This window comes from Pseudonaja textilis, chromosome 4 (assembly GCF_049901715.1).
Source record: "Pseudonaja textilis isolate UNSWEBS1 chromosome 4, rPseTex1.2, whole genome shotgun sequence".
In the NCBI taxonomy this organism is placed as follows: Eukaryota; Metazoa; Chordata; class Lepidosauria; order Squamata; family Elapidae; genus Pseudonaja; species Pseudonaja textilis.
The window spans coordinates 39,560,744-39,681,869 of record NC_141993.1 but is presented as its reverse complement, the minus strand read 5'-3'; the positions used below and the strand labels follow the sequence as shown (position 1 = coordinate 39,681,869).

Sequence of the window (121,126 nt, the reverse complement as noted above, 5' to 3'; positions counted from 1 at the left end):
TGACATTCATTTTTCAATATACGCTCTAACACTGGGGATTTGTTTAAATTATTGTCAACTGCCCAAGAGCAGTTAATAATAAGAAAAATATTATAGCACATTTCTCTGTTTAGAAGCATCAAGCCAAAAAGCTCTTTTCTTCACTTCACAAATTGAGGGCAAGTATATTAATGGCATCACAATGCCAACACAAGAGTGGGAAAGAGATTGTTCTTAAATAAATATACTGTGAAATGTATTCACACATCCTGGATTGATTACCAGGAAAAGAAAGATATTGGATAAATAATAAAAGATGCATTTCACTCCAGGACTGAGTGAGGGACCATTTCCTTGACTCTTAAAATAAATATTTCATTGATTTTTATGATACACTGTCTTCAGATTTCATGTAATCCTGGAAAAATACTCTAAGGCATTATGAAGTGCTTCCAAATTTAACCACAGGATAATATTGGTCCAATATACAATTTCTTACGATGTCAATAGCATTAGCAACCACAAGCTGACAATGCCAATAAAACTACAGATGATAATTCTCCTTTTCATCCTCTGACACCCTATGAATAAGAATACCTTTATTAGATGAGAAGGTACATAAGTGATTCTGGTAAAATGAGCAAACTTGATAATATTGCACTATATTATAAAGATTTCTAAATATTGCAGATTATTTGTGCAGATACATTATGATGCAGAAATAGGAAATGTTTGGCTCTCATTGTCTGTTTGGCTTCTACTGTAATGAAACTGCTTTATTCTGAATGTTATAGATAATTTAACTAGAGTATCAATGGAATCACTTCAAACTCATTTCAAATTAATTTGGAATACATGAGAATCCACATAGACATTGCAGGTACGTCAAAAATCCCTCCTTCATTATGGATGCTTCTCATCCAGACCTTAAAGTACTGATAAGTGCTAGTTTACACCAATCCAAAGAAATGGCTGCCCAATCTTTTCTTGAAAACCACTAATAATGGAGGAACACCACAACTCCAGGAGGTTAATTTCTGGGTCTGTCAGAAAGGTTCTCCTTAGTTGAAGGTAGGATTTCTCTTTAACAAGCTTTCACCTGTCGCTTCTCATCCTGCCGTAAGGTGTTTTGTCAATTTCCTACTTCCTGTGACTGCCCCTTGAGCACTGGAAGACAACTATCATGTTGCTCCTAATCCTTCTCTTCATTAGGCTAGACATACCTCGTTCTCTCAACAGTTCATCATAAGGTTTAAACTTCAGACCTCTTATCTTTATTGCTCTGCTCTGCATTCTTTTCAGGGTCTCAATATCTTTTTTGAATTAAATGAGATAATTAATATTTTTGATTTAAATAAGATTCAAAATGATTTATGTAAGTCAGAAAAATATATTGAAGGTAGCCAGTGGTGGGATTCAATTTTTTTTACTACCGGTTCTGTGGGTGTGGCTTGGGGAGCAAGGGAGGGGAAGGATACTGTAAAGTCTCCAGTCAGAGGTGGTATTTGCTGGTTGTCAGAGCTACTCAAAATTTCTGCTACCGGTTCTCCAGAACTGGTCAGAACCTGCTGAAGGTAGTGTTGAAAGGTGTCAAAATGCCTTTCTTTCGAGGATTCGATTTTCCTGCTGGGAGAGCTCCAGCGCAAGGATATGGACAACTGCTTGAAAGCTGGATCTTTTTATTTTTCAGAAAGGTGGAGAACAGCGAGAAGTCTACGTTCCTGGGCTAGCTAGCTTCTTATGGTAAGTCCCTGGTTTTTTATACCCTTTTCTCCCTTTGTAAGTTGATTTTGTGTGAATGTTTGTATTTGTGCCTAATGTTTCAAATCCTGTTTGAGTTTGTCTTTATTTCCGCTGGAGGGCAAACTCCGCGGGATGGCCAGATTGTATTATTGGTTTTCTGTAATCTCTTTTAGCTTTAAGATAGTTTTTCATATTTGTTCTGTGGCAATCTCCTGTCTGTCCCTTTTGTAATTTATATTTTGTGTCTTTTGTCTGTTTGTTTTGCTTATTTGGTATGCCCTGTGTTTGTGTTTTCTAAATTATCTTTTGTTTCCTTTTCCTATTTGTCTAGTTTTCTTAATTACTTAGGCTTTTGTCTATAGGGATTCTTTAATACTTTTTATTTGATTCCTTTTCCTATGTAAGTTTGTTTTCTGGCTGACCTGAGGTTCCCCTTGGGCTTTTCCTGTTTTTTGTGACACTACTGCCTTTGTGAAATTCCCTTTCCACAGTAGCTAATCAAAATTTAAGAGAGACTAATGTAAACTTTGGCGTTAAAATGGAGGGGGAAATACCTGGTTTGAAATGGCACTTGTGACAAAGTTCTCGGAATAGCTATTAATCACAAAATAAGTATGAGTTAGCAGTGTGATAAGAAAAAGACAAATGCATCATCAAGGACAGAGCTTTCAGATTGTGGGAAGTAATTGTACCATTTTGCTCTGCCTGGTTTAGAGAATTCTTGAATACTATATGCTGAGTTTTGCTTACTTCATTTTAAAGAGGATTCAGAAAAACAGGAACAAGTTCAGAGAAAGCCAAAGAGAATTTTAGGGAACTAAAAACAAATTCCTACAAAAAGATATTGAAAGACATGGTTAAATTTGAGAAAAGGTTGATAGGAGGGTGTGTGTGTCTTAAATAACGCTTTTCAGTGGCAGCTCTCCTGAAAACCTGAAAAGATACCAAACAAAAGAAGATCAAGATTTATTTTAAATCTTTGGCATCTGAAAAGATACCAAACAAAAGAAGGTCAAGATTTATTTTATTTTGTAAGCAATGCAGAACACCAAATAATGGATTTAAGTTATCAGATGACAGACTGTAATTGAATGTTAGCAAAAACATCCTGATAATTAGAGCACTTCAGCAAAGGCATCAATTATCCAAATGGTGTAAAGCTCCACAAATTTGGATGTCTTCAAATAGAGGTTGAACAGCATTGAGGAAGATATTGAATTCAAGGAACCTGTGATGTCCAATATAGGTAGTCCTTGACTTGACTTATGATTGTAATGGAGCCTGCTCATTGTGGTTGTAAGTCATGACAGTCATAAAACTGTTTTGGTCACATAGCTTTTTTGCAGTACTTATGGTCGGGTGCAAGAAACCAGAAGCCAGAATAGAGTTCAAAAGCATTCCTTATGAGATTATACCATGCAACCTATGCACAAGAATCTTATCTACTAACAGTCAAGGCAAATTGATGCCAGAGAAGAGTCAATGGAGGAGACTGGACTTAAGGTCTCTTTCGGGGATATAGGGACTCCAGACTGATGATGCATTTGGTCCTGCCCTTGAACGCAGCCTGGTCATCTCCTACAGTCATTAAGTGAATGTGCTGGTCATCAAATGGCTGCTGCAATCATTAAGTGAACGCTACAGTTCTTAAGTGAACCAGTGGTTCACAATTGGTGTGGTTTTGCCCCCCAAAATGGAAGTAAACATCAGCTTTTGGCAAAACAATCATAAAACACAGTCACATGACCAAGGGATGCTGCAAACATGTATCAATGCAGTCTAGTTTCAAAACCCCCAAAGTTTAGTCATGTAACCATGGAGCTGTAAGAACTTTGAATATGGATCATAAGTAGCACAAAGTTGGTCAGTTGGAACTTTGAATAGTCATGTGACTGATTGTAAGTCATAGATTACCCATTCTAAGAAATCCGTACTGATTGCTAATTGTTCATTGGACACAATTTAAGATGTTGAGTTTTAAAGCCCTAAATGGCTTAGGGGCAGGCATTGCTTTGCCTCTCCTACTTTGATTTTCTCCAGCTATTAACAGCTACAAGTAAAAGGTGTGTGGAAGATGTTTCTGCTGTCAGAGTTCCATACTGCTGGCACAAGACAGAGCATTCCCTTCTATTCAGTGGTGGGATTCAAAAAATTTTTACTACTGGTTCTGTGGGCATGGCTTGGTGGGCGTGGCAGGGGAAGGAGACTGTGAAATCTCCAGTCAGAGATGGTATTTGGCAGTTCTCTGAACTACTCAAAATTTCCGCTACTGGTTCTCCAGAACTGGTCAGAATCTGCTGAATACAACCTCTGCATTTGTTGCTTCTAATCTTTAATGCTTATATTAGTGTTCGTTTTAATTGTTTTAATTTTTTATATACCCATCTTTTTATAATAGTTAGGTTCCTTGAGTACTCACCATGGTTGAAAAGTGAGAATGTAAATAAGATGGCTATTATTTCTGAAAATCAATTCCCAAATGATGTTTTTCTCCTCAGCGATAGTTTCTCCTTATGGGGAAACATGAATTTTATATAAAAAAAGAGCATAATTGTGTTTTTTGATAGGCAAATTAATGTCCGGTTTGTCTTAAATAAAGATTCTGGTTTTTGTTTGCTCTTTGCCAGGTGAGAAAATCTGTGTTTTCCGATGATGACAGGAGACCTATGGGTAATTTTGTTTTCAGAAGGTGGAGTAAGTTTTGTCCATGGATGCTAGATGTTACTGATGCTCAACAATGAATGTGCTCAGCTCAGAACTTCTTCCTAGGACCGACAGGCGTCATGGCTAAACCACTTGATATGGCCTAACTTTAAATTTCTTGCTTCATTCTTAACCTTATTTTTTTTATATAACATCTTGCCCAACAAAAATGTCTGGAAATGCTTGAAAACTTCCTTATTTTTCAAGCCACACTGGTTGACCCTTCTAAAAGTATTACCAACTATGGATACATAAAATCACATCACATAAAAAGGAGGAAGAGCCCATATCAGACCCAAGTCAATCATTCTCGTTCATACCATCAATGAATGAATGAATGAATGAATTCTTTATTGGCTAAGTGAGATTAGACACACAAGGAATTTGTCTTGGTGCATATGCTCAGTGTACATAAAGGGATAAGATACATTTGTCAAGACTCATAAGGTACAACACTTAATAGTCATAGGGTACAAAAATATAGGATGTAGACATGCTTATTTAATTTATGTATTTATTTATTTGTTTGTTTATTTTGCTTTGTCATTATTTCAGATCTGTGGAGCAGGGGCCCCCAACCTTTTAGGCATCAGGGACTGGTTCCATGGAGAGAAGATTTTCCATGGATCCGAGGGGATGTGGTTTCTGTGCTGCCTGCACCCCACAGATGGGGCTTCTTCGCTTGTTTGTGAGGCCCAGTTTCTGGCATGTCACGGAAGTTGGGGATCCCTGCTGTAGAGTATAGAGTGGGCCCAACACAGGGACTGACATTAAAATACATGCTCAAACCTTTCCCTCCACAAACTGATACATAAAGTTTGACATATGTTCTGCACAGAGATTATATTCTGGTAGGGAAAAATATGCAAGAGGAGCTTTTTATTTGCTGCTGCCAAAGATTTAAGCAGGTATAGCAGCTCACACAACAAAAGGTCAGGATATTCACCTTTTGAAATTCCTCCTGCATTCTTGGGATTCTAAAAAGGTAAGAGCTGAACGAATTATCTTCCAGAATAAACAATGTCTCAGCAAAGTACACCCTGGTTTGTTGATATTCCTTGTGCAACTTAATTTTTAACTGCAAAGTGGACGGAATGAAGAGAAGCACATGATTCTTCTCAACAATACTGAATTTTTGAATCAGGTCAAGATTTAAGCTTGTTTACTTTTGTTTTGGTATCAACAGAATCAAAGAGTTAGCATAGCAGTTTAGCTAAACTCGAAGTATAAACAAGTGCTCGCATTCACAGTTCCTTCCAGCAAGCCAGAGGTGCTCTTTTGCCGAATATTCCATTTCATTCAATCTATTTTTCTTTCAGAGTCAGCATTCCACTCCTGCTTAGCATGTTCATTCCATATCTAAAGCAGCTACCGCTGCTTTATTTCTGCAACTTGAGTTATTTCAAGCTTCATATTCTATTGATTTATTTATCCATCACATTTCTAAACTGCCCATCTCACCTAAGTGACTCTCCTTCTTGTGGTGCCATTTTGGATAGTTACAGTGCAGTCTTATATATGGTTTTTTTTTTTGCAGATATAAATCTTACTAAGTTCATCATGCATTGTGCATTGATCGAAGGGTCAGGGTTAATAGATAGGAAAATCAACATGCTAATTTTGCTCTTCGCATGTAAGACTAAGGCTACCCACCCTGGGCTGTAAAAATCCAGATAACTACTAGATGACAGCATCTACAGCAGGGGTGTCAAACTCACGGCTCAGGCCAGATGTATCATGCGCTGGCCACCTCCACCCCCGTTTTAGCGAAGGGGGAAAAAGTCACAAAATGTCACATGATGGCAATGTGATGCGGTGAGTTTGGCACCCCGATCTACAGCTTTTACTTACTGTATAGAAGCCCTAGCATTTTTCTGCCATCTAGTGGTTGTCTGGGTTTTTGCAGCCTAGAGAAGATAGCACTAGTAGGACAATTGTTCAAGCATCTCTACTAGCATAGTTGACAATAAGGAAACACAACCATAGCCCTAGAATTACCAAATCATCCAGTCTTTGTTTCCATGAATCTATCCTGTGTACGTGAGTTTTTGAGAGCAGAAGTAACTAGAAAATTCTGCTCATAATAATCCTTGATTTGATTTAGCTGTGACTTGTTGAACAAAATCCAGTGATCTATATTATGGCTTTATGTAATGTCTGATTTCTCTATTGAACAACCAATACCCATAATGTTTCAAGGCCTTATGATTATATTAATTCAGAGTATTGATCTATTACATGTATGTGTAAGAAATGTTATTTCCCCACAAAAATCTGCATTACACAATTGCCTGGCATTGTAAAATGCTAACAATCTTCCTTATGATAGGGAAGAAACCATCTATCATCCACCTGTCCATCTGTTCATCCACCCATCCATGTTCAATTTCTTACACCCAGGGAAATATTTAAATTTCTCCAGTTAGTGACTATTTTAAGCTAATATTCATGTTCAGCCGAAACCTTTGGCCTCCGACTGGACAAAGATCCATTCTTTTCAGATGTTCATATTCAGCCACACCTTTTGTTTTGGCATTTGTGAATAAACCTTGAAATTGGCAATGTAAGTTGCTGATTGCTCTTCTCTTCTCTGCTCAAAAGGCAATAATGGGTCACAACGGCCTTTCCTTGTTAGCTGAAAGGAGACTCTGCTTTTAAGATTCAGTGCATTAGTTCACAATTTTCAAGCAGAGCTTCTTGTAGTAAAAAGAGAGTTGCCAGAATATTAGCTCCAAGAACTCCAGCAACAAGAAAGAAGCAGATTCCTTTCACTTAGCCTGAGTTTTTCTTTTCTTTTTTATTTGACCACTCTCTCACTTCTTTCTGACTCCCTGAACAGCCTCTTACAGCCATATTATTTCTCCTACAGAATGTCTCTGGGCCTTTTCCCACTTCTGGGTTAAAGTGCTATCTACCCATTCCTGAGTTGTCGGAAAAGTATCCCAGCATGAAATTTGCTACTTCCATTGTCAATCGCCGCTCTACCTCCATTACATCTGTTCCAAATCACTGAAAGATGATGCTGTCCTGGAAATAAAAGTTCAGCATGGATAGGTAGAGCAATTGGCTGGGTCCTCTGACAGTGCTACTATACAGTACCGTAACTGGAAGATAAAAAATCCAGATGAGAACTAGATACAGCAGAGTGATACAGAAAAATTGTAGGGATGCAGGAATCATCTTATTCCTCCCACCCCGGCTCCTTGCTTTTCATGGTGGAGAGATCATGGGAGTGACATCCAGCCCTGATGTGCAGGTAGGAATATATTCAGGGACACACTACACCCCATTCAGTTACCGTAGATTGGACACTAACGTTTAGGCAAGCTGGCACCCAAATATTCCAGCACCTGTTACTTCTGTAAAGTCAAGTGACAAGAACTGCAAACTTGGTTTTAAGTCACAGCTCTCCTGGTTTTGTTCTTGCAGAGGCCCCCAAATATTTCTCTACAGTCTCACCCCATCCTGGTGTTGGAAGAAATGTCCATCTGGGTTCAGTTCCAAGTGGGCAGAAAGATACTGGAAACATGGAGGCTGCTTGGAAGGATGGTTTAATGGTGAAACAGAACCACACAGACACACAGAGACACACACGTGTGTGTGTGTGTATGTATGTATGTATGTATGTATGTATGTATATAAAACCCGCTCTTGGGTTTTGCCTTTGAGCTTCCTGTTCCTGTGGCAAGGGCAAGTATTCTATTGGTCACTGTAGGAGTCATGTCTATCTGAGATAAGTCTGGCTGAACTGTATTGGGTGATGTAATATCCCCAGGTGCCCTGTGGGTGAGCTCTGCTGCTAGATGGATAGAGCGCTAATCCTATTACGTCCTGAGGGTCATGTCTTAATCCCATCAGACTGGAGTTGAAGGTCTAATTGTCTTGTAGATAGGCTGGCCCAGTCTTAATGTGCACCAAATATCTGCTGGGGGCAGGGAGCTGCTCTTTGTCTTTAAAAACTTGTTTCTCCTTTTCTCATACAGGGAAATATAATATTCTGCCTTCTTAATATTTCCCAAAATTTTTCATTCTTCTAGGAGGGGTGGGTGCTAACTTTCTTCATTGGTATCTCCAAGTGACTTCTGGATCAGGGAAGAAGAAAGGCAGGGGCAGAAACCACCAACTGGGGACTCCAAAATGGCAGATTGCTTGGCTCTTGATCTGTGCTCCTGCCAACTATACCAGACTGTTGTGGGAAAAATGCCCACATTAAAAAAGGAATCAGAACAATTGGAAATAGATGCACCAAACTATTTTTTTTTTATTGGCATACCCAAGTACAGAGATCACTGAGCTCCCTGCCAGAGGAATAATAACGAAAGAGTCTTGTATTACTAAGATTATGGGTTATATACTGCCAGAACTGTAACATAGGAGCAAAGTCACCTCAGTGTTCCAGGAAAAACCCAACTCCAATTAAAAATTCAGAGACCGGCATTTTCTCAAAGTTTCCTTTTATTTGAGTAGTTATACTGGCACATCTGGGAAAACCCAAATCTGAAAGTTCCGGGTTTTCCTTCAATAAGTACAAAATTACAAATCCACCCCTTGCAACCATCCTTCCATCCCATGCCCCAATCACTATCCGTTCCAACTTGAGAGATCCCCTCTACTACCCCTCAGTCAGGTGCAGGAATAACATGACCTTGACTTTAAAGAAAAATGCTATTATGTCTAACCACATATGCTCCATGAAATCCCCCCTCCCAACTTCCCACACTCAAGAATGTGGCAGCATGAAAGCTTCTGGTGCTAATATGGCTTTGCTCCTCCTATGCCTTTTATAGTGAGATTGCAACACTTGATTATACTATGGAAATATTTTTTGAATATGTGGTTATTTTTAAATAGATGTTTATTTAAATGTTTTATTTTGATTCCAGTGCCAGTTTTGGGGTACTTTGGCCAAAAAGTCACATAAAATAAATAAGAACATATTATACCATCTCTATATCTGAAATTTAATAAGCATTTGGTAATGATTAGCATGGCCTGCCAAGAGTTACAGACTTTTCTAGCTGGTGTTCATTAGCTATCGTGGTTGACAGCGATTAAAGGCCAGCAAGCCTATCAACTGATATAGGTAACTGTATTTGTGAATACCCCAAATACTGCCAAATTCAAGGAAGGAGTAATCCACCTACCTATACTGTAACTAATGAAAGCTAAGACAATAAGTCCCTGTGCCAAATAACTGAGCAATCATTCATTGCAAAGCAAAGGAGGGACTATGGACAGGACTAAGTTACTAAAACAGATCACCAAGAAGCATGAGTCAGTTATCAATCTCCTTAGAAGGATCTGGAAGCAGAACAAACCTTCTCTTGAAAAACAGTCCCAGAACCTCCATAACTGGAGCTACCATTTACTGTTCATGGCTATGAGGAGGAGATTGGGAGTTGGAGAAAGCAAAGGTCAAATATCCTGCCTGAAGAAAATAGCCAGAATAGGAATATATTACATTTATATATTCTTCTAATCTCCAAGGCTCCCAGCACAAGTAGTAGTCCTCTATGTACGACCATAATGGAGTCCAGAATTTCTATCATAAATCATGAGAGGTGTAAGTCGGGGCACCCATGTTGCCAAACCCAATTTGAGGTAGTAATTAAATCAGCATGGTCATTAACCAAACACCACAATTGTTAAGTGGGCATATTAAGAGAATCAATGTATTCCTATGGGAGATTTTTCCAGAATCTGGCCATAAAGGCTAAAAACTAGCCAAACAGTCTGGAAATTGGCAACTCCCCCCTCATAAATCGCAGTCATGTGACCACAGAATGCTTCAACAACCCGATTTTACAACCATCTGAAATGTGGTCAAGTGACTATGAGGGTCTGTGCAGCCTTTAGAACTCCCAACTGGATCATAAGTAGCTTTGGGGAAAATCCATTGTTTTTCAAAGGGTTGCTCAGCTCCTGGTCCTAAATTGAGGATTACCTACACTTGGGAAAGGGAAAGTACAGTGCAGTATTTGCATATCCTTGAGCATCAATTATCATTCTATTTTTTTTCTATTGGAGGAATAACTTGCTAGTAGAGATCAAGCAGTCCCCTCTATATTACAGCATAGGAGGGACGAAAAATATAAATATCCATATTTGGGCTGCAAAACTCAGATGCCCACTAGATGGCAGCAAAGAAGTGTAGAAAAGTCTGCTGTGGTGCTTATCAAAACATCTCTCTCTCTCTTTTTTTTAAGCTAGGTCTTTTATGTTGTTTCTACTGCATATCTTGTGGTTGAAGCACTCTTACTGCATGAAATTATATTTTTGTAAGGTGAGTAAGAGCAAATTGGAATGGGGCAGCATATGTTAAAAATAACTAAGTTTATTTTGCCGCAAGACCTGCTTGCCTTAATTAAATGTTTCTTTCTTTGTCCAAGATGTGTGTATTGGGGTGGGGGGCAGTAAGGGAAGGGATTTTTTAAATTTATTTTTGGTGGGGGGAAAAAAAGGAAGGAGGGGAAACAGCCTTTCTTCTTCTCAATTATCATTCCTCCTTTCACATTAGCAGCCTCCTGTGGCTGATATTCATTTCCAAAAATCTGTTGAAGAGCTGCAGAGGGCATGTGGGCCCTTGAGCTAATTCACACTTTTTTTAAAGAAATCAGAAACATTTGGATACCCCTTAGTATCCTAGTTAAAGCTTTTGGCTAAGTGAAGACTTGCTGATTAGATCACTTATGTGTCTGCACTGTTAATCATATCCCACATTTGCCTATAGGCTACCACTAAGTGACATCTGAGCTAGACACCATTAATTAACATGGTGCTGAAACACACTGTACTTCGCAGATGTATTCAGTTTTCAGCAGCCTTTTATTTTTCTTCCTCCCCAGTCTTCTCTGATGTCTTTCCGTAAGTCTAGCTGTGGATAAAAGACTCCACCGTTGTTCTTCTTTTTGTTATTGTTTTGAACATCAGACAGTTGTTCCTGGAATAAAATAACCAGATTCACAGGCTCCTGTATGATTTCCTTAACCTTGGTTCAGTTACAGGAGGCTGGGTTTGTATAAGGTGCTAAGCCAAAAACAAAAAAAAACCCAGAAGTTTCTAAATCACAATCTAAGGGTGGAGTTTATTAAGAAAACCTAACTGGTCAGGTTAAAAGTTGTATGAAGTCGGCAAGTCAAGTCAGTATAAATCATCACCAGTTGAGTTTAAGATAAAGTTAGTTGGTTCATGTGATGTGCAAATCCAGGAAATTAGATCAGAGCACTTAATCATAATTAGCATCCTATGCAAACACCGTGTATTGATGGTAAAATCCCAGATTAGAAAAATTTATTTGTTTTAAAGATTTATATTATATGGATTTATGGTTATGAGCTTGAGTTGCTTAAGATGGACAACCATGGATATCTTTTAAACAAATAAATAAAATAGCATTGAAAGAGTTTAAACCAGTGTTTCTCAACTGCAGCAATTTTAAGATATATGGACTTTAACTTCCAGAATTCCACAGCCAGCCAGGGAATTTTGGGGGTTGAACTCTACACATCTTAAAGTTGCTGAGGTTGAAAAACACTGGTTAAAAACATGTTTTCTGCCTAACCATTCAGAGTTTAATTCCTTCTAAGCGTTTTTATCCTTTTATCTCATCCTATGGGGACAAGACAATCTAGGGGTGAACAGTTTTATTACCAGAATCATAAAACTCTGCAAATATTTAACAAAGGACCAGAAAATTTGGTGTAATAGTTTTAGACTGTGAATCCTTGGCTATACAAATGCAAATAAACTCTAGCCTAGTCTAAAATGTCAGAGATGGAACATGCGATAGGAGCATATGAAAAAGGCAACCTTTTGTTAATTTGATCACGTGGATCAGACAAAATGTCTGACTCGATAAACTTTGCCAGAAGACTACAGTGAATACATTCATTTATGTGAATCAATTCAGAAAAAGGTCATGGGTCTCGAGGAATTTGAGGAAACATAAAAGACAAAAAATACAGGGCTTCTCACGTAAAAATCACATTGGCAAAAAAATATTGATTTATTCCTATGCCGTCTAAATGGCTCACAACTCTCTCAAGGAAACTTGTACCAAAACTTGATTACATGGTAATAATTATGAATGCATATAAGCACAGGGTTATAAAATAAAAACAGCAAAAACATGCCATCTTAAATGAGTAAAATATATTATTAAATTTCATTTAAAATGGAAGTGTATAGTACAATTTTAATTTAAAGCAACATAGATTAGCATTTAGCTTTATTTTAAAAATGTGTGCAGTTTTGGTATGCGCAGAATTCTGCATACATCCTGTTTTGCTCCAAGTGTTGTCATTATTGGTTTGATGATTTGCTTTGTCATTAAACAAGGCTCCCAAAGTTGCATTTATTTGTTTGCATCCTGCTTTTATTGTTTTTACAAATAACTTAAGGAAGCAAACATATCCAACATATCCTTCCTCTTATTTTCCCCACAACAACCACCCTGTGAGGTAGGTTGGGCTGAGAGAGTGCGACTAGCCCAAAGTTATTAGCTAGTTTTTATGGTTAAGGTGGGACTTGAACTTACGGTCCCCCTGCTTTCAAGCCTGGGCCTTCACCACTAGACCAAATTGGCTCTCTCATTCTGTTGTTTAGATTTTGTGGAAATATACAGTAAATAATTAATACAGTAGTTCTTGAGTTACGATTGCGATTGAGCCTGATACTCATAAAGTGGATCATGTAGCCACATCTGATTTTATAACTTTTTGGATGTGCTTGTTAAGCAAATGTGATGTTCATAAAGTGAATCTGGTGATTGTTAAGTGAACCCTGCAATCAACAAGCAAATCCAACGTTCACTATGGGGCAGTTTTAGTAGAAGTTAGTTTCTGGCAAAACCATTGTAAATTGCAGTCACGTGACCACAGGGTGATGCAAATAGCCATGAAACTTTGTAAACAGCCGCAAACATCCCAGGCAGAGGGCGATATTGGATTGATATTTTTTTTATAAATGTTTTTAATTATACCTTTTCCTTTATTCTACATCACATTTCCAGTGATATTGGAACTTTGAAACCAGATCCATAAGAAGCTTTGGAGGGGAGGGACCCATTATAACTTTCAAAATCACTAAGTGACCATTTATAAGTCAAGAACTACCTTTAAAAGCAAGACAGTCGCTATCTCAAGCTTATAAATAAAAGAAAGGGAAGACAAAGACTGAAGTGGGGGGGGGGAAGCAAATAAGAGCAAACAAGGCATGATGATGGGATCCTACTTGTGTGATTTTTATTTATTTATTTGGTAGTATGAACAAATTATCTATTACATGCCACAGCAGTGGCCCAACAAGGTGGATATGAATAGCCCTTTCTCGTAAGGCTAATTGATTAGAGTTACCAGATATCCCTGATAAAGTTCAGTTAACTCTCTAGTTAGTTTTCTGTATCTGTTTGCTGCCATCTAGTGTTGACTTTGTTTGTGTGTCTTTGAGACAGTCTTGATTCCTGACAACTGCCTTCAAGTTTTTTTGCCAAGATTTCAGAAGTGGTTTGCCATTGCATAAGGCTGAGGCAAAATGTCTGGCCCAAGGGTTCTCACACTAAGGCAGAACCAGAACTCCCAGTCTCCCAGTTCCAGCCTGGTACGTTAAGCATTACGTCAAATTGGCTCTCTCATTTAGATTTTGTGGAAATAAAAGTGGGCCATGGAGAGGGAGAGGGAGCTTTCCATTATCTGTAAAAAGGAGCTGCAACATTTGCTAATTAGCACATGAAAAAATGGTACTTTTTAAATCTGATGAATGAAATCATCACCATAGCAATGACACTGTTGGTCTAGGACAGGGGTGTCAAACTCACATTGTCATGGCGGCATCACTTGACGTATCAGGACTTTTTCCCCCTTCACTAAACCGGACATGAACATGGCCAGTGTGTGATGCATCCAGCCCACAGGTCAGGAGTTTGACAGCCCCGGTCTAAGATGATGGGAAATACAATCTAAACACATCAGGCAGGGAGCGGCATCAGCTTAACAGAGGACTGCATTTGGATTGTCCTGAATAATGGGACTCTACTTATGCTGGGATTTCATTGTTCTTAACCAGACATTGAATTTGATGATGTGGGAACATACAGAAGTCATAGGCTTGGAAGAGACTTGGAAGAGACCTGGAGGTCTTCTTGGCTAACCCATTGCCCAAGGCAGGAGTCCTAATACCCCAAATAAATGGTTACCCAACACTCTCTTGAAAACCTCCAACAATGGAGCACCCACAATTTTAGAAGGCGAACTGTTCTACTGCTTAATAGTTCTCACTCTGAGAAAATTTCTCATTTCAAGTTGGTTCTTCTTCTGATGACATTTCACACATTGGTTTTTGTCCCATCTTCAGATACTCTGCAGAATAATGCCCTCTTCCCTGTGGTAGACCTTCCGGTATAGCAGGAAGATGGCTAATCTGTCTCTTCCCGGTCTGCTCTTTGTTAAACTAAACATACCTAGTTTGTTAATTTAAATATACCTAATGTAAACTAGAATAAACATACCTAGTTCACATATTTGACTGAAAAGAAGAAAGAATGCATATGTTAATACTGCATTATGCTTTCTATGCATAATATGTAAGTCTTGAAACTGTGTAAACGCAACATGTCAAGATGAGTAGTCATAGATAAAATGTCATGCATCATTATCATCATGGAACTGCCTATATTCTCAGATGCTACCTTAATAGCCCTTAGGACTTCGGTTAGGACTGTTAAGTTTTTACCGGTCCCAGACTGAATCAAATTGAAGATTAATAAGAACAACAACAGCAATAATAATGCCAAATAGTATTCTCTTCTCTTCTAAATATTGTTTGAGTAAGGATTTAAAAAAACTCCCCACAAGACTTAGAAAATCAGAATTAAGATATTGTCCCTGCAAATCAATTAAAATTAAATTAACTGCTTACCTCTGGTCTATTGATGGACACTGATGCATAAGCATTTATTTGTGCCATATTGCTCTGTCCTTTGAAATAAATGTTGTAGCCCATTGACCCAAATAATACACCAGAAACTGCAAGGCACTTGAGGTCAAATGCATTATGTTTTCTAAATAATACTTCCTCCATTCTTTATCAGGAAACACTGTTTATAGGAAAGCCTTGTCATATATTGTTTATGCTCTTGTTTATTATTAATTACAAATCACAATATAGTCCTTTGGTGTTGTTACATGTACCCTTCAAGTTATGGCCACAATTCGGACAGGAAACTCAGTTTCTAATCATCATTGTTGTAAAGTGAAATATCAGGTAGCTCCAGAGGTGGTATTCAACAGGTTCTGACCAATTCTGGAGAACCGATAGCGGAAATTTTGAGTAGTTCAGAGAACCAGCAAATACCACCTCTGACTGGAGATTTTACAGTATCCTTCCCCTGCCATGCCCCCAAGCCACTCCCACAGAACCGGTAGTAAAAAAATTGAATCCCACCACTGAATAACTCCAGTTGCTTACTGATTGCAATTCCAGCAGTTCTGGTTGCCACTGTAAATGTAGACAATGTGGGTCATTAAGCCAGGACCTTGTGTAATAACAACTTCTGACTTCTTGCTGAGTTCCCTGTTGACTTTGCTTCTGGGAAGTTGGTAGGGAAGGTCAGAAATTGTGACCATGTGACTGTGCCTCCTTGTAATATCATGGTCTCAGGCCAGGTGCTGAGAACCCAGATCACGATCCCATGATCTGGGGAAATGATTTATGGTCTTAACCAAAGACAAATGGTCATAACCAGAGGACTACTTGTGTGTACCTTCTCTCCTCACCCCGTAAGATAAGACTGCAGCATACTTCATTCTTTATATCTTCTGACTCTTTGTTCACATGCTTTCATCCCCTCTTCCCCCTTTCCCCTTATTTTTCCTCTTCTTCCTATTAAAAAGTTCATGTTTTTTTCACTGGGGTTAAATAATATATCCAGTAAATTTGCTCTCATTTTAACCTTTTTGTTGAAGCAATAGATAATTACATTTCCAGTGCGCTATTATAGTAATGACAGATGCATTCTAATTTTCATTGAAATTAGAATACCCTGCAACTAATCCAAGGTGTAAACTGAGAGCCTTTTTTAAAAAGGAAGATGATTAGTGCAGGACAAAATCTTACTAAATCTAACCCAATGTTCTTTGTACAAAGTACAGTAGTCACTTCCATTTTCTGCCACAAGGAGGCAATACAGATCCATTTTGTGTGCTAATTTTGCAACCAATCTAGAAAAGGAGGGAAAATACAAATGAATCTTTTATGGCTTCTTTATTACTAATATTGCTTATTAGATTTCCTCAGATCCTGATTTTGTTTGAAGCCCTTTCATTTACTACCAAAGTACATACTGAGAAATATTTAATACCCAAACAGATGGTCCTTGACTGTTAAGTTAATAACACATTTTTTCAATCAAATCTGGATTCCTCATTGACTTTGTTTGTCAGAAGGTCACAAAAGTTGATCACATGACCCCAGGCCATTACAAACGTCATAAATACACGCCACAACTGGACGGAAAGTGTCCAAATTTTGATCCCGTGATCCTAGGGATGCTGCAACATTTGTAAGTCTGAAAAATGGTCATAAGTCACTTTTTTCAGTGCCGTTGTAACTTTGAACTATCCCTAAACACATGGTTGTAAATTGAGCCCTACCTGTACCTGAGAGGTATTCCCACAAAAGCATTTAATCTCATGCCAAGTCTGTTAATTTTCTATCCTGTCTTTCTTTGAGGACCTCTGCTCAGCTTATATGAGGTTCTCCCATTCCTTCTCTACCCCAAATAACAATCCCACAAGGACACGAAGTTGTCAAGGAGGCTTCTTCTCCTATCCAGTATCATAACCAGGGCACACTTTGTCTCTTTTCTTTCCAGAATCTACCTAGCTCAATATGTTAGAGCACCTAATTTGCATGCACTCACTGTTGCTTCTGTATTGTTTTATGTTTTTGTGCTGTTTGAGATTATGGTTTGCTAGTCATGAGTTTGTGGCGGGCAGTCATATAAATGGAATGAATGAATGATCCTTGCCTTTGATTAAAATAATGAATGTAACATAATTTTATTATTCATAACATTGGGAATATTATTTTAGGAAAGGCAGAAAGCTCAAGGAGAGAATAATGAGACTGTAATTTGAACTAGATAGACTGTCAACATTTAGCCAAGAGCAAAGAAACTTGGCTTATGTATCATGCTGTTGTCCTCTCTGCAACAATTTATTTGATGAACATCCAAAAATCTGCCATGAACCTGGAAAGGTCTCCTGAAAAGCAAATCCCCACTGGTTTCACTGATATAGACTTGATTGTGATTATTTCTTGTAGTGCGTGTATGTATAGTAAGCTTACAGTGTAGTTGTTGTTGAAGAAGACTTCTGAGAATATCTTGGACAGCCAAGAAAATAGATCAATAAATGAATCAACCTAGATTTCTCACATTTCTTAGCTCTCTGGAGAAGGCTCTAGTGCTGGGAAGGTAAGAGAAAGGAGAGGAGGATGAAAAGCAAGGTGAACAGTTACTTTGACTGTGGGAGACTTGAAAGAATAGGCTAGGGGCACATCATCATGGAGAAAATCTATCTAAGTGGTTGCTAAGAGTTGACATTGATTTGATTGCATATAATAATCAGCCAAGCTTCCAGTAAGATCCTATCGAACCTTCTCTCCTTTTATCTTTGTCTCTCTAGAAGCACTTAGGAGCAATTAACGCACCAAGGACAGTTATTTTTTATTACTGAATTTGCCTCTTTTTTTATTTCGACTTGCCAGCAGTCACATCAATACACGATGCTGAAGAACGAGTCCCCCAACTCTTTGGAGGAACCTAATTTCAAATCCAGGGACATAATGATTATATCACAAACAAGGAAGTCTCACTGAATTCAGTTGGATTTGTGAGTACAACCACATAGAATGACAGCTTTTGGAATGAACCAATAAATACACCTGGATAAACTAATGAATATCTGCAGATTGTCAAGTCCTCAATTTTTGATCATGTAACCATTGGGATACTATGATGGCTTTTAGGGCCCATTGTAAGTAATTTTTTCAGCATCATTGCAACTTTGAATGTCCACTAAACAAATGGTTTTAAATCAAGGCCTACCTGTAGTCAGATTCTTTTGTAACCTCCCCCCGCAAAAAAAGTTCCAACTTCCCCCAGGAGAAAATTGATGCAAGATCTCAAGCCTTTGGTGTCTAAAGTAGAAAAAAGCAGAAGTGTATCTCACAGGAAGAAAACTTCTGAATTTTCCAGGTCTTTTTACTCTGTATGTCAGCTTCTTTCTTCCTCTAATGTTGTCTTCTTCTGCCATTATTTCTACCTATTATTCACCCTCCTGGTACATCTGGAACTCATGCAAGCCATCAGCTGTCTTCTCCAATTTGATGGCCCCTTCTTTCCATTATTTCTAGCTTCCCTGCTGTGCCAGAATTAGCAGAATAGAACTATGATCAAATGAACTAACAAAAATGCTAAGCGTGTGGAATTTTATTTAAAGACATTCCTTTTTTATCTTTCAAAATGTACATATTTCAGCTCGTTTGAAGTAATCTTGTCAAGTCCATTCCAAAGAAATCTAGATATTCAACAATATGTATCTTTCCATCACTTTGAAGTCAGAGCTGCTCACACTTCCCAATCATGTTGTTCCCCCCTATGATTTAATGGAAATTGAAAGTAAGAGGGCTGCAGACCACAGGAGAAATGATCACTCAAGGACATGCTATTTATGCCTTATGCAAATATATGCAAATTTCTTAGAAGTTCTCACAATAAGGTCAACAAGTTGAAGTCTCTGCCATTTAACAGTTAGCTCTTTTTCTAACTAGAAAAATTGATATTATATTATTGATATTATATATCAAATTATCCCAAATGAAGGTTTTAGATAAGTCTTCCCCCTGTAGCATCTTCCAACCATTTTATCCATTATATCAAGCTAGCCAACCATCTGGCTGTGCTATAAGGAAAGCAGGGTAAGAACAACAGTTAGATGAAGAACCTAACAAATAACAGATAATGATGGAACCAAAGGTAAATATCAACTCTGGATCTCAATAATCAGTTCCTTTCCTTGCTGATCTTTCCAACATAATTTCCTGAACTTGAGGTCAAAGGATACGTTAGGGATTCAGGGATTCAATTGCTACTATTGTCCAAAATTCATAGATTGATCCCAGAGTCTGGAATTTTGAAACATTAGTAAGAACCTTAGCAAGAAAGGGGTTTAGAGGTTAGCTGTTCAGCCACCATTAGTAATCTATGAATGTAATATAACTTTCATTTTAGCCCTCAGCAGAGGAAAGAAAGCCAGAAGTAAATATCTATGGAGATTTAGGACATCATCTCTAAATCAAACTTGTTCAAGATCAAAGTTCCATGATTATGGCAGCTTTTCATTACATATCTTTCAGTAACCCTGCAGACTATAAAGGCTGAGCAGGTTATCCCTTTTCAAGCAGGATACCACAAACAATTTTGATAGTTTAACATTTGGAAAGGCTTCAGTCCAGAGAGATTCAATTAATTTTTCATATGCCCAGAACAGTTTCAAGATGTTCTTTCTCAACTTGAACCAAAAACCTCAGCTCCTATCTAGATCTCTACTATAGATATAGATCAATAAGCGGCAGCTGACTTCAAAAGTGTCACAGTTGGTAATTACCATCATGTGTGTTCACTAATGCAGATATATTGGAATCTCACAGAAATTGGGCCCTAGGAATTTTTCCGTGAGTGAGCTCCCATTCAGGTTAAGCCGCTGTCAGGAAACATCTTCAGAACATGACTTTCTCCCATTTGAAATAAGTGGAGGAATTTTAAAATAAATAGGTTTTGACCCTGGTGTAATCCTCCTCTTCAGAGCAGTATCTAGGAATATCATTTTTTAAAAAATTGTAGGTATAGATACATTTGCCTTTTGTACTCCTTTCCTCATAGAATTTGTCTACTATTAATAATATGAACCCCTACCTACAAACAACATAACGGGAAATGCTAGTTCGTCTCTCCCTTCCCATCTCCAAAGAAAGTACTGGTAAATTCACCTATGCTGTATATTCTCAATATTCCTTGCACTGAGCAAGGCCTTCATATTCAATAGCCTTCATATTCTACAGTGTTATGGTTTTAATAGCCACCTTTGTGCAGTACTCCACAGATGAATGTGAAGAAAGTGTTAAGAGTGTTAAGTGTTAAGAACCATGGGTTCAGAATAAAATCACAGTTCCCAGTTTGTTAGCTTCTATTAGATAACAAATAATGTCTATGGAGATTCTCAGTCATTTAGATCACGGTTGTCTCAAAAGTGCTTTTCAAAAGACAAGAAGACTTTCTTAGTTTTTTCCTTGAAAATGTTTTGCTTCTCATCCAAGAGGTTTCTTCAGTTCTTTTTCAAGTTCTTCTTGAAGAAGAACTGAACAAGCTTCTTGGATGAGAAGTGAAATGTTTTCAAGGAAAAAAATCAACAAAGTCCAATTGCCTTTTTATAAATCACCTTTGGGATAACATATGGTGGCTCTTGTGCTTTTCAAATGTTTCATATTCTTTTTATTCTTGTTTTCTTATTTTTATTTCTTTATTTATACGTCGTATTTCCAAACCGCCATCTCCCTCAAAGAGGGACCATTTTTCAATGACAGTTTCCAATAGGTTTGTATAGACCCTGACCTGTAATAAATATAGAGGTAAAATCAAAAGTAAGGAGTATGTCTTCAGCTTCCCCATATGCAATTTAAATTTTTGTGTAGTTTACCATGAATAAAAAAAATCTAAACCACTCTATAAGGATTGTAATGTATTACTTATTTATACTCATCATCAGGCTAGACGGGGGTGGGGGGAAATCATGAAATTGGTGAATTGATGAAAATTCTGTGATACTTGAACCAGACATTGTATGTATAGTACATAATCTCGACATTTATATGATGATGGTACCATGGGCATATAATCAGTCTGACATTGTCATAGTTTGCTGTGGATATCTCTGCTGATAGGCAATTATAAAATACTATATACTATACTAAATAATACTTAGATCTTATATTTAGATCTTTACCTTTCCTACAATGTTTGTGTCTTAGAAGAAAAAATATGTTTTGTAGTATAATCCGGTATATGCACTTGTTCCGGTTTGCAGTATATAGTTCTTTTCAGGTTGCTTTTGTTGGGGAGATGAATGATGACCTGGAGAAGATGACAGAAAAGATACTGCAGAGTTCTTGTTCATCCTCTTCAATGTCCTGTCACAATTATACCAGAAGGCACCAGAACATGTACTATATTTGCTCTGTTTGTACTTCTCAGTTTCTTCAGCCCCTGGAGATACCTGACAGTAACAGGCACCATATTGGGATGATTGAATGATTCTGTCAGGAAATCATCTGGCTTTGGACTTGGAAGGATACACTGAGTAGAGCTTTGAGCTTAAAACTTCAGATATACGTAAGGGCGGTACAATGACACTTCCAACCTTCCCAAATATGGAAGCTTTTTGTTTCTGAAAAGCACTGTTCTTTAGTCTGGAAAGCTCCTCTCACCTACAAACAAACTTGTTTCTTACATTTTATTTATTTCCTTCTCATTTTTCAAGCATAGCATCACTCCATTCTATTAGCACCTATGTTTGCAGCTAAAACAAAGAGAAAAAGCTCTGCAAGAAGATTTATATATTTTCATTTCTCCTAATATGCAATCTTGTATAATGCAATATAATATGCACCTATCCTCATGTATGCACACTCTGTAATCCATTTTTTTGCTAAGCCAATGTATTTTGTGTTCCTTTTTCACCCAAATATTACCATTATGCTTTATTCTTTATTGCACTATGTATAGATCACAGAATTTGGAAAAGCACAGGTTTTAGTATATGTGTATGTGTGCATGCATATGTGTGTGTTTGTGTATATATACATAGCTACAGTATATACAGGTAGCATTCTGAACATGTAGTCTGGATAACACAGGTTTGGGAAATGCAAATTGGGATCTAAGCACGAAAATATGAAGTAAATATATTTAGCAGACTTGTCATTTGAGTTAGAGTTTAGACACTCAAAGAAACAGTTATTGACAGGTAATCCTAGTGAAATTATGTCATGAAAATTTGAATGCAAGCAACTGAACAAGTTGTGTATGTGTGTATGTTGCATGTGTGTTTATGTTTCTTAGATTTCCTTTACTTTCTGATTTTATCACATTTTTCAGGTAAGAAAAAAATATCCACCCCCGTTCACACATTTCATTTTTTTCCTAGTTCAGAAGTTTAATATTCATATATTGATCTGAATTTTAAAATGGAGTAGGCAAATTATATCAGAGAAGAACGTACCTTTGATGAAAATCAATTATTCTTTTCAGAAATCTTTTCAAGAAAAAATACCTCACTCCCATGAAAACAAGGGAGAAAAAGCTGGGCCTTTACAGTAGTGTCCATTTTAAGAAAAGCTTAACAAATGGGGAAAGCACTGGATGGTTGAACAAAAGAAGTTTTGTTGGAAAGAGCTGTTACATTGACATCTGATAGATGTAATGGACACATTGACTGGAAACCAAGAATGCCAATGCTTCAAAAATAAACACCCACCTGTTTTAGATTCGGAGGCTGATGTTTTGAGAAGATCAAGCAACATGTGACTGTGTTCACCTCAGGTCTTTGTGAGGTAAAGCTCTGTATCTTAAATCTACTGAAGTTCATTCAGCACACAGCCAGAATAGGGTTTTCTATAATGTGGCACCAAATTTTGTATGAGGCCTCCAATATCATTGTTATTCTTTCAGATGAATCTAAAAAAAGAAACGGGAGAAGTATAGTGCTCATTTTTGTAGTTGGCAAGAGATTAAAAACACTTCCATATCTTTTCCATGTAGTGCACACTGGCCACAATTTTTTTGTAACAGAAAGCAGCTGAAATGGTCCTGGCTTATATCAAGACCAAGGCAGGGGAGAAATTCTGTTACCCAGTCACCACTATGCCATCTTCCTGCCTTACAAAAATATCACTTGCTGCCATATAAATCATTCTTCAAGAAGAATTCAAATTCTTCAAGAAGAATTTGGTGCATTGCTGATGTTCTTTGACTTATCACGTATACATTATCTTTCTGTAACTGTATTTTCTTATTTTATCAATCTAATGCTTGTATTATTTTATTTCTTAATGAGAGATTTAAGCTGAGAATTTGCACCTGCTTAGATATTTTTTTAAAGTTATTAATCAAGAGCCAGTTTGGTGTAGCAGTTAAATCATCAGGCTAAAAATCGAGAGACCGTGAGTGCTAATCCTGCCTTATGCATGAAGGTGACCTTGAGTCAGTGTTTCTGGGTGACCTTGAGCCAGTGTTTCTCTCAGAAGACAATGGCAAATTACTTCTGAAAAAACCTTGCCAAGAAAACAGCAGCGATTGTCCACGGAATCTCCAAGAATCAGATAAAAAAAGGTGGAAGAAAAAGGTTAGTACATTTGCAGACCACCAAACTTTCAAACTAGATGCCTTTTTAAAAAAAAAGATATAAAAGATTTTTTTAAAAAGCCAGAATCTAATAAATGAGAGCTATTATTTGCCAGAACAAAATTCTATCTGCTATATTTTAGTTTTCATTCATCTCTTTGGTCTTCTGTGGATTAATTAACTGATTATTTTTATTTTCTGCCAATTAAACTATCGCGGTTTGCAGTTCTACTGGAGCATAGTTTGACCTTCAACTGAGTAAAAATTTCATCTGCTATTTAAATTGTAAAAATATAAAAATAAGCATAATCTGCCAGTGCTGTTGAAACAATCCTCTAGTTTTTAAAATATTTTTCTACTATAAAAGTTAATGCAAACCAGTCAAGCTGATAAACTCTGGAATTATCATCGTACATAAAGATTTTGTAGTGGGAGGGTTTTGTGGTAAAGAGTAGAATTTAAATTCTAGGGGTTTTCTATATGACTTATCAACTTCTTGTTCACAACTGCTATGGAATGGCTAGGAAAATATATTTTTTCAAGGGAGCAGAATACAGCCTATAAAATTTAGATCAAAAAGAAATATCCACAGAGCAATAGTAGAAAGATGGGAAATCTAGTGATAGAAAAACCTAGTCAGCATGCTTTGGTTAAACAAACACCCTTCTTGCTTTTTGCAGATGAATGTAGTAGACCAGAGGCAGAAAGGAAAGGAAAGATCAAAGCTAAATCTAATAGTACAAAAGAATAAAAGTGAGAGGGAGTGATGTGAATAAGAGTGATCCCAGTAGGTATTTGGTAAAAGACACCAAATGTGTCAAAGAATTTTAAAAAAGGAAAAACATGTTACATATGGAGAAAAATACAGCTTTTGGCATTACCTTTGCACCATCCCAATTTTATTAAAAGATTATGTGGATGGGAAAAAAAAGAATGGACATGAAATTAATATTACGATAATTCCATTAATGGTTGAACTTCATTAAGGGATTTAGATTACAGTTTGAAGTGCTCTGCCAACCATTAGACTTTAAAAAAAAACAAAAACTGTTTTTCAAAGCAAAAGAGGGAAGAATCACAAAGAAGCTCATTAGCTTTAAAAAAAATGAGAGCTAAGGCATAATGATCAGGGCAGACTTTTTTCTACGAAAAGAATTTGAGACAACAGAGCAAAAGCGAAAATGGGGGAGGGTGTATATGACCACTTTAGTCTTGGCAAACTTATGATGAAAGTTCCCCACTAGTGTTATTAATAATAGAACAGGTGGCCTTCTTTGCAGGTGTTAGAAATCATGAAACTATTTAGTGTAAATGAAGTACTAGCTAAAATAATATAAAGATAAAATTAAAAGACAAATTAAAAATGATTGAACTCTTATGGGATTTTGACAATTGCTGAAATCTCATATGACTTCCCGTAATTTTGCAAGATTTCACAGCATATGTTATTTATTTATGTATTTAATTTTCATGGGCATTAATTAGAGGTGGCACAGGGGCTCTGTTTCCACACAGATAATGGACCTGTGCAAAGTTGTGTTGCAGCAAACTGATTTGACAAAGCTTTGGCAGTTTCACTTGTTAAATCAGATTAGTTGGTACAATCAATTTGGATAATGGAAAAATTCACAATGCATGGATAGAAAACTGATATTCTGAATCAAATTGGAACAAAACTGCTTCTATTAGCAGCATTCAGAAAAGAGTGTTTCTTTCCTACAGCTAAAGATTTTAGTCTCTGCAACAAGCAGTTGGGGCACTCTGAGAATTCTGCATGACAGAAACCTGTTTTTGCAAATTAGATTTTACCCCTAGTCTTGGCTCCACACTAAATTAGTGCCATATGATCATGACGATTGTGCTCAGTGTATGACCCAATTGGGATGGGAACTTTGGTCATTAAGCCATGCAGTTCTTAAGTCACTTGGCCTGGATTTATAACCCTTTTTTCTGTGGTCATTAAGCGAATCTGTTTTCACCATTAACTTTGCTTCAGAGATGGTATTCAGCAGGTTATGACCAGTTCTGGAGAACTGGTAGCAGAAATTTTGAGTAGTTCAAAGAACTGGCAAATCCCACCTCTGACTGGAGATTTCACAGTATCCTTCCCCTGCCACGCGCACCAAGCCACGCCCACAGAACCAGTAGTAAAAAAATTTGAATCCCATCACTGCTCTGCTTGTCAGAAGCTCCCTGGGAAGATCACAAACAGTGATCATGTAATTCTAGGATGCTGCAACTATTATAAATATACACTGGTTGCCAAGCACCCAAATTTTTAATCACTTGATCATGGAGACACTGAAAAGTATGAGGACTAGTTGTAATTTGCTTTTTTCACTGCTGTTATAACGTTGTACAGTTGTTAAACTGTCATAAGTTGAGAATTATCTGTAATGATTTGTCCACTTAATTTCAGTGGTCATTAAATAAGGCAATAGATACAGTCTTGAACTAGGAAACAAGTTCTAGTGGATTGCACAGACCAGACAAATTAAGCTGACATTTAATCAAGAGCCAATCTGTAATATTTTCATGTTACTTATCCTTCCATAATTATATTTTAGTTTACTTGGTTAGTAGATATACCAAATGCTAATTAAAGCAGTAAATATAAATACAAATTAAACAAAAATAATACTCTAAAAGTGCCAACTAAATTCAGATTTAGAATTCAAAACAGCCTTTCAGATGAACCTCAGCAATGGAAGCTCACATATTTTTTTATTAATTTACCCAATGATGTTGAAATAAGCGCACCCATATTTTCCTAAATTAAAACCATAACAATTCTTTTCTTTTTCCACTTCCTGCTGATTTGCTGAGGGGAAGATCATTGGAGATCATTTAATCTGAAGAGGAAAATCCGCTTAGTTATTTTCCAAAAGACTTGCTGAGTGGGCTAAGTAGAGCTATTCATTGTGGAAGACATGGAGAAGAGGGAAAGAAAATGTAATAGTCATACTTTTTCCCCATGCAAAGACTGGACAGAGAAACATTTTTTATAAAACTCTAATGCCTAAGAAGCTTTTGAAGGCTGTTCTCAGGCGTCCTAGTAATTTCAACAGAGTACTGCATAAAGAAACAAGAAACTTTCAATAAAATATATATTTTACAATAATTTCCCCTTTTGGGGATGCATTAGTCAGCAGTACTAGATAAAACAGAGTTATAATTTGTGGTTCAACTCCTGTCATAAGTAAAATTTCTGCTGTAATTATATTATCTCATGTTTTCAACCTCATGAATTCTGTTCTCACCTTGTTCCTTCTAGTTTTTTTAAAAATATAACAGAACCTGGTTTTGTCTTAGTTCCCCTAGCAAGCATAGACATTTTATATTTTTCTTTCAAATACTTCCTCACATCAGCCTCTTTCAGAGACTAGAAATTCCCAGGCCTTTTCCAGCTGTTGGAGGCCCACCAAAATAAAATAAATAAGAACATGTGAAAATAAAATAAGACACACGTGCATTCAATCTTAAGTGAAACAGGGTTTAAACCTTAAAAAAAAAAAAACTACAGTATTTGCAAGTATTGAAATGTGTGGACCCCTTAAGCTCCAGCTTAGGCCAAATGGTCCCCCTCATGTCTGGCCTCATAGAATTCAGAGATTCCATAGTGAACATCTATCTTAGTCCCAAGAAGAGGCAGGTTTTCCTGGCCTAAATTAATTTTCCCTAATCTGGTGCCTCCCTGATACGTTGAGTTTACAACATCTGGGGCTGGCTAGGGCTTATGAGAATTAAAAACTCATACAATTGGGGGGACAGGGGTCCAGGTTGGGAAAAGCTGACCTGACCATCATGGCTTACCTCATTTCCCCCTGTTTTTGCAATATATGCTTCGGTTCTGATCAGTATCTCTTTGCTTTCTTTCTTACACCTAAGAATGCAGTATAGCTAATTATACTGCCTCTGTTCTCTATAATTTATGTTTCCTCAAGAGCCCATTTCTCATTTTGCGTGATACTCTCCCTTCTGTCTCTCACACCCTTTTTATGCTGCTGTTGTGTATGGTCTCATTAGGTTATTGGTATAATTTGGATTGGAGGCTCCTTAGAGTAGAAACCTTGTGTTTGGCCTAATAGATAATACTTCATCATGCTGTTAGATGTGTCTTCTGGGACTGTATTAAACAGGAGTGGCAGATTATTAAAGAGAAGCATCTGGCAGTTTGTGACACCTGGGGTCTGTTTTGCTGCGGGATCAACAAAGTCTAATAAAGTATTATTCATCAGGTATACTTTCTAATGGAGGACTAGTTGCGCCATCAACATTTGAATCTTTAGCCAGACAACTATGCAGCCAGTGAATACTGGTGGGGGCAGAGGCTCTGAGGCAATATGGTCTAATGTTGATCTCTTTATATTTCTAATCAAAGAAGAACCCTTTGGGTACTAGGATCACTTCCTTGCATTTTATCAACATGGGATGTAAAGGGTCTACATAGGTGTGATATCTACGCCTAGGTAAGTATAGATACTCCATTATGCTATTATTAGTATGGAATTTAGGTAAGTTGTCTCTTATCTGGAGAACCTCAGAGGGACTTAGACCCTTTCCCAACTCCAAAGTCTGGACAGTTTGCTGCCAATGAAAAACAACTGTGTGACTGCTGGAAGTGTAACCGAAAGCCTGCGTAACCGTATCTCCCCATGCATTCTTTCAGCACTTCAGAGAGGTTATGTGAACCTCTCTGCAGTAGTAAGAATTTCAGCATAGGAAGTATGGGTTCCACTTGCATATATCTACCATTCAGATTAATGTTATGCAGAAAACATTCTTCTGTTTTTTCCCCCTAAGTTGTCACTGAACTTGATGAAAGATAATAGTCCTTTCAAATTTTCTTTCAAGACAGGATGATTGTGGTCAAATTTTATGGAACAATGAGCAATGTTTTTGTCTTACTTACATTCAAGGTGATGGAAGAATACGTGTGTTGCTCTTGTGTTATCATTTTGCCAACAGTCTGTAGCCTCCCTTGTTTCCCACACTTAAATCCCAAGGAAACTGATAATGATAACTCCTCTATTAAGTTTTTTTCACAATGGGTAGCGTGGTCAGCCAGGGAGTTTTAGACTGCTGGAAATATGTGTTAAAGAAAAACAATAAAACTAGCAGGTTGCAATCTCTAATAGCAAGTTGGAAACAATGTCAAGGGAAGTTCGAAAGACATTTTCAGCAGCCTGAGAATAAGGCACAAAATTAAAAGTTTCTTTAGCGGGGGAGGGGGGACTTTGAGAAACTGCAAAGTACATTCCAGCATAGTCTTAGTACAAATACTTGATTAATTGCTCAGAAGTTTGCATTTATTTTTCCTACTTCCTTCATCCAAACAGATGGTGCCAATTGAGTTGGGGGCACTGCTTTACATACAAAAAATGACAAACTTTATAGTTACAATGACATTGCTGTGAATTGTTGCACTTTTTTTCATCCAATGTAATAATTCTCCATTTTTCTTGTGTTATATGTTCAAAAACTATACAACCCCAAAATGCCAACATATAGCGAGGCAATATGTTACTAACTTAGGTATTCTGAGTTGAAAACTTTACCTAAACCCTTTTTTTACAGTTCTTACAGGGAACGCCGTAGTCACGTAACAACATGAGAGCATAAGATGGCTTTTTCTATTCTAGATTTTGAGAGGTTTAGGGAGGCTTTTTGAAAGTAAAAAAGTTGTGCTTGTTCCTATTAGAGGCTTAATGTATTTGTCCTGGTTTGTCTTCTCTCTTTTTTTAAAAAAAATCCAAACACACACACACATGCTGGATATTTACTATGGAGTTTTAAAGCAATTGTGGTTCATATAACCTTCAGGGTTTCTGGGCTTGGAAGGGGAAAAAAGGGCTACAAGTTGTCAATTTATGTCTAGCACCCCACATTTCAGGGGCCCATGGCTTGACCTCTTCCCTCCCACAAGCACAAGGAGGAGAACTACCATAACTTAGGTGCCTCTCACTCCCAACCCTCCAAAGCCAATCCAGAAGGATACTATGGTCGTGGTATCAAAATCCACTGAAAGATCCAGCAGGCCAGAATGGTTCCATCACCTCCATATCAAGCTCTCCAAAGGTCCAAATGCAACCAATCTCGTTTCAGTGTTGTGCCCAGGTGTGAACCCAGATAGAAGAGGGTCCAGACAGTCCACTTAATTCAGGGCTGTAGCTGTGTGTCAACCACTTTCTCTTCAACTTTCCCTAAACAGAGAAAATTGAAGACTGGGTGAAAGTTGCCTAATAAAAGAGGATGACCTTTTGAGAAGGTGTATGCCATCACCTCCTTCAAGACAGGCTAGGCCACCCACTCTCACAAAGAGACATTAATCACCCCTTGGACCTAACCACCTGCCACCTCCCAGGAAACCTTAACCAACCAGGAGGGGCATACATAGCCATGCCCACAGTCCCAAGAACCCTGACCACTTCCTCGAGAGAAACTGGCTTAAACTCTTCCTGGATAACAAAGCTCAGTCATGTTCCTTTCACCTCCAAAGGACTGACTTTATCTGACAGATACCAAGAGTATTTTTCACAGTGAACCTGCAAGGACTACACTTAAAAAAAACCTAGTTAGCTATCTACTGATGCAATGAGAGCAAAGGTAGAATTATGGTTCAGCGACCTTATGATCACCAGATAAGTCCTAATATAGGCTCTTACCTCTTCTTGATCAGCCTCATTCCTTGTCTTCCTCCAGTAGCACTGTGGGCATCTCTTACATTGCTTCATCTCTCTGAATCATTCAGTAAACCATGGGGCTCTATGAGATCCACACAGAGAGAAAGTTCTCACAGATGCAGTTTGGTCCATGGCCCCTGCCACCTGCTTATTCTAAGTTGTATCAAGAACCTCAGCCGGACCATGTAACAAGAGTTTTTGGGAAAACTCCAAGCTCCCTCTGAAACCACCCTGGGTCTCTCGGGTATTTGGAATGGATCAATCAAATAAAAGATGTTGGACATTTACAACCATGGTATGTGGCCACCTGGAGGGTATCTAGTTGGGAGAGAAGAGGAAGGGGAAGAGGAAGAAGACAGAAAATTATGTTTGACAGAGTATAACCCTTGTGGCAGAAAATCCCACTTTGGAAGCATCTGTCTTTCTGAATGCAAGGAGGAAAAACACAATCTCATAGATTATATTCATATGTTACCTGCTGTTATGACCCATCTTACAGAATCTGGAGCAAAGGAATCTGGAGCAAAGGAAGGACTATTAAGAGATTCATCCAGATCTACCCATGAACTTCTATAGTAGGTGTTTCTCAGACATCTGATGGGTATTTGAAGCCACAACTTCATACTCAGTTGAACAGAAGTATAACATGAAGCCAGTGTCAGTTAGAAATAATTTCCCAGATTATTATTCAAAAATTTTGATCTTCTACAGATCCAGAACTTTCCATTTTTTTAAAAAAAGTGCCGTTTGGTTGCAGCTCATAGTTCTTTAATCTCTTATATCATTTTTGGCTGCAGGCAATGCTGCTCCCCACTTCCCTGAAAACTATACATGATTTATTTTCCTTTGGATGACATAACTTTGGGAAACAGTGATATCTATGCAACATTTGTTTTCTTTATAAACACAGAAGCATCTGTCTCCTATGGCTAAATTCGCAGGCCAGGGCTCTCTCCCCTGGTCTTTCTGAATGTAAACTGAAAGCTGCAAAAAAAAAAAAAAAACCAACAACAACTTGCATTTACCTCTTTCCTTTTACTAAAGAATTTCATATTCCAAAGGCTGGAGGAAACAGAATTCAGGCTGCAGAGAGACATTTCTGCCCTGTTAAAATAAATTGGAACATACAATATTCCAGCTTTCTTAGACCAATTTAATAACGATCCTTAGAAATATTACAGAAAAATATCCATTGAAAAACAGTACATCTCAAATTACCTGGTAATGGGTTTCTTTATATAGTGTTATTTTGTTGGGCAATGTACTCTGCACATTAATTATACCAGCCCTGATATAAAGTTACATTACATGGGAAAGAAAAATCATACTGCTGAATGCTTTTGGTTTTTAAAATGTTTGAAGATATATTTACAGGACAGCAAAGATTTTGGCTAAGGTAAGCTACTTCACAAAGTGTATATGTATATATAAATTTAAATATTCCCACTAATTTAGATCTGTCTGGTTTCAGAAGATTTTCCAAGACACATATTATTTCTCTTTCTATGCACCTGAAAATGGAAACAAGGAAGTATATGCAGAAATTTCATTATCAGATAATCATAATGACAACCAGTTTGATCTAGTAGTTAAAGTACCAGACTAGAAAGCAGAAGACTGTGAGTTCAAGTCCTGTTTTATCCATGAAAGCCAGCTGGATTGCTGTCGCTTAGCACATAGGTGGATGTTGTGGGGAAAATAGAAGGAGGAAGGTATGTTGGATATGTTCTCTACCTTATGTTATTTGTTGAAATAATAAAGGCAGGATAGAAATAATAAATAAATAATCTAATATGTGAAAGGGCTGCCTAAGTTAAGAGAAATAGTGAAAAAATGAATTTGAGAGAATTCACTTGATTCTGCTATTTATTTGGTAGATCTTCAAATAAATATAAACTTGTTCTTTACATATTTCAAAGACACTTCCAGATCTTCTTCAGCAGTCTCCCACCAAGGTACGGCCAGGCCTGCTTGTCTTCAATGTAGAATGTCTTTCAAGGCCTTCAAAACAGATTATTTGGGAGTAATTTCGCTTGTAGCTACTTTGACTTGCAGTAGATGGCAGTGAATGAACACAAAAGGCTTACTATTTCTATGGGCTGAAAAAATAAGCGAGACAATTTGAAATATGGAATGCGTTTGGTATAGAATAAGCATACTTGGGTCTGACAGGATAAAAGGATGAATAGGTAGGCTAATAAAACATATGAAATTACCAAACTAGACAGCAATGACCATATGAACAAATAGACTAAGTATGTTTTCATAACAGCGATTATAGACATGAGGAACAATATTCAGGAAGTTAGTTCCCTCTCTTATTATTAAAGTAAGGGGTAAATAGAGATCAGGTTGGAGCTTGAAACAAAATGGTAGCTTGAACTCTACAAGATTTATCTATGGGTGAACATTTATGCATGTCTACTCAAAAGAATGTCCTATTTTCAACAAAGCATGCTTTCAAACAAGAGTAGAATAAAATCATAGCCTTAATGGAATTGGACTGTTTTCTGAGAATACAGTGACAAATGGTGATTTAATTAAGTATAAAAGAGCAGCTTTAGGTAGTGCTAGTCCTAATTTCCAGATATCTCTCCAACAAGCATAGATTAGGTTGTGAGTATTATATAGATCAGGGGTCCCCAAATTTAGCTGGCTGGAGAATTCTGGGAGTTGATGTCCACAAGTCTTAAAGTTGCCAAGTTTGGAGATCTCTGTTATAGATCAAGATTAGATACCATTTTAATGAAACATAAATCACTTCCATGAATGTCACCCAATCAGTTCAAACCAACCAGGATTAGCATTCATGAAAACATAATACTTGCTGAAAAGATGTAGAGCCTTTTCCAATTGACCAACAGATGAGGGCAAAGAAATTTAGTTGGTACTTTACCCTCTGAACCAGTTCCCTCACTCCAATGTTACAGAAAATGGAAATAAATACATTGCTCACATGCTCACAAAATACCCCTTGCTCACATTTTACACAACATTTTGTGCATGTATCTAGAAGCATGCAAAACAATAACAATCCTGAATTCTTGCTGTGAGCAATTTTAAAGCCATCCCCAACTACCATTCCTCCATTTAACAGCCCTTGTGAGAAGTGACAAGAAATACACTTATACGTGGCAGAAGACCCACATACTACTATAGTGTTTGAAAAAGGAGGTGGGGAGCTTCCCTTTAAATGACCAATATTTAAAATTCTGTGGGAAGAGAATTGTCTTGAGTAAAGAAGGTGGGAGATGGAGTTAATCACAACCACATAGGTCTGCATCTGTTCCAACCAGGCATAAAGTCCACATGTCAGAATGCCTGCGTTGCATAAAAACCAGCCTCTTGCAAAGCTTTTCTTCATCTGCAGGGTGCTATCATACACAGGTTTCCTTGGAAAAGATTCCAACTCAGTTCCATTTTCAACTATTGCTTCTATTTTCTCTGTTTGTCTACACTAAGCTTTAACTCATTTTTATAGAAAACCAGCTTCTTGCAAACATTAAAGTCACGGCGGGATATATCTACAGGAGGCATTATTTTCCACCAGCTTTGATAGTCTGCTAGACAAATAAGTTAGATATCTGATAGCTAACACTTTTTTTTAGTTAGTGCGTATCCCTAGAACCAACAAATGTAATTGCTAATAAATGTTATTGGCCAAGGCTACTATACTATTGTTTATCACACCATAAAGAGAATTGAATCAAGTAGATTTTTTTCTTCAGAAGACAGATAAAGATAAATTTGCCTTAGCACTTTTTTGATCATCCTCACCCTAAATCTCTCAAAAGATCTCACTTACATTATCTAATATTGCAAGAGGGGAAGATGGAACTTTTGTCTACCCTTTTATCCCATATCCCGACATCACAGGGAGAGGAAGTTTTGCTGTCAATAATTATCTTGAAAGACCCATGGAAGACTATTTCAACAGACTAGTGGTTCTCAACTGTGATCCATGGACCCCTGGGGGCCCCACAATGTCATCACAGGGAGTCTGTGGAGTCTTGAAGAAATGTTATGATTTAAATCTTGAGTTAAGTCTTGGTGGTCTGTGGCCATGGACTGTGGCCACAAAAGGTATTGAAAGCCATCTGTGGTGAAGAAAAGCTTGAAAACCACTGCAATAGATGATTACTGTGGTGAGATTACTATATGCACAAAGATAGAAAGATTTGGCATTACCCACCATGGCAGAATGCTTGGTGAAATGGTGAAACTTGGTGAACATGCTGAGATGCTTGGTGAATATGGATAAACTGATTTTTTGCCGATATGGATAAACTGATTTTTTTTATTGGAGACAAGGATAATATCAACATTTATTGGTAACTGGAAAACCCTTTATGGACTTCTTGTGTAAAAAAAATAAAAGGAAAACTTGTGATTTATGATTTTGAGAATTAGACAATATTGATTATAGAAAAGGGAAAAGACATGATGTAGCTTTAGAGCAAGGGGCTGGTTGATTATATATTCCTTCTTTTAGTTTCTTTTCCTTTTTCTACATCCTTTATCTTTGTGTCATCTTTAACTTTCCTGTCTTTTTTATTTTTCACATTTACTTTATAATATATTTTTCTTTGTATGTATTTTATTATATACATAAATTCTTTTAATACAAATTATTTTAAAAAAGAATTTGAAAAACTTGCATTTCAGTTCTGAAAATTTGAATGGATCATGATCTGAGAATACTTGAATGTTATGAACCTTCAAATTTGAAAGTTTGAAATTCTTGAAACAAGCAGGGGGAAAGAACATGATTGTTGAAGTGGAAGAAAGTGGAAGACAGGAAGAGCATATTCCAACATTGAATTAATGAACTGGTAGTAACAGATATTGCAACAGATAGCATAGCAGTAGTGGAATAAAGAGAGGGAGTTGTTCTAAATTCCCCTTATGGCTTACTCTGACAAATATAGAAGAACAAGTAGGTCTTAAGACATTTAGGGCTTTAGACAGTTGAATGAATGCTTTTTATTGTTCCCATAACCAAATATGGGAATAAATATTTTGAAGTTATACCATATGATCATTTGGGGCCCATGAATTCCTTGGAACAGTCTTCAATTGCAAACTGCCATAGACTACATTGAAGTGGTCCATGATAGAAGTTTTAACTTAACCAGTGATTATCAGCTTCACAGAACAATGCTTATATAAGTTATACCGTATAATCATTTGGGCCCATGAACTCATTGGAACAGTCTTCATTTGCAAACTGCCATAGACTACATTTAAGTGACCCATGATAGAAGTTTTAACTTAACCAATGTGATTATCAGCATCATAGGACAATGTTCATATAAATGACTTAAATCGAAGCAGACTCTTGTTCAGCTGGAACCTGCCAAATTCAGTCTAAATATCTAGCTCTGTGCAACCAACCATAATAATACTATCTTAGCTTATACAATCTCCTCAGTTCAAGTTAATATAATTATTCTATGTCTGTCTGTCTGTCTGTCTGTCTGTCTGTCTGTCTGTCTGTCTCTATCATCTGATTCAGTGAAATATTACTATTGTTTCAAATTAGGAAAAAACCCTTTACCAAATTACTGCATAACTATATTTTCTCAATAAATTGGGATGTGCTATTTTTTTATTTGTTAGTATTTCTTGTAAATCTAAATGTTTACGTGTCATACAAAATTCAAAAATAATATAAAAATTATAAAGATAAATATGAAAAATGTAGTCCAACCTAGCAGCTCGTCCTTGCTACATAAACAATATTAAAAGACAAAAAATGCAATACAGAATAAGCATAGCTAGGCAACACTGAAATTAAAACTACTGGGACTACAATAAACTACTAAAAGATTAGAAAGGTAGAAAGTTCTTAAGAGTAGATGAAGCAAAATGCAGACCCTGACTTTATTAGGTTATCTATTAAAAAAAAACCTTTGAAACAAAGCTTTTTGAAATAGTTTTTGTTCCATAGTTATACTGTGTATTCTAAGTATACTCAACAGGGATCCTATTACTAGTGAAGAGATTCCTTCTTTTCAAGGGGAAACAATATAGATCTAGATAATGTTAAGCTTCAACAAATATGTCATCATCATCATCATCATCATCATCATCATCATCATTTTAGCCATTGACTATCCACTGCAGGATGAAGGCCACTTCCGCATATTTCCAACTAATACGGTCCTGAGCTGTCTTTTGCCAATTGGGCCCACAATACTTGCTGATGTCTTTGATCCAACTTATTTTAAGTCTCTTTCACAGATGCTTTTTATCAAGTAGGATCCATTCTATGACTGCCTCGGTCCCATCAGTTCTTCTCGCTATGTGACCAGCGCATTTCCATTGCAATTCTTTTACTTTCTTAATTATATCATATATTTTCATGTGTTCTCTTATCCATGTGCAGGTTTTTTTTCTATCTTGTCTTATAATAAAAATCTGGAATTTACAGTCCAAGTACATCTAAAAAAGGCTGGAGAATACTTATTGATCATCTGTTTCATGACTCATCTGAGCTGGACATATGACTACATTTTTTTTTTCAGCAGATTATGCCAAAATTTAACCAATTATCAATGTTATAGCTCAACAAAAGGCAGTTTGGTTGTCTCTGTGAGCTTATTTTTATCTTTTAAATTTTATCTTGACAAATTTTGGGTATACAGTTCATCCGAATAGTGCCAAAAGGCACAAACATGGATTTTCTTTCTGTCTTAGGACTAAATTCTAAATGGGCAGATAGATTTGGCAGATGCAAAAACAAGAAATGTAATAACTTTAGAACAGCTAGGTCAGTTTATATTGGCTGAAAACTGAGTTCCCTGCTTCCAGATAGGCTTTAATGATAATATTTTGGTTATATTTGTGAGAACAGAAGATTCTACAGATCCTAGGCATACTTTGTAGATACAAACAATAATAGGCTCAGAGTTTTCTTGCCTTGTAGAAAGACATATTTTTCTGCTTAATGAGCAAGAGAAGGATTGCCAACATGTAATTATACAAAATATATATCATGCTGATTAGGGATTCTTGTTCTTTAATGTTCAAAAGAAGCTTTTAAGTTCATGTTATATCTTCTCTTTTCCTTTCTAATGAGATATGCCTTATCTGGCTTAGGGCATGAAAAAAGATACAATTAGTTTGAGGGGAAAAAAATGCTATAGTGTCATCAGTAAGGAGATTTCTTCCAAAAGTATAAGATGAAGTCTCCATTTTCCTGAAGCTCCCTCCTGGTTGGATGATGGAATTCACAGTCAAAACAAAAATTAATTAATTGAAAATTCCCAATCAGAGTTCTGCTAAATCACAGTAGAGTTTGGCAATTTTTCTTAGAGAATCAGGATAGAAAAAATAACTTTTTGGCTAACCTGCTTCTAAAACTGCAAATGTTACATACACACATAAGTATGTATGTATGAGTGCATGTATGTATATAACAATTGGAGTTCTAGAAGCAGGTTAGCCAAACAGTTACTATACACACACACACACACACACACACACACCAATTAAAAAAAAAACAAGAAATAACAGATATAAGAAGGAAAACTCCTGGAGCATTCTTGGTAGGGAAAATTTCCCATATAGAACTGGTCTAGTTTCCATATTGGAGAAGGCTCAATTAATAGTGGAAACAGCTTCTGATCAATTGACATAACAAGGAAACATGGCAAGTTGAGTAGAGGAACTCTAAAATTTGTCCTAAGTGTTGTGCAGGGAGGAGCTTTGTTTTTGTAGGGGGTAGGGGCAAGTTTAGGAGATAAAAAAATAAACAGAAAATATTTCAGCACATCTGACAAGAAGCCAGTAAATAGTCTGCTAACTCTTAGGGTCAAATTGGAACATATATGTTCATAACTAAGTTTATTGAATATATAAGCAAGAATATGCACACACACACACACACACACCAACATCCACCAACACTCTCACACACAAGCTAAATGTATATATACAAAATTAAAGCATAAAATTGTATGTATGGTATGGTATGGTATGGTATGGTATGGTATGGTATGGTATGTATGTATGTATGTATGTATGTATGTATGTATGTATGTATGTATGTAAAGCTGCCCACTTTAAAATAAAATTTTCTTTCTTGCATTTTCCAAACTTTGGTTCATTAATGTTTCCTGGGTCTCCTGTTTCACAAATCTGCCACTTGCATAGATTTACATATTAAGAGATTGTGGTTTCAATTTCTTCAGGGTAACTAGAAGATGATATGTTCTCTTCCTACCTAGAGATGGTTGCTGGTCCATATTTGCAACAGGTTGACTTGAGATCCACTTGATGCCACAGTCTTGGGACAGAGTCAACTGGTCATTAAGTAATTCACACAATAAAGAGAGAGCCAGTTCAGCTTTAAAAAACAGGGTCTGTTTGGAGATAAATATGAATAACTCTGACATAATTAACTGGGTCATTTATGCAGCTTAAACAGTTCCTGTAATATGTTGACTGCCCTTGTTATGTGAACAGAGCTACTAAGTACAGTATTATGTGGACCATATATTGTGGTTTTTTTTACGTAAGCAATTGTATTTTGGTTCTGTTTAAGGACATCCAGGGCTTACATAATTATACTCTATGCAACCAGCTAATAAATTTTTAATGCTGCCGGAGATATGCTTGGTTTCTTTAATGTGTATTAGGTTAGGAGGCTCATCTGCTAATATGAAAAAGCAGATTTATGTGCCATGTGGCCTGAAAACTAGAGTTAATAATCAGAAAAATCAGAAAGAAATACAACAGATGCAATGTATTCAGTGGGAAGGAAAATTCTAATGCTTTGCATTGCTGTGTTGTAAACAAGGACCAAGCTAATAATAGTAATCCGGGGGAAATGTAATATTTCTCAAAGAGGTCCTCCAATTTTAGTGGCACCAGCATGATCTTTGACCAGAGAATCATGTTGATAGATGTTGACACAAAGCCACATTCCTCCCCACCCCCAAATTTCAGGATAATAAAAATGTTCAGGAAAAAGAAAACAAACTTTAGTGACTTTAACATTCAAAAACTTCAAGCATGCTACTAGAAAGAAGATACTTTCTAACGTTTCTCATTTTAAAGCGATGGATTTACCTCTAGAAGTTGTGAATTCTCCAACATTGGAAGTTTTTAAAAAGATGTTGGATAGCCATTTGTCTGAAGTGGTGTAGGGTTTCCTGCCTAAGCAGGGGGTTGGACTAGAAGACCTCCAAGGTCCCTTCCAACTCTATTATTCTATTCTATTTAATGTATCTCCGTGTACACATATATTCCATACTTCCTGCCAAATTAAATTGACCATCTGCTTGAAGAAAGGATAAGGACACTTTTCTTGATAACAAAACAGATAATTTTTAGTTGACAAAAAAGAAAAGACAAATTTTAAGAAATTAATTAGTTCCAGTAATTTTAACTAGCTTGGCAAGATAACTTCTGATTTCATAATTTCCATGTGTGTGTTTTTTTAAACTTCATTCTTCTTTACTATTTTGCTTTGCTGAATTATTTTAATAAAGCTCTTTTCATTGTGCAGTAATACAGATGAGCTATGGTTTTTGATTCTCGATTGGTTTATAGTGCTGTATACAAATTGTGTTGTATTTTATACAACAATTATTATTGTATACAATGCAATATTGTATTGTATATCTTGCAGACATAATCTGTACATATTTCAAAAACAGATTTCCTATTTCTATGGCCTACAGCATGTTCTGGAGGGTAAGAAATCCTTTGGAACAAAACAGAAAGGATTACACAGGATTCCAAATATATGGTGGTTGGGTAGAAGATAAATTCCTGCCAGAAGCAGCTTGAACAACAAAAGACAAATATTTATATATTTCTGCACATTATCAATATTATATTATATGTTGTTAAATATTCATTCAAGAGTGATATGTCTCCATCTGTAAAGACAGTTGTGAACTAGATCCAATGCAGAGTGGAAGTCCTTCTTGTGAGAATTGTTTCAATAAACCCTTCTAGACATTAGTTATAATTATATTTGCTTTCACAAAGACCTTATAATAGTGGGTTCATGTGATTTTACCAAAATAACAAAACAACTACAAATTGTTGATTTCAATTACTTGATTGAATTTTAATCAAGGTTTATTTCCCTGATCAATTTTGTTCCCTTTTGAGCTGTGCAGGCTTGAAGTAGAATTCAGGGAGAAAAAATATGACTAATAATGGCAGAAATCCAGTGATAACCACCAGGACAATCCTCTGTTCATCTGCTGGCATTTCACTCTCAATTTCACCCAGCTGTCTCAGGCTAAGATGCTTCCTCATGCCCACCATAATGTGCATTTCTCCAGTCCTTGAGTCAGCAGAAAATATGAGATCACAATTGTGCCACTCTGATTGCTGAGCTCTAACGTGCGTCAATACTGAGGTGTAAAAGTAATCTGTTTGTACAGTTTTATTGCAGCACAATTTAAGAGCAGTTGTTGGTAAATTGACTTACTTTTGTTCCCCTAACCCATGTAATGGCAGCTTCCAAGTGCTTTTGTTGAAGTGTGGCAAGGTGAGCTAGGGCAAGTGTGTGGGTAGGTACCTGGGGTGGAGGCTTTTGCCTGACTGGTAGGTCACCAGTGAGAAGTGTTCCATGCCAATAAACTCTAAACACCAATGTTCAAAAATTGCCTAGAAGAGGAAAGTCTGTAGAGATTCTCAGTCATCCAGGACATGGTTGTCGCAAAGGTACTTTTTCAGGAGGCAACTGGAGTTTGTTTTTCCTTTTGAAGACATTTCACTTCTCATTTAAAAAGCTTCTTCAACTCTGACAGGAGTTTCCATTCCCCATCATCCTGTCAGAAGTGAAGAAGCTTCTTGAATGAGAAGCAAAACATCTTCAAAAGGAAAAACAAAGTCTAGTTACCTCCAGAAAAAGCACCTTTGGAACCTAGAAGAGGAAAGTGACATAACTTTTGTCAATAAAGTTTCCAGAGAAAATCTGCCTATGCAAAATCCTTATTACAGAAGCAGCAGAAAACATTAATCTAGGGGTCTTCAAACATGACAGCTTTGAGATTGTGGACTTCAACTCCCAGAATTCCTCCCCCAGTCATGTTAGCTCAGGAATTCTGGGAGTTGAAGTCCACAAGTCTTAAACTTGTCAAATTTGAAGACCCTTGCATTAATGCATTTGCGACACAATCAGAAAATCTCTCGTTCCCTCCACCTCTCTCTCTGCCCCTCCTCCCTCTCCCTCCCCCCTCGCCATCTATCATCTATGTAACAACTATGTTACCACATTTCTAAACTGCCTATCTCACCTAAACAATCTTGGGTAGTTTTCAATAAAAACATAAAAAGCACTACAAAAGTACAAACATACATTCAACAGTTAAAACAGAATTAAGAACAAAGTTAAAATCAAAAAGCCAGAGGGACCACCCTCTTGTCACAAGCTACACCCTGGGTTGCATATCATTCTTCGACCTCCATCGCAATTGGCAGAGGCAGGTCTTAACGCTCTTTAGAGGTGAGAGGGAAGAAGAGGGAAGAACGGAGATCACAGTTGAATATGCTGGTTTCACTTTTATTCTCTTTGATCTCCACAAATACACATAGAGGTGTTTTTGATGTTTCAGAGCTCTTAAATTCATTGACTATTCATAAACAGAAGAGGCTCCCTATTGCACAGAAACCTCTAATTGTGGACAGCAACAAGAATAATATCAGGGCATGCAAAATTAGTGTGTTCATTCTTGTCCCCACAGAATGAGAGTGAGCATCTGTCAAATTGCATGTGGACCCTGATATCTCCATTTGTGTCTTCTTCAGCATTCCCAGTTTTAACAACAATTGTGATGTGTGTGTGTGTGCACATGTGCACGTGTGTGTGTTAAGGAAGAGAATGGAAGCAGGTTATCTCCCAGAAACTTCCCAGAAGCATTCCTGTCTTGGTCTCCAACCCCATACGTTCATTGGAAAGTCTGTTGTGGCTGCCCAAAGAATCCAGACACTGAATTGGAATCCAATTGTTCACATGTTGCCCTACACAACATAATAGTAAATTATTTCTCTTTTTGTGTAAGGAAAATCAGTGAGAATGAAAGCTAAATTCTAAATTGATTTGGGAATATAAAAGGAATTATTTCTTGGTAGATCTGCATATAATTTCAGATTTAACAGATAATTTAACAGATTTAACAGATAATCAGAGTTGGAAGGGAACTTGTAGGTCATCTAGTCCAACCCGCTGCCCAAGCGGGAGACCCTACACCATTTCTGACAAATGGCAGTCCAATCTCTTCTTGAAAGTCTCAAGTGATGGCACTCCCACAACTTCCGAGGGCAAGCTGTTCCATTGGTTGATTGTTCTCACTGTCAGAAAGTTTCTCCTTATTTCCAGGTTAAATCTCTCCTTGTTCAGTTTCCATCCATTATTCCTTGTCTGGCCTACAGGCACTTTAGAAAATAGTTTGACCCCTTCCTCCCTGTGGCAGCCCCTCAAATATTGGAAGACCGCTAACATGTCTCCCCTGGTTCTTCTCTTTACTAGACTAGCCAAGCCCAGTTCCTGCAACCGTTCGTTGTATGTTTTAGCCTCCAGTCCCCTAATCATCCTGGTTGCTCTTCTCTGCACTTTTTCTAGAGTCTCAACATCTTTTTTATAATGTGGTGAACAAAACTGGATGCAGTACTCTAGGGGTGGTCTTACTAAGGCTTTATAGAGTGGTATTAGTACCTCACTTGATCTTCATTGTATCCATCTGTTAATGCAGTTTAGGATTGCATTAGCTTCTTTGGCTGCTGCTGCACACGGCTGGCTCCTATTTAGCTTGTTGTCCACTAAGACTCCAAGATCCCTTTCAACGTTACTGCTATTGAGCCTGGTTTCACCCAGTCTATATGTGTACTTTTGGTTTTTCTTGCCTAAGTGAAGGACTTTACTTTTCTCTACATTGAATTTCATTTTATTAGATATGGCCCAGTGTTCTAGTCTGTCAAGATCCATCTAGATCTTGAGCCTATCTTCTTGGGTGTTAGCTATTCCTGCCAGCTTAGTATCATCTGCAAAGTTGGTAAGTTCCCCTTCTATTCCCTCATCTAAGTCGTTAATGAAAATATTGAAGAGTAATGCAACTAACTTAGTTGATGCTCAAATTAGATTTAGGTTTTTTTAAAAAAAAATCAACATACATTCAAATAAACAATAAAGTAGTAAGATAGTACTACTTCATTGATTAGCCATTAGGTCATATCAGAATATAAAATATAAAATACAGAACAATAATAAAACAGGCATGGATGTAAATCTTTTGAACAAGATTATCTTGGGGGAAATGTCCTAAGGTTAATATTTCAAATAGCCATTAGAAACAGGAATTTAAAACGTCAGAATCAAAATATTCTTCACAGAAAACTCATATTTATCCAAAAGAAAGCCAGACATATTTCCTGATACATGGAAAGATGACAGGCCCCCAAGCAAGGAGGACAATGTGAGCAAGAATAAGCTGGACTGTGCAGTAAACAGGAATGACAAGCCTATTTGTATTGAAGGGTTCTTGTTTTCCTATCCTTCTTTCACATGATGATATTTTCAATCGTCATAGATTAGAATTTTTTCACATGATGTAGGAGGAATACATTTCATTAGTTACATGGATTTGATCTTGTTTTAGATCACTAGAAGTTAATCAAGTTTAGCAATCTGTCCAAAACACAATGGGCGCATTTCTTGTATTTGAACAAGCAAGATAATTCTATGACTGTAATCTTGTTGCTTGTATCCTAACGATTTTTATTGACTGTTTCCTAGTATGATTTGATTGCTTATTGTACCCTATGACTATTATTAAATGTTGCACCTTATGATTGTTGACTCTTGACGAATGTACCTTTTCTTTTATGTATAATGAGAGCATGTGCACCAAGACAAATTCCTTGTGTGTCCAATCACACTTGGCCAATAAAGAATTCTATTCTATTCTATTCTATTCTATTCTATTCTATTCTATTCTATTCTATTCTATTCTATTCTAGAAATGGAAACATTTACTTTTTACTACTACTGTACTGCTGCTATTTAATTAAAAAATAGAATAGAATTCTTTATTGGCTGAGTGTGATTGGACACACAAGGAATTTAATTAAGGTGCATTCTCCTCTCTAAATTGAGAGCAAACCCAACTCGTTATTACTAGCACTGATGATACTACCTAGCTTGAGTAATGAAACATCTGTAAGAAGGCAACCAAGCTCAGAGACCACCAGGGACCCCTCATTTCAACCCCAAGTTAAAAATATTCTCTTTTATTGGTATTCTTTTCTCTGCGTTGCATGTCTTTTGGTATGCTTTATTTTCAGGATCTTACTCAGACATCCTATGTACTCTTGAAACATTTTACATGGGACTATAGGTATAACGTTTAGTCCCTCTCCCTTTGGAAATAATTCTGGTCTTTCCCATGTATAATTTTGAGATCTTTCTTTCAAAAGCCAATCATTCTTTTTCATCAGGCAACATAAGGAAAAAAAATATAGGGCACATTCTCTTCATTTGCTCTCATACCAGTCAAGCTTGCAAGCCAACTCATTTACATGGGGTAAAATAAAACACCATGGAATAAGAAGGAGGGGAGGAACCTTATTTTTGAATCAACACGCATAAGATTTCTTGGAAACATATTAACTTAACTATACCAATATTTCCCGGCAGTGAGTTTGGCTGAATATTTACATGAATTGCTAAGTTGATGTCTCTTTTATTTTTTCTAAAGAATCATGCCAGCTAAATATAGTCAGATTGTGGATAGCGGGAAGAGAAGGGAGATTATTATTATTTTGCTTTCTCTCCAGAATCCAAATGCAAGCTTGGAGCATGGGAACTGCATCTCAGTGCAGGCTTAAGGAAAAGCTAGAGGAAAGGCTTAACTAGATGGCAAGTATTTTAAGAGGACAAAGAAAAACCTGATTCACAGGAATTAACATAAGAAGAAGCCCTGATTTTTCAGCTTAATACACATTAGGACATTAAAGAAGTGAAACTAATTTTTGTCATTAACCTTAAAAATTTGGTGCTTTGGGAAAACTCCCAGCTGCTCCTTGCAATCTGTCGCTCAAGGAAAGCAAAGCTAACTGTTTCTGTTTGTCTGCATTAAGTTGTCTTTTTCAAATCTTCTCAATATTTTGTTCATTGGGAAGGGTTGGCCAGTTGTTCAACATCTCTTTGGCTTTGCAGTTAGAAGAAAGACAAAAGACAGACAGTTTACTCCTGACTGGACCCCTCTCTGGACTTAGTGCATAAAACAGAAAAAAAATGAACTTGCAATTTTTATTTTTGATAGATAGGATAGATTATGTAAAGAAGAGAGTCATTATGTAACTTTTAAAAAACAAGATATGTAAATTTAAAATTGTACTTATAATTGCTATGAAGATTGGAAGCAGCTTTGTATCTTTGTATCTTTTTTTCTATTTCTCTTACTTGTTCTTTCTCTTTTGTGTTTTTAGCTTTCTTTTTTATTCATTTTTCTTCCTTCTTTACTTTGCATTGGTTTGTATTCATTTTTTTATTTTTTTAATAATTATTTTAGAAATAATTATTTTAAATTAGTTTAGCTTTCGCTTTTTACTTATTCCTCTCCCAAGCAGAGGTGGTATTCAGCAGGTTCTGACCAGTTCTGAAGAACCGGTAGTGGAAATTTTGAGTAGTTCGGAGAACCGGCAAATCCCACCTCTGATTGGAGATTTTGCAGTATCCTTCCCCTGCTATGGCCACCAAGCCACACCCACAGAACCGGTAGTAAATGTTGGATATGGGCTAGATTGAAGAGGCAGGACAATGGTAGAAGGAAAGGATTTCTTTATTTAGCTCTGAACAAAAGACTGCTGCCCAGTGTGCCTGCTGTTCTTTTTACAGGCTGCTGTCCATAATTTCAGCCACTGATGGCTGTTCATTTTCCCGCCTGGAAAATGAACCAATGGGGGAAGTCTGACATCACTGACTTTTCCCCATTGAATATCTAACACCCCTCCCCTCCTGGAAGAAGCATTCATCCGATCAGCTCTCACTCACAGACATAATCACATAAGTAGGAGGGATTCCTATGAGTGCGACTGGACCTTTGCAGTTCACCCCCCCCCCCAGTGGTGGCAACCTGACTGGTTGGGTCTGTTGTCACTCCAGAGACAGCCTTGGGGCTTTTCAGGGGCGGGGCTGGCTCTGATGGAACAGAGGGCTCTGAGTTTCTTTGCTGGACTTCCCCTCCTTCAGCTAAATTATCCCGCGGTGTACTTGAGTTTGAGTCCCACCCTAGAGTGGGGAGGCTTGTGTTTTCAGTATTTGTAGTTGTTAGGGTTGGTCTTACTTCTCTATGTTGTGTTTCTCTTTCTGAGGTTTTCTGGTCGTTCAGATTCCATTCCAATTGTCCCTGGAGTTGGTCTGTGTGTCTGCTCCATATTTTCCCATCTTCTACTTCTACTCTATAAGATTGGGGGCCTGTGACTTGCATTACTTGTGCAGGGGGCCCATGCCCCCCCCCCCCACATAGTTGTGAGCATAGACCAATTGACCTAGATCAAGGTGCTTTTGGTGATTCCCATTCTAGGGTTGGTGCTGAAGGGAGTGCAGGTCTAGATTCCTGACAAGGCGTACAACCCGCAACCCATTTTTCAATTTCCTTATTCATTCCCGGGCACCAAGTATAACTTCTGGCTATTGCTTTCATTCTTACTATCCCAGGGTGGCCCTCATGCAACATTCTTAAGACTTGTTCTCTCAGCGTCTCAGGTATCACAACTCTATCCCCCCACAACAAACACCCTTTAATTATAGACAGTTCATTTTGCTGAATTTTAAATGGTTTAAAGTCACCTTCCAGCGCTTCTTCTGGTCATTCCCTCAACACCCAGTTTAAAATACGCGACAGAGTTTTGTCTTTGGATGAGTGTTTGGCTATCTCTGATGCTGTGATAGGGCTGGTGTCTTCAATGAGGAGCATGGATGTGGCTGGAGCTGGGTCTTCAATAGGTTCCAGAAGGGGACAACGGCTGAGTGCATCTGCATGAGTGATGGTCTTGTCCGGTCGATGTATAAGGTGATAGTTATACACAGCTAAGAAAACAGTCCATCTTGTCATTCTAGGGGACAATATGTTTGGTGTTGGTTTGTTTCCTGCTATGATGCCTACGAGTGGTTTGTGGTCTGTGATAGTTCAAATTGTCTCCCATAAAGATACTTGTGAAAACACTTAATGCCTGCTACTACAGCCAGTGCTTCCTTATCTAGCTGGCTGTAATTCTGTTCAACTTTCGATAAAGTTTTTGAGTAGAAAGCAATGGGTGCTTCTCTGCCATTTGGTAATTTATGGCTGAGAACGGCCCCTACCACAAAAGGAGATGCATCACATGTTAGTGAAAGAGGTAATGTTTCATTATATTGTGCTAGAACACTGTTAGAAGTTAGGAGTCCTTTTATGGATTCAAATGCAGTTGTTTCTCTGTGCCCCCAAGTCCATTCTGCATTTTTATCAAGAAGTCTGTGAAGTGGTTCAGCAACTGTCACTTTCTGTGGTAGAAAAATACTGTAAAAGTTTAAAATCCCAGGAAAGCTTGTAATTCTGTTTTGTTTGTTGGAGTGGGAGCTTCCTTAATTGCTTTTATTTTACTATCGGTGGGGTGTATACCTGTCTCATAATTAGATATCCCAGAAATTCAACACTTGGTATTGCTATGTGACATTTCTCTTTTTTGAGTTGAAGGCCAGCTTCTTGAAATCTGCTCAAGACTAGCCTTAGTCTTTGTTTGAGTTGTTCTTTGTCCTTTGCTGCCACGAGGACATAATCAAAATAAGGTACCACTCCCACAATGCCCTGTAGTAGGCGTTCCATTAAGCTTTGAAATAGTCCAGGGGCTACGCTGACCCCAAATTGCAGCCTTTTGCATTTGAAACCACCCCTGTGTGTTACAATGGTCTGAGCTTCTGCTGTTTCTTCATCCTCAGGTAACTGCTGATAGGCTTGAGCCAAGTCTAATTTGGCAAAAAAATTTCCCCTTTCCTATTAAATGCAATAGATGTTGTACAACTGGCATTGGGTATGCACTCTGTTGCAATGCAGTATTAAGTGAAATTTTATAATTAGCACAGATTCTAATTGACCCACCTGGCTTAACTGGAGGGACTATAGGGATCTCCCACTTAGCGTGATCAACTGGCTCTAGTATTCCCTGGTCTATGAGTTTATCTAATGGTTCATCTAGTTTGGGTCTCAAGGAGAAAGGGACTTGCCTTGGTTTTATTTTGATAGGGGGAACTTTTGGATCCAGGTTGAGGGAAATAGGAGTCCCCTTATACTTGCCTAGGGTTCCGTCGAATACATCCTTGAATTCAGTCTGCAGGTCCTCTCTCATTTGATTGTACTCCTCCACTTGCGTGGTGTGGATGGTCACCTCCACTCCTATGACTCTAAACCATTCTATTCCGAGGAGGCTTGGTACTTCTTTGTCCATGATGGTTAAAGGCAATTCACCAGTGAAGTTTCTGAATTTTATTGGAAAAATTCCTTTTCCTAACACGGGAATTCTGTTCCCTTGGAAATCTTTTAATATTAAACATTGTGGTTTTAGTTGTTGTCAAGTTATGCCAGGGTTTGCTTCTTTTATAGTTGTCCAGGACACCATAGATATGTAGGATCCAGAGTCAATTTCCATATCACAAGGTTTTTCTCCTTTTATCACTGTGATGTTGAATTTCTTTGATTTATGGTGATCAGAATGCCCCACTATTGTGTGTTCATAGTCTCTGTCCTTCTCCATTCTATTCTCTTCCCTCCTGTAATTTGAATGAGGAGGTCTCTGGAATCCCCTTTGTTGTGGGCCACATGGATGATTAGGGAACCCTGCTTGTCTATGACTGGGGTATGCTGGCAGATTTGCTCTGCATGCTTCAGCAATATGCCCCTTTCTCTAGCATTGGTGGCAGATTGTATCCCTGAATTTGCAAACCGCCCGGGGGTGCTTCCCTTTACAGCCTGCACACCATAGAGGTCTCTGGCTCGTCCCTTCGGGCCCTGATCTTCTATCAGGTTTTACTCTATGTATTTCTTCCTCCTCTTCTTTGGAAAGTTCTCCAATCTCCCTCTCTCCCTGATATTTTCTGGTCGTCCTCCATGCTGAGTAAACACTCTCAGATTTCTCAGTTTTAGCTGCTGGTTTTTCTGAGATTTCTGCTGCTTGGGCTTCTCTATTACTTCTTTTAAAGAGATGCTCTTTTTAGTTACCATCTTCCTTTGCAATCTCAGGTCCCTCATTCCAACTACAATTCTATCTCTTAAAGTTATTTCCACATTTTCAAACTCACAGCCTGCAGCAATATCTCGTAGGTTTGGAAGGTAATCATTTATGGTCTCACCTGGTTTCTATTCTCTGCAGTAAAAGTCAAGTCAGTGAGCCAGTGACGATGCAGCGGGAGCATAATGTTCTAACATCTTCTGTAATTCTTTCCATTCCATTGTTTCCACATCTTTGGGAGCAGCTAGGGTTCTAGCCATTTTATAGAAGCGATTTCCACAATATCCCAGGAATAGAGCTCTCTTCCTCTGTTCTGTTGCATCCTGCAGTGAATTTGCTTCTAAAAACATTCAAAATTGTCCCATGTATGAGACCCAGTCATGCTTTTTTGGATCAAAAGGTTCTGGTTGAGTGTGGGTGGACATTCTGATGATCTGCATGGTGATAGCAGGGTTCTGTTGTTAGAATTTTCTGTCTTCACCTCATTTCCTTTGTTCTCTTCTAGAATCCCATCCTCGTCGCCAGGGTGGATATGGGCTAGATTGAAGAGGCAGGACAATGGTAGAAGGAAAGGATTTTTTTATTTAGCTCTGAACAAAAGACTGCTGCCCCGTGTGCCTGCTGTTCTTTTTCCAGGCTGCTGTCCACAATTTCAGCCACTGACAGCTGTTCATTTTCCCGCCTGGAAAATGAACCAATGGGGGAAGTCTGACATCACTGACTTTTCCCCACTGAATATCTAACAGTAAAAAAAAAAAAAATGGAATCCCACCACTGCTCCCAAGTATTTTGCTTTATGTACCACTAATTTAGAATTACACCTGAAGCCATCACCCCTATCAATTGTTCCTTCTATGATCTTCTAGTCCAAAGTACAAACCTGTTATTGCCTCTGTGGCACTGCATCCCTGCAACCTTCATTCAGAAAAGTGATCGTTTCATGATCACAATCCACAATGCCGTCTTTCAATGGGTAAGCTCCTAGGTTCGCAATATACATTGTACTATAAGGAAACCAAATAGGCTGGATTTATAAAACAAGATTAAAATTAATAAGAGCTTAGCATATTGTGCAAATATATGTGATGTATGATTACTTGATACGATTAGTGTACTAATTATTACTGGAAATGTGATCTGGGAATTTTCCAATACATTCAGTGCAATCTTAAGTGATCACAACTATCCTCCACTGGAAATTATATTCGAAGGGATCTGGGTTAGTTTTTTCCTCTCCTTTGCTGTTGTAATGAAAGAAAGACAGACAGAAAGATAGAAAGTCTCAAACCTAAATTGGACACAGAAAGACAGCTGTAGACTGAACAGGAAGTGCTGCCCAAGGCTAAATAAAACAGCTGTTACAATTCTTCTGAATAGAAAGTGCTTCTACAATTCTACTCAGTCCAAGATCAGAAAGCAGATGTTTGTAATTATTGCACATAAAAAGAGCGGCACAGGATGAGCCAATGGAGGAAAAAGCAATCGGACCACTAGATTTACAACTTTCTGCTGCAAACCAGCAACTATTAAGAAACAAGTGTCAGTATTTATTTTTCATTCTTCCTGTACAGTTCACACTAAAGGAATAATCAGTCATTGCTTCTCTATGTTCCGAGGCAAACTGATAACCTAAGCATTCAAGCACAACAAAACTAAGATGAAAAGAGCTCTATCGTTTATCAAAACTGCTTTGTAATACCTCCTCCTCATCTTCCTTATGTGAACTGCTTGATCACGGTCAACAGGGTAATATTATGAAGGAACATCAAGAAAATGTTGCCTTTTTATTTAATGTATCATCAAATACAACCTTGGTAAATCTTTGTTATTAAGTTATATTTCCAGAGTGCAAATTAAACAGAATAAAACCAAATGCTGGACCTGCTACTGTTCCGCTCTGATCAAATCTGAAATGAAAAAACATAAACAAATCTCCCAAAGTTAAATTACTCTGATTCTCATTAAACAGAGAGGCTTCTGATTCCATTCAAACCCAGGCTCTGCTCTTAAAGCACATGGAAAAGTTTCTGACAATTTTTAGAAAATTATTTCAGAATAATATTGAGTCTGTTTTGGTGTCCATTGTTGGGTATATGGATACACCAACCAGGTTTGGGTTGAATAAATATGTAAACCTAGGATTAAGTGTCTTGTAGCTTTAAGCGCAAGAAACTGCAATGTCATTGTGGGTGCGGTTGCAGGCAGTAATAAAGGTAGGAAGGGAAACGTAATAGACCCTGCTTCTGGATGCACCTGGTTCTGTTCCTGGTCTGCTGCCTGCTGGAACGTCTATCTGCTTACTCTTGGAGGCTACTGTGCCAGATACCTTTTGGACTGTTTACTTGGTGAGCTGAGGATTCAGCGTTGTCTTTGAGAGAAAGGTATCGGGAGGAGAAGATTTACAAGCAGATAAAGACATTGTATTTACTGTTAATGGACTTGATAACTGGATGGATATACTGGATAATGATATATGGACTGAATGACACTTCTTTAATCTCTGTGTGAATTAAATAACTATTTTAAAACCACAAACAGTGTTTTTGTCTCCAGTGTGTGTATACTCTTGGGCCCACTCTCTCTCTCATTTGCCTGCCTGGCTTGACTGCTGCTGCATACTCTGCTTGGGGGTTTATCCCCAAACACTAACATTGGTTATGGGCCCAGCAGTGAGCACAGTCTAACTAACCAGGATATAGCAGTGAGAGCTGGTGGGAGTTGCACATTACTGTAAATACGAACTGTTTGTTAAATAGTTATTTTTCACAAGAGCAATGGCACAAGTAAATTTGCCACATCTGTCCATGATATCCAGACTAGATGGAACAAACTATGTTTCATGGTCAATGAAATGTAGTTTACTTCTATGAAGAGAAGGTTTGTGGAACATAATAACAAACCCACCAGATGTATCTAATTTAAATCCCAATGATGAAGAGGATTATAAACTGATACAGGATTATGAACGCAAGAATGAACAGGCTTTGTGCATCATAGGTCTCACCCTGTCTGACCAGCAACTCATTCATATCCGTGGAGTGGAAAATGCTGCAGACTGCTGGGATAATCTCAAAAGGATTTATGTTCGAGACAGTGTAGGAGCTCATATTAATCTTACACGGAAGCTGTTTAGAACACATCTTGAGAGGAATGGAGACATGTTGACTCATTTAAACTGTATGAAAAGCATTTTTCAACAATTACAAGAAAAAGAGCTTATATTTAATGAGTTGCAACAAGTATACATCATATTGTCTTCTTTGGATCGAAGCTATGATGATTTTGTGACTGCATTAGAGGTGTTGCCAAAAGACAGTTTATCAGTAACTGAGATTACCGGCAGGCTATTAGAAGAAGCCAGAAGAAGGTTTGAACGTGACCAGCTGAGAGAAGATAAGCCTAATAAAGAAGAGAAATTATCTTCAAGGCTGGAAAGAAACCAGCTGTGTAAAGGAAAGCACCCGGAAGAAGAGAAGTTATCTTCAACGGCATACACAATTAAAAAGTGTTTTAATTGTGGAGGCAGAGGACATTTGGCAAGATTCTGCAGAAAAGAAAAAAGCCAGAATGTAAAGAAGCCAAAGAAATCCTTTGAACTGGCCATGCTTGGAAATTGTGATATGAAGAATGATTTATGGGTGGTGGACAGTGGTGCATCCCACTGCATCACGAGAGATAAGACAAAGTTTATAAAAATGTCTACAAGTTCTCAACGTATATCACTCGCCAATGGTTGGCACCTCAAGGCCAAGGGTGAAGGTATTGCTTATTGTCCATGTTTAAACCAGAATATAAAAATGTTATATGTACCACAGTTAAAGATGAACTTACTTTCTGTAAGAGTATTAGATAAACTAGGATATGTAGTTACATTTAAGAATAATAAGTGCATACTGGAGAGAGATAACAAAAAGGTAACTGCAGCTTTAAATGGAGCATTATATGTCTTACATGATAGTAAGAAAGGGGAGGCACAGACTGTATTTAATAATATCAAGCCTCATGATGAATGTATCCATTTATTGCATAGACGTTTGGGGCATGTAAATTTTAAAATGCTAAAACGTACAGTAGAGTTATCTGAAGGAATAAGGTTAAAACCCTGTGATAAGTATTTGCGTTGTAATGTCTGTTGTGAAGATAAGAGTAAAATAATGCCTGCAAATAGGCTAAATGGTTTCAAAACTAAAGAACCTTTAGAAGTAGTATTTGCAGACATTATAGGTCCAAAGAAACCCAGTATGGGGGGTGCTCGATATATACTGAGCATTATGGACCATTACTCTAGATATGGGTTTTGCTACCTAATGAAAAGCAAAACTGAAACATATCAACATTTCTTCAATTGGTTAAGGTTTGCTGAAAGAAAAACCAAACGGCAAATTATAACCCTGGTGTCAGATAACGGTACGGAATTTGTTAATAGCAAATTCCAGAATAGGTTAAAGGCAGCTGGAATAGCTCATAAGACATCTGCACCATACAGACCACAGCACAATGCATATGTTGAAAGGCGAGGCCAAACTCTGCAGGCAATGACCCATACTATGTTAACTGATTCTGGGTTACCTGATTCTTTGTGGGGGGAGGCCACAATGTGTGCTAATCATTTATTAAATAACATGGTTAACTCAACCACTGGTGAAATACCATTCACCATGTGGCATGGCAGGAAGCCTGATTTGAGTTACCTGCACACATTTGGTGCACCTGCATGGGTGCATATCCCTACACAACTCAGGCGTAAAGGGCAACATAGAGCTAAACAATTATTCTTCGTTGGTTACCAAGCTAACCATAGGGCATATAGATTTTGGGAGAAAGGCACATCTAAGGTGTTATGTAGTGCCAATGCCCAATTTCTAGAGCACGTAGGATGGGATAAGTTAGAACAGGATAACAATAACGAGGTGATTATTGAATCCTACAGAAATCCCATTAAGTATCCCTGTAACTTTAAAAATAATGTAAAGGAAGAAGTACAGGAAGAAGCACAGCCCCTAGAGGAAGAAATAGCTGAGGATGAGGAACAGGTAGTAACTCAACCAAGCCCAGTAATACCCAGAAGGACTACACGTATTTCTAGACCACCTGATAGATACCAGGCTAATACAGTGTGCCAGGAAAATAGAATCCCAAATACTGTGGATGAGATAAAAAGATATCCTTCTAAAGAGAAAGAAAATTGGTATGCAGCTATCAATAAAGAATTGAAATCTTTGAAGGATATGCAAGTGTATGAAAATGTGAGATTACCTAGTAATGAAAAACCCATTGGCTGCAGATGGATTTTTAAAATAAAGACAGATAAGGATGGAAACACAATCCATAAGGCAAGGTTAGTAGCCCAAGGCTTTAGACAAAGTGCAAAAGACTATGATGAAGTATTTGCACCTAGTCTGAAAGCAGCAACTTTAAGGGCAGCATTAGTGTGGGCAGCAAGCAAGCAATATATAGTTAACCATTTGGATGTGGAAACTGCTTACTTGCATGCTCCACTAAGACATACTGTTTATATGAAAAGGCCTAATGGATTTAAAGGAGACAATAATAATGATTGTTGGTTATTAAAGAAGAGCCTTTATGGTCTTAAACAATCGGGCTATGAATGGAACCAGTATATTGTGAAGGAACTGACCAATATAGGGTTTAAAGCTGGTTTAGCCGACCCATGTCTATTTAAGAGAGAAAAGAATGGGAAAATATCATTATTATTGTTGTTTACTGATGATATTGCTCTGATAACTAAGACTAATGATGAAGCAAATGAAATTATTGCATCATTAGCCAAGAAAATAAAAATCAAGCAATTAGGGGAGATAAAGAGATATCTAGGTTTGAATATACTGAGAACACAGAAAGGTTTTAAGATATCTCAAGAAGATAAGATATCTAAATTGCTAATAGATTATAAGATGGAACTTTGTAAGCCTGCAAAGACTCCAATGAGTCAGGATATTTGCAAAATGGATACACAAAGTCCCAAATGTGATAAGGAATTATATCAATCTTTGATTGGTAGCTTATCATATATTAGCAATTGGTCAAGGCCAGATATTGTTTTTAGTATTAATCAGCTGGCACGACACAATAATGATCCGCTTCAATGTCACTGGATAGCATTGAAAAGAATCCTAAGATATCTTAAAGGAACATTACACCATGCACTGTATTTAGAACCAAAAGGTGATCTCATATTGAGTGCTTATGCAGATGCTAGTTTTGCAGCAGAAAGAGATACTAGAAAGTCGACTTCAGGAACAGCCATAATGCTGGGTAAGACGTTAATTGGCTGGAAGTCAATAAGGCAACAGCATATAAGTTTGTCTACTATGGAGGCAGAATTCTCCTGTTTATCTTTATTGTGTACTGAGTTAATTATGTACAAACAAATGTTGAAGGATATGGGTATAACTGTAACTTACCCCATAGTTGTACATGAAGATAATCAGGCAGCAATTCAAATGGCCACTAATATTGCAGTTAAAACGAGAAGTAAACATACAGATTTGAGGTATCTTAATGTAAGACAGTCTGTACAGAGTAAATTGATACAGCTGGAGTACTGCATGTCGGAGGACAATGTAGCTGATCATTTTACTAAAGCCCAAGGTGCTATTAAGCATCTAGAGAGTTGTGAAAAATATGGGTTTAGAATGTAAAGGCATTACATATTTATATCACCCAAAAGGGGAGAATGTTGGGTATATGGATACACCAACCAGGTTTGGGTTGAATAAATATGTAAACCTAGGATTAAGTGTCTTGTAGCTTTAAGCGCAAGAAACTGCAATGTCATTGTGGGTGCGGTTGCAGGCAGTAATAAAGGTAGGAAGGGAAACGTAATAGACCCTGCTTCTGGATGCACCTGGTTCTGTTCCTGGTCTGCTGCCTGCTGGAACGTCTATCTGCTTACTCTTGGAGGCTACTGTGCCAGATACCTTTTGGACTGTTTACTTGGTGAGCTGAGGATTCAGCGTTGTCTTTGAGAGAAAGGTATCGGGAGGAGAAGATTTACAAGCAGATAAAGACATTGTATTTACTGTTAATGGACTTGATAACTGGATGGATATACTGGATAATGATATATGGACTGAATGACACTTCTTTAATCTCTGTGTGAATTAAATAACTATTTTAAAACCACAAACAGTGTTTTTGTCTCCAGTGTGTGTATACTCTTGGGCCCACTCTCTCTCTCATTTGCCTGCCTGGCTTGACTGCTGCTGCATACTCTGCTTGGGGGTTTATCCCCAAACACTAACATCCATGATGATGGAGGAATCAATATCTTTGGAGACCTAAAATGATCTGTTCCAGGGGTGTCAAACTCAAGGCCCATGGGCAGGATCTAGTCCAGGGGTTGCTTAGATCTGGCGCATGGGGCCACCTTGGAAGTAGTGAAGGATTGGCCCGTGGTGCCTCTGCCAGTGAAAGGGGAGTTCAGGACGGCCCACCCTGGCTCTATTTTCACTGGCAGAGAGCTGCAAGAGAATCCCCCAGGTCTACCCTGGCCATCACAGGTGCCCCTGACACAGGTGACATCGAGCTGGCCACATCCACCCTGACTACACCAACCCCACCCACCCACATCCGGCCTCCTGAGGTGAAATACAAGCCTGATGCAGTCCTCAATGCAATCAAATTTGACACCCTGGTCTATTCCATCTATAGTACTGCCCAGCTACCACCATCACCTCACACTCACAATTTCCATAATTTGTGCTCTTGCTGTTCCAGCAATGGGCAGAGAAAGAGAAGGAGTTCCCTCCCCTCTAATTCTGGCACATCTCTTTGGTCACACAGACGGTGCAATGAGGCCTACACATATGGCTACAGCATTGATCAATGAGAAAAAGAGAAAGGAGCAGGTCCTTCCTATACCGTGGATAGAGAAAGAAGAAAGGCTTAGAGAAGTATGTGATGAATAGGTGGAGGCATCTTCAGTGACCCTCCATCATCTTTTTGAGCCTGAGTGGGAATAGTAGCTTGTTCCATATGTTGCAGACCCAACTGGCTTTATTTTCCAGACTGGGAATTTATAATGATCAGCTCTTTTAGTCGCATGAATAGGGATTTGCAAAAGACATCAACATGAAAGTCAGACTTATATTCTGCCATAGACACAATGAAGGCTATGAAGTCAGGGCTGAGACATCTGCATAGGCAATGGCTGTCTTGCTTCTGTGGCATCTGTTACAAATTCCTGCTGAGTTGCATTGTCTTCATTTGAGAGTGTGCCAGTTGTTTGTAAGTATGCTGACTGTATGGCTGGTATGATTGGTATGACTAATATGCTGTTATTCCCCTTCAGCATATCTCCAACAAGAAGAAAACATCTACCAGTCAGAGCACTGCAGGAGGAATGAAGCAGTCTTGAGGCTCTTGGACTCTGCTTGGGTTTGTCTATGCTGGTTTGCCAGTTTCTTCTCCCAGCCTTATTTGGACAACTCTAAAGTTCAAAATAATGTGAAATGAGGAAAGTTATAGGAAGGTGATTTCCAAGGGTGAAAGTATTTCTCCAAACAGAAAGAAAAGGCAAGAAGTCGGGGCCAAATGGTTTCTTCTCTAGACAGTATAATTAGAGGTACACTAAGTTCTTGGGTTGAACTGGATCAAAATATGAGTTAGTACATCATTTAGAGGACACTAATGTTGGAAAAATTCAATTAGTTTGCTTCAAGGCAAACCACAATAAAACTTTTGAAATATTTCTCTTGGTCTTCTTTTAAAGTAGAAATATTATGGATAAGAAAATCCTCCGAGCGAAGTTGTCTCCAAGCCATGCAGGAAGGGCTGATAAAAAAATGTTGCACTGAATCAGTGGAGAAAGTATCCTACTCCAGCTTAAAAACGAACAAATAACAATAGCAAAACTGAAATTGTTTAAAAGTTAAGCTCTAACTAAAGATCAAAGAGCCCTCCAACCCCATGACACTTGCTTTCTTGGCCTGGCAGGCTTCTTGGCATGACTTAGTGGCAAGGTTAGCTTCTTCTCTGAATGAAGTATTATGCACTGTTTGTGTGCTCTCTCTCTCTCCCTCTCTCTCTCTCTCTCTCTCTCTGTGTGTGTGTGTGTATGTGTGTGTGTGTGTGTGTGTGTGTATATATATATATATATATATATATATATATATATATATATATATATATATATATATATATACCATACATGTAAGTACCCGCAAAAACTTAAGAAAAAGAAATGTGAGAAATGTATTATTGCTACTCTTTATATGGTCTATTATGAAATAAAGAAAGATGCATATATTTTTATAAGCAATAATGCAATAGAAAGCACATCACTACTTCCAAGGTGGCCGTATAGGCCAAATCTTAGGACCAACATACAATGAAGAAGAAAACTCATTTATGAAAATTTAGGGAGAGATAAACAAATAGCATGGAAATAGGCTTTGCTTTCAATTTTGGGGAGAAGGGTTGATCTGAAAAAATGAAAGGAAGGGATTGAAAAAATGCACATGGACAGGTACAGGCAGTCCTTGACTTACAATTCATTTAGTGACCACTCGAAGTTATGACAGCACTGAAAAAAGTGACTTATGATCATTTCCCACACTTAGGACCGTTGCAGCATCCCCATGGTCACATGATTTACATTTGGATGCTTGGCAGCTGTTTCATATTTATGACGGTTGCAGTATCCTGGGGTCATGTGATCCCCTTTTGCAACCTTCTGGCAAGCAAAGGCAGTGGGGAGGACAGATTCACTTAACAACCATGTTCCTAATTTAAGAACTTCAGTGATTCACTTAACAAACATGACAAGAAAAGTTGTACAATGGGGCAAAACTCACCTAACAAATTTCTCACTTAACCATATAAATTTTGGCCACAAATAAGTTGAGGACTACCTGTACAGAGACCAAGTATTATCTAGACATTTCAGCCAAATTTACTAAGGATTCATAAAGCAAGAGGATAAAAAGAGGTAGATAGAGGGAAAGGTAGAACATGACACAGAAATGACAAGTCAGATCAAAAGAGAACGGCAAAATAAATCTGAATCCATCTCTTTCTCGCTAAGTAAACCTATCTAGATTTTAGCAGACAACAAAATTGTATTTGCACTAAAGCTACTTTTGATAAAATTAATGAGACCTATCATTCCACTCACTCCTCCTACAGCTTTGCTCAGAGAGCTGTTTTTATCCAGATGAATTTGTGAAATTCTTTACTTGCTTTCGTCAATCACCTTTGCTAATACACAATAAGAACATTTTCCTTTCCTCTCCTCTCCTTTCCTGAAAACTGTTGAATTAAAGGGAAAGCTGTACTTAGCCATACTTTAACAATGGTGCAGCTAAGAATGAGTTAAACCAGTCTCATTCACGGGCTAGACACAAAAGGAAAGCAATGCGATGAGGATTCAATAAAAAAAAAAAAGATTGTCAGCCCAGGTTTGTGCTGTGATTAGGTGCAAGTAAGGAAAGGCCTAAAGATTTATGAAGTTGTAAATAGTCATTACTATTAGTTGCCTGATCTGGTGTAAACTTGTTCACTCCCTTTTTAAGACCATCCAAAATGGCTATCATTGTTACAAGTGTAGGCAACAAATTTCAGTGTGTGAAGAAAAATCCTGATGATCCTGAGTTTTCCTACATGTAGTTCAGGGGTGTCAAACTTGATTTTATTGACGGTGCATCAAAGTTGTGTTTGACCTTGGGGATCGGGGTGAGTGGGGCCAGGGTAGGCATGGCCAGCTCAACATCACTCGTGTTGGCTGCTGTGGTATCTCCTGCAACCCTCTGCCAGCAAAAACAGAGCTTGGGAGGCTGAGCTCCATTTTCACTGGCAGAGGCACTATTGGCCGATCCTTGGCAGCCCTGCAGACCAGATCTAAGCACCCCCACAGGCTGGGTACAGCCCGCGGGCCTTGAGTTTGACACTCCTGATGTGGTCTCAATGGAAACATTGTAGGAGAGGGAGAACTGTTTTCTATTCACGTTATACACTTCCTTTCTTCTAAAGTTCTCCATAGTTTTCTAACTTGATAATATGCATTTTAAGTATGGCGACCCAAAGACAACTGGTATACTCAATACCACAAGTGTGATCTGCAGTTCTAGAGTCTTCTTATGGATATGTGCCTTTTGATTTAACACTGAATTGACGTTTTCATAGAAGTCTCCTCCAGTCACTGTCAATTCAGAACTATTAATGTAGCTATCAAATTTGGATGTTTGTTTGTTTGTTCCTGCATAAATCACTGGACACTGAGCAATATCTGTTGTTTTGAGTCCTTTACACATTTTTGGATAAATGCTTTTAGCAAATCCACACATTGTTTAACCTTAATACCATTTTTTTTTAAATGACATGACTTCATGACATTTCATCTCATTGTTTCATTTTCATCTCACAGGTGAGGCAACTCAGAATAGCTCTTTATAGCTGTAACATTTTAGATGCATTCACAGTTCTAAGGAAATTAAGGAAAAGAGCTTTCTGAAGATATTCTGGATCTGCAGCAGATTTTATAAAATTCTTTAACTTCCTTTCTAGCATTTTCTCATAACTTTTTTTTTTTTAAATCACCTATATGCTCAACATATACCTCCACACACTTACATATATGCATAATTCAAGAACAATGGGGAATAAACTAGGTATTAAAGTATGCTTCTTTTGATTTCTTCTGAAAAACACGTGAAATTGTCATTAGAAAGCAGATGTTAGCAATTAGGAAGGAAAAAAAGGGTACAGATTGGATTTGGCTTTTCATTGAAGAAAGATGGCTCAGAATGTCAACAATTTGTAAATACTCACTGGAGAGTATACAATTACCTCTATTATATCTTGTATAGAAATTGAGTATGATTATACATATATATTTATGAATTCATACCGAAAGCAACTTTCAAACTTCAAAAATGCTTTCAGATTAATCCAAACATGAATATACAGTATCAATATTCTAATGACATAATCATATCAAATCATAAAGTGTTGCTTCCACCAACGTGGGGGAGAATCACAGTGAATATTTGGAGAAAAGAAGAGATTTTGGAATGTTAGGATCTTGATTCTTTATCCTCAAAATTTATGCCAACTCATATAGTAACCTAACTAAAGTCACTATAATCCAAAGGAGAGACTGCTATGAAGCTAAACTTTTACTTCACCACCTTAAGAACTGAATCTATTTTCTGTACTTTGGGCTGAGGGCCAAAATCAGGCAACCAGCAATGTGTGAAGAATTCATCAAGCTATAGCCTGTTCCAATTATATCTCTCCTTGAATAATTGGAAAATGAGGTTTTTATTAAGTGTTGCCTGGCACCATGGGATGTGTGAGAAAGATGGTGAGAAATTGGGGAATAATGCTTGGCTATTCTATAATAACAGGCAGGGGGAGATTTGACAGAAGGCTACAAGTTGACCATTGCAGGGAAAGGAAGTTGGTGGGTGTCCCGGCTTTCTTTTAGAAGTCTGTATAATCAACAAAATCTAGGTGACAGTGAAGGTGAGCCCTCCAGCCTAAAGATCCCTTTTTAAAAAAAAGCCAAGTCACTTTCTAGGATTCGCTAAGGCTGAATGCAGCAGAATGGAAGTTTTGAATTGGCAGAGAGTTCTATCCATCAGAATATTCTGTGATATGGCATGTTAGGGACAGAGGACAAGAGGGTGATGTAGCTGCCATGTATAGAAGCTCCATTAGACCATTTTGAGTGTTTGCAAATTTGATTTGCATAAGTGGGACAACATCTAGGGCTCCTTTTGGTGTAATATCTGGATTACATTAGCTTTCTTATCTTGCAGGATTCTACCATCTGTTATGTGATTGCCCGGTCAGGAAAAAGCTCAGAATCTGAAGTCTACCATGACAGTCATAAACTGACTCCAATTGTATCTGGCCAACATGAATCTAGATCTATTATTTGGCAAAAGAAAACCTATTCTTTTGTTGTGAGTGTAGTGAAGAGGAATCATTTCTTTTCCTTGATTGCATTCCCACCTACCTGGCTGGTGGTCCTTTTCAGTGCTGCACAGCACCTCCTCCATTGAAAATTGCGGTCCTATCTGAGCTTGGTTTTTTGCTTGCAGATGTTTCATTACCCAACAAAATAACATCATCATTGCTATTTGGTGTGGGGTTTATTCACTATTTATATACAATCACATGTAAGGGTGATCTGACTATGACTGTTTATGTATAGTAGGTTGCCCTACCAGGATTGGTGGCAGTGTGGTTTTCTCCTTGGTGGTTTTTTGATTAGGGTATTTTTTTCTGTTTAGTGTTAATCCCTGCTTATCTGGGCATAGGATGCTGGGAAGGGGATCAAATTTATGATATATGCTCTTCAAAGAGATATGTTTGGCTCCTCCTGTTCTCCCAGTATTGAATTGTTAAGTATTTAAATAATTGTAATTTTGGTTTGCTTTTAATTGCATTAATTTTATTGCATTTTATACTCTGCATTTTTCTTGTTGAGAATTGGAAGAAACTTTGATCAGCTAAAAAAAAAGTGATTTTGTGAAACTTGCAAATTTGTTTTCTTACTTAGCATTACCTTCACATGTTGAACATCCTCTAAGAAGTTCCTTCCTCACATTTAAAAGTATGTAATCAGAAAAAAGTTTCCTTTATAGCAAGGAAGAGAGATTTTATGAAAGGTTAGTCAAAAAGGTAAAGCATGTGTTTGCCATCTTTCCTCCAGATATAAGAACCAGATGCTTAAATTCACCAGCCACCATGCTTTATAACACTCTTTTTTAAAAATTAAACCCAGTTTTATAAAAGCTCACCATCATTGTTAGTGACTTCCAAAGAGGTCACATATTCCTTGTTTCAACTATCATTATATATTTAGAGTAATTGGACTGCCACATAAACTGGTTCTGATTATTACTGCAGAAGAGCAAAGGGGTACCTTAATTCTTCTCCCCTGCCTTTGATAAATTAAACGAACTATAAATGGTGATTCCTGCAACCTGCAAAAGGCCAATCCATCTGTGATTCATTTTGCATTGCTTTAAAGAAGATTTATTTGATTAAATTGGGCAAAATCTAGACAGAATATAGATCCTCCCCTTTCTTTTTTAGTTCTATTGCTCAGGAATGGGAAGAAAACCCAGCCTAGTACAGACATTTCAAGAATGAAAAATTATCAGCATGATATTATTATATGAGCAAAGTTTGCTGCCTTTGTGATGAGATAGAAGATTATTGCCTAGCCAATTGGAAGAACGTTGCTCAAGAATGGATTTAATATTCAATAGGCCATATGCCACTACTAAGCCTTTTATGGGAAAGAATAGTCCAAACATGCAAGATAGGTTACTAATTAATCAACCTAAATTGATAGAGGATTAAAAAGAACATTTGCAAAATCCTATTATTTTATTTTAAATAAAAAACTTTAGAGATCTCATCTGAAAAAATCATGATAGGTTCAGTGAAGACAAGAATTAAACTGCCTCCTCCCCATAATAATTTTAAAAAATTATGTGTACATGTAGTAAGCACCTATAGGATTTTTACAGTGAGATATACATCCAAATAACATCAACAACTATAAGATAATATATACTTTAGATTAATTAACCATTTATAATTTTGTACATTTTTTTTTCAAAAGCTCAGAATATGGAAAACCCATCAATTTGTTTTCAATGCAGCTTGATGGAAACATTCTCTTTGGTCAGAATGTCTGTGGTTATGTTACAAATAGGTGTGAGACACTGACTGGATATATGGTTGGATTATGAGTGACACAGGATAGGTAGAAGAAAAGCTTGAGGCAAATGGTAGTTGGGTAGAAAGACCTTAATGTATATAACTGGAGGAAGTGGAAGAGGCTGGATCCCTGCATGGTATATGAATAAAGAGTCAGGCATCCATGCATGGTACATGTGTCAGAAAGAACAAGTATGTAATAAATGAAGCATTGGTTGGGAGAGAATGGACAATAAACCAGTAAATGTGTCCACCATTTGCTCTGGCTAGGAAAAAGAGAACACGTGTATAATAGCTGGATGGATAAAAACATCAAAGGTAGGATTATGGATTGGTTGAAAAGGGTACCTGTTTCATTTGCATCATTCACAAATATATATCCATGTAAAGGTACAATATACATTTTCAACCAGAAGAGGAATGATACAATACTCGATTCAATGCTATCTTCTATGCTATGGACAAAGTCTTTAAAAAAATAAAAAAAAACCTTGAAAATCCACTTCCAAAACAATCAGGCCAAATTCCTTTCAAATCCCAAATTTCCCTAAGGAACAACGCAGCGCTGCTAATATCTAAGAAATCCTATTCATGGAAGTTACAAGTAAGCAGAATAGAAAGTAAAGCCTGAATTCCTAACAGGAACTAAAAGCTGCTATGATTTTCTAAGTACTTAAAAGGATTGCGGTATTTATGCTTTTTTGTGTGAAAAATATCAGAAATTACTGGTTACAGTGGCAACAGTGGCAATCGGCTAATTAGAAGACAGTGCTAACACTATCAGAAAAGATTGCTTGGGTCTCCTGGCAATGTTGTAGTTCCTTCTATTAGCTATTACCTTGTAGATGTGCACAGTTTGATTCTCTGCTTGGCAGCCTTCAAGCACAAGATCCATCTGTTGCAATCTGAAGAAATTGTGTGAGGGAAACTAAGCCTTCTTCCTCTCCCTCTCTCTGCCACTGCTTATGAAGAGTTGTCTATGAAGTGATAAGTGGAGTTAGGTTGAAATTCCCCTATCTTCATCTTTCCTGACAAGCAGGAAGAATGAGAGAGATCAAAAGCGAATGAAAATCAATAGGATTAAGGTATTGAAATTCTTCTATTTTGCCACAGGCTGTCACTATAACTCCACACACTTTATAGCTGGAGATTTTCTTTTTAGAAGGAAACAGATTAAATTAAAGGAAATAGCTAGAGTAGACAAGGTTTACCCTTGGTTTTGGGTGTTGTTTTTTTTTTTACAAGTTTCTAAAATATAATCTCTCTGAAGATTTTTCTAGGGATCTAAAGCCTACACACGTCTTTATGAAGGGAATGAAGTATTGGACTTCATAACATGCAATCTGAGTTTATGGAGAATATGGTAGAATGGCATGATAAGAAGAGAGGGAGAGAATGAGAGGCAAAGAATTTAATAACAATTTTAATGTTGCAGGGTTTTGCATATGCAGGTTGTTTGCGTTTCCTGTACAGCTTTTGTTTAAAAGTACACAAGTGAGAAATCTGTGACCTCGCTGACTGTTGCTTGGCTTAACTGATACTACGCCAAGCTCTTCTGATGACAACCAATTAGTGTATCTCAAAAATGAAATATTTCTATTACTGGAAGATCATGAGTTGGGGCAATGGTCTTAAATTCATAAATGAAAGTTTGATTCAGGATTTGAAATTATAAGGTGGACTGATATTTTTCATTCAAGGAAATAAAAACAATCAGTTAAAATACTGTCCCAAGGGATGTTTCAGTACTTTGGTTTTCCTTTTTTTACTTTCCTATTAATTGAGCTATTGGACAAAATGACTGACCTTCTGACTCGGAATCTTCAAAATGTCATGCATTTTGGGCATGTAGCTCATGGCACATAATTTTAGCAAAATACCCCAGACAAACTGCCAAGGACACGGTTGATCTAGGCATGACGTTCTCAATTTCACCACGTAATCTTTTGATTTGGAGGAAACAAAACAGAAGAAAATGGCGGTAGGCTTCAGGATAAGAGGGAGATGCATGGATTTCAGTGGCCTGTCCTTAGCTTGCTCTTTTACTTTCTCCCAAATGACACAATTGTGAATCATGCATGCAATGCATGAATCAGGAATGACACCGAGTACATTCCACTGCAGCTGGTTGGCTTCTTGGGTCATTCACTGCTAGCTTCGGAAGTGCTCATGAAGTTCAAGAATCAACATCTACTACAAAAGGGTCTGTTCTGCTACCCCACAGTTCATGCACATCATAGGTGCACATGATGAACTTCAGATAGAACAAGTACTGAAAAACCTTGTCATTCAGGTAGATGTGTAGCCATTATTTTGTGCTGATCAAAAACTATGACATGTCTGGGATGATTAGAGGATACCTTTCAGAAAGCAAATGCTGTAGCTGTTTCTAAAACAAGCATTTAAGTCAAAACATAATGAATGGGAAAGGACACAGAAGAAAGGACACCTCCCCAAGAAAAAGAAGAAAACAAAGAGCCTAATAAAGGAAAATAAAGGTCAGTGAGGTGGGAAAAGTCAGCATCCTTGAAACTGAAATTACAAATGTTTCTTAAAGGCTGAAGGAAATTCAATCAAATACCTTGCTTTTACCCTCCAGTTTTTGGTATCTCCCAATGAACATTTTGGTTTATGTGGTACTAACTGCCCAAAGAATTGCAACTGCCATCCAATATTTTTTTTCAGCATAACGAGGCTTAAAACAAACTTGGGGCAATTAAGATTTTCTCAGACAGATCTTGTGTGTTGGGTTCCTATAACAAAGTTACCCTTTTAAAATCAGTTTGGTTTTAACAATCATTCTTCCAGGTTTCCTGATTCATCTTAAGGGCAGTTTTTTTCCCCACATTGCACGCTGATTGAATTCGTACCGAGTCCAGGCAAGAAAGATTAATCTTTGGCTAAAGTTAAATTTCTATCTGCGGAGTTTTGCACCCCTCAATTTGGAATGTAAATTTTCATAATCTCAAAGGCTCGTGTGGGAGAAGAAATTGTTCCAGTATGACTTCTCTTTAGGTTCTGCTAAACACAATGATTTATGATCATACTGAACTGGAGCTTAGTCAAAGGATCCTAGATACAGTTCATCAAAATGATCAGAGCAGAATAACAAGTTCAGTGTGTTTAGGTGCCCAGATTTACAGCAAAAGCTAACTAGGTCCATAAATCAATGTATTATGCCAAATATTGCAGAATGATTTTTATTAGCACATATGCTTTTTTGGACAATCTCCTTTCAAAGGTATATGAAGTTACCATATTCATATAAGCTGCTCAGAGTGGCTGTGAAACAGCAGCCTACATTCTATATAGAAAGTGCTATGTAAAGATTGGTTTAGAGTATTATCTCCTTCTCTCACAAACTATCAAGGCCAATCTAATATATTTTTGTCATTTTCTGATTAACTTGAATCATTCTGAAAGTCACCAAGTTTCTTTGAGGGCATGTAATGTTCAACTGGGATCTTTCAAAACAAGGGCTACTTATAGAATGTTAATGTTTACACTTATATTGTTACTGATCTTGTCTTGCTTTGGTTTTTATATCAGTGACCAAACAAAAATGTAATATTGGGATCGACTTTAAATCACAAATGTCTTTATGTCTAGTAAGCAAAATTGATTCCGTTAAGGCCTATTATGTGGCTCATATATCACTTCACATAGGTTTCCCTTAACATAGCTATAATATAAATAAATAAGAATATTTATTAGATTGTACCCATCACCTATCATGAACAGGACTGTATACTTGTCCAAAGCTGAAACCTGTTAAGTCTGGAAGCAAATCAAGTTTATGAGAAAGTAGCTTACTTTAAAATGATACCTTTTCAGTTCAGTCATAAGTTTTATAAAAAGCTCAGCTGGAAAAAAAACATAAGAAGTCCTGGGAAACCCGTGCTAGTTCAGTCTAGATGAAGCAATAACTTATTCTTATTCTATAAGATTGTACCTGGAACTGTCTGCTACAAGGTATTCAGTTTTGCTCAAAGGCTATTAATAGAAGCAGAAATTCCTAATCTTTGGATTTTTCCACCTTGGCTTTTGCTTGAATTGCTCTGAGTTCATCCTTTCTCCCTTTGATAATCCTTTCAATATTGGTGACTCTTTTCAAAGGTGGGGGTTTTAGCTCTGAAAAACAGAAAAGCTAGCAGTAGTAATCACCCTATAAAAACCTTCCTCAACTGCTACCTGTCTCATTATTATTAATGTTGGCTGCACAGTCAGCCAGATATTTAGTCTGGATTTGGCATTATTATTCACCCGTTGACTCCTTCACAAGGACCTGTGATGCTGTCTGATGGTGTTATAGATATTGTCACAGGATATTAGCTGTAAGGAGTATCATGTGGCAGGTACCTTTCTGTTTGAATTCTAAAGTCCAAGAGCCATTTAGTTTCTTAGTTTTCTATTATTTTGCAAGTTCTTGATTGAGCCAAGTGGTATTTCTTGGAGATATTACAACACACCATTGTTGCTGCTATGTCATGCCATTGTTTGTAACCAGTCTACACAATGTTCTTGCAGCAACTGACTAGGTAGTTCACTGTTTCTTCAGTGTCTTCTTAATCCTGGCTTTGTATGTGTTTGTTCTTAAGGATTGGTCTTGTACAACCAGAATTAGCTCCTCAGTCTCTTTCTTCAACTTCCCTGCTCTTAGACATTGCCAGGTCTTGTTGCTACCTGCTTTATCTGCTATATTTTATGTACTGGTATGTCATAGTTTGCCTTGCTATATCTGTTTTATATTCTTTAGTCTTTCTTGTAGGCTAATTTGGACTCCAATACTCAGCAAGCCTTCGTGGTATATTAGATTCAGTGCATCTTCCAGTTCTAGTCATGTATTATTAAGCTGTCCTACTATAATACTAGCTTCCACTGAATATGTTTATCAGTTAACATGAAAGGGCTCAATCAGACCTATTTTAGCACTGAGAGTGAAACTTGATTTTAAAAATAATTCTTGGAATTTAAAAGTTTAGTTCTGGATAGGAGGGAAGGAAAGCATCCTTACTTATTTTTGTTCCCATTCCTGCAATACCTGTGCACAAATCAGAATGATTTTCTGCCTCACTTTTCATTTCACCAAGATCCAGAAAAGTTTTTGGCAAATTCTCCAGAACTCCAATGATTTCTCAAAATTTTTTCTATAAGACTGTTCAAAAGGGAATGTGCATAACCAAATCCTTCTAAAGCTGTGATGGCGAACCTATGGCACGCATGCCACAACTGGCACGCAGAGCCATTTGTGCCAGCACATGAGCCGCAGGCAAACTTACCTCACTGTGCATGCATGTGCCTCACAGCTAATTTTTCGGCTGGTTGGAAAAAGCCTCTGCAAGGCTTTTCAGGATGAATAATAGGCCCATTTTGTCACTTCCTGTAATACCGGAAGTGAGGAAATGGGCCTATTATTTGTCCTGAAAACCCTTTCAGAGACTTTTTCCAAACCTCTGGGAGGCCGAAAAAGGCCTCAAACCAGCCGAAAAATCAGCTGTGAAGCGCAGTGCAAGTAAGGGGGTGGCATGGGGGAGGATTGCACACCCAGGTGGCATGGGGGGGCACGCATTGCATTCTGGTTGTTGGAACGCAAGTACACATGTGCTAATGCGTGCACAATTTTTGGCACAGCAGCCCAAAAAGGTTAGCCACCACTGTTCTAAAGTATTATTGGATGTACTTTCAACTTGTAAAAAGTGAAGACCAGGACTGATTATTCCAGTTGGCAAAGTAATAACTAACACAGGTGAGAGACCCTTTTTGTGGCTAGGAGCTATGATTCAAAAAAGAGAGAAAATAAAGTGTAATATCTTTCGATCACCAAAGGATTCACTCAATGCAATCCTTGGATGTCTAGAGGCAGAATTATTGGCCTATTTATTATATGCTGGATTTTGCTCTTTTTATATTACCCTTTTCACTAAAAAAATATGGCAGAAAATCATGCAACTTTGGCCATTTATCACTGAATTTTTGCAGCAGGTTCTTGGGCGGCAGAACAAAGCAATAGAAGAAGTAACAGTTTGGTCCAAATGCAGCATTCCAGTTGTCCTTGCCCAGCCTAGGAAGGACAAACAAGAATTCTGCATAATGTCTGGCTATTATAATTCATAGTAACAAGCAAACTGAAATTGGAGAGTTTTGGAATATTTGTAACTGTTTTGTTAAGATTTATTCCTCCACAATTCACTTGGTATATCATTTTCCCCCATCTTTCCTTCATGCGATGGCTTTTCTTTTAAGATGGCAAATAATGTACTTTGAAAGCACATAGTTCAATTTGAAATCCGTGACACTTCCCTTTAGAAAAGATCTCAGATAGCTAGAAGAATTCTGTTTTACAGTTGGAAAAATGATAGTGACTGAATTAAAATATGTCAGCCTTCCTCAGTTTAGAATTAGAGTCTGAATTCAAAGCCACTTCTGGATGCCCTTCAGATAAACTCGAACTATTTATGTTAGAAATATGCCTGAGGTGGGACTAGAACTCAGAATCTTTAGAAAGCACCTTTGGGAGAACCATGACCTGGATGACTGAGAATCTCCATAGACATTCAGTCTCCTGCTTTCTAGCCTGGTGCCTTACTTAACTGGCTCTCTTAAGGACAATGGAATTCTCTGAGTTCTATTCCAAAACATCTGGAAGGACCAGATTGAATAAGACTTGGACAAAACCCTTTCATATATGTTTATGGGAATCATGTTTAATTCATTTGGAATGCTTACTAAACAAGAAGCCATCTGTCCAGCTGATCTATTTCCATTTTTGTAATTCATCTCTTGATTTAAATGACTGTCATAAAGGGAAGAAAAACTTGATGGTGTTGTAACTAGAGGCATTATAGGGATGTGTAACAGTCACATAAACACATAGGTTTGGGAATCCAAACATTGGAAGGAATTGCTCAAAAAGATCCAATCTGCTATTGATGGCATTGATGGACCCGAGCAATGGGTATTGTTGTGAAAGTAGTTCATCCACTCTGACATTCATCCAGGTGCTTGCTCAACCTCCGATCCTATTGGTCAAACACAATTTAGATTCTTGCCTGCATTTGAGCAAAAGCTTAACTGTTCTTCCAATCTGATTTAATGTAAGGAGTGGATCATAAAACAGATCGTTTGCTTTGCCAGATATTTTCCCCTCACAGTTACTGTAAAAGAGGTGGCGCTGAGAATCCACATAGGTCAACACTGAGAATCTTCATTCTTTGAACTGTTAAAAGTGCATTTGGCAATTTGGGGGCTTTCCCTCCCTTTCCAACATGCACATAAATATGGAAATCATAAAAAATATGAATAATGAAGTCATAAATCAAAAGACTGTCATTACAACATGGTTACTATAAGTAAGAATGCATGTGTTTTCCCAAATATATTTTTTTAATCATGGTAAAAGCTGAATCTTTCATACTTCTTTACATTTCAAAAAAGTGTTCTGTTTAGCTAGAATTTCTGCCAGTCTCATCTGAATCATTAATTCTCAGACAAAGCAAAGCAAAACAGCCTTGCAAACTGGTTCTAGATTGATTCTAGCTACACATCCAGGTTCTTCTATTAAAGCTGCAAAGACTACAAGGAAGTTATTGGTGAGAAGCTGCTGTTAATCCTCCACACCTATTGAATGGAATTCTGATGTTGGATCAAAGAGCATGACCTGTAGAACAATGTTTGAAGTGTTCACCCAAACCTGTTCCCAGACAGTGTTAATAAATCCACTCTGCATGAATCAGAAACAGCCTTGCCTTGAGTTCCCTTCAGAATGAGGGAGACAGTTTTTAAAATTATGACAGTGGATAAGGATAAATCTAACCTCTCAAGAAATTTTGCACACTGAAGCTGAAGAGGCTCCAGTGCCTCTGCCAACAGAATAGATATTGGTATCTATTTCCTACTCAGTTCTATAACATTCGTTGTTATGCAAAGACTCCAAAATGTAAACAGTGCAGACTAAGTTGGATTTGAAGCAGTGCATGCATTTGGATTTGAAGCAATGCATGCATTTGGATTTGAAGCAATGCATGCATTTCCAAATGCTGTCAACCGATCTAAAGAATGTTGGTTAAAAAGCTGTAGAAGCCACTATTGGCCACATACCCCATAGGGATGCCTTCCAGATGTGTGGATCTCAACAGCCATTCTGGCAGGCAAAGTTCATAATCTTAAACACATCAAAAGTTGGAGAAAGCTGTAGTAGATACAGGAAAGAACTAAGGAAGTAATGTTTCAACCCTAGAAGTACAAAGAACTGAAACTGTACAAAACATAGCATAGCTACAATGGAAAATGGACAAACAAATTTTGTTCTATTATTTCATAACATCTTTTCAATGAAAATCAAGTTGAAATATTTTATTTTACAGATTTTCTGCTTAAAGCCAAATTTCGCATTTTGAACTATCCATTCATAAACATCTGTAATGGCAAGGAGCCAGCAATATTCTTCATCTGTCCATATTCATAGAAATACCCATCTTGGAAAGATTTTCCCCTCCCACTGATGTACTGTGAGCCAGAACAAATGCGATCATCTTTTAAACTATCCTTTCATGTGGTATTTTGGCATATTGGTTCCTGAAGTGTCCTTAATTGTTATTGTAATAATAACACAGGAGTATTTTGGCTTGAATCAACATTCTCAAGCTTACATGCCTGTGAGTCCCATTACTAACAGGATAACTGAAATTCCTCAGCAATCTCATATTTGCAACAATTTATTCTAAATCATATTACTCCAGGGAGAACTGTGCACAAGAGTTAAGAATAATTATTATCTTGTTGGAAATGTGCAAAGGATGTCATTCCAAAATGGTTATTAGAATGAAATTCTTAAGGAAATATATAACAGTGACATTTTGGGCTACTAGATACTATGTTGTAAAACTCTTTAAGAGTTTTTAATTTTGAAAGAATTATTGGCCGTAGCAATAGCTTGATGCTATACTGCAATGTCCAAGAACTTTTTTTTTTTGTTTAATATGTAATGGATCCTTAAATGGCTTCTTGGATACTTTTTCACATTTCAAGAGATATTGGAAATCAACATAATAGAGATTTCCACAAAGTCCTGCCTTTCAAAGGGAATTAGAAAATGAACAGGTGCTCATAAGGAAATTATGTGAGCAATGCACTTGACTTCAATCATTGTGTCATACTCATCTATGGACATTTAGAACAGAGTGTGGGATTTTCTTTTATCACAATGGCTTAAGGAAATTCTTCCATGCCATTTGAAAATAATATGTAAAAGGCACCCCATAAATGCAGTGTCAACACTTTGATTAACCAATTACATCTAATTCAGGCTAATTAATATGTATCACAATTTCTTCCTAGTCTTTTTTTTAGAGAGATTTTATAGCCTTCCCATTTAAATCAGTCCACTCTGATCCATTAATGTGTTCTGCATGTATCTGCCCCCTCTGTTTTCTAGCAAGATCCCACGCTCTTGGAGTGCGCAGGATGGTCCAGGGTTAACTAAACAGGCAGCTGTTCACTATTTATTTTTATCCTCTTTGTTAGATGGATAGCCATGTTCTCCATATATTACAGACCATCCAACCTCTGCAGTTAATCAACCAGAGCGCTTCAGAATGGCTGTTCATTCATCCCAACGACTCATTGCTGTGGCTTTCATTCAGACATATGTGATCCTTGTAATTAGATACTATTCCAGATAGTAATCTTAACTTGCTGTTTCTAAGCTTCACTTTTGGTTTTCAATTTTATGCGGGCAACATTTGTAAGGCATTTCATGGCAAGTTTTGCTTCGCTCAGAAAGCCACTAATCTAGTTCAGTTATAAAATTCTGCGGATCTCTATGTAAAATAATGACTGCAGGAAGCAATGTGTTTTGCTTGTCTGCCAGCTTTTCATACAGTATGAGTTAAACTATATCACTTTACAGCAGACTCACAGTAATAATTAGATTTCATTGTCCTTTTATTTATATTTCCAATTATGCAGCATGTATTTATTTTAGTAAACATGCATACCTTCAGCTTCTGGTGCTAATGTAAAGGAGTTAACAATTCAAATTCATATTTCAGTCAGTCAATTAATATCACAAATAACAAGTTCACTGGTTCCAATGACTCTATTTTGAGTAAATCTGGATCCAGCACTAGGAGAAGCTGAAAAACTTCCCAATTTTTTTAAGACCCAATCAAGGTTAGATTGGCATTTCTTTGTAGAATCACCAACTGAAATCCATTATCACATTTCATAATCACTTATCATTTTGCATAGCATGAATTCACACACACACACACACACACACACACACACACACCTCACATATGAATACACAGAAGACTGAATTTCCTTCAGAAACTTATGCCCATCTGTAATTGGTTTGGACAGTGATAGCCAAATGTTAGACTGTTGGCCAGATATGGTTTCACTCTCATTTTTTCTCACGCTTTCTCTGTATTCTACAAGAGACTGGATGTGCAAGGCATTATTTCTCACATGGCAGACATCTCTCACAGCAGGAAATACAATGTATCCCAAGATCTCGGCGTGGTAGAGACATCTTGAGCCAAGACCTAATATATACAGTCCTTGCTCATTTTATCTTAATGAAAACTATAGATATCTCAAACACACATTGACTGCTTTGAAATTCAAGCTTCAAGGACTTCTAATATTTCATATATAAGGTGAACATTAGGACTCCACAATTCTTCTGCCCAGTTAAAATATGGGTCCTAGAATCACCCAGAAACTTCCTTTCTCCCACTACATGAAGGTACATTTCAGCCATTGTCTTCGCTGGCAGTTTTTTTTTCAAAACAAAACAAACAAAACAAATTTCAGAGGTAGCAAGCAATAGTAAAGATGATAGTTGAGGCCCTAATCAACACCTGATATCCCACTATAAAGTATGCAAATCTAGCAAACGTGGACTACATGGTAAATCTTTGCACCTATCACCTATCAATTTTGACTGACTCCCACATAGTGATTTTGCAAAAATAAGTAATCTAGTATGAGCTCTCCCAAACACTACTAAAATGACTGAATCAAAGGTCCTGCTCAAAATAGTGAAATGAGAGGTTTCAGTCAGTAGAAATTTATATAAGATCCAAATGTGAACAATCCCTAAAATTAATCATAAATTGTCAGAACTCAGTCTCCTGAACTGTAGGACAGCACCTTAATCACTATACCAAATTGGCTCTCTCTGATTATTTTCTCACACAATTTCCCCTAGCTTCCACACACTCGATGTAAACAAGATTCCATTCCATTCCATTCTATTCTACTCCTATTAGGCAGTATTTTGTGCCAATTCCTCTTCCAATACAACTTCTCCCACTTTGCTTTCAGTTTCTCTTTGGTGACCAACATCTATTCAAGGCGCAGAAGTTATTTAAAATGAAAAAAGGGTTGGTACTGATATTCAATACTTAAATTTCTATTAGATGCTGGAAAGTGGGTAGTGTTCATTTTGGAATCACAACAGGGCAGGCTTACAACAGTTTGAGTGCTCTCAGGAATGGCACAACCACAATGAGCACTGTGTGATTTATGATCCTTACATGGGAAAGATTTTTTTTCATTTCAAATAGCATGTGGTACTATAATTTTTTGAATCAGTTGATCTGTAGAGAAACATATCATTGCCATAATGTCTGATGGTCATTTGTAGATTTTCTGGTCACAGTGACCTTAAAATTGTTTTGTGTGTATGTGTGTGTGTGGGGGGGTGTTTATGTATGTGGAGAAAGTGGGATAGGAGTACATCTGAGCATATATAGAGAATGAATTAAACAGAAAAAATATTTCCTCTTTATTTTTGGGGGCAACATTTTATGTAAACCATATAATATTGATCAGAACATTTATGAGATTTACCTAAAATAGGTCAAAAATTATCTTTTGTTTTTTTTCATTGAATGGATATACTTTTTTTTTTCTTTTTTAAACACTCTTAATGAAGTCTAATTTCTAGATGAGGACTTGAATGAAGCATACATGGTTATTCTGGGCACCTTTAAAAATAATCAACATTAATAATGATAATTATTTTGAAAGGTATGCCTTTCTGTAATACCTATTATAGATAACAATAGATTATATCTATTTCCTGCCATATGTGTCTTTGTTTTATTGATTATAGGATTTATAGTACCGGTTAGTTATGAAATGCAGTTGCATTTTAAAAATATTATCAGGATTTAATTGTATTGGAAATATTCAGTAGAATGTACTAGAGTGAGCTAAAATGAGCAAGTCATTATCCAGTTTATATAGTAAACCTGAGATAAATGATCATATCCATATGGTATACAAAAAGGGCAGAAGATAAAACAAATTATGATGGTCTATTATGAAGAAATGAGGGTGGATTTGGACAAAAGGAATTTGAGATCAAATTCATCCTAACCATGTAATTTGGAAGAAGTGACTATGGCTTGAATACTTGTATACTCTGCAAAATGGAATACTCTCTTTCTGAATGTCTTCAGAAGAAAATGAATAAACAACTGCAAAAATCTTTGGTCATTAAAAAGAAATGCCAAGATTGTGTCTACTATTCTATAACGGGTGGGGAATGTTATGACTGATTTATCATTAGCTCCATGTGTTACCAATCTTTCTTTCTTTTCAGTGTGGTAATTCTATAGTTGAAACTAGACATAGCTATTTGGCCATTGGACAATAAAGAAATAGCAAAATCACTAAGAAAACAGCACTGTGTCACACAATGACATAATAACAAGACAGCCCAGTAACACAACTTTTACATCAGGGAACCATGGTTTTCCCAAGTCACTAACCTATGGTTTTGTTTCTTAATACTGTTATTTTTTCATGCATTTTATGCAGGAATTCAGGCTTTCTGCTGAGTAGATATGAATGGGATGTTTATTTGCACACTCTCTCCACATTTACACAATACATTTCTTTATCATCACTTTCCCACAAACTAAATGGAGGGGAACAGTGTTTTTTTTTTTTCATTAGACTTGAATATTTTTGTTCTTATTTTTGATGTTACTGGCAACAATCTTTAGCTGCTGGTTGGTGAGGTGATTCATGTCAAAGCTGTTCCTAAGTTGCACAGAATGTAGTTTCTGCCAGGAGAAATACCTGTCCCTCCCTCCCTTCCTTCCTAACATGCAGTTAGTGGTTTAGAACATCCTTGGAAAGGAATGATAGAGGCCATACCAACACTTGGATGTGTTCCAACAACCAGTTTTCCTTCCCATTTAGTTTTCTCATTTTGATTTTCATTCTCTGCCTTTTGCTCATACATTCTCCCTTTTTCACAACAGAGAATGTTATTTGTTATCTTCCTTACTAAATGATATAGACCCCTTTTCTTTTTAATGTTTAGCATTACTTGGGTGCCAAGCATGCCTGTATTTCTCACAAAATACCTCAAGAAGGAAAGAGGAACAGATATGAAATAAGATATGCTGCCTTTAAAAAAGAAAAGTGGGTAATGGGGGATTGGCTTATGCACAGTGATAAATGTTAATGTATTTATGTTTCAAGCATTTTTAACTTTACATTCCCTTAATTTTTACGTACAGGTAGTCCTTGTTTAATGAGCCATATTGGGATAGCAACTTGGTCATTAGGCAACATGGTAGCTAAATGAAACCACGATTCTACTTATGCTCCTACTTTAGTTTTCCTTTGCTTTATGAACTTGCAAAGGTTGTACATGGGAGGAAAGTCACAAAGTTACCTTTTCATCATCATTTGTTAACTGTAAACAGTTGCTAAATAGATAGTGGAAAACCACAATGCAACAAATGAATAGTGACAATAATGTCAATATCATAAGAGATACAATATCTTCATACAGAAGGAGTATTTACTGTATATAGTGGTGATATTTTTTTTAAAGAATACTCCGAAGTACTGGAAAGAAATATCTAGCACTATTCAGTTACCATGGGGATGCTGCAACAATCCTAAATGTGAAAAATAAGTCACTTTTTTTTCAATACCATTGTTACTTTGAACAGTCACTAAATGAATAGTTTGTAAGTCAAGGAATACCTGCATGTTGTCTCTGTTAGATATATTTAGCAATAGCAATAGCACTTAGACCTATATACTGCTTCACAGTGCTTTACAGCCCTCTCTAAGTGATTTACAGAGTCAACATTTGCCCCCAACAATCTGTGTCCTCATTTTACCGACCTTGGAAGGATGGAAGGCTGAGTCAACCTTGAACCGGTGAGGATTGAACTGCTGGCAGTTGGCAGAGTTAGCCTACAGTACTGCAATCTAACCACTTTGTCACCATGGCTCTTTAGGAACTTTAGACTAGTTTAAGAAATTTTAGAACACCCATGGCTACTATAATGACTTGTTTTATCCCAGTGTCTGTAGTCTAATACGAACTGGATGGAAGGAAGCCAGTTGAGTTTAATCTCATCAAGATAGACTTAGTGATTGTACATTGAGTTGTTCTAGTTGTTCTAGTAGGCACTGCTTCTGCTAAAGTAGGTCTGTGACTTGGAGGTCCATTTGGACTCCCAACTATTGCTTTACGAGTAGATGGAGATGCACTAACTGATCACATATCAGTTAGTGCATTGATTATGGTCCTCTCTTCAGCAGGAGGAATTTGCAATAATGATCTGTGGCCTTACCAGTACTTGATTGGATTATTTCAATACATCATATTTGGATTGCCATTGAAGATCATCTAGAAGCTCCAGGTGCCCAGCCATTGCTCAGAGCTTTGCATTGGCTTCCTATTAGCTTCTGGGTGAAAGGTGAAGTGCTGGTTATTGCCATTAACGTTCTATGTGGTTTGGAACTCAAGTATTTTGTACAGCCACTTTGTCCAAACAAAATTCATCTACTCCACCAAACTATCTAAGATAAAAAGGCTGGTGCCTTCCCAAGCTTGTAGGTGTTGCTTGTCAGCTGTGGGCCCTATACTAAAGAATTGCCTCCCTTTAGAAATCAGGCTGGCCCCTACATTACTAGCATTCCAGAAATCATTAAAAAAAACATTTTTAAGGACTTTTGGAGAGCGATGAGATGCCTATGACCGATTGATGCTATTTATAATGGTTTGTGGGGTTTGTTTAGAGTGAATGCTTTAATTAGAATTGCTTGTTTGGGCTCTTAATTACTGTAAACCACTGAGAGTCCATTGATTGCAGTGACAAATAAATGAATTAATACAGAACTCACCTGCTGTCCTGTCTCTTTGAAACCTGTGGAGCTATTCATCCTTCTAGAAATTAAAGAATTAGTAACTGGGGAATTAATAGATGTTTCTCTCCCCCCCCACCCCCAGATCTGTAATACATTTCATATATTCAGATAGCCAAAACATGTTTGGAGACAATAGATGTTTATAGTTGTGATCTGCCAGAACACAATGCAACCAATTGGATAAGTTTTCTATCAAATTAGTTTGCCAAGACAAAGAAAACAGAATATTTAGAACTATCTTAAAACCACTTCTACACATACAGATAATTATTTGGGCTAAGAATAACAAGGAGAATAATGATGGTCTGTAGATGGACTTTAATTTCAACCTCAGTTTAATGAAATGCCCAACCAGATGGTCATTAGATGACTTTTGGTAAATTACACGTTATCAGTCTCAAGGTTGGTTTACACACGAAATAGCAACTACACAGTAAAACCATCAGAAGCATATCTGGGGGAAAAAAAGGAGGAACAGTAACATTTGATATCTTCAATGGATATTTCTTCCCTTCCTCTCTGTTGTCTTTCCCAATCCATTGAATGGCAAATTTCTTGGGAGATTTTTTTTCTTTTTAAATATAGAGTATCAAATTAAATGTAGAAAGGGAGAGAAAATAGACTTTCTCTGTATACGTTGCTGGTTGTGTATTTTTATTCTGTGAAAGACACACAGCTTGTTTTGAAAAACAGGTTGGCTCGATATTGTAAAAATAAATTAAAGCTCATTTCTCAGGTACACATTGTTACTTGTATGTAGCACATATGTTACCAAGTTTCAGAACTGACAGAAAACTTCGAAACAAGAGAAGGAGTTTGGAGCTGACTTAAAATTCCTCTGAACTTCATTTTAGTTCATAAAATAAATGTCAGATTGTGGGATACACCTGTCTTTCTGTTTTCCCCTTAACATTTCCAGAAATAGAAGAAGGGCACATAGAAGGGCTACTCTTTAGATTCTAAGAATCTTTCCCAAATTTATATTGAGCCCTGGAGGTGTAGCAGTTAGAATGCAGTATTGCAGGCAAACTATCCACAGTCTGGAGTTTGATCCTGATGGAATTAAGCTTGACTTATCCTTTTATCCTCCGAAGGTCAGTAAAACGAGGAATATGTTCAAGTTGCAAACTGCCCAGAGAGTGCAGTAAAGCATTATGGGATGGTCTGTAAGCCTAGGTGCTATTGCTATTGTTACACTACTAAAACTCTCCTGCCTCTTCGTCTGTTTGTGAATTTCAATTGGGCAAAACAGTACAATATAGGGCAACAATTTTTGAATCAGCCTCAAATGGGCTAACTTAAAGGATGCATTCAAAAATCCGGATGCTATTACTTTTGTGGGTTTAATATTCAGCAAAATTGTCACTGCTTCAGCGCTGCCACACTCAACTCAGTCACATGATCACTTTTTCCAATGCTTCCTGCCAGTTTTCCACCGGGGAAAACCTATGGGAAATCCAGAAGTAGGTCAGAATTCACTCCCACTCCTAATGCCCTTTTGCCTGCCAGGGTTTGTTCTATTCTCTGGTTAAGGTAAGGAAATATCTCTGAAACAATGACTCAGCCGATGACACGTTGTCTACTAAATTTCTACGAGAAGTGATACTAGAGAAAATGCTACATAATCAATACAAATTAAATCATGCAATAAGTCTTAAATAATTCTATAAGAAGTAATAAATTAAGATCCTGCTAAGAAAATATTATTATTTAAAGAAGAAGAAATTAGCAAAAATGTTCAGTTACTAAGGAGGTAAGATGTAAGAGAAGATAGCCTTCTACCCTTATTTGATTGATTATTATTATGAGCAGGGTTTGTCCTCAAACCTTCTAATATTGTACCAACTATGTTGCTACTGGTTGCCCTCCTCTTCTCTTTCTTTCCACCTTTCCCCCCATTATAGACTTATTAAGAAAACTGGATCATTATATAATATGGGCCTAAGCTGATACTTTAAAGCCTCTGCTTCAACTAAGTCAGAGGTCTCCAAACTTGGCAACTTTAAGACTTGTGGACTTCAACTCTTCAGCATAGCTGGCTGGAGAATTCTGGGAAGTGAAGTCCACAAGTCTTAAAGTTCTCAAGTTTGGAGACTTCTGAACTACGTGCTTCATATCAGAGTCAACATTTTTCAAGTATTTTCTCCTTTAGAGCTTGAAGGTATGCCATCCATATTAGTTTGCATTTGCAATTTTTCTTCCTGCAGAAATTTGATCTTTGAAGATGATTCTCTGTTTCCTCCTCTTCCTCTTTTGGATGAAGAATACTGGTCAAAAAGGTACAGCAGTGGAGTTCTAGTGGAATAGGTGAATGGCCTACAACAGATCGAACTTTTATCTAATGTTAAGACATACTTCCTCTCAGGAGCTCCCACATTTCCCCTCCCTCAGTCGTAAAGAAATCTTTTTTAAGAGACCTAAAACCTGCGTGGAGAAACTTCCTGAAAATTTCCCATTTGTGAAGTTCTATAAATCAACCTAGCATAATACCAAACTTAATATCTTCAGAATTATTGCTGGCCTTTTCTCCCTCTACCATTTTATACTGGCCAATCTCAAAGCAATGTATCCTGACTGGAATGATGTCAGGTCTAAATTATACATCAGAAGTGCACAAAGCTCAGGAAAACTAGAGAATCCTAATTCTGAATTATCAGTTTCAAGGTCAGTGTACTCGTTTTCCCTGCCCTCCTTTCTGCATTTTAACAGTTGCTTCCAATAAAAGCAGGTCCAGAAAAGATATAATCAAACTCCCTTACCATATATTGTAAATTTATACACCTGCCTATACAGAAAGTCCCAGACATACCACAGTTCATTTAGTGATCGTTCAAAGTTACAATGGCACTGAAAAAAGTGACTTATGACCAAATTTAACACTTACAGCCTTTGTAACATCCCCATGGTCATGTGATCAACATTCAGATGCTTGGCAACTGGTTCTTACTTGTGAACTTTCTGACAAGCAAAATCAGTGGGGAAGCCAGAGTCACTTAATGTTACTGACTGGACAACTGCAGTGATTCACTTAACAACTGCGGCAAGGTAAGTCGTAAAATGGAGCAAAATTCTGTAAAATTCAGGGTAAAACTATCTCACTTAGCAACAGACATTTTGGACTCAATCGTGGTTGTACATCAAGGGCTCCTTGTAATTATCTTCTTATAACTGGGTGAAGGTTTTCATTCACATCCTATTTAAGGGCTCCCACCGATGACTATATTCCTACAACAGATATTAAAACTGGTAATGATCTGCCATATATGATGATAGCTCCAACTATGCAGTTCATGTATTCCATTGACAGTTGGCCAAATTAATAGTTGAGATCATATTTGAGATCAGAAGAATGAATGTCAAAATGGGATAGTTTGCATTTATCAATGCATACCTGTAACAATTACATTTTAATTAACAATGCCTTTTTAAGCCTACGCAAATATTTGGGCAAGAGAGCTTTGATGTACCAGTACAAACAGAAAGATATTGTTTAAAATATAATAGATTAATAGTTTCATATTGGACTATTCAATATTTTTCTACTCATTCTCTCTGTATTCCATGCTTTCAGAAAATCAAACTTCAAGCCCCGCTGAGACCAATCCTTAAACCAATTTATATATTTCAGATAATCTCAATAGATAAAGTTGATAATCAGAAAGGGACATAGGGATTTTAACAGGAACCTCTTTCTAGGAAAACGATCTTCAGCTATGATCATGGCACTCTCTTTCATGTGTTACCTTTTCCTTCAATGAAGTTCTGGAGATCTTGGAGAAGATGAAACCTGGAAGGAGTGGAAGAGGATGAAGAGAGATTTTGCTTTCACTTCCTCAATCCAGATGAGTTAGTTTGGTACATCAGGTTACCACTGTTGGCTGAAGGCTCACTGTCTCTGGAAATGAGGATAGAAAATGGAAAACAAACCCTTTATGGACTTCTTTTAAGTCAAGAAAGACTTTTGGATTAGATGTAAGGCATAAGCATATGCCAATTAAAACTCTATGAAAAGATCTTAGGATTCTCATCCAAATAAATAGGTAATCCAATGTTTTAGTACTGAAGAGAGATTAAGGATTTAAACTGAGTTTGGTTTTTTTTAAAGCAAAAGTGGACAGCATAAAACATGGAATTTTGTAGAGATAGTCAAATTTGTACCCAAATGGAGGTGGGAATTTTTTTTTTGCATGGATACTAGTATTTAGAAAGAGCTTGAAGATATACAGGCAGTTGTTGGCTTATGACCACAAAATTTCCATTGTTAAACAAAGTGGTTAACTGAATCATGGCCAATTTTTATGACCTTTTTTTTTGCTTTGATGTTAAGTCACTGCAGTTGTTAAGTAAAACATATGGGTATTAAGTGAATCTGGCTTCGCTTGTCCGAATCTGATTGAGATGGTTGCAAATGGTGATCACATGATCCCAGGATGCTGCAACCACTTGTAAATACATGCCAGCTGCCAAGTGCCCATGTCTGCTAACATGGACTACTTCAATGCATTGGTTGCCTGTATAGTTACCAATTCAAGATGCAGGCAGTGATGCTTTGAGTTATTGCCTGTCCCCGATTACCTATCTGAGATCTGGCAGGGCAGGCACACTCCTGGGCTTGTCTATTAGGGAGAGCCATCTGCCAGAGCCAAAGAAAAAACCCTTTACAGTCATGATGCCTTTGGAACATTATCCTCCATGAAGATGATGTTGGTTTTGTTTCTACTTTGGTTGTTGATTATATGTGTATGGTTGTTATTGCTGCTGTTGCATGTTTTTATATACTGTCTTTAACGGTTGTTAGCCATCTAGAGAGATGTGGTGGTCTAGAGGTGAAGATGATAGGCTGCCATTCAGAAGGTTGATAGGGCACAAAGAGAAAATATCTGCTGTGAACTCCACATAGGTGTCAGGAAGAGCATCTGGCCATTAAACACTCACCTCCATTCAGTCACCCTGATTCCACTCCAATAAGAAGGGATAACAGGGTTGTAAAAAAAAACATATCTAGAGTCATGAATTTGAGATGAGTAGCCATACACATTGAAAATGAATGAATGAATGAATGGAATACCAATATTATGGCATTTATTTTAAACACCTAATTTAAAGACATGAATATATACCAACTGAGCTGTTCAATTTAAGAGTAATTGTATGTAATAAGCAGAAAAATACTAAAAAAGAAGCCAAGAAAAATTAAAGACATGAGAGAGAAAAAATAAAAATAAATAAAACAATATTGTTGACATGTTTCTATCTTTATAAATCATGCTCACTGCTTTCACTTCCCCCAGGCAGGTCTATTCATACCAGGTAAATCATATGTAATTTGGTCTGAAAATGCACCCAACAGTTTGGTGTATTCCAAGCCATTCCAACAAACCAATTAAGGTTCTCTGACCCCTAACTAGTCCCCATCCATTTTATCCTCATCCAGCTATAAATCCAAGATGTTCTTTGCTGGGATTAGACCATGTTTGTAATTGCACAGGAATGTATGCAAACCACAAGATCTATCTGATGCTATCTGAAATATTTGAACATTCCTCGTTCCCAGTGATTACTAGTCAGATACAGTGATCTGATTTTTTTTAAAATTTAAATTCCATTCAATTATTGAAGAATTGCACTGAAATTGAAACATCAATACACATTTGAATTATAATGAACAGAATCTCAATAGTGACAATCACCTCACAGACCTAAATCTCTTCACATTATTAGTTTTAGAGAGAAAATGTTTGATCTGTACAAATAATTCCTACAACTCCATGTTTCCCCACACACTCTCTCCTGGATATATGCAACCAAACCCCTTTTCTGTTTGTGGGTACTCAGAAGCTTGAGCCAAAAACTGCCTTCTGCCTGATTGTATGAACTAAAAAAATTATTATAGTAATTGAAGACCCAGAAGTATGGAATGCATTAGAGATTGTTCCACGTTAATGGAACATGTCAGAGAACAATTTTAAGAAAGGAAAAGGATCTAGAAGTCAGCATTTTTCATTGAGATGGTCCCCAACGAAGTACTATGATTATGAAGTATTTGGCTTTTTTTTTTCTTATAGAATGCTACCTTGCACAAAAAAATTACCTCTGAATCATTATCATTATCTTTCACTTTAGTTAGTGCTAAGTTTGCTAAGTTTTATTTTCCATTACTTCTAACTCCTTTATTTCCAAAAGAACTATAAAAAAGGAACAACTACTGTACATATACGTACTAACAACATTTGTCACAAAGGCTTCCATTGAGGCAACCAGAAGTCATGGTCATGAAGTCTTTGGCATAGATTATTCCATTGACAGATGCTGAAGCTGAGGATGTCTCTTTTCTTCTTCCATAGTAAAGCTGTGGCTACATTTAGACACCAACGTTCATGTCTTTATTGAATGACCTGTTAGCAGCTATAGATGAAAGGGCAGCTGTGTACTTCCAGTTATCTGATTGTGTTCATTTTTACATTACCTGTAAATATATTATCTCCTTTTCTAAACCAAAATGGAGCTCATTCCAATAAAGGAGAATGTTTATAGCTCAGGGTTGAAATGTGGGGTCCTTGGTGTTCTCTGAGCTTGCCTGTTTTCTTGCAGAGGTTTCATTACCCTAACTAGCTAACATCATCAGTGCTCACTGATGATGTTACCTAGTTTGGTTAATGAAATGTCTGCAAGAAAACAAGCAAGGTCAGAGAGCACCAAGGAGCTTCTCCCTAATCATTGTTTATAATGAGAACAACAGAAACAACTGTTGCGTTCTTGAAGTCATTATAGTTCATGTCTACAATATGAAATTGCATATGATCAGAATTTTAATTTTTAACAGTCAGGAGGAAGAAAACGGGCACTTCGTGAATGTTTAAACATGGGCTGACCCAGCTGAATGAAAAGGAAGATTCCCACAAAGCTCAAAAGTTTTAACACTTCAGTTCATGTCTCTCTCCCCCATACTAGAATAGCTGGGACCAGTCCAAGAATATACCCATGCAATTCAGTTTAGAAGTCTTAGAAGAAGAAAAAACTCCCTATTTTTATTTAACATTTGGCCCTCCAACTAATAATTAGTAACCAATTATAATTCCAGATGATGGAAATTCAAACTAAGCAAAAGCCAGCAGCAGCAATGTGAGCATTTTAAAGGGACAGTCACCATCTAACAGGCCCATTCACATCACTTTTTGCTACAGACAAGATCAGGTCAAGCTAATTAAGAAAAAAAATTCACCATGCAATTATATTATCCAAGATTTCATTGCTGGAATTCCCAGAATATGTGCAATCAATCATGCCAACCTGCAGCTTCACAGTTTACAGTTACTACTACTATGTCTTCAGCATGATAATTTCATACAGAGAGAGAGGGAGAGAAAGAGAGGGAGAGGGAGAGATGGATCTCAATTTGTTTCTGTGTCCTTAGCTGTTAGAATACAAAACACTGAAAGCCAAAGTATATTTTTGTTTGAATCCATGGTATTTAAAAATGTGGGAAATAACAATAGCTAAAGAATCAGGCAGCAAATAACCTTGAAGCATTCTTTAAATAAATAGTGTTTTATTCAAATTTGATTTCCCATTTTGGTTCAGTCAGCAAAATAATATCTCATACATTTCTTCCATCTACACAAATTCCTTTTGGAAAAGAAATATTGAATAGAGATGTTTAAAAAGCTATATCCCTCCTTAGTGTGACATATATATGTATACATATATATATACATATATTCAGACTCAGTGAGTGGGAGGAAGTTTTTGCTTTTACCCAGTTTATTTGATTATATGATGCTGCATCTCATTTTCAACTTCATACATTTCATCTTTTAAAGATTCCAGAAAAATATTCTTGGACCCAGACAGTCTTGAAATAAATGTTGCTAGTTGCCAGGTATACTTGATTTTTCTAAAATTATTGTTCCCTTTTTATAGTTCTTTTCAAAAAGGAAAGAAATAATATTGAAGGTTGTGGAAATCTTTGCATAATGCAAGAACTAGATGGTTTAGTCTGTGATTCTTGATGGTACTCTAATTCGCTACCTGTATTAAATGTTTTTTATACATACAGATGTGTCCCCTGTTTAAATGCTCTTCACACAATTAAATAAAGAAAAATCTTGCTTGTCAAAAGGGGGAAAAAGTTGAGTCTCTTCTAATGTGCCACAGTGCATTTCCAAGAGGGATGGCATTCAGACATGCACTGTATTCTGAAGATATCATCTCAGTATGTTGTGTTTCAAAGCTTTGAACCAACTCTCTTTTTAAAGCTACCCTTAGAAATAATGATTTATACCTCATCTCCCAAGGCAGCTTACAGCAGCATAAACTCAAAGTATGAAACCACAAGGCAAGAGCTGATCAACATTTCAACCAGGAAGAGCATAATGTTATCAGCAAAGCAACAGCCAGAATGACTGCCAAAAGGCACGTCCTTGCAAACCAGCCATTGGCTATTGAGAAAGGAATAATTCCTCCCAAAGGAATTCCAGGGTGAATTGTAGAGGACTGTATTCTATTGCACAATCAAGCATAAGTTAGATATTGATAGAACATAAAGCTGAGTTTATCCAACCAATCATATACAGTATACATATGTACATATGCATACACACACACACACACACACACACACACACACACACATATAAAATTTTTAAAAACAGATTAAAAACTAATGCAAAAAAAGAAAAAGAGCAAAGAGAAAGCAAAAAGAGCAAAAAAAAAGGGAAAATAGAAAAGAAAGAATAAAGATACAGAGATGTGGCTTCCCATCTTCTTTCCAGCAGTTTTAAGTACAATTATAAATTTACCTTTATAGTTACAACATAGATCTATTCTTTCTATAATCTATCTTGCATAATCATCAAAACTATAAATCATAAGTTCTTTTTTTCCCTGTGTCAGGCAAAAAAATAAAAATAATCCTGAAGTTTTTCCAGCCAGCAATAAATATAAAGCTTATCCAACCTATCCTAATGAGAGACACTCCAATAATCCACAAAAAAAGCAACAAGTTTACTTTTACAGACAAATACTTTTTTATGCAACATTCGAAAATGCACATTTTTAGAACCATGCAGCAAGATATACTGGAGATCGTCCAGTCCATTCTCCACTTTATGGAGTACAAAAAGTAACATACCTCATAGTTGGCCACCCAGTCTCAGTTTTAATATTTCAAGAACAGCAACGAAGTGCCACTTAGCATGTTTCTGCATGTCAGCCAACAAGGTAGACCACACTAAAAAACTAAATGCTGTTACCTTCCCACCAAAGTGCTCCCTATTTTTCTACTTGCATTTTTACATGCTTTTGAACTGCTAGATTGGCAGAAGCTGGGACAAGTAATGGGGGGAGCTCATTCTGTTACACGGTGCTAGGGATTAGAACCGCCGAACTACTGACCTTTCTGATTGACTAGCTCAGCGTCTTATTCACTGAGCCACCGCATCCCTTAGACTGATATACTGCTTCACAATGCTTTACAGCCCTCTCTAAGCAGTTTACAGAGTCCGCCTATTGCCCCCAACAATCTGGGTCCTCATTTTACTGACCTCAGAAGGATGGAAGGCTGAGTCAACCTTGGAAGGCTGAGTCAATCTTGAGCCGATGAGGATTGAATTCCTGGCAGTCAGCAGAATTTGCCTGCAATACTGCATTCTAACCACTGCACCACCACGGCTCAAGGTTGAATCTTACAAAACTGAATGTTCTTCCCCCTTCCTCACTTTCTCTTCATCTGAATTTATTTTGCATAGAAAAACAGTTGAGAAGTTAGTTCTTTGAGGAATTGCTCAGATCTCCTAGAGGAGGACAAAGAGAGAATGGTGAGAATGTAGTGCATGGGAAAAGTTACTTATGTCTCTGACTGGATGGTTTGTGTACATCCTGCTGTTGCCATATAATGACTCACAAGACTCTCTCTTTTCCAAATGGGAAAATACATAAATATTGAAGACTTTTCTTCCACATTTCACTTCCTTCCTCTCTCTGACCTCCCTCCTCCTCCCAGATCTTTTTGCCGATCTTATTTGAATACATATTATTCAACTATCTTGTCTTTAGAATTGTTTGGGTTTCTTTTTTTCCTTCTAAAAACTGGCTTGAAAACTTGCTCAGAAGACTTTGGCTGATAGGAGATGAGTTAGAAACAGCAGGACTGAAAGCTAAACAGGAAATAAAATAAAAGAATTTCAGAAGAAGGAAGTAACAGAGTTCTGCACTGCTGCCAAGAAAATTAAATGGATGTGTACATGCAGCTAAGGAAGCTTAAGTAATGCTGCTTTAATGGATTCATTAATTCATTGCACTAAAAACAGTGCTTATTTATTTATTTATTTGATTTATATAGCGACTCACTCAACATACAACATTATTCGATGGTTAAGTGATTAATGATCCAAACAGCATTTCATTAAATCTCTGCTTGACATTTTTCTCTCTCTCAGCTTTATTTCTAGTTGCTTATATTATATCAATATTATAACCCTTATTATGAAATGATTTTACTAACTTCCAACAAAATAGGCCTCTTATGAAGATGATAGATGGAGAGAGAGAGAGAGAGACAGAGAGAGAGAGACAGAGAGAGAGAGAGAGATGATGGATGAATGGGCAGGCAGGTGGGTAGATAGATAATATTAAAGAGTGGGATGGCCCTCAACACAATTATTTTATTAATATCCTAGTTCCAATTATAGTGACTTGAGTGCTGTCTGTGAGAAGTTAAGGCCAAGTATTGCATCTTTCCGTCCTTCCTTTCAGTGACTCTCAACCCACCATTTTTGGATGGCACAGCAGCTCCTTTCCCCATGTGTTTACAAAATTAACTATTCCATTTCCAAGAAATGCTCCTTTGTGCTTGAAAACAAATGACCATATAGGCTTATTCCATCTTTAAAAAAAAAAAAAGAACAACCAATGTCATTGTGCACTTTGGCATCTGTCGATCTCCAAGACAAATGATGAAGAAGTCCAGAGAGAGTCTCCTTTTTAACAAAAAAAAAGATTGTTTCTACATTTTTACTTTTGAAATGTTAGCTTTAAAGTGCCCCCCCAGAAGACACATGGAATATTGTTCACAAGGCCTACTTTTCTCTCCACTCTTGATGGTAGAACTGATTATAATTGGTAACTCTGTGCCAAAGGAAAGAAGTGAATTGAGGAACCTAGGGAACCTGAACACTTAAACTCTTCTCTTACCCCTCCAAAAAAAAAAAAAAGCAAATATTTCCCAGCAAATGTGGGGACTGGCAAGGGGCACCTCCGCTTGAACCACAATGCCTGAAGTAGTGATTTCTGCCATTTAGCCATCTGTTTTCAGACTTCTGGACATTGATGCAACTCGCTGAGAGGCCTGAACAACCCCCCAAACCAACCCAACAGGCCCCTTCCCATCCCTTGTTCAGCTTCTGAACTTCTGAGCCCAAGAATTGCTCCATTCCTGATTGCCTGAAAGTCCAGGGTTCTTCCCCCACTGACTCAACCCTTTTGGTTTCTCTTGTTCAGAAGTCTCCAAACTTGGCAACTTCTGGCTGGAGAATTCTAGGAGTTGTAGTCCACAAGTCTTAAAGTTGCCAAGTTTGGGGACCCCTGCTTTTTGTTCATGACCAGGGCGGGGTGTGTGTTTGTGTTGAATCAATGGTGGATTCTTTCAGACATTTGGGGGAAGGTGGAACAAACACCTGAAGCTAACACTCCCTCCCTCCTGAACAGTCTCAAGACATCAATGCCCAACTTTCAAGGGTGATCATAATCATCCCCATTCTGACCCCTCCCCTACAGAAAAGAATAGCAAGAAAGAGTTTCTGGTTGCAGTTCCCTAAATCCTCAGCCAGTCCATGTGACTGGTGGTCTCCTTCTGCTAAGCCAGGGGTCCCCAAATTTAGCAACTTTCGGACTTGTGGACTTCAACTCCCAGAATTCTCCAGCCAGCAATTCTGGGAGTTGAAGTCCACAAGTCTTAAAGTTGCCAAGTTTGGACCCCTGACCAAGATATACGAAATTCTTAGTAGGCTTCAGAGTGGTATGGCCACAAACTTTAAGCAGTTGCCCTGGACGAGCCTGTGGAGAACAAAGGAGCAATCTTATCTTGGCGGCTCCAGGCTCCAGGTGGCTCCTCCTCACTTTAGCTGAATTTAGGAATATCCAATTCCAAAACGATTCTTCTTGCTCCCACCTCGCGTTTCTCCGCTTTCCAATTACCTAAGGCTACCTAGACAATCTGGTGCGAGCTCCAGATGTTTTGGACTCCTCCTCCAAGAAGCCCCGTCAGCCTGGGGGTTCAGAATTCCCCAAGCTAAAAATGAAGTCCAAATTGGGGTTCCGCTAAAGAAGGCTCCTATTTTAAATGTTGAAATCGGAGCAGCGTCTTTGTTTCCGGAGAGAAGCTGGACGCATCGGGCACCGGGTGGGATTCGATCTTCGCACCAACAGATGAGCGTTAAGGTCGACAACCCAGGAAGCAGCTGCTCCTTGCGGTTCCCTCTGTTCCGAAGAACCAGAAGTGTGGCTTTTTCTTTCTTTCTTTCTTTCTTTCTTTCTTTCTTTCTTTCTTTCTTTCTTTCTTTCTTTCTTTCTTTCCTTCTTTCTTTCTTTCTTTCCTCCCCCCCCTCTCTCTCACACACACAATTCGCACACACAATTCCGCCAACAGTTTTCCTCCAAGGTTCCTAGGTATAAAGAGGCTTGTGCTTGAATTTGGGGGACTGGGAAGGACTGAATTAAACTGGAAGAGTTACAATAGAGTTGGGGCGATGAGCTCCGAGAAATTATTCCGAAATGAACACCGTATTAGGCTGCGCCCAATCCTAAGCTTTTCCCTTCGAACTGTTGTTCCCCAGACTTCACTTTTTCCAAGTTTAGCTTGACTTGATCGGGCGGGACAAAAAAAGTTTACACCTAAGCAAAGGGGTTTGTTTCTGTGCGTTTGTGTTTTGTTTGTGTGTTTGTTGTATACCCTGGGACAAATTAAAAAGGAGTTAGGAGGGTTTATTTTTAAAAAATACTGTTTTATTCCACTGGCCGCTCCATGGAGTCATGAGGAATGACAGGACGTTTGTCACGCAGGGAAGACCGAAGTTTGAAGTTTACTAACCTTCTTTCAGCCCTTCCAGAAAAGTTGGGGTTGTCTTCAGCCTCTTTGAGAGATTATTCCCAAACTGCTAGTTTGGCCACAACAGCCCCCCACACGCCACCAATGGTTCAGCTGGCAAAAGGTAGGTCGGAGGAGAGGTCTCCAACCTTAGCAACTTTTAAGACTTGTGGACTTCAACTCCCAGAAAGCTGGCTGAGGAATTCTGGGAGTTGAAGTCCACAAGTCTTAAAGTTGCTAAGGTTGGAGACCCCTGGGTTGGAGGGACCTTCCCAGCCAATTCAGCCTTAGTCACAGAGCAACGCAAAATACCATCCACCTCATGCCACCAATCCATCCTCCCCGCCCCCCGCCCCCCCCGCCCCCTCTGCCCGGGAGTTTGATTCTCTGCCCCTTTCGCCCCTGCTTGAAAAACCGTCGAGGTTCAGGAGATACAGTTAGGCTTAAATTTACGACCACAGAAATGAGACAAGAATGGAAGAGACTCCGCTTTTGCCCGTCCCGATCCTAACCCTTTTCCTTTCTCGGCCGTTGTTTCCTTCAGAAAGACGGCAAATCGCTCCATTAAAAAAACCCGAAGGGAGAGATCGGGATGGGGAACTCAGAAGGAAGCGGCCCGTTCCTTTTGGGACGCTTTGGGATTTTGCTACAAGTTGATTCTCCAAGCAACCTTCAACCCAACCCTCACGTCTTTTGTCTTCCCTTCCTTGGAAATCCCTTTCTCGAAAAGTTCCAGTGTTTGGACCTCTGAGAAACGGGCTGGGCTCCCGTCTTTCTCTGCCGCCGAATTCTGGGCCCGGTTCGAAGTTTTTCCAAGTTTCGCATTTCCGACGTCCCTGCCTCCCTCGGGAGGACGGGGAAACTCCGGCGTCCTGGGCAGAGGGAGGCCGGCGGTGTCCCGGGACTGGCGGTCTTGAGTTGCTGTTTAAGGCGAACGAGGAGCGGCTTGAAGCCTTTCCACGAGGCCCGAATTTACAGCCTGGTATTAATTAGTTTCTCAAATGGCTCTTTAATGTTGCTAATATTGAATCTCCGCTTCACAGAAGCGGGGTTGATTTATATCGCCTGCATATGTCGGGATTGCCTTCCTTCCTTCCTTCCGTCCACCTATCTCCTCCCCAAACTTCGCGTGGGAGGCGATTGGAAATGGAGAGGAGAAGGCATAAAAATGCCACGGTGCTGGGAAAGCTGAGCAGGCCCACTCTAAAACTCTGAGAAATGTTTCCTTTCTGCCTCCCACCCATTTTCTTCTCACTGTAATTTCCGGTCCCTATCTTTCTCTCTCTCTCTGCCCATTGACAAAATGGGTCAACAGAGGGTGATGTTAGAAGAGAATCAGTTTCAGGCTCGAAGGGAAAATATCAATGTATCCCAGGGATCTCCACCTTAGCAACTTTAAGACTTGTGGACTTCAACTTCCAGAATTCCTCAGAATTCCACAAAGCTGGCTGAGGAATTCTGGGAGTTGAACTCCAAAAGTCTTAAAGTTGCTAAGGTTGGAGACCCCTGATCCCACCATTTAAAATAGGAATCAAGTTTCACATGGGCATCCCTTTTTGTATCTAACTTGTCCGTTCCATGGCCCTGCTGTTCGGACAGACTGGAGACAGCTGTGGGGAACAGCAGCTTTTCCAAAAGGCCTGAGGCTCCCCCAGGTCAGTGCAGTGGTTAAGAACAATCTATGAAATGCCACTTCAGAGAATTGATGGGTCAAGATGGCACAGCCCAAACTGGGTTGAAAGATACATGATATGCCCGCATGCCATGCTAAATGATGGCTTACTTGGATGGCCGAGTAAAACATGCAAAGACAATGGGTGGGAGGTGAACAATCAACTATCCAGCCTGTTTTAAGATTGGTTTAGGCTACTGTATGATCTCAGCCATCAAACTGACATTTTTCATTTGATGATCTGTGCAGGCAAATCCCTCCTGTTCCATGAGGGTTTCAAGGAGGGAGGGAGGGAGGGAGGGAGGGAGGGAAGGAAGGAAGGAAGGAAGGAAGGAAGGAAGGAAGGAAGGAAGGAAGGAAGGAAAGAAAGAAAGAAAGAAAGAAAGAAAGAAAGAAAGAAAGAAAAAGAAAGAAAGAAAGAAAGAAAGAAAGATCTGTTAGATTGAACATATTCTTGGAATAGCCCATCAAAATAGCTCTTTTGGCTTGTTAATGTGGGATGTTTGCCATGGAAATAACCAGATTCTATAGCTAGGATGATAAATATTTCTGCATAAAAACCCATAGTCCTGAGCCAAGGGCTCATGATTTCTTGACACTCCTATGACCAGAAAAAGATACAGGTGATATCTCAAGTGGAAGAACTTTTAGAGGGTCTTCATGGAACCTGCAGAACCTTTTCTGGTACCTTTATGGAATAAGCAGCAGGAAGGCAGGAACCTCCAGTTCTGCAATGGGTTCAGAACAGTCTGCGTCCAGGATCCTGGACCATCAGCGCTGGTCATAAATAAAGAGGGAGTCAAAGTATTTGGTGTCCATGATTGCAAAAAATATTACAACTATATAGTGATATGGTGATATTGTTGTGCTGAAACACAACAATAGTGATATAGTGAAATGGTAATATTTTTGTGCAGTGAGGAGAGGGGGGGAGAGAAGGGGAGGGGGGAGAATGAGATAATAAAGCATACTCCAAAGAAAGAAGGAAATGCCCTAAGAGAGACATTCAACCACAAGGACTAGAAACTTTTAAATAAGTTTCCAAATGCTTAATTAGATCAGTGTACTAAAGGGAATGTTTAAATGGAAATTAGCTCATTTTGGTTTGAAAGTAGTGTCAACGTTCACAATTCTAATTGCAACAATTTCGTGCATTTGTCTAGAAAGTTAGCTGATAATATTCCTGGCTGGGAGAAGGGAGGGGGTTGTTGAGCTTCTTGCAAAAGAAAAACTGATGTGAAAGGGTGGAAAAGCTGCATCTGCAAAATGGGTGACATGAGAAAAGCAGCCAGGTCGTGGAAATGCAAAAATCAAAGGCAAAACCAGATTGGAATCATACTGGAAACTTAAAACAAGAGACAAACCAAAGGAGTAGCAGACCAAAATGTGAGAACCAAATCCTAACTGCAAACTTGTGAGAACTTAACATTGGATATCTGCACACCATGCTTGAGGAAGTGACCAGAAAACATTGCCAAATGCACACCCAAATGTACACCCATCAAAGTCACCATTTTTGGAAGAGCTTCCCTGTATTCTATCTGAGTTCAGACTGGGAACACATTTTTTTTTACAAAATCTTAGAGTGTGATGCAGATCCCAGCTCCAGCGTACAAGGAGATAAGGACTAAGCATTCACACCTTGTGGAATAGAAGAAAAACAGTATATCCCAGATCACAACCAATCATAGAAAAGTCACTATTCATGGCTGCAGACAAAGAAGCCAGTTTCATTGGTATGATGAGAGCACCCTAACCCTGATATAAACATTTTGGACTGAGAAAGAAATTGAAGAGAGAGAAAAAATTGTTTGCTTGTGCCATTTCAAATCCAAGCAAAACTTTCCATTTTAAATCAAAATCTGGAAGAAATATTGTTGCAGTAATAGGAAACATTTACAAATCATAAAATTGATATCCGGTCAGTTCTAAAGTCTCTTTTTTTCCGCAATCCTCCCCCTTCAAAATCATAGGTGTGAATGCAGTCAAATTAGGGAATCTGAGGTGATGTCTTATCTGAAATACAAAGAAACAAACAGCAAAGAAAGCAGCTTTATATGATTTCAGTATTCATAATGTAATTCAAAATATTGAGTACAATTTCACTCCAGCCAGGATTTTGGAAAGTTCTCACAGTGACGTTGTGAAATGTTTTGTGTCTGACAGATTGCTGGTGTGTCCAACCCAATTTCCTAATGAACTTATTAATTTAGAAACATCTTTTTACTGAAAATGAGTCACAATCACACGTTATGATGAAGCATTAAACGCCTGCAGATTCGTAAGTTTAACCAGAAATCTAAAACTGTTGCACTGATTCAGAATCTTTGATGCCAGTTTATGTCACAGTTCAGATACAAGAACAGCTCTGAAGTGAAGAACTTAGTGCATTTAGAAGGCTCTTCATTTTCAGAGAGAGAGGAGACTTCAGGAAATCGTGATATATATAGTGAAAAATAATTGTATTTGTAGCAGTTTTCCATGTAACGTAAGATTTATGTTCGAGATTTTCAAACGTGTCCACTAGGCGGAGCTGCACGCCTAGGATTTTATTTAAAATATACAAGAGGTATGGGCCAGAGAAGACTTTCCAAAAAGTGTCTTTATTGAGCAATTGATTCTTAAAGTAAAAATATTGAATAATAAATCCACATTCTAGACACAGTGCAAACCGAGTTCACTTGCAAAACAATATGGAAACTATTTTTAAAGTCATTCATAAAATAACAACATAGATTTGGATGATGCTGTTACATTTCTTGTTGCCGACTTTTTATAAAACAATGCTACTTTTCCCAGCCAGTTAAAATAATGTGTTACAGATACTGTACGGTTTAAAAGATACAAACGTGTCATTTCCAGTCTTAATGTATATGTGTGTTTGTGAGGAAAGAGAAGAATAATAATACGTAAATAGCTGCAACTTCTATTACTAAATTTTTAAAAACTACATTTTGGTACATTCTGAATCTAATCCCACTGAGAAGACCACACAAAAAAAATTCAGAAAACAGATTTAAACGCATCTAATAAATGAAGCAGATGAGGTCTCTAAACAACAGTCGATAGACTTGTAATCCTAGGAAGGTTTTAAAAATTGCTAATTACATTCTTAAAGAGTTTGCAGTTTAGCCAGTTGGACTTTTGTCCTTATGGGTGTCTTTTTTTTTATTTTTTGTGCTTTTGGCTGGATACGGTTGTCTTATGGGGTGACAAAGAGAACAGAAAAACATTAAGGCTGATATGATTCTAATTAAAATAGTTTGATTCTTAACGCCTTCCAAATGCAGACAAGTCTGGCAAGGCAGCAGGATATATTTTGTGGCAGTTTTACTGAGGTTGCTTTGAAAAGGGGGGAAGTCATTATCTGGATAGCTTAATCAGAGGATCGTCTTATTTTGCTGTAAACAAGCTGCATGGAGACGAGTGGGCCTGACTTCGTGCTTGAACTAATGTGTGGCCTTAGCCAGCTTCAGGAACAAGGAGTATTTTTAGCTCATGAGACTAACTTTTGAAATCCAAACCTCTGCCCCAAAGGACAGGAGGAAATCCACCAACTTCCGGAAATGATCTCCCTTGTCTGTCCGTCCCCCCTCCATCTCTGCTTTTGCTTTTGTTTGCCAATCTTGTTTGTTTGTTTTTAATTTGCAGCCAGGGCTCTTTAGGGTCATTTCTACTCAGGTCATGTTGCTGAGACTATCCCGGAGTCCTTTATGGTGCACGGCTCATTCCCTGATGCTTAATTTCCCCTGTCAGGTTGAAGAGCTTTCTGGAGGGAATCCGCCCTGACCTGCAGACCTCAGCAAAGCCGGGTGCCGAGTGCCAGAAATTATATACCGAAGCTTAAGCAAGCAAACCTCCGGGGTCTCTCCCACAACACACGCACACTGACAGTGCTACACACAACCAGGCACACCCCCAGGTTGTTCTACCCATCCAGAGAATCTCCCTTCAGCTTCCAAACTTCCAGCGCCACGTTGCTGGCCTGCTTGGGACCTTAAATAGGGCCAGAGAGAGGAATACTGCAGCTCAAACCAGCGTCCTCCTGGGGGTCTCTTGGCAGAGGAAGAGGAGGGACAACCGGATTAGGGGAAAGGAAAGATGGGCCTGCTTGGTCGACTCCTACCGAGTCACGGGCACTGCATGCAAGTTGGCAGCTTGGCGATTCTCAAAAGTTTCTCTCTGGATACACTTGGCCAGAGGTTTCGTTCAGGGCCAGACCCTGTTCACATTTATCCTGAACTTCCCTCTAATTCTTCAACTGGTTCTCTGAGACCCGGCGCGCGTATCTTCGCGAAAGAGCGATTCCTTACTTAGACTATCTGGGGAAAGGCTAAGCGCGAACATCGCCCACCCAACAAAAGCCGATTTCTTGGTGCATCCGAAGCAAGCTAGGTGACAAGGCCGCTCTTCTTTCCGATAGAGGGGGAAGCTGCTACGGAGAACAAATCCGACGGAGAGCGAGCGCAGGCCAATATCCGGTCCTTCTTCCCTGCTGCTGCTAGGACGGGAGGCGGCTTCTTCACTCCATCTGAATAAACGCCCTTGACCTGACTGGTCCGGAGAAATAGGCGCTTTCGAGGCCACCGACCTCTTGTCATCTCCAAAGGGTTGAGCCTTCCTCTGCCTTAGCAGATCCAGCTCTCCAGGATAGGAGAAAAGGCAAGCCGGGCCTCCACGGCTTGCTAAAATTACTTTGGGATAGCAAGACGTCGGAACAGCTCAACTTAGCGGACAATGAATCCGAATCTGCCTTCAGATAGAGCTCAGTCTGCACGGAAGTCACTTACAATTATCTCTCCGCCAGCCCTCCCTCCCTCCCTCCTTCCTCGCCCTCTGGATCTTTTCTTGTGAGCCCGGGCCAGATCCGCTGAGCCCGCGAACGCCTTAGGAGAGCAGGACGGCTGAACTTTTCGCCGCGGGCCCGCGTGTATAATACTGGCTGACTTATTTCCCGGGGATTCTGGAGGTCGCGATGGTTGGAGACGCGGGGTTGATGAATCTGACCCGGTCTTTAAATAATGGGTGGGCGACCGAGAAGAAGGGATCAGATCATCAGGATCCACGGGGAAGGGGATCCGAACTCAGGACACCGAATGAAAAGGTCTAGGGAAAAAAAAATAGAAATACAATCTCCCTCCCCTTGTCTCACACACACATTCAAAATAAACAGTTGTCCCATCCCAACAAAGCGCAAACCTCTGTTGGAAAGGCCTCTCGACAGTCCAGCAGCTCCTGGGAAGCATGGAATAAGCGGGATGCTTATTCTGGCCTAGGTAGAAACACACACCGGAGTTTTTGCCCGGACTCCCAGCCCAGGAGAAAAAGGAGGCCCTACTGTACTGCCGTCCGGCAAGGCAGACAGCTTTCTGCGCCGCCCGTCCAAAGTCGGCGGCGGGACGGGGCAAGGAAGGGCTTACCCGGGCTCCAGTTCTACTTCGGCTTGAAAGAGAGCAGGGACGACCCTGGCAGGTGAGATCTTCTTGGAGGCCAGGACGGGCTCCCCTTCAAAGCTGGACCGAGAAAAGGAAGCCAAACAGCTCAGCCGGCTTCTCACTTCGGAAGTCGCTATTCCGAAACTTCTCCGGCGTACCGGAAACCCACTAAAGGCCCGAGATTGAGCACTATAACGCGGCAAAGCGGGCTCAAATCTCCAGGACTGGAGATATTTAGATAGTGAGATTTTCTTTCTTGGCAGAAATTAAAATTGGAGATATTCTCGAAGCAGGTTGGCCTGGCTGTATTTCTTCCATCTCCACCACCACTACCATTTGGGAACTTTTAAGACCCAAACTTGGTTTGGCTGTAAAGTGGTCCCTGAAGCCTTTTTAATCTTATTTTTATCAAAACCCTTTCTCTCCCCTGTTGCCATCCCACGGAGGAATCTGTTGGCCTACAGCTGCCTCTTGTAAAGAGAGCTGTTGGGTACGAACGCCAATCTGTCCGAGCTTGTCAAATCCGCTGATTTCGGAAGAATTATCTATCCTTCATTATGCACCAAGGATAAAATAAATTATCACCATAGTATTTGGTATTCTGTATACACGCTTGGGCAGAGATAAAAGTGCTCCGGCAGAAGTGAGTGGATTTCGCGTTTTTCAAGAGAAATGGAGATCTCTTCGATCCTTTGCTAATAAATCCAAAATAATTGGATCAACCGAAATCTTCAATTCCAGATTGGGGTGGTTAGTATATTCGCCAAAAGATACAAAGTGATCTTTCCAAGGCCGCTCTTCCCTCGTTCTACCCTTTTCTAAGGCTCTTGCCAAAATATTTAGTCGTGTGAAACGAAGGGGGGAGAGGTGGATTGTTTGGCAGTACAGATTAATCTCTTACAGGAAAATGAAAAGACGCTTAGAATCGCAAAGTAAAAAAGCAAGTTGTGGGGCAAACCTTTTTCTTTCTAACCCTCCTCTGAATTAAATAGTCCTTTATTTATTCCAATAAATCAGGATATGAGGAAGGAGGAGAGGAGAATGTCAGCGATGCGAGTAGACTAAAGAACTCCAATAAGCTTCTTCGTGGAGGCACGCCGCTGAAAGCGTTTCTGCTTTGCTCTCCCCTTTCGCCTACATACAGTCCACCGGGAAATATTTGGCTTTTATGTCATTATATATGATATTAATAATTGTGTTCATTTCAACAGCATTCGCTTATATATTCCATTTGTTTGTATTTTATGTTATTTGCATATGTCAAATAAAACATAAAAGTAGTGCACATTGGACTATGGATTTTTTTAAAAAGTACACTTCTTATTTGACACTCACAAAATGCCCCGTCTGAAGGGAACTCCCAGGCATTTATATCCTAGTTCTAACTATCTTTCCCACGAGAGATCGTAGCCATCCTAGCTTCCCCCAGCAACCCTTGTCCTTGTTTTGTTTGATTGAGAGTTGTTGTGAAAAAGGCAGATAAGTATCCAATTATATGAATGTGCGGATCAATTTAAACAATAATACCTCGCGTTATTTACTTCTAGGTGGGAAGAAAACAGGACGGGGGGGGGGGAACCAGGATAAAATCAGGGCGTTCTGAAAGAGGATTTCTTGCGTCGCAGAAATAAGCTTCTTCACACACAATTCGTCGCCTTTCAGAAAATAAATCACATCGCCCAATAGATTTAAAAGACGCAGATATTTTTTTTTAATCATTAATGGTGAACGTGAAAAATACCTGCTGGTACTTCAGTTTAGGAGAGTGTAATTGGGAAAAATAGGAGGTTGATGAATAGATAATAGATCCTTAACTACCAATAAACACGAAGCAGCGGCCCGCAGTGGAAGGATGTGATCATAACTATTCGACCGCGGCAGCCAATGGGAGCAGGAGGACTCGGGCCTAAAAAATCGTCCCCAAACGCCACGGCAAGCTCGAAAACCCGGACGAAGCCGGAATCCCCGGTTGACGCGCCCGCCTCTTCACCGCAAGCTCAGCTTTGTGTCCTCCTGCCCCTCCCGCCCCCCCAATCTCTCTTCTCTAAGAGTCTCCCCGAAGTTGCTGCCGATCGGAGAAGGCGGCGGGGCAGTGGCCGAGTTCTTTCTCCGCCGCCCGCTGCCCCCGCTTCCCCGGTGGAAGCGTCCCGAAACGAGTTCCGGAAAAGTCCCCGAAAGAGAAAGTGATTCCCCACCCCTCTCTGCCCCGGGACTGCAGATCGGACGGGGGGGGAGTCTTCAAAGGTGTGAAGGGGGGGGGCGTAAGAAGACGCTCGAAAGAGGGAAACCGGCCCATTCACCTCCCCCACGAACACGACCCATCTTCGGAACCTCACCTTCCCCAGAAAGGATGGAGATGGGTCCCCGTCCCACCCCCCACCCACCCCCAAAAAACACCTCAGCTCTTCCTTCTCACCGGAGCGCGGCGTTAGAGGATTCGAGAAAGCGTTTGGTTTTGGTTTAAAGCCCGACGAGAGACTCCCTTCTTTTCAGCTCCCCACCTACTCCCGTCCCATCTCCTCCCCGTCCCTCCTCAAAGCTGGGAAACCGACCCCCCCCCCCGCCCCTCAGTTCCTACCTAGCTCCTGGCGGGACCGCCGCCGCGTCCCTCTCTTCCTGGCTCCTCCGGTGATTTCTTCTTCTTCTTATTATTATTATTTTGCGCCGGCTTTCTCCCTCCTCCTCGCCCCCTTCCGTCTCGGGCCAGGCAGGCAGGCAGGCAGGCGGGCGGGCGAGTCCGTTCCAGTCCGGGCCCGGATCCATCCTTCCAGGATCGCGTGGCCCAGAAGTTTTGCCTCTCCCCTCTGACGCACTTTAAAGAGTCTTTCCCCCCTTCAACCTCAAGGCGAGTAATAGCGACCAATCATCAAGCCATTTACCAGGCTTCACAGGAAGCTGTTGATGTGATCCGCGGCGCTAATTAGGCTCATGAACTAACAAATCGTTTGCGCCACTTTGGGCAAAGGGACCCCGATCGCTCGCCTGCCATGGATTGCCGCTGGACTTAAAAGGGGCCGCCTCGGGCGCTGCGCGAAGGAAGGAAGGAAGGAAAGAAGGAAAGAAAGAAGGAGCGAGCGGGAAGGAGGGACGGACGGAGGGAGGGAGGGAGGGGGTGGGCGAAGAAAGAGGGGTGGGGGGTGGGAGAAGAAGAAGAAGAAGAAGAAAAAAAAGCCACAACTTCGCCCAGCAACTTTTTTCCCCCCCTTAGTGGATGAAGGGAGCGCGGGAGCCGAGAGGAGCGGCTGCAGAGAGCGTCTCCCTTTCGGGCGCTCGCTTCTTCATGCGGCCAAGCCGTTTGCCTCCTCTTGCCGTCGCTGGCGGCCGTCTGGCGGCGGCCGGACTCTGGATCTAGGCGGGCCAGGACCCCGAGGAGGAGAAGCGGCGGCAGGCAGGCAGGCAGGCAGGCCAGCCGGAGGAGCGTCTGCTCGTCGCCAGGATGTTCCAGCCGACCCCGAAACGCTGCTTCACCATCGAATCTCTGGTGGCCAAAGACAGCCCTTCCTTGCCCGCCTCCCGCGCCGAGGATCCCATCCGGCCGGCGGCGCTCAGCTATGCCAACTCCAGCCCCATGAATCCTTTCCTCAACGGCTTCCACTCGGGCGGGCGGGGAGTCTACTCCAACCCGGACTTGGTCTTCGCCGAGGCGGTCTCGCACCCGCCGAATCCCGCCGCCGTCCCGGTCCACCCCGTGCCCCCGCCCCACGCCTTGGCCGCCCACCCGCTGCCTTCCTCGCCCTCGCCGCACCCGCTCTTCGCCTCGCAGCAAAGGGACCCGTCCACCTTCTACCCTTGGCTCATCCACAGATACCGGTATCTGGGCCACCGGTTCCAAGGTAAGCGCCGAGGAGAGGGCCGGCACTCGCTCGCTTCCCCGGCTGGCTCGGGAGGGAATAAATCGAGGAGGGGGGGGGGAATCCCGATTGCCGTTATTGCGGGAGGGGGCCAAGTCCACCGCCTTCGAGTTCAGGTGGGAGCCGGGAGGAAGTCGCGCCTCTTTGTCGTCCCCCCCGGTCCTACCTCGAAAGCCATTTGAGTCCCCGGTAAATAATTGTTCGAGCTAGCCCGGATCTTGTTAGTCCAGGGGAACTAACTCCGGCTTGTTCCCTTTCTCTGGATGGATCTGCGAGGCTCTTTTGCCCGCACTGGATCTACAGTCTGGCGGGAGCGCAAAGAGAAAGGAGCAAGCAGGGAACTTCGATTCCGAGAATCGATTTGGCTCAAAAGAACCCCCCTCCTCCGGGAGAAGAAGGGGGATTTTTTGTGGAAATTTCTGTCTTTCAGCTTAGTCTTTTTTTTTCTTTTTCTTTTCTTTTTCGTGTTCGTCTGAATCTCCGACGAAATAAATTGGTATAATCATTTTTTTTAAGGGGGGGGGTGGCTTCTCCTGTAAATTAACCAACCTATCGCTGGAAATTCCAGTGAAAAGACACTAGAGTTTATTAAAACCGGAGGAGAACAAAGGAGTAGGATGGAAGGTAATTCTTGTTAGTATTGGGGCGACTTTTAATATCTCACAACTGAATTTATTTTTAAATAGACAAACCGAAGGTGACATGCATCTGGGATTAATGCTGTCTCCTGAACTCAAATATTTATGTTGCTTCTTTGAGAAACCCCCCTAAGCAGCTTCAGGAAAGGACTTTGTATTGCGTGCATAAGTGTATTTCTAACTAGCTAAAATACAGGCGCATATACGTTCCTTAGCCTTATTTCTTTGTGAGTCCTTCGGGTTACAGTAACTGACTTCCGAAGTGCAGCTTTTAAGGGAAGTTCCTTGGAATACATTCCTTTGAAGCCCAGGGTCTCCAAGGGTCTCCAACTTCTCAGGAAAACAACAACTTAGGTCACCCTGCAGTCGCATCCCCCTGTTTTGGTTTGGTACCTCCCTCCCCACTCCGCTGTCATTTTCCAGTGAACGGGGAGATCTTTTGAACAGCATAAAGTAAAACTGCGAAGACTTGGGAAAGAAACCTGACTAACAGCATTTCCCTTTCGTTCCCCTTTCCTTTCCTGGGTTCACTTATAATTACCACTGAATAAGGAGAGTGAGTGGGTGGGTGGGTGGGTGAAAGGACCCCCGGCAGGTGATACAGCCAGAGAGCTAAAAAGAGAGAAGGTAGTTTCGTGTGTGTGTGTGTGTGTGTGTGTGTGTGTGTGTGTGTGTGTGTGTGTGTGTGTGTGTGAGAGAGAGAGAGAGAGAGAGAGAGATTCGGAGGCTCAGTGATTAAGACTTTTGAAGGCTGAAATGGAGGGGAGGAGAGAAGAGGAGCAATCAGTCTGAGAGATCTGCACCCGCTGCCTATGCCTGTAAGGCATCCGTCCTGCTATGCGTGCACTCCTGCGCTCTCTCTCTCTCTCTCTCTCTCTCTCTCACACACACACACACACACACACACACACACACACATATTCTGGGTGTAGTTGTAACTCACGCCTTGGAAAAGTATACATTTGCACTTCACTTATTTTATAAAGCTTCCCTTCTCCCCCGCCCAACAAAGAAACAAACAAATAAAGGCCATCCGCCAAATTCGCTATGGGAGACCCTATTTGGGGTGTGTGGAGAAGAAAGGTCGAATCCACACTGGCGCTATTCTCGGGTTGGAGCGATTCCCCCAGAAGGAAGAGAACTGGTAGCAAGCGGGTGATTATTATGGGACTAAACTCTGGGTGGAAAATTAAGGATTTCGCTCACTCCCTAATCCGTGCTCCGTTGTGTTCGGGTTGTTGAAAAGCGCCAGCGGAAAGGAAGAAGGGCTTGGCTGTGGGTTGTGGCGCTCTCCAGACTCGGGCATCGGCCTCGCCGGGAAAAAAAAAAAGGAGCGAAATACTAAGGCGGAGAAATCAACAGAACAAAATAGGCAGGCGATTGGGATTTTTCAAGCCTTTACTAAAAACGGGTTTTTTTGTGTGTTTTTTGCAATGGGGGAATGCAGCGCTGAATGCGTGCGCGTGCGTGCGTGCGTGTCACGGAAAGAAAAAACAGCCGCGTTTTTGTTTTAGGATAGGGCAAAGGCTCAAGGAATTCAGTGCGACTTATTTTTAAGGTACGATCCCCGCTGCGCCGTTTGCTTGCTTGCATTCTGTAGAAGAGGAGAGAGGCATGCGAGGACTCTGGATTTCATAAGGCCAACTTTGGCAAGGGCGGTACTGGTCCGAAAACGGATAGTGGCAAGGGCAGTAACTCTACCCGCTTATCTTAGTAGGGAACTGACAAAGAGAGTTTTCAAAATAAACAAAAGTGCTTAGCAAGGAGAGGAGGAGGAGGAGGAAGGAAGGAAGGAAGAGCGCTGTGGTTCGTGACGCCGAGAGAATAAAGTGGGAGTTTAGAGTGGATCCGGGTGGGGGATCTATTCAGAAAATTGGATCTCCTGAAAGATTCTGTTTTGCACCTTTCCCGGAGAAAGAACGTGGAGAAGGGTGACCCACAGAAGAAATAACTTTGTTTTGTTAGTGCCCACTCCCTTAATTCTAATTAGATGCTTTCAAAGCGAACTTACCTACTACAAAAGAATATCAAATGGCCAATTAATATACCCTCAGCTTCATCTCCCTCTCTGGTTTCCTTTCTGGAGGTAAGTACTAGAAAAGAGGGGGCAGTTAATTCCAGCCCGCCTTTGAGGGAGAATTGGAAGTAACAAACCAAAATAAAGAAGGAAACGAGTTTTATTTGCCATCCGGAGAAAGAGAAGCACAACGCAGTATTTAACTGGGCTTGGTTGGTTCCTGATTTTTTTTTTCTTTCTTTTTCTTTTTGGTGCCTTCACGTTTTTCTTCTTCTTCTGGTTATCCAGGTAATGAAACCAGCCCGGAGAGTTTCCTCTTGCACAACGCACTGGCCCGGAAACCGAAACGGATCCGCACCGCTTTTTCTCCATCCCAGTTACTGAGGTTGGAACACGCTTTTGAAAAAAACCACTACGTGGTCGGGGCGGAAAGAAAGCAACTGGCCCACAGCCTCAGCCTCACGGAAACTCAGGTAGGAAGAAAGAAGGGAGCGGGCGAACGGTTTCCAGTGTACAGTGCATGAGATGTAAGGGCCATGCTGATTTTTTTGGGGGGTGGGGAAGGAGCCGAAAATATTTCCTTCTGTTCACCTTCTTGAAAGAAAGAAAGATCCCCTTTGTGCTTATTTTCTCAAACATGCCCCTCTTTAAGTAAAGTAACAGAGAAAACTGTTTCCTTGAGGTCCAAGTAAAACAAGATCTTTGAATGGCAGTATAAGGAATTCTCCACCTTCCCCAGTGCAATCCAAGAGGCCTAGCTTGGAAGAGCTGGGCCCATTTGATTCAGTGGGTCTGACTTCTAAGTAGACCAGCCTAGGATTACGCCTTGATCAAGGCTTAATAAGGTTTTGGCTCACGCAGTGAGGATAATTCGGGGCCAAATTTCAAGGTGGAGGAATAAAACTGGAGTTGGGTGTTTTAGGGCTTCTTTATCTTTTGAGGATTTTTTTAAAAGTATGGCCTGGACCTTTATGAGGACCTCCCTCTCCAGTTATCCCTTGTCAGTTGTGACCGTTGAAGTACAAAGGGTGTGCTCTTTTGATGGGTTATTGTGTTCCTAGTCAGGGTGTGGACTTGTTTTGGGATTGTTTCTGTTTTAATTAAAATCTGCACATTTAACAATGCATTTTAAACTCTAGGTCACGTGTCCACGAAAGGAGGGAGGGGGGAACTCTTATATTTTCCCCTTCTAAGTTTGTTTTTGAAATTGGAAATAGCCATTTCTTGTTTTTAATTTACCTGCGCCTTGCTTCAATATCCAACGAGACTAAAATAACTGGATTTGAACAATGGGCGGCTTCTGAGCACTTCTGCTCAGGAGCCCCCAATCTTGTTACCTTGTTTCCAGCAAAAGGTTAGAGGATTTAGTTGTTGGATTTAGTGGCCTGGATTTTAAATCCCATGGAGGATTTCCACTTGGTTTAAATTTTAAAATAAAAGCCAGTCCCTTCTGCGGTAAAGCCGGAATCTTCTTAAAACTAGTCTTCCACGGCCTTGTGGGGTCGAAGCTTGGCCTCTCTCCCACCCCCCCACTTGAATTCTGGGCTCGTTGGAAGTTCTGCCATTGAAAAGCACGAATGTTCTTTGATCCAAAGGAGTTATCAGTGGGCTTTTGGGTACCTGTGTATCTCTCTCTCTGTCTCTCTCTGTGTGTGTATATGAGTGTGTGAGAGGGAGAGACCTGGGAAATAGACACATCAAAAAGCTGGTGTGCGGGCAAAGCAATGGCGTTGTTTGACACTTGCCCAGATGAGGCCGTAAGAGACGCTTGGAAAAGTGTGCTTAGGGATAATGAACTATTGTATTAACCTTGGAAGTGGGGCGAGGGGGGGGGGGGGGGGAAGAGGGGAAAGCAGATCAAATTTAATCCCCCAGGCTGTATTTTAGCTTGCTCAGGTGCCTTCTGGGCGCCTGCATCTTCCTAACCAGATGGGTTGGTTTAAGGTGAGCGTTCCGGGGAGGTTTTGGTTTTGGGGGCGGTTTTTTTTTTTTTTTTTGCCTGAGTTCTCGACGGTAGTTCGGCTTGCTTACTGCGCCTTCCTTTAAGTTTGGGAGCGGCGTTCTCCCCTCCAAGCCCTTTCGAAAGAAAGAGGCTTCCGCCGCGACGGGATTCTCGCATTTAAAGGAGAGGAGAGAAGCAGGAGGGGAAGGAAGAAGAAGGGGAAAATAGACCCAGCTTAGTTCAAAGTTCCCAGTAAACAGTAACGTTCTTGGGTCGGATTAAGTTGTAACACTTTTTCCTCCTCCCTCCTGTCTCTCTCCCCCCCCCCCTTGCCTTTCTCGGGGCGGAGCGGAGCAGCGGAGAGCACGGACGAGGTTGAATCTTTTGTTTTAAACGCGCCTCCCTTCACAAAACCCCAGTCAACGGGATCGACGCTTTGATGAGGTTCCGCCGAACAAGGGGCTACTGACAAGCTGATTTTGCACGGGCAAAGCGGCGTTTAAGGTGGTCTTTGTCCCGCTTGATTCCGAAGCTGGTCGGGGTCTATTGTGGCGGTGTCAGGCCCCCAGCCCCCGACAAAATGAGCTCCCCTTTGGAGATCGGCGTGGAGAAATGAACCGCCGTCCCCTTCAATTAGCAGGCTGAAAAGCACATTAAACTCACCCCTTGTTCCCCGCTCAACCACTATATAAAGAAGGGCCTTCGGGAGAGAACAGGAAAATGCAGCCGGGATGGGAGGGAAAGGAGGCGCCTGGCAGCGAAGGGCTTCAGAAAGGGCAGCGAAGCGGGTTAAAGGGACTGATGATTAAAACGGTCCCGTTCTCGGGATTTTTCCCTGGCCCCGCCTGCCGTCAAAAGCCTTTATCGGGCATTTCCAGGCGGAATCCGGGAAAACGGGAAAAGAAAAAGAGAGAAAGCGCTCCTTTTCCTATGCCTTCACTTTAAAAACCCGCGTTTTACCTTTGGCCGCCGCCGGCGCCGGGGAGGCTCCGTCCCAAGCGCCCTGAAGGTAATTTCGGGACTGAGGCGACCTGTTAGTAAACGACTCGCGGCCTCAGCGGGTCGGGTTTGGATTCGGATTTCCGGCACCCCCTCGCAAACTCACGGGGACTTCTCCCCCCACCCCTTGTTTTCCTGAGATCTTGAAGGACTTGCCCGTTTTTAACTCGAACCGCGGTTCCCCCGGGTTTCTAGGAGTCCTGAAGCCCCTTTCCTCCTTTGATAAGACAGAAGCGCTTGGTACAAAAGAAGCCCCTATTTGATGTTGGCAGAATTCGAACCTCCTCCTTAATTAACTGAGCTCGCTCACCGCTCTCCCTCCCTCCCTCCCCTTTGATTATTTTTAATTATGGTAGAATAATCCCTCCTCCATCTTTAAAGGGATTTCTCCCCCCACCCCCTAAATTAACCTGGACCCTAGCTGAGTTTTGGGCTAAATGTTGGTAAGGCCTGTCTGTTAATCGCTTTCTAAGGTCCGGCAGTAAGAGCCGCTTTTCAGCGGAGAGATCAAACTAAGAAGGATGGCAGAAAGTGGGTGGAGGAGTATTTTTTTAAAACGAACAAACAAACAAAAAAAGGTCTGGCTTAGTTGTTATTGTGTTTAAGCTGTGGTGATTAATAGTAAGAACTTGAACTCTGGAATTCCTAAGCGCTGTCTCCATCGTTTCTTTATGTAAAATGTCCTGTAATGTGCACCGTGGATAGATGTTGTGGGCACTCAGGAATTGGACACAGGTGTGATAACATACATAAACACACCTGAAGTCAGACTGGATGGGTAAATATTCCCTTTCCTGCAAGAAACACCTTCACTCTATTAGGTGTGTTACCCACAATATATAGATGTGACTGCCACTGTTCAGTAAAAACCTCTGTCAGGTTTTTAAAAATACACACATCGTGCGTGTGTGTGTGTGTGTGTATATATATCTTATGTGGCATACGTTGGATAGGTATGTATCATGGATTGATGCAGATAAACATATGGAGCAATGCAAACAGGTGCAGGTGAATGAATGTACATAGATCCAACTCTTCTTGGGGAGTTAAACAAAAATGTGTGGCAAGGCAGAGTAAACCTGTTTAAAATCAAATCATCAGAGTTGGATTCAGGCAAATGGGCACAAGACATCTGACAATGATCCATTGAGATATGAGAAGGTGGAGCCCACAGGAGGTATCCCCCTCTCCACCAGACCACAATAGAGCTATTCTGGAGTAAATAGGAAGTCACTCTACTATAGCACAGAGACTCTGTTCACACAAGGCCAAGCAAACCGAATCACATTAGTTTTTAATTTGCTGTGCGAACCACCAGCTCCTTAGGGTTAAGTCATGGGATAATTTGGCTTAACAGGTTATGTTAATAGAATTATTATGCTTTGTTAACAAGAATTTAACAAACGTTTTGTGATCGAAGTGGCCCCTAATTCCAAACAAGCATTTGGAGCTTGAATGCCATCAGAAGCTCCGGTGGTGGTGTTGTAAAGAGGGTTGAACACTTGGCATCGTGATCCCCAATGATTTTCTTGGGAGAGGAGCCCCATTGATTTCCTGATGGAATCTACCTTTAAAAAATGAATTCCAGTCAAGGGTGAAAAGCGGCAGTCCTAAATTGACATCAATGGGGGCATATTTCCAAGGACTGTGCCTAAAGTGGGAGATTAATCTTAAAGCCCAATTACTGTGGCTTAACTGAGTTCCAGGGAGGCAGGAGGTCAGTGTTCCTGTGAAGTCAATGAGATTGCCTTTGATCCTGGCATTGTCTTCCCAAGCCACGGGAAGTCCATTAATTTCTATGGCATTTATTTCCCAGTAAGCGTGCATAGGATCTTAAAGCACCGATTCCGCATGAAATGCCATATTGTCAGGCTCCAAAACCAGGTGAAGCTCTGAGTAGAGCAAGTAGAAGGGAAAGAACATGGCTTTTCATGGGTTTTGGTGCTTACTTTAAAAGAAGTCCCATCAAACTCAATGGAGGAATTTTTCTATAAATACACAGGAATGGTTGGGTACCGTTTTTTGCAGGGAAAAGGCTGGTGTTTTGAGGGATTTCATCTTAACCTTTACTAAACCTCCAATTCCGGCCTGCCCCACTGGATCGCTGCTCTTAATTAACCCATCTTTGAGTTAACTTCTGAATAATTGTAAGCTCCAAAGCAGAATTCAGTGTAACAGCTTGATTTAGGTGTGCAACTGTAGTGTAAGTTATTAGGCCGGAAATACCCCTGTGCGTGTGTGCTGCGGGCGGGGTGTGTGTGGGCGAGGGCCGTCTGCGATCCTGGCTCCTGCTATCAAAGGTAGACAGGAGGTGGCTCTAGGGATTTCTGGCACTTCTCTGGGGCTGCTGCGGAAGGCTTAATTGTAGCAAGGAGCCAAAGAGCCAGTGAGCACTCACTCGTACATTTATGGTGGTGGGAAGGGAGAGTGCGAAGTGACCACCAGTGGCCTTTGGTTGGACAGATTGTGGATGACGGTCGGTTCTGGAATTAAAACCAAACTCTCAGCATCTGTAAGGTGGGGAGGGAAAAGAAGGCTTTGAGGATTATGGACATTGCCGGAGTGAGAAGTTTCTTTTTGCAGTTACTCACTGTTTCCTGGTTCTCCTTAAGCCCAGGGGGGGCAGTCCCATATTTTCCAATCTGGGAAGAAGTGCCTGGGTTCAGAGTTGCAGCATTTCAAGGGGTAGAAAAGGATCCTTTAATACACACACACATATACACACACATACACATTTTTCTAATGATGGTGAATTAGTCTAACTAGCAGGGAGTCACTGCCCGAGCTTAATAGCCGCCTCTGTTTTCTCCACCTCTCTTCTTGTGCTCCCCCAGGTAAAAGTTTGGTTTCAGAATCGAAGGACAAAGTTCAAGCGGCAGAAGTTGGAAGAAGAAGGCTCGGACTCCCAACAGAAGAAGAAAGGAACTCATCATATTAACCGGTGGAGGATCGCCACCAAGCAGGCCAGCCCAGAGGAGATCGATGTCACGTCCGACGATTAAAGCACCCCTGTAAACAAGTAGAAAAAGCAGCAGCAAAAAGAGAGAAAGAGAGAGAGAGAGAGAGAGAGAGAAAGAGAAACTCGATGCTGGCGCTTAACAGACTTTTCCAGGAACACCTCACACGGGACAAGCCCAGGAAAGTGAGTGTCGTGGCCGGGCAAGAGAGAGAGAGACAGATTCCGGCTTGTTCACACGGCCCCCATCTGGCTTAGACAGAGTCAGGGGCGAGAGTCAGTCCAAGCATTGATCGTGCTGGTCCTGTACCGGTTCAAAAAAAGAAAGAAAGAGAGAAGGGAGGGAGGGAGAGAGAGACCCGAGGGTGGGGGGAAAGGGAGAGACTGTCAATCAAAGTCAAATCACCCGAGAGGAGACAATTGGCCAATAATCAGTTTTCTTGCCATTCAGAATGAAATCACTTCAAATTTCAAAGGGAAAGAAATGATACACTCCCAACAGCTGAGGTGGCGGAGTAGGGACACTTTGCACTTCCCGGGGGGAATTGATTCTTCTTAACCATACTTCTGATTTCCTCCCAGTCGGAGGGAGAGAAAATCCCACCTAGCCAAAATCGACACACACCTGTTCCAGAAACTTGAACTGCATGCTTTTCTTTTTCTTTTTTTGGTTGGTTGGTTTGGTTGGTTAAAAGACCTTTTGGGAAGGGGAGGAAGGAGGGTGCAGCGCTTTAAAAGGGGGAAAAAATGCTTAAAACCAGGTGCAGGTATGAAGGGTACTCCTCCCCTGACCCTCACTCCTCCCCAGACGGGTTCAGTGTGCTTTTAAAGTTTATTTTATGAGAAGCTGTGCAGTTTGTAAATCTTTTTTATGATAACTTCTGGTGTCAATGTGGTTGTGAAAACTAAATTAAGTAGCGGTAACAAATTCTACTCCCTCCCCAATACGTTTTGCTTTTCCCCAAATGGGATACCCTCTGAAAAAAATGAACAAAGGCCGTGAAAGGCGGAAGGGAAAGGAACCTTTGTAATTTTGCTGCAAGACAGAAAGAAATTTAAAGAAAATAATCCTCGTTCTAAAATTCCAGTTATTTTTTTTTTCCTTTCCATTAATGGGCTGTGCTAAAACAGGATTTATCTGTTTATCTGGAGGGATCTGAAGACATTTCAGCCTTTCTGGGCCTTCCAAATGAGGAAGACTGCAATTCCCATAATGCCCAGCATCTGGGGAAGTGGGAATAGAAGTCTAACATAGCTGGAAGGCACCAGTGTAGAAGAGGCATTTCAACCCTGACCCATTTTCCAGGGGAGGGATTTCAAGCACTGAAATAAATAACTTGTCAATTGTTCCAAGATTATACAGCTATTCAAATGAACCTCTCCAAACACTGTGCCTTTTAAAGTGGTGGCTTTCAATTCCCAGAATTCCCAGCCAACATGGCGTTTGGAATTCTGGGAACTGAATTGACACTTGAAGTGCACCAGGCTGGGAAAGGCTGATTAAAATGACAAATGTTTCCTTATTGTCTTATTTACCAGAATGTAAATATTTTTGTGTTGTGTGTTTAATTTGTTAGAATTCTAACACACTATATACTTCCAAGAAGTATCTCAATGTCAATATTTTGTCAATAAAGATTTATCAATACAGTTTAACAACTTTAAGCATTATTTTAAAAAAAACTTCTCCTTTCCATGCCCCCATTCCTTTCTGGTGCTTAATAGCCTTTATATTTTATGATCACTGCTGATTAGAATCAGCTATCCTGAAGTAACTTTGTTAGTAACAGGGGATAAAAATATTTATATCAAATCACATTGACAATAAGATGTTTTTTTTTCTGAATAAAGGAATGGGTTTCTGTTTTGAACAGTGCACTGTTCATTTGGAAGCAATTTGTCTATGTATGTATTATTCAAGTCCACCTAGAAAACAGGTTTGCCAGAGTGTACAAACCTGAACTCTTGGAAGTATAGCTTGGAATGTGTGCAATGCTGGAGATAAAGAGTGTGTCCATTAAAAAGTATCTCAGAAGTACATTATTACAACGATTTAGGATTTTGGGGCTGTCGACATTTTCATACTGGTATATATGGAAGTAACATAATTGGGCTGCTGATTGGCCCACTGCAATCTGTGCATTACTGAGCCTTAATTTGGATTTAAGTTCCATCTGACCCCATAAATCTATCCAATCATGAAAACGGTTTGAAAAGGCCCAGTGTAATTAAATCCTTCCCTCCTTTTCTTTCTGTTCTTGCGAAGCTTCATTTTAAGAGAGACTTGGAAGTAAAGCCCTTTTGGTGCTTGCCTAATTTACTTCCAAGTAAGGCTGCAACTCGAATTACAATTTACCTAGCAGTTTCATTGAACTCCATGGACTGTCTTCAAAACGTATCTGTGTAAGACCATTTCATCAGATTGCCTTAAGGATCAATGCATCAATTGCATGCAGTGATATAATAATTATGCTTTACTTGTTACTTTGGGACAGAGGATTCAAGCTGCAGCCTCAAAAATACAGTCATATCAGTTTCCTTTCAGTTGTGGTATATTTTCTTTTTATTTTGGCATTATTGTGTACCTCTTCTAAAGGAGATTTTTCTTCTTCTAAAGAAAGGGTGGGATGCCAATAAGAATTTTTCTAAGGGAAGAGAGGGAAGCCAGCATTAATAGGGAAGGGCAAAAAGTTTCTTATAATCCTGGAGGAAACTATTTGGCTTTCTGGGATACTCCAGTTTTTTTTTTAAATTTAATTCATGGTTCATTTGCTCTTTAGTCTGATAGGCTGCATTAATCAGTTTTCTTGCCATTGACAGCACAAACCTTGGTCTGCTGTGTTCCAGCTACAAAGACTTTTTTGTGGAAGTGCAAATCAGTTTAGGCAATTATCATACCAGGAATATGAAGGGGAAAGAGGAGCCATTGCCCAGTGGTCTCCTTTAATCTCTTAATCCGTGGATCCAGGGGGGCTAGTTGGACATAATTTAGGACAATCTGACTACCCTTTACACTGTGATAAGGTGAAGCTACAATGCATCATGAAAATACCAGCTTTGTTCAATAACCTGCCTTGAAAATTTCAAATTAGAGATTCCATGCATGTGCTGACTAATACAGGGCCTTTTAGAAATTGGGTTTAAAAGCTGATTAGAAAAAAAAACACACACACACACACACACACACACACACATATCTATCTATCTATCTATCTATCTATCTATCTATCTATCTATCTATCATCTATCTATATTTCCTGTTTCTCCTTTCAATCTTAATAAGTGATTATTCATTCGGACTAGTTCAGAAGTTAAAAATCCTTTATTCCTACCACTTTCTACTTCAGAACTCCTATAGAGAGAATCCTGTAGTAAACATCCCTCCCTCCTTCCTTCTCTTTAGAAAATTTGAGAATTTAGGCAGAAGATTCATTTTAATAATATGTTCTCTCAACCCTGTTAAAATATAAAATGTAAAACCCCCACTTCTTCTCCATAGACCCGGGGGTTTTATTACTCAAAATTCTTTCCCATTTTGATATTTTTAACGGATGTGCGAGAGTGTGTGTGTATGGGTGTGTGTAAATGGGTTGTGTGTATACACACATGCACCTTCCCCTATAACACAAACTCTCTTTTCTGAAACCCCAAAGAAGGGTAAAAAAAAAAAAAGAAAAGAAAGAAGGAGACAGAAGGGGGGAATTAAGCACCCTATGTAGCGTAACAGCAATAAAACCTTCAGAGAATGCTATTAGCTTTGGGGAGAAAAAAAAACTCTAAAAGCTTTATTACAAACCAAGCTTTGAAAATAGGGGGGATTAGGGGTCTGAAAGAGTCCCACAATGGCTAGAAGAAAAGGTTTCATGCTAATGAGGTTAATGCCCTTTGTATCTGAGGACTCCACAACTTCATTACTCGCTATCTCAGGCTCCACCGAGGGGCTCAGAACACTCCAGCTTCCCCCTTCCCTGCCTAAAGAAGGATTTGATAGCAGCTCTGTTCAAACTAGATAATTATATCTTTTCAAGTCGGAATTAAGATAAAGAAAGTGAAGCAAAAGGCGGCTTGCCTTGATCCACTGCAAACAATTTGGGCGCACTTGCCCTCTCTCTCTCTCTCTCTCTCTCTCTCTCTCTCTCTCCTTCTTCTTTTCCTTTTCCTCCATTCCCCCGTCCCTCAAAAAAAAAAAAAAAGCAGGACGCTCGAAATTATGAAGTCCTCATTTGCTTTATTAATTCATCTCTTTTAAAGCGGGCCCGGATTACGCAGGCTGCTGCTGCTGCTGCTGCTGGTGGTGGTGGTGGCGGCGGCGGCGGCGGTGGTACTGGCGGCGCTCGGAAAGCTGGAATTTTGCGCCCCCGCAAAGAAGTCTTCTTCCCGGCCAGGACAGGCTCCTTCCCGAGGCTGAAAGGCGCGGAGGGCGAGGTTGGGAGCAGCTGGTAGAGGCCAAGGCCGAGGCGTTGGCGCGGCGCCTCCTTCCCCAGAAACCCTGTTCTTGAGACTATTTGAAAAAGTCGGGTTAACGTCTGCAGCGGGGAGGAAAGGCTTTCCTGCAGAGCTCCCTTCGGAGTTCCAGAAAGCAAACGTGCTCGGGCTTCTCCCCGGCTCCGGTCTCTCGCTTGCGCTCCCGCGCTCCGACGCCACCTTCCGCCCGCGAAAGGCCCGCCGAGAGACCGAAACGGGCTCCAAAGCTCCTATGCGCCCCTCCCCGTGTCTTCTGCGTTCCCCTCTTATCCCTCGCTCGAATCTTTTTTCTTTTCGTTCTTTCTCTCTTGCTTTCTCTCGCTTTCCTTCTTTTTCTTTTCGTCTTTCTCTATCTCTCTTGCTTTCTCTCTCTTTCCATCTTTCTCTCTCTCTCTCTCTCTCCTTCCTTCTTTTCCTTTTCCTTCTTTCTCTTTCTCTCTTCCTTTTTTCTCTTTCTCTTTCTTTCTCTCCTTCACTCTCTTTTCTCTCTCTCTCTCTTTCTCTCTCTCATTCTTTCCTTCCTCCCTTCCCGCCTTGAAAGGGGGGCAGCCTTCGAGCAGCTGCTATATTACAGAAGTAGCTCCCGCACCCCCGGAGAAGCCGTTTCCAGGTAGAACAGGAGCTGTGGGGCGCGTTACAGCGCATTCAGCTACGCGTTCACACCGGTTTCCCGGTGTTCTTTAGCAATGGGGGCCTTGGTCTGTCTTATCCTTTTAACGGGGTCGAAGAGCGACCGTTCGCAACCGGGGTCCCACCGGAAGTGTATAAAGCCCATCAATGTAGAGGGGCCTACCCTCGCCCCCACAATTGGGAAAGGCTGAAATATAAACCCTTGGACGAAGAGAGAGAAACTTGCACCACCCTTACGGGCGGGTGGACGGATTCGCTTCTCAGCGATTTCTTCCCGCTTAGCGAACGGTCAGGCCGCAGGTTGCTTAGTCGGGCCCATTTATTGCGAAGCTTGGCCCGAGCCCGCTCCGTTCTTTCCCCAAGGGACGGGTAAAACTCCTGCTCGGGATGCCCTCCCCTCCGGTTACAGAGTAGGTGCTTGGGTGCTCCTCAGCGGGAAGCCCAGTTCGCTACGCCTCTTCCCAGCAGGATCTAACCGACGAGAGAGGGGCGCATGTAGGTTGGGCTAACCTCGCTCTGGTCCGTCAAGCAAGGCCAGTAGACTTCCGCTGTGTGTGGTGTGTGTGTTTAAAAGGGTGTGTACACTGTAAACAGTGGTATACAAAGGCGGCGTAGTTGGTAATGCCCCAACGCACCGCCTTCATTTTTAAACGGGACTTCCTTGTAAGGAAAATACACTGGAAGGGACTGCTTTAATACCAGGAGAAACCTTTTCCTTTATGCTGTTTGAAGAATCCGGGTTAGGAGGTTCGCCTCTGCATCGGGTGATCGCAACTAACAAAACCGTCCGGTGGCCGGAACGGAAAACTGATGGAAGGAAGTTAAAAAGTTCTCTCGCTCTCTCTCCCCCTTCCCCCACCCCTCTGAGTCTGTCTGTGTTTCCCCCGCATGCGCAGAGCGTAGCCAATAATTTACCCACCGCCCCGATTGCCTTAGTACAGTTACGTTGTTTCGATCTGGTTCCTGGAGCCTTACCTCGGTTCTGACACTTCTCAGATCCCGTACCAGATCTCGAAAGCCTCCCAGTTCAGCATTCACATTGATCAAAACTCAGTCCACTTGGGGTCCACTCCAAGGACCTTAATTCTGAGTCTTCAGGCGGAGAATTTGCCCAGGTCTCTTTGTCATTTTTCCCGTGAGTTCTAAACCAAGGCTTCTTTAGAAGCAGCATTTCTGTCTTTCAAAAAACAAACAAACCAACAAACCGAACTTCCAAGTCAATGTGCCCAAAGCAGTCAGGACCAGTCCTGGCTTCCCATCTTGTCCTTAATAAATGAGGTGGGCAATATAAACTGCGTCTAGAAAATGCGGTGGGAACTTCAATAGAAACTTTGAGAAGGCACCTTCGAGTCGGATTCGGTCGGGCCCCTTTAATATTGGTGTGTGTGTGTGTGTGTGTGTGTGTGAGAGAGAGAGAGAGAGAGAGAGAGAGAGAGATTTCTTTGTGACCGTACCTCTCCCAGCCTACTAGGAATTTCGTATATCTACTAAGTCAGAGCTTTCTAAACTTGGCAACTTTAAGGCTAGGCTGGCTGGAGAATTCTGGAAGTTGAAGTCCACAAGTCTTAAAGTTGCCAAGTTTGGAGACCCCTGATCTAAGTACTGAGGCTGCCTCTAGGCAGGCTTTGAAATATGGACAAAGATCAGCGGCTGAGGTTAGCCTAATTCGAACATTAGGCTGCAGCCGAACTCAGGAGTAGAGTCATGAAACTCGGGGAAACGGATTTCCTTAGAAATAAACCCCCAGGGCCTGGCTTTTGTACGACAACGCCGTTGTCTCTTGCTGAAGTGCGAGAGGCCTGTCTCCTAAAACGGTGGAGGGAGGCCAACTTAGGCAAGAGAGTTTGCCTCGACGTGGTGTTACAGTCCTACATCGAATCATCACTATCACCGATCATCGCCATTACAGTTTCTTCCCCTTCCAAAGTTACGCCGGTGTTTGGTTAGTGCGTTGGGTCTGGATTCTCCTCCATAGGGTGTAAAACGAGACTTTCCCAACGCTTAGCTTGACTTCCGCAATACTTAGCCCGTTTTTCGCCGACGGAGCTCTCCTTTCCAAAGAAAAAACGGAGCGTCGAAGGGCGCAGGAAACTTGTCGCGAGAGAGCTGATACAGTCCCATTACTCTTCTCGGGCATTCAGTGTGGTGGATTAACCGTTTAAGCAGATGAAGCACGTGCTTAGGGCATCGGGCCCGAAGGGAGCACCACAAAGTTGAAAGAAAGAAAGAAAGAAAGAAAGAAAGAAAGAAAGAAAGAAGAAAGAAAGAAAGAAAGAAAGAAAGAAAGAAAGAAAGAAAGAAAGAAAGAAAATAAAACCCAATGAAGATTTGTAAAAAAAAAAAAAGAACCCGGAAAAAAAACTTGTATGTACAAAGGAGGAGGAAGGCACCAAGATTCGTCAGTGCTTAGGACACCAGTGAGTCTTAATCCGCCACTGCAGGCATTGGTGACCCGTGCCTTCGACGCTTGCTGAACCCCTGCCCCGCCGAAGGGACAGAGAAGCAGCGCGCAACTCACCCCCCCCGCCCCCGAGTTAGCCTCCTGGGCCGGCCCAAACGTCTGCTTCTCTTTCGTTGGCGGAGATAAGAAGGTCTCCATTGATTTGCTCCTCCAAAGAGCCTCGCCGGGCCTCGGACGTCGCAGTTTAGAGGACTTAGTCACCCCGAACGGCAACCTTGAGCCGGGGATGCGGCTTGGCCTGATGGGACGCTGACAGCCATGGGCGGAAGGGGGTGTGGAGGAGCGGGGCGGGGGGGGGGAGCAGCGTTGGAAGCGAGACCCCCTAATTAATCAGCGGCGCTTTGACTTTGATTTTTTTTTTAAAGGCTTTTTGTGATCGCGCTCGGGTCAGGGGAAACTTAGACGCCACTTAAGTTTGAAGGGAGATGCTTAGTAAGACCTCTCTTTTCCCCTTTTAAGCTATATTTCCAATGAACAATTTTTTTTTTTTGCCTTTAGTTTGTTCAGGACCAAATCCCGACTAAGCGGGTCTCGCTCTCCTCCAAATATTCAAAGCTCCAGGAAGTCTAGTCCCGTGAGATCAATGGAGTTCTCCTTCCAGACGATCCTCCTTTGGTTCTGGAGTGGACCAGTCACTCCTTTCCTCCTTGGCTTTGGTGTGAGTAGATAACCTGAAGCGGGAGTCTCCAACCTTGGCAAGGTTAAACCTGAAGGACTTCAACACCCAGAATTCCCCAGCCAGCTGGCTGGGGAATTCTGGGAGTCGAAGTCCTCCAGGTTTAACCTTGCCAGGGTTGGAGACCACTGGCCTGGAGGATGGCAGCCACAATCCCACCTGAACTTCTTTACTTCTTTCAGATCAGTGAACTGAGGTCTGAGCAGCTTTTTCCAAGTCCAAATCAAAACCCAAGAGCGGCTGATTCAGAAGTTGAGGTCCCCCTGGCTTGAAACTTTGGGAAACTTTAGCCCAAGGCCCCACAATTAGGAAAGATTGCTGTAATTTGACTCAAAATTTAGCTTCCTTGCATTCTCTCTTCTGCTCATTTCATTTTGGAGGTTGGAGGGGGTTTTTTTGGGGGGGGAAGGGAAGAAGTTGGGGGAGAAAAGGGAAATGGTGGGGGGCAGCTTGCAAGTAAATAAGGTTTGAGAAATTAGCATTTGTCCTTTGGGAAGACTGCATCCCTGTAAACTCAAGCACGTAAGAGGATTGTCACAGCAGGAATAAAGTGCTCCGAAGTCTTGAAATCAGGCTGATAATATTGTTAGGCATCTTAAGGCCATCCCCTTTGTG

General features: G+C 39.7%; 1 protein-coding gene and 1 long non-coding RNA gene across 5 annotated transcripts; one reads left to right on the top strand and one right to left on the bottom strand.

Moving 5' to 3' along the window:
- Nucleotides 1–18,131: 18,131 nt before the first annotated feature.
- On the bottom strand, nt 18,132–102,858 carry LOC113439132 (uncharacterized). Of its 3 annotated transcripts, XR_015743480.1 has the most exons (8): nt 102,456–102,858; nt 83,433–83,584; nt 30,547–30,882; nt 29,880–30,084; nt 28,794–28,963; nt 23,016–23,215; nt 21,486–21,613; nt 18,132–19,385 (listed from the first exon to the last, which is right to left on the bottom strand). It is a non-coding gene; the product is annotated as an uncharacterized LOC113439132 (long non-coding RNA). The 3 variants fall into 3 exon arrangements; XR_015743479.1 differs by lacking the exons at nt 28,794–28,963; nt 29,880–30,084; nt 30,547–30,882; XR_015743481.1 differs by lacking the exons at nt 28,794–28,963; nt 29,880–30,084; nt 30,547–30,882 and having other exon boundaries at nt 18,132–19,079.
- Nucleotides 102,859–103,025: 167 nt separating this feature from the next.
- On the top strand, nt 103,026–113,939 carry EMX2 (empty spiracles homeobox 2). Of its 2 annotated transcripts, XM_026704970.2 has the most exons (3): nt 103,026–103,710; nt 106,672–106,856; nt 112,159–113,939. In XM_026704970.2, exons 1-3 carry the CDS (start codon nt 103,314–103,316, stop codon nt 112,324–112,326), a joined length of 750 nt encoding a protein of 249 aa, XP_026560755.2. In that variant the 5' UTR covers nt 103,026–103,313; the 3' UTR covers nt 112,327–113,939. The 2 variants fall into 2 exon arrangements, with proteins under 2 accessions (XP_026560755.2, XP_026560756.1); XM_026704971.2 differs by lacking the exon at nt 106,672–106,856.
- Nucleotides 113,940–121,126: the final 7,187 nt, after the last annotated feature.

Excerpts from the sequence above, each read along its gene's own strand:
- EMX2 (XM_026704970.2), top strand. The coding sequence starts at position 103,314 with ATGTTCCAGCCGACCCCGAAACGCTGCTTCACCATCGAATCTCTGGTG. Across the intron at positions 103,711-106,671 it reads TCTGGGCCACCGGTTCCAAG|GTAATGAAACCAGCCCGGAG; the intron begins GTAAGCGCCGAG and ends CTGGTTATCCAG. Across the intron at positions 106,857-112,158 it reads TCAGCCTCACGGAAACTCAG|GTAAAAGTTTGGTTTCAGAA; the intron begins GTAGGAAGAAAG and ends GTGCTCCCCCAG.